General features: G+C 48.5%; 20 protein-coding genes and 3 pseudogenes across 28 annotated transcripts in view; 13 read left to right on the top strand and 10 right to left on the bottom strand.

Annotated features, from left to right (window-relative positions):
• Positions 1 to 10,942, bottom strand: part of plat (plasminogen activator, tissue) — an 11,879-nt gene extending 937 nt beyond the window's left edge. The window contains 16 exon segments of the mRNA XM_062451739.1: positions 1 to 324; positions 523 to 671; positions 1,021 to 1,161; positions 1,383 to 1,413; positions 1,416 to 1,524; positions 1,679 to 1,883; positions 2,208 to 2,273; positions 2,978 to 3,063; positions 3,213 to 3,387; positions 3,628 to 3,719; positions 3,862 to 4,036; positions 5,065 to 5,175; positions 5,629 to 5,763; positions 6,010 to 6,052; positions 6,321 to 6,404; positions 10,798 to 10,942. The exon segment at positions 1 to 324 is cut by the window's left edge and continues 937 nt beyond it. Of these exon segments, the coding sequence (XP_062307723.1) occupies positions 163 to 324; positions 523 to 671; positions 1,021 to 1,161; positions 1,383 to 1,413; positions 1,416 to 1,524; positions 1,679 to 1,883; positions 2,208 to 2,273; positions 2,978 to 3,063; positions 3,213 to 3,387; positions 3,628 to 3,719; positions 3,862 to 4,036; positions 5,065 to 5,175; positions 5,629 to 5,763; positions 6,010 to 6,052; positions 6,321 to 6,383 (1,743 nt within the window). The 5' untranslated portion in view covers positions 6,384 to 6,404; positions 10,798 to 10,942 and the 3' untranslated portion in view covers positions 1 to 162.
• Positions 10,943 to 13,900: 2,958 nt separating this feature from the next.
• On the top strand, positions 13,901 to 27,951 carry ikbkb (inhibitor of nuclear factor kappa B kinase subunit beta). Of its 3 annotated transcripts, none has more exons than XM_062451737.1 (22): positions 13,901 to 14,116; positions 14,532 to 14,806; positions 15,849 to 15,943; positions 18,032 to 18,152; positions 18,388 to 18,457; positions 19,021 to 19,109; positions 19,666 to 19,755; positions 19,971 to 20,095; positions 22,441 to 22,548; positions 23,282 to 23,411; positions 23,572 to 23,766; positions 23,867 to 23,981; positions 24,309 to 24,432; positions 24,571 to 24,722; positions 25,214 to 25,275; positions 25,410 to 25,513; positions 25,906 to 25,955; positions 26,112 to 26,211; positions 26,360 to 26,498; positions 26,727 to 26,824; positions 26,926 to 27,019; positions 27,368 to 27,951. In XM_062451737.1, the coding sequence occupies exons 2-22, from the start codon at positions 14,708 to 14,710 to the stop codon at positions 27,425 to 27,427; spliced, it is 2,220 nt and encodes a 739-aa protein (XP_062307721.1). In that variant the 5' UTR covers positions 13,901 to 14,116; positions 14,532 to 14,707; the 3' UTR covers positions 27,428 to 27,951. The 3 variants fall into 3 exon arrangements, with proteins under 3 accessions (XP_062307721.1, XP_062307720.1, XP_062307719.1); XM_062451736.1 differs by having other exon boundaries at positions 13,904 to 14,116; positions 26,360 to 26,507; positions 27,371 to 27,951; XM_062451735.1 differs by having other exon boundaries at positions 13,904 to 14,116; positions 26,360 to 26,507.
• Positions 27,952 to 27,956: 5 nt separating this feature from the next.
• Positions 27,957 to 38,359, bottom strand: vdac3 (voltage-dependent anion channel 3). 2 transcript variants are annotated; one of them, XM_062451740.1, is made up of 10 exons: positions 38,210 to 38,359; positions 34,893 to 35,041; positions 32,766 to 32,837; positions 32,409 to 32,458; positions 31,068 to 31,220; positions 30,858 to 30,910; positions 30,415 to 30,642; positions 29,673 to 29,823; positions 29,306 to 29,363; positions 27,957 to 29,087 (listed from the first exon to the last, which is right to left on the bottom strand). In XM_062451740.1, the coding sequence occupies exons 2-10, from the start codon at positions 35,035 to 35,037 to the stop codon at positions 28,996 to 28,998; spliced, it is 1,002 nt and encodes a 333-aa protein (XP_062307724.1). In that variant the 5' UTR covers positions 35,038 to 35,041; positions 38,210 to 38,359; the 3' UTR covers positions 27,957 to 28,995. The 2 variants fall into 2 exon arrangements, with proteins under 2 accessions (XP_062307724.1, XP_062307725.1); XM_062451741.1 differs by lacking the exon at positions 34,893 to 35,041 and having other exon boundaries at positions 38,210 to 38,351.
• Positions 38,360 to 38,955: 596 nt separating this feature from the next.
• On the top strand, positions 38,956 to 42,580 carry enkd1 (enkurin domain containing 1). The gene is made up of 8 exons (XM_062451598.1): positions 38,956 to 39,112; positions 39,417 to 39,512; positions 39,667 to 39,891; positions 40,355 to 40,527; positions 40,749 to 40,913; positions 41,204 to 41,346; positions 41,564 to 41,700; positions 41,975 to 42,580. Exons 2-8 carry the CDS (start codon positions 39,428 to 39,430, stop codon positions 42,133 to 42,135), a joined length of 1,089 nt encoding a protein of 362 aa, XP_062307582.1. The 5' UTR covers positions 38,956 to 39,112; positions 39,417 to 39,427; the 3' UTR covers positions 42,136 to 42,580.
• A 290-nt stretch (positions 42,581 to 42,870) lies between these two features.
• polb (polymerase (DNA directed), beta) lies at positions 42,871 to 47,008 on the top strand. Its single transcript, XM_062451599.1, has 14 exons — positions 42,871 to 43,052; positions 43,492 to 43,549; positions 43,667 to 43,733; positions 43,873 to 43,947; positions 44,045 to 44,103; positions 44,188 to 44,237; positions 44,332 to 44,383; positions 44,467 to 44,521; positions 44,608 to 44,680; positions 44,962 to 45,032; positions 45,132 to 45,218; positions 45,308 to 45,378; positions 45,643 to 45,782; positions 46,025 to 47,008. Exons 1-14 carry the CDS (start codon positions 42,992 to 42,994, stop codon positions 46,117 to 46,119), a joined length of 1,014 nt encoding a protein of 337 aa, XP_062307583.1. The 5' UTR covers positions 42,871 to 42,991; the 3' UTR covers positions 46,120 to 47,008.
• Positions 47,009 to 47,508: 500 nt separating this feature from the next.
• dynll1 (dynein, light chain, LC8-type 1) lies at positions 47,509 to 49,405 on the top strand. The gene is made up of 3 exons (XM_062451290.1): positions 47,509 to 47,664; positions 48,534 to 48,672; positions 49,001 to 49,405. Exons 2-3 carry the CDS (start codon positions 48,541 to 48,543, stop codon positions 49,136 to 49,138), a joined length of 270 nt encoding a protein of 89 aa, XP_062307274.1. The 5' UTR covers positions 47,509 to 47,664; positions 48,534 to 48,540; the 3' UTR covers positions 49,139 to 49,405.
• A 643-nt stretch (positions 49,406 to 50,048) lies between these two features.
• rpl6 (ribosomal protein L6) lies at positions 50,049 to 53,057 on the bottom strand. Its single transcript, XM_062451289.1, has 7 exons — positions 53,035 to 53,057; positions 52,199 to 52,345; positions 51,927 to 52,025; positions 51,595 to 51,738; positions 50,783 to 50,831; positions 50,480 to 50,664; positions 50,049 to 50,232 (listed from the first exon to the last, which is right to left on the bottom strand). The coding sequence occupies exons 2-7, from the start codon at positions 52,343 to 52,345 to the stop codon at positions 50,080 to 50,082; spliced, it is 777 nt and encodes a 258-aa protein (XP_062307273.1). The 5' UTR covers positions 53,035 to 53,057; the 3' UTR covers positions 50,049 to 50,079.
• Positions 53,058 to 53,433: 376 nt separating this feature from the next.
• On the bottom strand, positions 53,434 to 58,696 carry acaa2 (acetyl-CoA acyltransferase 2). Its single transcript, XM_062451573.1, has 10 exons — positions 58,561 to 58,696; positions 57,690 to 57,856; positions 57,284 to 57,412; positions 56,544 to 56,660; positions 56,132 to 56,279; positions 55,484 to 55,659; positions 55,181 to 55,310; positions 54,935 to 55,005; positions 54,639 to 54,793; positions 53,434 to 54,350 (listed from the first exon to the last, which is right to left on the bottom strand). The coding sequence occupies exons 1-10, from the start codon at positions 58,574 to 58,576 to the stop codon at positions 54,266 to 54,268; spliced, it is 1,194 nt and encodes a 397-aa protein (XP_062307557.1). The 5' UTR covers positions 58,577 to 58,696; the 3' UTR covers positions 53,434 to 54,265.
• Positions 58,697 to 58,904: 208 nt separating this feature from the next.
• Positions 58,905 to 60,847, top strand: mrpl40 (mitochondrial ribosomal protein L40). Its single transcript, XM_062451658.1, has 5 exons — positions 58,905 to 59,087; positions 59,254 to 59,337; positions 59,433 to 59,588; positions 59,852 to 59,933; positions 60,155 to 60,847. Exons 1-5 carry the CDS (start codon positions 59,026 to 59,028, stop codon positions 60,380 to 60,382), a joined length of 612 nt encoding a protein of 203 aa, XP_062307642.1. The 5' UTR covers positions 58,905 to 59,025; the 3' UTR covers positions 60,383 to 60,847.
• c25h22orf39 (chromosome 25 C22orf39 homolog) lies at positions 60,639 to 62,098 on the bottom strand. Its single transcript, XM_062451659.1, has 3 exons — positions 61,976 to 62,098; positions 61,592 to 61,759; positions 60,639 to 61,412 (listed from the first exon to the last, which is right to left on the bottom strand). Exons 1-3 carry the CDS (start codon positions 62,000 to 62,002, stop codon positions 61,281 to 61,283), a joined length of 327 nt encoding a protein of 108 aa, XP_062307643.1. The 5' UTR covers positions 62,003 to 62,098; the 3' UTR covers positions 60,639 to 61,280.
• Positions 62,099 to 62,214: 116 nt separating this feature from the next.
• ufd1l (ubiquitin recognition factor in ER associated degradation 1) lies at positions 62,215 to 66,717 on the bottom strand. The gene is made up of 12 exons (XM_062451687.1): positions 66,586 to 66,717; positions 66,210 to 66,342; positions 65,965 to 65,997; positions 65,743 to 65,864; positions 65,400 to 65,530; positions 65,060 to 65,132; positions 64,863 to 64,931; positions 64,658 to 64,726; positions 63,863 to 63,913; positions 63,668 to 63,756; positions 63,094 to 63,178; positions 62,215 to 62,852 (listed from the first exon to the last, which is right to left on the bottom strand). The coding sequence occupies exons 1-12, from the start codon at positions 66,586 to 66,588 to the stop codon at positions 62,781 to 62,783; spliced, it is 930 nt and encodes a 309-aa protein (XP_062307671.1). The 5' UTR covers positions 66,589 to 66,717; the 3' UTR covers positions 62,215 to 62,780.
• Positions 66,718 to 66,860: 143 nt separating this feature from the next.
• On the bottom strand, positions 66,861 to 75,482 carry dhx37 (DEAH (Asp-Glu-Ala-His) box polypeptide 37). Of its 4 annotated transcripts, none has more exons than XM_062451333.1 (27): positions 75,381 to 75,482; positions 75,000 to 75,126; positions 74,573 to 74,742; positions 74,273 to 74,385; positions 73,741 to 74,104; positions 73,471 to 73,619; positions 73,146 to 73,238; positions 72,680 to 72,776; positions 72,399 to 72,512; positions 72,039 to 72,255; positions 71,771 to 71,869; positions 71,598 to 71,668; positions 71,339 to 71,483; positions 71,166 to 71,242; positions 70,858 to 71,090; positions 70,625 to 70,736; positions 70,374 to 70,480; positions 70,098 to 70,286; positions 69,640 to 69,764; positions 69,380 to 69,496; positions 69,010 to 69,182; positions 68,805 to 68,919; positions 68,428 to 68,565; positions 68,121 to 68,215; positions 67,791 to 67,864; positions 67,424 to 67,521; positions 66,861 to 67,288 (listed from the first exon to the last, which is right to left on the bottom strand). In XM_062451333.1, the coding sequence occupies exons 2-27, from the start codon at positions 75,109 to 75,111 to the stop codon at positions 67,212 to 67,214; spliced, it is 3,474 nt and encodes a 1,157-aa protein (XP_062307317.1). In that variant the 5' UTR covers positions 75,112 to 75,126; positions 75,381 to 75,482; the 3' UTR covers positions 66,861 to 67,211. The 4 variants fall into 4 exon arrangements, with proteins under 4 accessions (XP_062307317.1, XP_062307318.1, XP_062307316.1 ...); XM_062451334.1 differs by having other exon boundaries at positions 75,000 to 75,152; positions 75,381 to 75,457; XM_062451332.1 differs by having other exon boundaries at positions 75,000 to 75,152; positions 75,329 to 75,424.
• A 533-nt stretch (positions 75,483 to 76,015) lies between these two features.
• Positions 76,016 to 78,101, bottom strand: gp1bb (glycoprotein Ib platelet subunit beta). Of its 2 annotated transcripts, none has more exons than XM_062451344.1 (2): positions 77,963 to 78,101; positions 76,016 to 76,930 (listed from the first exon to the last, which is right to left on the bottom strand). In XM_062451344.1, the coding sequence occupies exon 2, from the start codon at positions 76,919 to 76,921 to the stop codon at positions 76,229 to 76,231; it is 693 nt and encodes a 230-aa protein (XP_062307328.1). In that variant the 5' UTR covers positions 76,922 to 76,930; positions 77,963 to 78,101; the 3' UTR covers positions 76,016 to 76,228. The 2 variants fall into 2 exon arrangements, with proteins under 2 accessions (XP_062307328.1, XP_062307326.1); XM_062451342.1 differs by having other exon boundaries at positions 76,016 to 76,926; positions 77,950 to 78,061.
• Positions 78,102 to 78,857: 756 nt separating this feature from the next.
• Positions 78,858 to 92,061, bottom strand: septin5a (septin 5a). 2 transcript variants are annotated; one of them, XM_062451339.1, is made up of 12 exons: positions 91,985 to 92,061; positions 91,812 to 91,825; positions 83,314 to 83,404; positions 83,134 to 83,220; positions 82,799 to 82,922; positions 82,544 to 82,678; positions 81,794 to 81,911; positions 81,484 to 81,585; positions 81,232 to 81,328; positions 80,911 to 81,046; positions 80,475 to 80,577; positions 78,858 to 80,191 (listed from the first exon to the last, which is right to left on the bottom strand). In XM_062451339.1, the coding sequence occupies exons 1-12, from the start codon at positions 92,028 to 92,030 to the stop codon at positions 80,132 to 80,134; spliced, it is 1,113 nt and encodes a 370-aa protein (XP_062307323.1). In that variant the 5' UTR covers positions 92,031 to 92,061; the 3' UTR covers positions 78,858 to 80,131. The 2 variants fall into 2 exon arrangements, with proteins under 2 accessions (XP_062307323.1, XP_062307324.1); XM_062451340.1 differs by lacking the exons at positions 91,812 to 91,825; positions 91,985 to 92,061 and adding an exon at positions 84,881 to 85,196.
• Positions 92,062 to 92,624: 563 nt separating this feature from the next.
• On the top strand, positions 92,625 to 94,756 carry LOC134012340 (zinc-binding protein A33-like). The gene is made up of 5 exons (XM_062452132.1): positions 92,625 to 93,263; positions 93,468 to 93,563; positions 93,684 to 93,914; positions 94,004 to 94,026; positions 94,111 to 94,756. Exons 1-5 carry the CDS (start codon positions 92,790 to 92,792, stop codon positions 94,754 to 94,756), a joined length of 1,470 nt encoding a protein of 489 aa, XP_062308116.1. The 5' UTR covers positions 92,625 to 92,789.
• A 1,190-nt stretch (positions 94,757 to 95,946) lies between these two features.
• On the top strand, positions 95,947 to 100,916 carry LOC134012339 (retinol dehydrogenase 14-like; annotated as a pseudogene).
• Positions 97,219 to 99,584, top strand: LOC134011843 (E3 ubiquitin-protein ligase TRIM35-like). The gene has a single exon (XM_062451337.1). The coding sequence runs from the start codon at positions 97,412 to 97,414 to the stop codon at positions 98,819 to 98,821; it is 1,410 nt and encodes a 469-aa protein (XP_062307321.1). The 5' UTR covers positions 97,219 to 97,411; the 3' UTR covers positions 98,822 to 99,584.
• On the top strand, positions 99,835 to 104,981 carry LOC134012338 (retinol dehydrogenase 14-like; annotated as a pseudogene).
• On the top strand, positions 101,314 to 103,680 carry LOC134011844 (E3 ubiquitin-protein ligase TRIM35-like). Its single transcript, XM_062451338.1, has one exon. It carries the CDS (start codon positions 101,508 to 101,510, stop codon positions 102,915 to 102,917), a length of 1,410 nt encoding a protein of 469 aa, XP_062307322.1. The 5' UTR covers positions 101,314 to 101,507; the 3' UTR covers positions 102,918 to 103,680.
• LOC134012337 (retinol dehydrogenase 14-like) lies at positions 103,931 to 105,004 on the top strand (annotated as a pseudogene).
• A 406-nt stretch (positions 105,005 to 105,410) lies between these two features.
• Positions 105,411 to 107,330, top strand: LOC134011842 (E3 ubiquitin-protein ligase TRIM35-like). Its single transcript, XM_062451336.1, has one exon. It carries the CDS (start codon positions 105,605 to 105,607, stop codon positions 107,030 to 107,032), a length of 1,428 nt encoding a protein of 475 aa, XP_062307320.1. The 5' UTR covers positions 105,411 to 105,604; the 3' UTR covers positions 107,033 to 107,330.
• Positions 107,331 to 107,685: 355 nt separating this feature from the next.
• zgc:63587 (uncharacterized protein LOC393431 homolog) lies at positions 107,686 to 130,023 on the bottom strand. Its single transcript, XM_062451341.1, has 13 exons — positions 129,894 to 130,023; positions 127,044 to 127,090; positions 126,315 to 126,414; positions 126,075 to 126,161; positions 124,975 to 125,098; positions 123,904 to 124,038; positions 123,663 to 123,780; positions 112,206 to 112,307; positions 111,846 to 111,991; positions 111,379 to 111,462; positions 111,040 to 111,097; positions 108,938 to 109,002; positions 107,686 to 108,769 (listed from the first exon to the last, which is right to left on the bottom strand). The coding sequence occupies exons 2-13, from the start codon at positions 127,068 to 127,070 to the stop codon at positions 108,763 to 108,765; spliced, it is 1,053 nt and encodes a 350-aa protein (XP_062307325.1). The 5' UTR covers positions 127,071 to 127,090; positions 129,894 to 130,023; the 3' UTR covers positions 107,686 to 108,762.
• Positions 130,024 to 130,802: 779 nt separating this feature from the next.
• Positions 130,803 to 132,595, top strand: cldn5a (claudin 5a). The gene is made up of 2 exons (XM_062451556.1): positions 130,803 to 130,900; positions 130,972 to 132,595. The coding sequence occupies exon 2, from the start codon at positions 130,972 to 130,974 to the stop codon at positions 131,620 to 131,622; it is 651 nt and encodes a 216-aa protein (XP_062307540.1). The 5' UTR covers positions 130,803 to 130,900; the 3' UTR covers positions 131,623 to 132,595.
• Positions 132,596 to 133,909: the final 1,314 nt, after the last annotated feature.

Here is a 133,909-nt window from a genome sequence, read left to right as displayed (position 1 = left end):
ATCTGTGTGTTGGTCTGTGTGTGTGTGTTTGTGCATCTATGTGTGTCTGTGTGTTTGTGCGTCTGTGTGTTGGTCTGTGTGTGTGTTTGTGCATCTGTGTGTGTGTCTGTGTGTGTGTGTTTGTGCATCTATGTGTTGGTCTGTGTGTGTTGTGTGCGCTCCTCAGTTGGCCTGCATTTTGCTCTTGATCCAGTCCGTGTAGCGTGTGACACGCGTGTAGACACCGGGGACGTCCCTCTTCCCACATCCGTCCCCCCAGCTGATCAGCCCCATCAGGGTCATCCTGCCGTCCTTAGGACACACCAGGGGGCCACCAGAGTCACCCTGAAGGAGGGGGGGGGGGAGAGGGTAAATCACAATGTGTTCCCACATTGACCCTCTGCAAGAGAACCCTAGATAATCTGTCATTTTCAGCATGTCTGGCAGCCTTATGAATGAATTCCTTCCCATTCATTCTCAGTCCCCCCAGTGTGACGTATTGTATTAGCGGGTTAGCCCGCTGAGCTAAAGCCCCCCGCTCACCTTGCAGGCATCATCCAGGCCGCGGGTGTCCCCGGCACACAGCATGTTGGCGGTGACCGGTCGCCCTGACAACACGCCGGGCACGCAGCGATCCTGGGGCCACAGGCGCACGCGGCCTCTCTTCACCCGCTCCGAGTACTCTGCATCGACTGAGGAAGAGAAGAAGAGAGGGAGAGAAGAAGAGAGGAGGACAGCGTGAGGACAAGTCCATGGAGGGGACGTCTGGAGCATTATGGGATGGGAGGGACATATTGGGGGTAAAGAGAGGCATCGTTGTGATGATGCAACCTATAGCCTAGAGAAAGGGAGAGAGAGAGAGAAAAAGAGAGGAAAGAGAGAGAGAGGAAAGAGGGGAGAGAAAGCAGGAAGATTAAGAAAGACATGAGAGAGAGAGACAGCGGGAGAGAGAGACAGCGGGAGAGAGAGAGACAGTGGGAGAGAGAGAGACAGCGGGAGAGAGACAGCGGGATAGAGAGACAGCGGGATAGAGAGACTTACACTCCTGCTTCCTCCCGTAGCCTGAGATCTCACACTCGGTCCAGTCGGGCAGAGCCAGGTTGGGGTCGGGCAGGCAGGCAGGCGTGACCTCAGGGGACGTCACCGCACACAGTCCAATGTCACTCTTCAGCTTCATCAGGACTGAGAGACGGAGAGAGACGGGGCAGGGGAGAGAGGGAGGGGAAAATACAGGGAAGGGGGACGAACGAGGAGAGAGGAAGAGAAAGGCAGAGAGGGAGGGATGATTTTGAGAAAGTATTAGGATTATTTTGTTCATAAAACACACACAGTCTGATTGTATTTGTGTTTAAATAATAAAGTAATGATTTTCTTGGTTGAAAGAGAAAGAAAAAAAGGCTAACCGATGTCATGGTCGAAGTTTTCATTTTCCTAACGTAGTTTTCGTGAATCCAGTACTTCTCCACCTCAAAGATCTGCTCACTGCTCGAGTTCTGCTTCCGGAACGTTCTACCCAGAACCACCTGTAAGTTCTCTGCTTTGAACCTGGAAGATACATCATGTCACATTACTTTCCGTGGCGTGTGTGCGTGTGTGTCTGTGTGCATGTCCTATGTGTGTGTGTCTGTGTGCATGTCATGTGTGTGTGTGTGTGTGCATGTCATATGTGTGTGTGTGTCTTGTGTGTAGTCAGACTCACCTCTCATCAAAGCAGTGAGCGGCAGACAGCACCCAGCAGCTGTCTATGAGGACCGCCCCGCACAGGAAGTGTTGTATGTTTCTTCGGGGGCGGTACACGTTGATGACAGCCTGCCACGGCTGCTCTGTGATGTCACTCTCCTGGCCGCCATGGATACGGAACGCCGGCATGTTCAACGAGTTGTCTATCCGCTGGCCACAGGTCGCTTCAGGGGAGGGAAAGAAGGAGAGAGAGGAGAGGAGAGGGAAAGAGGGGGGAAGGGGGAGATAGAGGGAGGGGGGAAGAGAGGGAGGAACACAGGGGGAGAGAGAGAGATGGAGGGAGGGAAGTAGAGAAAGAGGGAGGTGAGGAAGGAGGAGAAGAGAGCGTGAGACAGAATACAAACGAAAGTCAACAACGGACGCAGTATTACGGGATGTCTGACATGGTGAGGGTTCCGGATCGAGACATGACAGAACACGAGGAGGTGCTGGAACAAGAGAGCGATGAGGAAGAGGAGGGGGGCAATGAAGGCGTGTGGATGTGGTACCTTTGTGATCGTTGTTGGTGGTGGGGGCTCTAGGACCCAGCGTCGTGATGCGGCCGGGTCTGCCGGCTAGAGACAGGAACGAAAGACACGGCCGTTATCAGAGAGAGCGACACCACATCGACCTCACACTACCTCAGACTGCCATGCTACATCGACCTCACACTACCTCAGACTGCCATGCTACATCGACCTCACACTACCTCAGACTGCCATGCTACATCGACCTCACACTACCTCAGACTGCCATGCTACATCGACCTCACACTACCTCTGACTGCCATGCTACATCGACCTCACACTACCTCAGACTGCCATGCTACATCGACCTCACACTACCTCAGACTGCCATGCTACATCGACCTCACACTACCTCAGACTGCCATGCTACATCGACCTCACACTACCTCTGACTGCCATGCTACATCGACCTCACGCTACCTCAGACTGCCATGCTACATCGACCTCACACTACCTCTGACTGCGATACTATATCTCAGACTGCAAAGAGTCCATGTGTCTCTGTCTCCTGGTTACATGGAATACACACATTGCTCAGAACGATGACAATAGCACTGTCATTCGCTCTCGAGATTTGACTCATTCAAATGACGATGGGGGCACATAGGGCGTCACCTGCCATCGCCAGCCATGTGACAATGAGGAAGTAGATAAGGCCCGAGCAGGAACCAGAATAGAGAGTGAAGTAACCGTATTCCTGTAACCATGGCAGGGGAGGGGGAGGAGGGGAAGGGGGGGGGGTTGTAACTTACAGCATTTGGTGATGTCACACACTTCCCAGGTGAGCTGCATGTTTTCGTAAACGTGACACCATGGGGCCCTCTCTCCGTCAGGGTTCCTGGGGGGGGGGGGGGGGGGTCATCAGAGGGGATCAGGAAAGAGGGCAAGTGTGTCTTTGTGTGTGTGTTTGTGTGTCTTTGTGTGTGGAGCGAGGGTGTAATATATTGTGTGTGCGTTGTGTGTTGCATCGTGTGTGTGTGTGTGTACCTGCAGAAGTTGTGACTGCCCAGGCCCAACGTCCTGGCATCTGACCTCCATGCAGTGTAGATCTTGCGGGACACGATAGGGGAGTCCCAGGACAAGCACCGAGACCCCCCCTTAGTGACAGCTGTGGTCCCCCTGTAGGACTGTCCAGACCCCAGCACACACTCCAGGTTAGGGTCTGGAGACAGAGACAGAGAGAGAGAGAGAGAGAGAGAGAGAGAGAGAGAGAGAGAGAGAGAGAGAGAGAGAGAGAGAGAGAGAGAGAGAGAGAGAGAGAGAGAGAGAGAGAGAGAGAGAGAGAGAGAGAGAGAGAGAGAGAACTTTATTTTCAGTTCAAAGTCTTACTAGATAAAAACATATTTTCTAATACTGAGAAGCCAGGTGGCTCCTAGTGAACCGGAGTGTTGGCCATGGTTACCTGCTGGACACTTGGGCAGAGAGCACAACTCCCAGGACACCTCAATCCCTCTGTAGACATAACACCAAGGGCTGCTGTCACTGTCTGGGTTCCTGGAGATGGGAGGGTGGGGAGGAGAAGAGAGGGGAGGGTGAGAGAGGTGAGGGACGAGCTTAAAGTCAAATCAGGACTACAGTTACGCCCAATACTAAACACACTGCGCATGGAAGGTCAACTTCAGCCTGGGTATATTACCTGCAGAAGTTGTGGTTCCCCAGACCCAGGCTGTCAGCGTCGGGCCTCCTGGCGGTGAATTTCTTCCCCCTCAGAGAGGTGGAGTTCCAGTTGATACACTCCGAGCCGCTGCGACTTATTCTCCAGGTACCACGGTAACCCCCACCCTGGCCCACCACACACTTCTCACTGGTGCCTACGGAAGCAGTGTGGGGGGGGGGGGGGGGCAGGGAGAGAGAGAGAGAGGGGAGAGGAGGAGAGAAAGAAAGACAAGAGGGGAAGGGAGAAAGTGGGGGAAGACACAGAGAGAAAGAGAGGAGAGTTTGGTTCAAATGATAAGTCGATATTGATATCAACACAGTCCAGTATGTGTGTATGTTTGTACATATTGCGTTGTGCGCTGCGCGAGTGAAATGTCCATTCGCGCCGTTACGCAAATGACCTTTGGAAAGTGGCATCAGATCAAGTGAATGACGGTCGCTATGGCAGCCGCCATGTGTATCTGAGGTTACCGTGGCTGAAACCCTTCCTCCAATCTCTAACGCCCTCCAGCTGTGCGGCCCTACATCCTGGTGACTAAGAGCTCCACAGCTAACACGACTGCGTTTGATGGTACAGCATGTACGCAATCATCCATATGTGTCAGGGTGTTTAGGATTGTTTAGGAGAGAGTACAAGCGTTGGAGCAATTGAGGGAGGGAGAGAAAGCAAGAGAGAGAGAGAGTCACCAAGAAGGAGAGAGACAGACAGAGAGAGAGAGAAGTATCCAAATCAAAACAAGAGAAAAAGAGAGAGAGAGAGAGAGAGAGAGAGAGAGAGAGAGCAAGCAAGCGAGAGATGTGGTTTTGATTACGATAATCATAGCTGCCGTCACATGATAGGGTTGGTCTCTTGGCAGTGAAGCCAGTCCATAGTGAGCGTGAGTGTTCTGGGAATGAGCCGATGTTCGTGTCGGCGCTGAGGTCAAAAGTTTCACACCCTGACATAGCAGTGTTGGCTGAACAGTACCAGGGTTGGACGTAGCAGGGTTGGATGAACAGTAATAGGGTTGGACGTAGCAGGGTTGGATGGACAGTAACAGGGTTGGACGTAGCAGGATTGGATGGACAGTAACAGGGTTGGACGTAGCAGGATTGGATGGACAGTAACAGGGTTGGATGTAGCAGGGTTGGATGAACAGTGACAGGGTTGGATGTAGCAGGGTTGGATGGAGAGGGGTCTTACCGATCTCACACTGGGAGCCCATGAAGCCTGGAGGACACTGGCACAGGTAGTCTGAGGAGTACACCGCCTCCTTACAGGTACCTCCGTTATAGCAGCGAGACACATAGCAACCTGGGGGAGGGGGGAGAGAGAGGGAAAGAGAGAGAGAGAGAGAGAGAGAGAGAGAGAGAGAGAGAGAGAGAGAGAGAGAGAGAGAGAGAGAGAGAGAGAGAGAGAGAGGGAGACATGTTGAAATGATTAAACATTATGGGGGTGTCCTAGAGATTCAGTGGTAGTAACCATCCCCAAAACTAGAGCAGGCGATACCAGACCAGGGTAGATTAGACCAGACCAGACCAGACTGAACTCTGTCCATCACAATGAAACAGGTAGTGAGGAGAGGTGGAGGAGGGGAGGAGTGGAGACAAGGGTGAGGGTTTGGGAAAGGGAAAACAAAGAGGCCGACACGGCAGCCATTCCATTAAGTGTGTGAGTGTGTGTCTGTGATTGATGTGTGTGTGTGAGGGCGAGGGGGGGTGTGGTATATACGTGTGCGCGCGTGTGTAGGCGTGTGTGTCCACTCACTGATGACGGGCACAAAGTGACAGCGCTCTCGTCCTCGTGTGGAACAACGACAATACTCCGCACGCTGTCCGCTCCACCTCATCCACGACTCGCCGTAGTTACGGACCGCTGCCGTCTCCCCATCCACACACCTCGCTAAGAGGATGCACACGCACGCACACGGAGGGGGAGACAGAAACAACATGAAGACAAGGACACACACACGTTCAAATGGAGAAACATACTAACACGCGTCTTCACTAGGGATGGAACAACAATGATTGATGACAACAAGAGAGGGGGGGGGGGGTGGGTGGAGAGGGAGAGCCAGAGGGAAATGGGTTTGTGAGGGGGAGTGACACGTAACGGGACACAGGAGACAGGGAAACCGTGCGGTCTCACCTCTGTAATATCGAGTCCCCCTCTTGCTGCGTCTGAGCTCAACCTGCCACATGGGAGGAGAGGAGGAGAGCAGAGGAGGAGAGATGAGAAGAGGAGGAAAGGAGGAGATGTCAGGGAACAGGACCACCTCACTAAGGTAACACACACTCACAGTAGCTGGAAGTGGAGTTGCATGGAAGAGTTTCCAGTTTTTACCGAACACAGACAGACAGACAGGAAGCAGGATGGAGGTACTGTGCTGTTACTGCAGTAGCGGTCTGTGAGAGTAACGCTGAGTATTACTTGTGGTGTGAGGCGGCTGCAGTACCTACCTCGTCCGTTAGGGCGCAGCAGAGAGCTGACAGGAAGATGAAGAGTCCCAATGTTCGGTACATGGCTGGAGATGCGCAGACTTCCTGTAACAAATGAAGAAGAGTCTGTTGACATACAGGTCGTGGATTAAGAATTCACTCATCAGATCAAGCTAATGGTGACGGTGCCTAACACACTGCAGACTACAATCACGTGTCATTCAGCAGACGTTCTTATCCACAGCAACACAACAGGGGGGATTTGAACCTGCGTCCTCTTGGGCCGCAGTCAAAAGCTCTACCACTAAGCTATGCATCACGTATATACAGCTTTGCCTATTAAGAACCCACTCGAGTGTGAGGAAGGCCAACCAGGAAATGAACAATGGTCTCCCATGTCAACACAGACCAGCTCTGTGTTATTCACGCTTGGCTTGGCTTTCCAACACGACAGAGGGCGACACCCTTCCTTCAACCCTCTCCCCTGCCTCCCCCCCTCCCCCCACCTAGCCAGGGAGGAAGACAGTGAGGCACTGGGAGCATGCGTTTGGGAAACGGGAGGTCACTTTCAAGTCCCTTTGAATTGTGGCGATTTCCTGTTGGCATACAGGAAGTTGTAGCCGCGTTTTTTGGTTATTATCAGATAAGGGTCTGCCGAGTCGTGTTGATGTTGGCGGGCGGTTTGTGTTGACGCGGTAACAGTCCAGCTGTGTTCCAGTGTGGTGAGGACAGAGCAGCACAGGTTGTGTAACCGAGACTCTCCTCTCGTCTCCTCTGAGAAGCCTCTCTCTCTCTCTCTCTCTCTCTCTCTTCGTCCGTCTACTTGATAAGAGACGAAAGGGGAAAATGCCATTCTTGCCTCATCCATCGCAAAGTTTCGGTTTGAAAACGACACTGATCCTGGTTGGATATTGTCTCTACTCTGTCATGGGTAGCAGGGGTGTGTCCTCCTGCGCCCCCCCCCCCTCCTCCACTTCTTCTATCTGTGTGGTCATCTTATTTCTCATCCTATCTTGGCTGTTTACCCCCCCCCCCCCCCCCATCCTGAGGTAAACAGGATGATGGCCCTCAACATCCAACCTCCCTCCCTGAGTCCAATCAGGACACAGCTGACGCCCACACAATGCGGAGACACACACGCACACACTCTCTAGGAACACACACAACACACACACACACACACACACAAACGCACACTCTGGACACGAGTGAGAAGGGGACCGTTTGGTGGCGGGAGCCTTGGTGGACGTTCCACCGCTCTGTGTTGTTGCAGCTCCCAGCTCCAGATGACGTTCCACTGAAGAAGGAGCTGAGCAGATGTCGGAAGACCAGAATGACTCATGACAATTAAAAGAGAGAGAGAAAAGTGTAGGGGAAAATGCTGCGTGGCTTACTGTCTACAAGTTTGGGTTCTGACCCCCTGCCCACCAAACACACACACACACACACACATCCAAACCACCCAGAGCAGATGCAGAGCAGAGCTCCAGGGTGCTTCGCCGTGTCCTGTGAGTAAGCCTAAGTCAGCCTGGGAAACCAACAACAGGTGAGAGTGCGGAAGGAGGGAAGACGGATGAGAAATAAACACAGAAAGAGAAAGAGAGAAAGATAAAAAGAGAAAGGTTTCAGAGACAATGTAAGTGACACACACCCACGGCACTACGCCCACGCACAGACACAGGCCCACACACACAGCTGTCGGCAGTTGAGTGACTCAATGCGTGTGTGTGACTGGACCTGCAGACAACAGCACTAGTGTTAGGGATATCTGAATGAGGTAAAACTGCTTCGCTGGCAACCGCACAAAGACACACAAGCACATGCTCAGCATTACACACAAACACACACACACACACAACCACACACACATGCACATACCAACAGGAATGTAGAGCTAATAATCTCACAAGACACAAAGAACTGTTCATGGTTCCTGGAACAAAGACTTTCTACTTGCTTTGACAGACTAGTACTAGAGACTAGTTTTTGCATTGTTCTACTTTATGCTCTCTGTCTGGCTTTCTCTGTTTCCTTTGAGAAGCCCCCCCTCACCCCTGCCCCCCCGCCCCCCATTCCCCTCGCCCCCTGTCAGACCACTACATATGTTTCCTGATAAACCAGCTAGTCAGTGTGAGTTCTACAGTGTGTCCTCCATGTTTCTCTCTTTGTCACTCTCTCTCTCTCTCTCTCTCTCTCTCTCTCTCTCTCTCTCTCTCTCTCTCTCTCTCTCTCTCTCACACACACACACACAAACTCCAGGGTCTGTCAAACAGCTGGTCTCAGGCACCAACTGTTCTCCATGCATTGTAAACACATGCACAGTCACCCACGCAAACATGCACACCAACTGTAAAACAGTCAAAAGGCTTATCAGATGTAAGTACAGTTCTTGAAAAAAAGCCTGTCTTTAAGTTTTCCAGTAAAGATGAGAGTGAAACGAATGTCCAATCATAGGATTAGCATGGCACTTGTCTGTTCCACCCTGCTAATTAGTGGTTTGGTCTTGGCTGTGTGGACTTGAAACACTCGAGCCTAAACCTTCCACCAAGCCTCTCTGGGTCTCAGTTCTGAGGGCTATAGCAGTTTTTCTCCTGCTAGACTATGAGTCAGAATCGACCTTGTATGGCTAGTTGACATTCACATGACACCCCCTTGAATAAAGACACATACATTCAGTCTCCCACTGACCCAACAACCCAGTCTGTGGTGGGAAGATGGGTAGAGCCCCCACCGATGACGAAGCTTTCTGTCCCGCTCTCTACCACAGCCACCACAGAAGAAGAAAATATGTCCCGCTCTCTATGACAGCTACCACAGAAGAAGAAAATATTTGTCCGGCTCTCTACCACAACCACCACACAAGAAGAAAATCTTGGTCCCGCTCTCTATCACAGCCACCAACGACAAGCCAAGAATTGGGATCAGCATGAAATGCCGTAGAACCACAGGATCTGGGATGGGATCTAGGTCAATGTCTTTCTTTCATTTAGCAGACACATCTTCTCCTTCAGTGGTGTGTTGATGAACTCCACTGGTGGGACTGAATACTGCCACTCCCCCCATCGCATGCATGCACACACACAAACACTCTCTCACACATACACATGTATACACACACACGCACACACACAAACACACGCACTCACATTCATATACACGCACGCAATCTCACACACACACTAACACACATATACACAAGTTTTCTCTCTCTCACACACACACACACAGATTGGTCTGGCTCCACAGCCTTCCCAGAAAACAGAGAGGGTCTGTGGCCCCAAGCCTCGCTCTCTGACCTGCAGCTGCAGAGACGCTCCAAACAGAAGGAGAGGAGGGGGGGGGGGAAGTCGAAATCAACAACGAAGAGATGAAAGAGGAGGAGAGAAAGGGAGAGAGCGCACAGAAGAGAGAGCGTAAAGCAGATACCTCGCAGAGAGAGGTGAAAGGAAGGCAGGCGATGAGAGAGCAGAGCCCCACAGGTCAGCAGCGACGTGGTGAGTAGTCAGGGCTTTGATTGGAGAACGGTTGAGTCATCCAATACCATAGGACTACACAGGAGATGGACTGGAAGACAGATTAAGGCTGGCATAGCAGTGCTGGGCTGGCAGTGTGTTACAACAGTGTCACAACAGCAGTACAACAGTGCTAGAGCAGCGTTAAAGCAGTGTTGTAGGAGGGTTACAGCACAGTTTAAACAGTGTTGCAGTAGTGTTATTGAAGTTAGGACCAGACAAGCCAGGAGTCATACTGCTGGGTATTAAAGCACTGAAGGGGCCCCTGAACTAGCAAACAATGACAGCTCTACGCTACCCCTGACTGACCACAAACGCTCACACACACACACACACACAGACAATGGATACAGATAATGAACTCAGTGACCCATCCAAACCCTCAGCAACATGATATTGCCATTTTCTGAAGACAAACACAGAACCACAGAATGAAGGTTACCCACTCCCCCCCCCCGTACATTCATATATGTGACTAAGAAGTTATCTAAGAACACTGGCTACTTAAAATTCCTGACTGACTGTTGCGAAGACTCCGAATGTGATCTCATTCCAGACTGAATATTAGCTAGATAATAGAGGACTGCTGGACCGTGACACAGTGGTAGAGAATGTTAGAATGAAGGATTGTGCAGAGAAGGGAGGGAAAGATAAGTAGACGACTGAAAGAGTGAGTAAGATGTAAGCTACTTGGTGAATTCCTCCTGCTTCTTCGGGTATCACGTCTCTCCCACATAAAGACCTTACTGTAGCCTACCGTAGATCGTCCCGCGCCTAGTCAGAAGGCTGTGCATGTACAGATTTTGGCAGAAGTAAAGACATTCTTTTACACAACTACACACCTGATGCGAATTCAAAGCTATAACCTACAGCAGCTATACCTCAATACCGCAAAAATTGAATATTTTTTGGGGGAAAAAACACTTCGATATTGCAGTGTAGCCTATACGGCAACGAAAACCCCCGTTTAAAATTCCGCGTCTTACCAAGTATTGTGTGTGCACCGGCTTGCTTCTTCTCCGTATCTCACACGTTAGAAAGCGTCCTTGGTGTTCTTGGAATATAATGTTCTCGATGCCAGCCTTCTCGTCGTTTTTATCCAGTGTGTGAGGAAGAGGGAGGGCGTTTGGCAATGAGCAATAGGAGATGGGGAGGCTCACAGGATGATGATGCTGCGTGGGCGGTTTCGGGACTGTCCCTACTCCTGCTGGCAGGTATCCGGACAAAATTGTCCAAATGTTATTTTGAGTTCATTTTGAGGTTTCCAGATAATTTGTGGGTTTCCAGATAATTTTGGTGTGTTTCCAGATAATTTGGGGGTTACCAGATAATTTTGAGGTTCATGCATTAGTCGCTATAATTTAAGACACGTTGACGTGATATTGAATGATCCGAGTTTGTACTGAATCACAAAAGACTACCCTAACTATGTTTTTGGGCTTGATGTGTCGACACCTTTTCACATGCAGCATCAGTACATTGTGTGTAACCGCAAAATGTCTATAACAAGTGGTTGCTTAACTGGTAGGACTGTTATAGTGTCCCACAGAACCGCAAAGCTAGGCATGTTTCATCATGTAAAACTGATTAGGCAAGTTACCAAACAACACTTTGACATCCGACTTCCGCTTCAATATACATCCTATAGGCCTAAAGCATGGTGGAGGACAGCAGAGACTTGATGAAGTGGTTGGCTCCAGGGTCGATCCTATAGGACTTTAGAACCCTTCTACCAAACCCTTCCCTTTCCTCAGGAAGTCTAGTTAGCCAGTAGAATGGCACCAGGTTCTATTAGAACGTTAAGCCATTCTAATTCAACTGTTGGGTTGTAATTCAGTGGTTTGGGAGGGTGGGGGACCATGTTGACGGCTGACGCCTCGCCTCGTCAACGCCAGCTGTGTTGCATTAGTGAGGAGTCCAAGTTTGGATGAGGATATGCTCAAATACACACACAGTTCACCACTCCTGTTGTCGTAGCGGACTGGAAAATGATGATGAAAACGAGAAAGCGTGTGCAAGAGGGAGAGGGTAGCATTGTTAGAAGGGCATTGCTAGAAGTCTTAAACATTGGACTTAAACTATGTGGTATGGGGCCCTTTGGTGTCGAGGAAAAATGAAAGTTTTTCTGCTCTTGTCACTGTTACTTTGGGACCAGAGAAAATGAAAACTGCACCATATTCGTCAAGCGTAAAAAGGAAGTCCTACTACAAACATTCACTCTCGAGAAGCTAAGTGGCTCGTCACAAACCACGCTCACGTCAAGGAACACGCAAAACACGTTGTCAACATGGCATTTCCCTCAGCAATAAACAGAGTATACTAGCATCATAGAATGAAGGGTTTTCCATTCAGAGGAAATCGTTTGGGTCACCTTTGATCTCCCCACACTCCTAATATGTGACTAAATCAAACTGGGTTACTCTAGAAAGCATCAGCGGATGTTTACTAAAAACACACTTCATATGACCAGACATGACAGTGCACATGAAACAGTACAGATGTGTGCATTAGTGTGCGTTACACGAGCAATAATAGTGATTCATCCTATAGCCTACTGGTGTTATAATGGGTATTACTCAAGTTCTCAGGTTCAACACCCCCCTCATACGTCGCTTTGGATAAAAGCGTCTGCTAAATCACTAAGTCATGATTATTATCATCCCTTCTGCTTAGATACTGTTATATACAGATACATGTTCTACTTTTTATATTTAAAACTCTTATATGTTTACCGTATGCGCCTTCCTGCCATAGTAAATTCTTTGGCTAATAAAGCTGATTCTGATTCTCCCCTCTCAGACATTGAGGTGTCTGGCTTGGTGACTGGCTTGGTGACTGGCTTGGTGACTGGCTTGTCTATAATGACATGCTGGACATCACAAATGGTTCCAGCTCAGGTGTTCTTCCCAGCGGTGTGGAACCTGGGGTGGGGACAGGTGGTCAGCCTGGTCCCCTTGCCTCCTGACCAGCTTCTGGCTAGGGCCATAGGCCTATTTTGGGAAATGCAAACGCTTTTATTAAACTTGTTCTTGAGAAAGCTGTGGTGACTGATACAGTAGTGTCCTGATTCTGTGTGTGACTGACCCCCCCCCCCTCCTTCACCCCCCTCCCAACATGGACCCCCGTGCGCTGGTATTACTCACACACACACACACACTCAAACACACACAGAAACACACACTCACACATACAGAGAAACACACCCACACCTAACCGTAACCCACGCACACATTCTGATGAAATCCAATCATAACATCAGTGACGTCCTCTGTTGAACTCAGACCTGCTTTGCTAACCCTGCTGAGTGGGGGTGCAGCGATGCTGATGTGATAGATAGGCCGCTCTCCACATCCTTATTATTATTACAACATTGTATTTCAGCACACTATGAAACTATAACATTTTTTGAAAAAAATGAAGAATACCTGGAAATCTGGGCTCTCTCTGCGAAACTGGACCTATGGCTAGGGCCATAGGCCTATTTTGGGACATACAAACGCTTTTATTAAACTTGTTCTTGAGAAAGCTGTGATGACTGATACAGTAGTGTGCTGATTCTTGTAAGTATGTGTGGCTTAAACAGGATGGGGTCAAGGGTTTCATCATCTCTGCATGATCCAATCCAGTGCGGCAACTAATGCACAGCAAGCAGACAGATCGTTAGTTGATCAATCTCATTTGCGCTCCAATTACAGCAACTTGTGTGAAAGACTTTATGGATGAAAAACTCAGAACGACCACAAGGTGTTTATAAACAATGAATTAGACTACCGTCCCAAGAAAACCTCTTGAATCAAGCTTGTTTGGTAAAGTGCAAGAAACATTTACAGTAACGGGGTTTAGAGATCAAGGTCTAAGAGCCCAGCTGTACCTCGGTGACCAATCGGGGTTGAGCACTACGATTCCAGGAATTAAATACAGTCATACACGGTAAATCAGAAAACTGTTGAGGTTCACTTGATAGCGAAGCCTGCTGTTCACCATAGATCTTTTTTTATTAGAATTTTCTACCCAGTTGTCTTCAAAGAAGTTATTCACATGCAACTGGGTTCTCTCGTCTCAATTGGCCAACGCATCGCAGAGGCGGACTGATGGCTTATGGACTGAACTGCTTGTAGGTTCAGAGGAAACATGAGAATCAGGAAGTGTTTTTTCGCCAGTTACAGTAGGCCTACATGGTCCTCGAAAATGAAACAAAGAAAGTCGTATTTATGGACATCGATCAATTGCCTTTTAAACGAGTTTAAGTAGTCTGGCTTCACAAAGTAAAAGTTTGTGTTAACTTGTGACGGCCAAAGTACCAAGGTAAGACTTTCCCACTGTACGAAAGGTGTGTTGTAAGCGGGCAGTTGTGTTATGGCAGAGGATTTAAGGTCACATTCCAAAGCGATTAGAGACAACATGAGCCGGTTTTTATTATTTCTTAATATAGCCTCATAGTTTTCGAATGATCTTAAAAGTTTGCATATCTTGGTTTAGTCCGACTGAGGCCTGACAGCGTAGAAAACAACACAGTGTATTTTGTTGTGCTAAAATGTCAGCTATTTTGTATCTGGTCACGCAAACGTAAACATACCCACACATATCATGTAGCCCACATTCCTTACTAGCATATTACACGGTTGTTTAAAAACAAAAACAAAAAAAACATACATGCTAAATATTGCAGCTTTTACCTGTGAAGGATACCTTTTACAAGGTGTTTTGTATTGACGTGCAGGTCCTGTGCTCGAGTATTGATGTGATTGGTATGTGACAAGCTAACATACCAAAAGCTATTAAGTCGCTAATGACTGGGGAAGATAGCAGCACCAGTGGACAGTAAGACCTGGGAACGATCCATCAAGGTTTGGACCAGGAGAGGTTTTGGACAAGGTTTTGGACTGTGAAAGAACCATGAACCGAGTGCAGCAGATCCAGACCTGCGGTCCATGGGAGCTGAAGGAATGCCTGGGGAATGGAGGATTTGGAAACGTGACGTTATGGGTGAACAAGGTAAACAGTTTAGATGAATCTAGAATGCGTCTTTACTTTTCTTCTCTTTCAGGCCTCCTCCTCCACAGGTCGCTCTAGCGATCAGTCTTTTTCAGTCTCTCCCTCTCTCTCTCTTTCATTCTCTTTTATTCAGTCTTTCTTTCTTTCTTTCTCTCTTTTTCTCTCTCTTTCTCGATCTCCCCCCCCCCCCCCCCTCTCTATGAGGTATATTATAACTCTTTCTTCTGAGGCACAAAGAGGTTGTTTCATCCTCAGGTGATGTCATCCGAGCGGTTGAAAGGAATAGAATGTTCTACTGCCTCTCCTCTCCATTAGCCTGTTCAAATGGGCTAGGGAAGTTGAACGAAACGATACCCAAGTAACACAAGCACCGCCTGTGTGCCACTACGAGGTTGTGTGAGATGACCCAGGCTTGTGTTCCGCTTGGTGGGAACCCTCACCCCAGTGCTCCCTGGGAGTCACAGCTCAGGGTAGGGGAAGAAGACTCCATGAGCTTCCTTCCTCCTTCTCTGCATCTCTTATTCTCTTTATTCCCCTCCATTTTGTATTTATATTTACGCCCCACTCCCACGCTTCTCTCTCTCTGTCACTTTGTCTCTCCTTCGCTCGCTCTCTCGGCGGGAAATGTCACACGGGCATCATCATCATCCGGTCAGGCGGATTCAGAGGAAGGCGGATTCAGAGGAAGAGGAAGCGATGGGGGAAGTGATGGAAGTGAAATGGGATTGTGGAGCTGCTGCCACTCCCACCATTGTGATGATTTCACATCCTGTTTCAATGGCACTTTTCTGAGTATCAGTGGTGATGACATCTGTTGCTGTGTTTTCCTGGTTTATTGATGATGTCATGTGTAATTGAGAAGGTAAAGTCGTCCTTTGGGTTGAAGGATTGGTGAGGGGGGTGTGGCAGTGTTGGTCATGCACATAGTTTCTCAGAAGTGTACAGGTCACAGATTAATGAGGCAATTGGTGTGACTCAGACCTTAACCTTAAACCTTTGTGTTTGTGCTTGTGTGTGTACGTGTGTGTGTGTGTGTGTGTAGGACACGGAGGAGCAGATTGCCATCAAGCAATGTCGTCAGGAGCTGAGTGAGAGAAATAGAGAGCGCTGGTGTATGGAGATCCAGATCATGAAAAGGTGAGTGTGTGTGTGAGAGAGAGAGACAGCGTGTGTGTGTACTGTATGTGTTGTATGTATTAGTATGAGAATGTCTGTGAGGGATTGTCAGACCCGGCCACCTTCTCGGTGCCACCTACAGCTTCCTGTCACACAGCTGGTAAAGCCCCTGTCTCTGATTGCTGTCTGGTCCACACCCTAACAGACAGATCCGGCACTGGTCTCTCTCTGGGCCTGACAGGTCTCTCCCTTGTCCTACCCGGTCCTGACTGGTATGTTTTCTGGTCTTTCTTTGGTCTCTCCCTGGTCTTTCTGGTCCTCCCTGTTTTCTGTCTGGTTTCTCGGTGGTCTCCCTGGTCTTTCCCTGGTCTCTCTGTGTTCTCTTTGGTGTGTCCCTGGTCTCTCTCTGGTCTCTTTCTGGTCCATCATGGGCCTCCCTGGTCTCCCGAACGTCTGAGCTGGGAGATACATTACCCAGCCATGGTTAGCCGGGCAGAGAGCCCGAGTCTGCCATTTCTGGACCCGTCAACACGTCCTGACGCCTCCTAGCAGGGTGGAAAATTCCATGACAGCCAGAGACATCCTAATGCCCTGTCCCCAAAATCTGTTTCTCGAAATAGCCCCGAATACAAAAGGACACAAATTTAGACCCCACTTGTCATAAAGCCGACCACAACGCGTTTAAAGGACATTCGAGTTTCTCCAGCGTGTGGGTTGGGTCGTTCTGTAAAGGGTACAGAGCCTCGGCTCCATTCCGGAGCCCCTGGTTTGGTTTCATCTAGTGTTGTTGTTGTGGTTTCAGGAGGTTGGGTGTCGAGACGCTCGGCTTGACAAAGACATGCTAATGTCTTTGTCAAGACACTCACACACACAAAGTGCCATATGCATTTGTGTGTGCGAGAGTGTGTGTGAGAGTGTCTTGCTTTCGGGTCACGGTTTTAACAAGTGTGTTGTTGTCAGACAGACATGGTCTCCACCTCAACCGTGGCCTTCTCCCACACATCGCTAGTGGAAAAGCCACAGGGTCGGACACACGTGCACACGCACCCGCCCCACACACACACACACACACACGCCACACACACACTCGCACACACACATGTACAGAAATACACAGCACTTAGTATCGCGGCTCTGCATAGTAGGACAAACTTAGTATTGCAATTGAACATGTAGGTACACACGCACACATGCTGATTCTAATAACACAAACATTCATCTAATTATTATAGGTTTAAGATTTTTAATCAGGCTTATGTTTCCAGTATTGTCTCTATGCTGGTGTTTATAATCAGCGTGTAATCACACAAAAACACATTCACATATCCACACACATACACACACACACACACACACACAGCCACACTCACGGACACACACTTCCATACTGATGCTGACTGGTTCAGGCAGGTGTTGGTGTTATTGTCTTGGTTCTATGAAGGATAACTAGGTAGATCTGGTCTCTGTGTGTTTAGTGACACTCTGGTTTTTATTGGAGTGTGTTGGAACTGTCTGTGACCATGAAAAACAGGTTGTTACTCTTGTTATGCCAGGACAGCGGACAGGAGAGATAGAGAGAGAGAGATAGAGGGAGGGAGAGAGAGAGAGAGAGAGAGAGCGAGAGAGAGAGAGAGAGAGAGAGAGAGAGAGAGAGGGAGGGAGTAGTGAAGAGAAATGGAGAGGGGTAGTATTGTTTTGTCAATAACAGAAAAACAGAATAAAGGGTGGGTAGATGTACGATCGTTTTATGGTGTCTGTCGAGGACTTATATAAATATGTTGTTGATGAAGTATTTCTGAAGTGTGACACTGACAGAGGAATGACAGATGGTTTCTTATAAGGAAAGATCCCTTGTAAAGCTTTCAGTTTGATATTGAATTGTTGGGCTGTAATTATTTAATCATTAAACCGTGCAACTGTTAGATCAGAGAACCACAGAGAACCGTACACACGCGATGATAGTTTGACCGTGCCATGTGTATTAACCACCTCTGCCTTTACTTCTCCCTCCACTCTCTCTCCATCCCCTCTCCCCCCCCTCATCCCCTCTCTCTTTTATCTCCTCTCTCATTTCTCTATATCTATCCTTCTCCCCCCCCCCCCCCCCAGACTGGACCATGTGAACGTGGTAGCGGCCAGGGAGGTTCCCGAGGGTCTCCAGAGGGCGCTGGGGGTCAACGACCTGCCCCTGCTGTCCATGGAGTTCTGCCAGGGAGGGGACCTGCGCAAGGTAGCCGGGACTGCTGTGTGTGTGTGTGTGTGTGTGTGTGTGTGTGTGTGTGTGTGTGTGTGTGTGTGTGAGAGTGAGTGTATATGAAGGAGTGAGACAGAGAGTGAGGGAGTGTGTGTGTGTGAGGGAAGGAGAGAGAGAGAGACAGAGTGAGTGTGTGTGGGGTTCTGGGCGTGTGTGTGTGTGTGTGTGTGTGTGTGTGTGTAATGCTGAGTGTGTGCCTGTGCGCCTGCAGTACCTGAACCTGTTGGAGAACTGCTGTGGAATGCGTGAGGGTTCTGTCCTGATCCTGCTTAAGGATATATGTGAGTATTTAATTTTGTATTATGTCTGTGTGTGTGTGCTGGTGTAGCGGTTGTTAGTACTCCTCGTGCGTCGTGTCTGTGTATGCAACAGACGTGGTCTTGCAAGCTCTGTCAGAGTTTTCCGGACCGTGTTTATCCTTCACGAGTATCGAACACGCCACCTCTGACTTCCCAAGCGCGACCACTACCGGCTACGCCAAAGAAAAGCTAGCTATTCATTGACGCGGGTGGCCTGTTTAGATACTTGAGGAGTGAGTTTCACCGATTCACACCGGCTACACTGGCAGTGTGGTCAACTTCCTGGATGGTCACTCACTGTGACTTTCTAGTGACATCATCCATGACCTAAACCATCGCCCCTTAGTCACACATACACAGACACACACACATAGTGTAGGAAGCATGATCCAGCCACAGAGATCACGCCTGATCTCACTGGAGGTCCCTCTATGGAGAGATGCTCTCAAAGCCACCTCAGAACATGGCATATTAACTACCTATACCTCTCTCTCTCTGTCTCTCTCTCTCTCTCTTTCTCTCTTTCTCTGTGTCTCTCTCTCCAGCCTCTGCTCTGACCTACCTTCACAAGAGGAGGATCATTCACCGAGACCTGAAGCCTGAGAACATCGTCCTGCAGCAGGGAGAGAAGAGGGTATCTCCTCCTTCCTGCCTGTCTCACCTCACCATACCTAGTCTCTCCTGCCTGTCTCACCTCACCATACCTAGTCTCTCCTGCCTGTCTCACCTCACTATACCTAGTCTCTCCTGCCTGTCTCACCTCACCATACCTAGTCTCTCCTGCCTGTCTCACCTCACTATACCTAGTCTCTCCTGCCTGTCTCACCTCACTATACCTAGTCTCTCCTGCCTGTCTCACCTCACTATACCTAGTCTCTCCTGCCTGTCTCACATCACTATACCTAGTCTCTCCTGCCTGTCTCACCTCACCATACCTAGTATCTCCTGCCTGTCTCACCTCACGTTCCTTCAGCTCTCAGCAGCGTGTCGTTACATAACGGTGGCCAGACATATTAAATAAACCAGAACACCCTGTTCTTGTGTTCTGTATTGTGTACATTGTGCACAATACAGAACACCCTGTATTGTGTTAATCAAAAGGAGATTCGCCGTAATAAAAGATGTATTATGAAAGCTCCTCTTTCTCTCTCTCTCCCCCTTTCTCTCTGATCTACCTCTACCTCATTCAGTTGATTAATAAGATCATAGACCTGGGCTATGCCAAGGAACTGGATCAGAACAGCCTATGTATGTCCTTTGTGGGCACACTGCAGTACCTGGTACGTCATGCACACGTGTGTGTCCGTCTGTGGTGTGTGTGTGTGTTGTGTGGTATCTGGTCCGTTTTCGAACCTCGTTTGGTGATTAGTCATAGGTCATAGTAGGTGTGCCCCGATGACTTCTAGTGCCGGGTTTTAAACTGATAAGAACAGGTCTGTTTCTTTTGCTTAACCCCCCCCCCTCCTCCTCCTTCACCCCCACCCCCTCCCCCCAGGCTCCAGAGCTCATAGAGAGGCAGAAGTACACGGTGACGGTGGATTACTGGAGCTTTGGGACCGTGGTGTTCGAGTGCATCACAGGGTTCCGCCCCTTCCTGCCAACATGGACCCCCGTGCGCTGGTATTACTCACACACACACACACACACAGAAACACTCTCACGCACACACACAGAAACACTCACACGCAGAAACACTCACACGCAGAAATATGAGAGGCCGTATAGGCCATAATTCATACTTGGTCTCACATACACGCCATGACCTCACATATATACCATCATACTCTCACATATATACCATTATACTCTCACATATATACCATTATACTCTCACATATATACCATTATACTCTTGCACATAAACTAATTGGTCTCACATACAACACCATAACCTCACATATATACCATTATACTCTCACATATATACCATTATACTCTCACATATGTACCATTATACTCTCACATATATACCATTATACTCTTGCACATAAACTAATTGGTCTCACATACAACACCATAACTTCACATATATACCATTATACTCTCACATATATACCATTATACTCTCACATATGTACCATTATACTCTCACATATATACCATTATACTCTCACATATATACCATTATACTCTTGCACATAAACTAATTGGTCTCACATACAACACCATAACCTCACATATATACCATTATACTCTCACATATATACCATTATACTCTCACATATGCACCATTATACTCTCACATATATACCATTATACTCTCACATATATACCATTATACTCTTGCACATAAACTACTTGGTCTCACATATACACCATTATACTCTCACATATATACCATTATACTCTCACATATACACCATTATACTCTTGCACTTAAACTGGCATACTCTCTTACACACACACAAATACCCTTTTATATGCACCATCATACTAAAGTATGACAATATATGTAAGAGACAAATAGTATGTGTGAAACAGAATGTTAGTATATGTACGAGAATAACAGGATGTGTAAGCTAATGATACAACATTTCTGACAATGACGCCGCAGGATTTGGAGTATGCAAAATGTTATTAATGAATCCATATTGTCATGTCACTCAGTCTCGTCTTGATAGGGAAGGTGGGCGTTAGCTACATCTACCCCAAATCCTTCTTCATGTGTAAGCCAATCAGGAACTGAGAATTCAGTACTACTTCCTTTTCAATCAAACTGCCTTCCGTTTCAATCAAACTCTCTCACATAGACAAGTATTCTCTCTCATATAGACAAGTATTCTCTCTCACAGACAAGTATACTCTCTCACATAGACAAGTATTCTCCCTCACATAGACAAGTATTCTCTCTCACATAGACAAGTATTCTCTCTCACATAGACAAGTATTCTCTCTCACATAGATAAGTATTCTCTCTTACACATCCTGTTATTCTCTTACATATGGTAACATTCTGTTTCACACATACTATTTGTCTCTTACATATATTGTCATACTTTAGTATGATGGTGCATATAAGACGGTATTTTTGTGTGTGTAAGAGAGTATGCCAGTTTATGTGCAAGAGTATAATGGTGTATATGTGAGAGTATAATAGTGTATATGTGAGAGTATAATGGTGTATATGTGAGAGTATAATGGTGTATATGTGAGAGTATAATAGTGTATATGTGAGAGTATAATGGTGTATATGTGAGAGTATAATGGTATATATGTGAGAGTATAATGGTATATATGTGAGAGTATAATGGTGTATATGTGAGAGTATAATGGTATATATGTGAGGTCATGGCGTGTATGTGAGAGTATAATGGTGTATATGCAAGAGTATAATGGTATATATGTGAGAGTATAATGGTATATACGTGAGAGTATAATGGTATATATGTGAGAGTATAATGGTATATATGTGAGGTCATGGCGTGTATGTGAGATCAAGTATGAATTAAGGCCTATACGGCCTCTCATACAGAAACACTCACACACACTCACACATACAGAGAAACACACTCACACCTAACCCTAACCGTAACCCACGCACGCATTCTGATGAAATCCAATCATAAGTCAGTGACGTCCTCTGTTGAACTCGGAGCTGCTTTGCTAACCCTGCTGAGTGGGGGTGCGGCGATGCTGTGATAGATAGGCCGCTCTCCACATCCTTATTATTATTATTACAACATTGTATTTCAGCACACTATGAAACTATAACATTTTGTGAGAATAATGAAGAATGCCTGGAAACCTGGGCTCTCTCTGCCAAGCTGGACCTTTGGTGGGAGCCGTCAACACCTCGCTCGCGGTGTGTGTGCGTGTGTATGCGTGTGCCTGTGCGCGAGTGTGCATGTGTGTGCTTGTGTGTGTGTGTATGTGTGTCTGACAGTTTCCACACTGACATCCTCTCCATTTTCTTCACCTGCCCCCCCTGCCCCTCCCTCCCCCCCTCCTCCCCCCCCCCCCCCCAGCTATAACAAGCTGAAGCAGAAGCATGATGATGACATCCACATCTATGAAGATCTAGCAGGAGAAGTTCGCTTCTCTTCGCACCTACCCCAGCCCAACAACCTCAACAGGTACACACACACACACCTGCCCCAGCCCAACAACCTCAACAGGTACACACACACACACCTGCCCCAGCCCAACAACCTCAACAGGTACACACACACCTGCCCCAGCCCAACAACCTCATTAGGTACACACACACACACCTGCCCCAGCCCAACAACGTCAACAGGTACACACACACACACCTGCTAGAGTCGGGCTAGTAATCCGAAGGTCGCCAGTTCGATTCCCGGTCATGCCAACTGACGTTGTGTCCTTGAGCAAGGCACTTCACCCTACTTGCCTCGGGGGAATGTCCCTGTACTTACTGTAAGTCGCTCTGGATAAGAGCGTCTGCTAAATTTAAATGTTTATGATCATTGACCTGCCCCAGCCCAACAACCTCAACAGGTACACACACACCTGCCCCAGCCCAACAACCTCATTAGGTACACACACACACACCTGCCCCAGCCCAACAACCTCAACAGGCAGAACACACACACACCTGCCCCAGCCCAACAACCTCAACAGGCACACACACACACACCTGCCCCAGCCCAACAACCTCAACAGGTACACACACACACACCTGCCCCAGCCCAACAACCTTAACAGGTACACACACACACCTGCCCCAGCCCAACAACCTTAACAGGTACACACACACACCTGCCCCAGCCCAACAACCTTAACAGGTACACACACACACACACCGCTGCCCCAGCCCGATAACAGGTGTGTGTGTGTGTGTTCCAGCCTGCTGCTGGAGCGTCTGGAGAAGTGGCTGCAGCTCATGTTGAGGTGGTCCCCCCAGGAGAGGGGTAAGGACCCCCAAGCCACGCCCAGCAACTGCTTCTCTCAGCTGGAGGCCATACTGGAGCTGAAGGTACACACACACACACACCACACGTGTACACATACACACGTCTATACACACACCATACGTCTACACTCACACATATAAACACACTCTCCCCTACACTCTCCCCCTGCCTCTCTCTCTTTCTCTCCCTTCTCACTCTCTCTCCCTCTCTGTCTCTCTCCAGCTAGTTCATGTGTTGAACATGGTCTCTGCTAAGATGCTCGTCTACTCAGTCTCAGCCAATGAGAGCGTCGCAGACCTACAGCAGCGAATCGCGAGTGACACCAACATCCCTCCAGACAACCAGGAGCTCCTGCTGGAGGCGGGACTAGCCCTGGAGCCTAGCGGGAAGGCCGTGCAGTGTGCCGTGGACTATACTGTAATATACCATCGACACTCTCACACACACACAAGGTCTGTTTTTTAATGCTAGTGGGGCCCCGACTAGTGTTCATTTTTGACGTGTGTGCGTGTATCAGGAAGTAGACGGCCGTCGTGCCGACCTGCCCCTGGTCTTCCTGTTTGATCGTTCCTCATGCAGCTACGAGCCTCCATTCAACCCACGCACCCTCCCCGAGAACATACGCTTTGTCCGTGAGTTCCCACACACTCTCACACACTCACTCTTTCAGCCTCCCTCTCCCATTATCCGTTTGTCGGACTTTCAACCCTCTCTCCCTCTCTCTCCCTCTCTCTCTCTCTTTCTCTCTCTCTCTCTCTCTCTCTCTCTCTCTCTCTCTCTCTCTCTCTCTCTCTCTCTCTCTCTCTCTCTCTCTCTCTCTCTCTCTCTCTCTCTCTCTCTCTCTCTCGCTCTCTACCTCTCTCTCTCTCTCTCTCATTCTCCCATTCTCCATTTTTCATCTCTCTCTTTCTCTCTCTCCCTCTCTCTCTCTCCGTTCCTCTGTGGTGGTGCCCCGGTAGAGAGGGACCCTAAGCAGGTGCTGTCCTACAGCCCTCAGAGGAGGACGTCAGGGCAGGCCTGGCATTCCATCCGCTCCCTGAAGGAGGACTGGCAGCGGCTGCAGCAGGGCCAGAAGGTGGCCATGTAAGACTCACACACACACACATACGCTCGCCATCACACACACACATGCGCTCGCTCTCTCTTTCCCACACACCGTCTCCCTGTCACACACACACTCTTTTCACAGACGGCCGTGCGGGGTGTGTCTCTCTGTTGCAGCATGAGTTTGCTGAGGCACAACTCCTCTCTGTCCAAGCAGAAGATAGAGATGGTGTCCATGCACCAGAGACTGACCGCCAAGCTGGACTTCTTCACCACCAGCCTGCTCATCGACATGGACAAGTACCAGGAACAGAGGACCACAGGCATAGGTACTGGATCCCAGGCATAGGTACTGGATCCCAGGCATAGATACTGGATCCCAGGCATAGATACTGGATCACAGGCATATGTACTGGATCCCAGGTATATGTACTGGATCCCAGGCATAGGTACTGGATCCCAGGCATAGATTCTGGATCCTAGGCATAGATACTGGATCCCAGGCATATGTACTGGATCCCAGGCATAGATACTGGATCCTAGGCATAGATACTGGATCCCAGGCATAGGTACTGGATCCCAGGCATAGATACTGGATCCTAGGCATAGATACTGGATCCCAGGCATATGTACTGGATCCCAGGCATAGATACTGGATCCTAGGCATAGATACTGGATCCCAGGCATAGGTACTGGATCCCAGGCATAGATACTGGATCCTAGGCATAGATACTGGATCCCAGGCATAGATACTGATGTAGGTGGAGGCTGGGGGTGTTGAGGACGATGATAATGATGATGATGATGCTGCTGTCCTCAGCCTCAGAGAAGCTGCTTGCTGTGTGGAGAGACATGGAGCAGACAGCAGTCAGCTGTGGCCAGGTAGGACTGGACACATCCCTCTCTCTCTGCTCACGTGTGTGTGTGCTTACACACTTCATTCTAAATGTTCTTGATCGGTTTTTAAATGTGTGTGTCTATGTGTGTGCGTGTGTATGCATCTGTGTGTGTGTCAGGCGGAGAGTGTGAGCAAGCTGGAGGAGGAGATGATGATGCTGCAGACCGACATCGTGGACCTCCAGAGACAGCCCTGGAGGAGTGGAGAGGCTCTGGACACACTGTGAGTGAAACCCACTCCTATTGGCTGAACCCACTCCTCAGAGCAAACACTTCCTGCCCGCCATCCAATCGCCAGTGGCGCACAGCTGTAGGTGGTGAAAGCGGTGGTTGTGAGAGGTTGTCGGTCTCGTGTGTGGGTCACGTGACTTGGGGTTGAACCCTGGAGAGGCAGGAAGTGATGTAATGAGCTACGCAGGGACACCTGTGATGAGGACCACCACCACAGACACACCACAGACTATCATAACTGCCTTCTCTTTTGCCTTCTCTCTCTCTCTCTCTCTCTCTCTCTCTCTCTCTCTCTCTCTCTCTCTCTCTCTCTCTCTCTCTCTCTCTCTCTCTCTCTCTCTCTCTCTCTCTCTCTCTCTCTCTCTCTCTCTGTCTCTCTCTCAGTGAAGGGAAAGCGATGGAGCTGGTTCGTAAGCTGAGAGAGAAGCCCAAAGGTCAGACTTCACCTCCTCCTTAAAAAAAACGTTTCCCTTTCCATCGACCGTGCCATTGTACTGAGGCCGTCATTTTTTTACCCCCCATCTTTCCTTTGATCGACCTCCCTCCACTTCTCTATCTCTCTCTCTCTCTCTTCTCTCTCTGTCCCCCAGACCAGAGAGCCCCTGGGGACAGTCAGGAGGTGGTTCGCCTGGTGGTGCAGGCTGTCCAGTTCTACGAGAAGAAGCTACGAGACTTCTACACACACCTGAGGTCGGCCCACACTCCACGCTCCTCTGAATAGCTGGGTCCATCCCTGTGTGCGTGTGTATCCGCGTGCCCTGCGTGTACGCGCACCCCTGTGTGCGCCTGCGTGTAACTATGGACATGTGTATGTAACTGTGTGTGTGTGTGTGTGCAGTAAGACGGTGATGTGCCGGCAGCGCGCGATGGAGATGCTGCCCCGGGTGGAGGGCGTGGTGCAGAGCATGGTGGAGAGCGAGCAGGTCCTCATGAACCTGCAGGAGAAACGGCAGAGGGAGCTCTGGAACCTTCTCAAGGTGGCCTGCGTGAGTGGACGCTGGAACACACGCACACACAGCAGTCCGTACGCACAGACACACACACCCACGGACATACGTACGCGCACACATGCCCACGCGCGTACAGACACGCACGCATGCTCGCAGACACATACACACGCTCGCGCGCACACACACACAGACACACATCCGCAGGCTGAGGAAGAGCATGTTAATATAATCCGGACCCTTCTCTCCGTCCTGCAGAGTAAGGTGCGCAGCCCTGTCAGTGGCAGTCCAGATGGGGCACTCAACCACTCCTCAGTCCCCCCTCTACTGAGCCCCAGACACAGCCTACAGCAGCTGTGAGTACACACATACAGAAACACACACACACAGGTGGAGTTGAGAATGGACGTAGCTGTTGTGGATGCAGCTGCGTGGATGACGCGCGTCGATGTTTCAGGGACGAGTCCCTGATGGAGGAGAGCAGGACGTTTGAGAGCAGACTCCAGAGTCTGCTCAGAGAGACCACTCAGGAGGCCGAGAACGACATGCAGGTACACACACACACAACCTAACACACACACACAACCTAACCCCTACACACACACACAACCTAACACTTACACACACACAACGTAACACCTACACACACACACACACACACACACAACGTAACACCTACACACACACACAACATAACACCTACACACACACACACAACCTAACACCTACACACACACACAACCTAACACCTACACACACATACATGCGACCTAACACCTGACGTGGGCCTCACAAAATCACAAAAATATAACCACCCTCTCTCCCTCTTTTTCTCTCCCGCTCTCTCTTCCTGTCTCTCTCTCCCTCCCTCTTCCTGTCTCTCCCTCTCTCTCCGCTAGAAGCTCAGAGACTGGTCCTGGCTGAGTGGAGAGCAGGATCTCTCCAGCGACCTTTCCTGAGTCCACTGCCGTGTCAGTCTGCCAGGCCGTGTCTACCAGAGTCCCGCACAGCTCCTGTTTTTGTAAACCACCTGCACCCGCAGTGCTTCAAACCTGCACCCACCCTGCCCTCTAGTGGTCAGGACGAGCATCATCAGGATTGTGGATGGCTGCATGTTCTAACTTTTGGGACACATCGTAGCGTGAAAAAACATTTAAGAGTTCATTTCATTCTTTCTCCGTCTGTTTCAACGTTTCTGGAAACATTTTGACATGACATTTTGACAAGTGCCTTGGTTTTTCCAGGAGAAAATGTTGTAAATAACAGTTATTGTTTTAGTATTGTGTGTGTGCATAGTGTGTGGACCGGCAAGACAGTATAATTTTCTTACAGCCCTGAGAATCTTAGTTTTTTTTTTACCAAAATGTCTTTTATTATGAATACAATTTTACTAACTGATGTATTGGTGTTGAGAAAAAATGATCCCTGTCAGTTTGAAATTGGAAACTTTGTGTTCAAACTGAGTAAAAAAGAACATGCATACACAAAACCGTTTCACATTCTTTATTCCATGAATTCCTTAAAAGTCAGTTTGAGGTTTAAACTATCCGTAACCTTCCTAATTTCAAGCACAGCACAGACACGAAATGAAACGAAAACGATCGACTGGATAGATAAGATGAAACAGAGGAACAATCAACTGCTACAAGCCCCTCCCACAATGCATAACCATGGAAACCGACTCACGATGGAGATGTTTGAGGGTCACAAATTTCAACCAATCGATGAGTTACTACTAAGCACTCTGGATTTGCCATCCACTCATATTGCAGTTTACTAAAATCAGTTAAACAGATAATAAATACCCTCTCTGTACGTAGTCCGGAACTCCTCTTCTGGAGAACATATTTCTACGACGTTTGACAACATTACTGTTCTGAAGAGAAGAGTGCTTCAGCCTTTCTCCCACAACACGTATTTGAACCATGGACCAAGTTGTTGTCACGACACCTGGCTCCGTCTCACCTCGCGCCCTACTCCCAACCTGGTGTTGCCTGGCGACCCTTCCTGAATTGGAATTCCGAGACACTCTCTCGTTCACTCCCAAGAGAGCGCAGACGGTGGGCGGAGCCACTCGAGGAGGGGTTGCCAGGTAACGTCCAAATCGGGGGAAATCGGTTCTCCGTCTGAGGTGAGGAGCCCTGCAGGTTTCGCTCTGCCTCGTTGTCGAGGTACGTTTTGTTTCTTAATGCGCTTGATTGTTTGTTTACAAAGGGGCATTGCTACGGAGAGAGCACAGAGATCTTGCCGTACATCATATGGAACCCAGACAAAAAATAACAACTCGGATAGCTGACAGTCCGTCTGTTTATTACAGTACTGCAGGTTGGTGACGTGGAGGGTGCCGGGGGGGGGGGGGGGGGGGTGAGGGGGGTTAAGGCCAAAAAACGGGGTGGTGAACGTGTTTCTGTGCGCACAGAGGGGACATGTGACAAGGTGTGACAAGGGGACTTTGAGGTTTTGTCGGAACCAGGCTCTAATCTTTCTTCTCTTCCTCCTCCTCATCCTCCTCCTTGTGCCTTCGTCCTTATGCCTCCAGCTCGAAGCCCATGCCCACCTTGTGTCCGCCGGCGTTGAAGTTCTTCCCGTCGATCAGAGCTGAGAGGGTGAGCTTCACTCCTACGGAGACCCAGGAAGAGGGAGGAGGGAGAGAAAGAGACAGGAAAGCGAGAGAGAGAGAGAGAGAGATAGAGAGAGGAGGGAAAAAGAGACAATAGATTGTAGGTGTATTATGTTGGTATATTTGTAGGTGGGTAGGTGTGTTATGTTTGCAGGTTGACAGGTGTGGTACGTTTGTATGCTGGTGTGTTGCAGGTAGGTGTGGCCCTGTCAGTTACCTGGCCGCAGGCTCTGTGTGTATCCAACTCCAATCAGGCTGGCGTTGTTCACTTTGGCCTGAAGAGGGAGACAAAGAGAGATGAGCAGTCATGCCATGTGACGGCAGATGAAACAGCCAACCAAGAGTGGACTTTAACTGCTAAAGGGACTGGAGAGAGGGCGGGAAGGAGATATAGCCAGATAAAGAGACATAGAGAGAGAGAGAGAGAGAGAGACAGACAGAGAGAGAGAGAGACACACACACAGAGAAAGACACAGAGAAAGACACAAAGAAGCTGGTGTCTCTTGAGATACTGACAAAGAGAGAGGAAGGGGGGTATCTCTATCCTGCACGGGTCCCCCCCCCCTGTCTCTGCTCAGACTCACAGACAGCGAAGCGTCCTTGTCCAGCTGGTACTTGGCCGCGATGCCGAAGCTGGTGTTGTTGCTGCCCGCCGTCCAGGCCAGGTTCACCCCCGTCTCCAGCTGCTCGTTCACCTTCTGGTAGATGGAGCCGCCAAACTCGGTTCCGTCGTTACTGAAACACAGAGACGCAGAGCCCGGGGGGGTGAGAGGCCTGGACTCCACAGTCACCCCACTGCCCAGCGGTCGAGCCCAAGTGTCAAGACGGCGGTAAGGACGTTACTTCCGACATCCTCTTTTCAGGAATAAAGATCGTCTGTGGTGTCGTCCATGCCGATGACTACATGTAATAATAATGGTACTTATTCAGCAGACAATTTCATCTAAATTAGGGGCGAATTGAACCCTCAATCTCTTGATCTTAATCTGCAGTCAAACGTTTTAACCACTGAGCTACTGAGCGGAGTCAGGTGGCTGAGCAGTTAGGGAATCGGGCTAGTAATCTGAAGGTTGCTGGGTTGATTCCCGGCCGTGCAAAATGACGTTGTGTCCTTGGGCAAGGCACTTCACCCTACTTGCCTCTGGGGGAATGTCCCTGTACTTACTGTAAGTCGCTCTGGATAAGAGCGTCTGCTAAATGACTAAATGTAAATGTAATGTAAATGTAGCTACACCCATCACCCACGGATACATCGAGTCCTTGCTCGTTTCGCTAAATGTTCAGATGTTTCGTGCGAAAGCGACCTGACGTCGTGAGTCCACTCACACGTTGGTGTGGAGCTGGAAGTCTCCGGCCTTGTAACCCAGAGCGAAGTTGTTCTTGGCCAGTTTGGACTTGGCGGTGTCGAAGGCCATCTGGTAGCCGGCCAGCCAGCCCTCGTAGCCGAGCACAGCGGCGGCGTGGACGGTGGGGCCCGCCATGTCGAAATCCAGATCGCAGCCCATGTTGATGAAGTCTCGCTTGTAGGCGGTCTTCAGCTTGGCACTCTTCTTCCTGCGAAGGGGGGACGGAGGGATGGAAAGATGGAGGGAGGGAGGGGAGGAAAGAACGAATGTTTGGCTGTGAGGGTCCGTCCTTCGACACGAGCTCCGCAAACACACTAAGCAGCCTATCTGGGTGTGTGTCTGCTTGTCTGTCAGTCGATGTCTCGCTAATGCCGTCTGTTCTGGGCCTGCTGTACACAGGATGTAGTCAGAGAGACAGCTCACCCAGTGTTGGGCACGAAGGATGTGTCCAGGGCCACCTTCAAACCTTTGGCCAGCTGGAGAGACAGAGAGAGAGGGAAGGAGAAAGAGAGTGAGTGAGTGTAAGCGGTGACGGTGGGTGGCAGATAAATAATTGACTTTCTATTCACTCCTATACCAGGCAGGCGGCCATCTTGGTTTCCAGAAGGGTTGGGTGCTCTGGGGGGTGCTCACCTGGTCTTCCACAGTGATCTCGGTGGTCAGGGTGTTGTCTGTGTTCCACTTCTGGTTGAAGCTCAGGCCCAGATCGCTGACCTTGTACTTGGTCTCCAGGTGGCCTCCGGCCTTCCCTGTGTCAGTGTTGCTGGTGCCAGAGGTGGCAAACTCCTGAAAGAGGGAGAGGAGGAGGGAGGGAGGGGATGTGGAGAGGGAGGGAGGGAGGGAGGGAGGGAGGGAGGGAGGGAGGGAGGGAGGTAGGTAGGTAGGTAGGTAGGGAGGGAGGGAGGGAGGGAGGGGATGTGGAGAGGGGGGGAGGTAGGGAGGGAGGGATGGGATGTGGAGAGGGAGGGAGGGGATGTGGAGAGGGAGGGAGGGAGGGAAAGGATGTTAATGAGGATTGCCAGACGTACTGTCGAGAAAGCACTGCAGGAGACGTCAAACCCAGGACATCGACAGGTGACGAGGACGCCGACGCGTGTTAAAAGACAGAGGTGTCACCAGAGTGTGACAGGGGTTATGGAGAGGTGAGAGTGGAGGGGAGGTAATGACATTATGGCTTTAGGAGAAGAGGGATGTAGTCTAACAGCTGGGACGTGGCTGAAAAGTTGAAAACTGGGGAGAAGAGCTCTCACACACACACAGGACAGCTTATCCTGCAACACACACACACACATCAACTCTCTTACCATCTGACAATGAAGTCCACAGAGGAAGCAGAAAAAGACAGGAGAGAAAGAGAGGCAGTTAGATAAGAATTGCTCCCTCTCACACACACATCTGAAAAGAAGGATCATTCGTGTGTCAACGTTGATCTGATACATGCTGTGGTGTGATATATGATCCAGTCAGAAGTGAATCATTGGTATGTTCATGTTATTAAAGTATTATCTAGTTAAAGTCTAGATCTAAACAGCTTGTGGGAACTCTGCAGGCCACTGGTCAGAGGCATGGATGTGCCCTGTTGACACGGTCCCTCACACACACACACAATGACAGACACACAGACACTCTGATACACACACAGACACACACACACACATAGAGCCAGACTGTGAGTCAGCCATTTGGACAACACTGTACAGCCCTGGGGCATGGGGTCTAGACACATGGCTTACAAACCTAGACACACACACACACACAGTGAGAAATAAACAGTAGATTTGTTTCAACTAGTGAGAAACAATGGAGAGAGACAGAGAGAGAGAGAGAGAGAGAGAGAGAGAGAGAGAGAGAGAGAGAGAGGGTGGGGGTGTAAGAGGAAGAGAGAGAGAGAGAGAGAGAGAGAGAGAGAGAGAGAGAGAGAGAGAGAGAGAGAGAGAGACACACAAAGACAAAAGGGATAATAAGGAAACTCACAACTCCGCTCTGGGCCTTGGTCTTGAGGTCCAGCTTGATGACACCGAAGCCTAGAAAAGAAAGGGACGGGGAAGACAGGACAGACAACCAATAAGAAAGGGGAGAGGGAGGAAGAGAAAGAAAGAAGCATCAGACCTCAGCTGTGTGTATGGGTCGGAGGTTAGTGCTCGGTGGAGAACCCAGAGGAAGAGGAGAGAAAGGGAGAAGGCTTTTCTGACTATTGACTACGGTGACCCCTTGGGACTGCGCTCCAGAGGTCAGGGGTCAGGAGGTCACCATCTGAGTCCTGTGCTCTCACTTCTTAATGACCCCAGATAAGGAGATGCAGGGGACTGTGTGTGTGCATGTGTGACTCACCATAACCCTTGCTGAAGAGGTCTTTGGCAGATTTGCCCAGGTCAGCGTATGAGGGGGGGACGGCCATTTTGACTGTGGAGAAACAAAGGTAAAAGGTTGATGACTTACACTTCAACACACACACATATGCACAAACATACAGTACAGCAGGGTCACAGAGGCTAACACACACACACACACTGCACTGTAAACAGCAATATCTACACACAGCATGAGTCTATGAGTACACACACAGGTTGCTACTCTACAAAAACAAAAGTCCACAAAGCACCTAGCTATGCTTCAGCATGGTTCTCTAGAAGGGAAACACTAGCACAGTGGCACAACATGTGCTAACTAGCATAGTGTTTACTAACTACAGTAGCATAGCATCAACTGATTAACATGTACTGGCCAACCTGCTGTTTACTTCAAGCACCTTCCTGCGGCTGGTAAAGAAAGCACTGATGGTCAGCTGGCCTGTTCTTATAGAAGCTATTCAAGGCTAGGGTAGGCTACAGTAGCGGTGCATCCCAATACCCATACTAGCATACTACCATACTATGAAGTATGGATATAGTATAGCCTCCTGAAAAGTGGATCAATCAGGTCCTGCAAAATAGACTAAGGATCTATGCTAGGCTAGGTCTGGTTGCTAGACTAAACTAGGCTGGGATAGACTTCATTATTTTATTATATGGTGTCTGGGTGCATGCAGACTGTAGTATAGACTACAGTGCCTCATGTAGGTGCTATAGGCTAGGCTAGGCCTGGACCTGTGATACACTACCTCTACCACCCCCACATCTCAGCCAATCACGTTAACCCCACTGATTCTCTGGCAGTATTCCCCTAGCCAGCACATTTAGTCATTTAGCATTTAGCCAGCAGCTAGCATTGTAATCTCCAATGGGATTGCCTTTCTATAAAGAGGAAAGGCTGATGTTCTGTATTCACTAAATACCGCAACGATTTTGGCCCTCATAGCCTCGACAGGCAACCTGCTAGCCAATGCTAGTGGGGTTAGATTAGGATTAGATGTGCCCGGTACATTGCATGGATAATGGCTAACCTTCTGCCAAAGCATACCATTGTTTGACTCTCTTCATAGAAGCGCTTCATTAGAACCGCTTAACAGAACCTCTTTATAGAACCACTTAAATCGAAAGGCTTGTGGTGACTTAGTACGCAGGTAACCTGAGAAAGAGAGATGCCCTGACTTGTCCTCCTTGGTTGGGTATTATAATCAGGGTTGTGTAATAAGGTGTAACAAGGGCATATCCCCAAGAAGCCTAACCTAGGTATGCTTGGCATTGATGCGGATGGATGGGTATAGCTCAGTGGTAGAGCATTTGAGTGCACATCAAGAGCAATGTCAATTTGGATGAAAGCCTCTGCTAAATGAATACTTACTTACATACATGTCCACCTAAATCTGTTCACAGATGCAGCGTTATTCTCTGCTGAGAAGGCTTGTCAGCTGATTGACTGGGCGGTGGGTTAGTTAGTTATTTAGCAGGTAAGTGTTAAGTTTGTCATCTGCTTGACACATGCAGCCTGCAGTGTTAGCATGTGTTAGTATGCGGTGGAGGGGTCCTGCATGGTTGCAGAACTAACCACCCTGATACGAGTCCACACCACAGAATATTGAGTAAGACTGGCCACATTTGGCCACTCAGCAGTTTTCACCACCACACAGTTCACCGCACTATGCACAAGGCTACTCGTCATCAGGGGCCCGTGTGTGTGTGTGTGTGAGTGCATGTTCTGTGTATCAAGGTGACATTGCCATAGTGGGGCGTGTCCTTCTGCAGGGGGCTTCATCTCAACTCTTCTGTCAAGTCACCTTCATTGGTCTCCTTGTCTCCTCTCCTTCACCACCTCAGTCGGTCGGAAGTAAAGTTCAACCTCAAAGCTTTCACTAACCACACCCGTAACAAGAAAAAGACTGTGAAGGATATAGGAGAGGAGATAGGAGGTATAGGAGGAGGGGGGTTGGAGAAGACGTTATCTAGAGCTGTTAGATCAAAGCTCAACATAGGGACCATAGTCTAGGGACCCTGATGACAAGACATTCCCCCCGTCCTCTCTCTCTCTCCCCTCCCCTCCCCAACCCACCACCTCTCGCTCTCCCCCGCCGCCACTCACCAGGTCCCTTGGGTGTGTGCTGCTCACAGGCCCCACAGCTGCCTTTGCTCTCTGCCTGCTTGACCTCTAATGTCACCTCCTCCGCCAGCGCCACGCTCACCACGCTCACCACTGCCGCTACCTGCTCCTCTGCTGTCTCTGACATGACTCTTGGGACGGAGGGGAACGTTGCAAGGAAGGAAAGCACATCGTTGGCATGCATTCTCGTACTGTTTTCACAAACAACGGGAGACCTTTGTGTGTCACCAGCACCTCTTTATTAGGTCATAATCGCTGGCTTCCTCTCAGAACCGGTCGAGGAAAAGGGGTCAGCTTGGCTCATGTACAAACGACACCCAGATACAGCGCAAACGAACCTCTGTAATTGACATCAGTGGGTCAACAGCTGTGAATCTAGCCCAGACTCACTCTGTCCTCATCTTGCGTCACAAACACAGGCCCCGTAATGATGTTAAAGAGATACCGTGATGTAAGGAATGAGAAGGGCTGCTAATGCAGTCACGGGCCATGCGGTTTGTGTTCTGCACCTCTGAACTGAACCGGCACTGACAGAGGGAGGGGTTTGGCGACGCGTGATCTATAGGCCACACGTGTGTGGGGCTGCAGAGACTACTGGGCTATAAACCACACACTCACACACACAAACACCACACATATACACACACACCGGCTTTCTCTCATGTCTTCCTGCAGCTTCAGTGTGTTTCTGAGAGGCTGATACTAGGGGAAGCCTGCTGACCTAGCTTGATTGCCAGCCTGTCTCTCAGTTAACCAACCCCTACAAGCACACACACACACTTTTCCCTTTCTCGCCTCCCTCCCTCCTTACCTTGTCCCTTGTTGCCCCCTTCATTCCCCCTCTCCCCCAATCCCTCGCTCCCCTCTCTTCCTCAGCACCCCTAACCCCTGTTCTATATTCAGCCGGGGTGAACCCGACACTGGCACTCATGTGACCGTGCGGTTTTCGAAATGGTCGCTTTGCCCTTTCAACCAATCAGCACCTTTCCTATAACTCTGACCTCCGCTCCCTAAACACCCACCCTCCCACTATCACACAAACCACACCTCTCTCTCTCTCTCTCTCTCCCTCACACACACTCTACATGTTCCCTGAGCTCCTGGGGGTCAGAATGACACCATGAATCACCAGGCCACAAGACCGGAAAACACCTGGTGACATTAACAGCAATATGGCGGCCCTGCTGAGCTTCCAAACCACAAGACAACCACAAGGATCGTCCGAGCAAAGAAAAATAAAAGAGACAAAATGTGCAAAAGCGTTCAAAACGACACCACCAATACCCGCAGGTATTCAGCCTAGGTCTGGTGAACTGCTTTGTCACAGTGTCATCCTGTCTCTTTATAAATTATTTCACCACTATATCCTACTACACTCACCACACTCTATATCCTACACTCTATATCCTACTACACTCACCACACATCTATATCCTACACTCTATATCCTACTACACTCACCAGACTCTATATCCTACACTCTATATCCTACTACACTCACCAGACTCTATATCCTACACTCACCAGACTCTATATCCTACACTCTATATCCTACTACATTCACCAGAATCTATATCGTACACTCAACAGACTCTATATCCTACACTCACCAGACTCTATATCCTACACTCTATATCCTACTACATTCACCAGACTCTATATCTTACACTCACCAGACTCTATATCCTACACTCACCAGACTCTATATCCTACACTCCATATCCTACTACACTGACCAGATTCTATATCCTACAGTCACCCGTCTCTAGGTTATATCTTCACCAGCTTGCCAAGCTTAGTGCCCCACTGGCAACCCCATGTTTGACATGTAGGATGAGGAATGTGTGTGTGTGAGATAAGGACGACAGCAGTCATGTTACACCTACTGAATTTATAGCCTGGATGTGACCCACAGGCCTGGGTGATATGTGTTCAGGTATCATGACCTACTCAACATGACATTCCTATTGGCCACACCAGACCAGACCAGAACCTGTTTTCCTTTGAGGTCTACTTTCCTATAGTACTTATAATAATGCTACCAGACCCTCATGTCATCCAAGAGAACAGTTTTAGAGATATTTCAATATCACTGGTAAACCCATTGTCTAAATCATCTACCATGGGTGGTTCAATACAAGTCACTGCACTGTACAATAATATAAGGTTGAATTACATGGACTACTATTTTGATAAAAGCTTTAGAGTATTATTTCACTTATTTTTTGTGCGATAATAATAGCTCACATAGTAGGCCTAGGCTACTAGAACCATATATAATTTAGGTTCGACCACTATGGAATAAGTAAACGGACCAAGAAGGACTGTTCCTGTGCTTGTAGTCTACTTGTTACAAATGACAAATAAACAAGAAAGTTGACCTTGAAACTTGGGTTAGATCCTAGGTAAAAATCCCCTATCTGTAATTCTGCAGCTGTTGGCGCTAAAACATGGAGACAGCGGTTGGTTCAGGGTCTTTATCGACGTGGGTTTTTTGAGATTATGCTTTCAGGACTTTGGATAGCGACAGATACCATTACTTCTTAGGAGAAGGCAGGCCTAACGTTCGGTAGCCTACTATAGGTTACATTTTATGACTTTTGCACAGATAGACTAGTCGTTCAATTTTCACTTTCATTTAATCGCCATCCACTGGACTCCGCTGTACTCTCTGTTAGTGAACGTCTTAGTAGTGCCAATAACGGGACGGCACTAGCAATTGAAAACTGGAATATTCATGGTCATTTCATGCGAACCACCGTGTGCGTGCGCAAAGAGCTGTCCCACAGAAGAGGATGAACCTGCTTGTCATTGTCCCCAGGACGGAGACTGTAGTAGTAGGCTAGGCCATTTTTTATCCCCTAACAACACTCGCTAAAACACCTACCCACATAATTTATAGCACGACATTGCCCTTTGGGATAGACAGATGGTCAGATCTCCATTGTTCATTCCTCAATGCATAAGGCTTTTTTTATCCGTTTAACATTCGACCTACCCTATAGCATTCACTTTTAAACTGACAGTGGTTTACTTAATGGCATACGAGTAGTTGTATTATAGGAAAATACAATTAGAAGCGTATGATTTCGCGCAGACATTAATAGTTAGCTTGACAGGCCTGTAAAGCCAATGCAGCCCTGGAACATTGCGGACTCGCCCCCCCCCCCCCCCCCCCGGATTTTACATGTTTCCCCTCCCGCAATAACTCAAAAAAAATCACAAAGACACAAATACAACACCATCAAATATATAAACAGTCTAGAAACTTAGCAAATGTAAACGTCCATTTCTCCTACCTTGTAGTAGTTGAACGATGCGCACAGTTTCAGAACGCTGTGTATCGCGCAATAGGGCACAGTGAAGGAGAAAGCAGCGAGGGGCGGACGGACTGAGCAGGCGCGTTCAATCCACAGTGAGGGCGGGGCCGTTGCATAATTGTCATTGAGGAAAGAGTCAAGGCATAAACAAACCGTTGAAACAAACAGACGTTTCCTTTTTTAAGGAATGTTTATGGTATTTGCTATTGCTTCATCTATGAGCGAGAGGTGTTTTAAAATTGACACATCAGACTGGCTTGGCCTGCATCCAGGGGTGCCTTTTGGCAGTCCAAATGGACATAAGCTATGAGAGCGAGAGAGAGATACATACATCACTGTGAATCACAGTCGGTCATTGGTATATAAGAGTGTCGGTTAAAAATACCCAAGTGTTGCTTATGTGATTATAAACACAGCAGACTGGACACTTCTTGCAGAACTGCTTTCAATTATTATGTTTCTTAGCTAGCTTCACAGTAGGTTAGAGCTAATGGTTTGAAAATTGAATGTGTAGGCTACTGTAGCTAGCCTACTTTGTACTGTAGCGATAGTTGTATTATAACCATACTGGTGCGAAACTAATTGATTGAACTAAAGTAGCCTGGTCTGAACGTTGACATTTCTTTTTAATCGTTTTTTTAATGAAAAATTCGAAAAATGTGTCCATGCTTGTTCACTTGTCAGCTAAATGTCTTTAAGACAAGTTCAGAGCCTTTTTATCTGCGGTATGGGTCAGAGCCATATAAAATATGGGTCATCAGCGTTGCCATGGTGAGGAATTCGGCTTGAGTAGTGTTGACACTGCGTCATCAGTCTGCGTGTTGTTGACCAGGCAATCAACGTCGGTGGCTTAACAAGTGTCTTTCTCTTAAGATTGTACAGGTAAACTGAACGTACTGTCATGGAGAATCGCTAATATCTGCATTTCACTTTTTATGTCATTACAACGTACTTAAAACATTATTTTCATGCTATCTCTGTCAACTCTGTTTGCTGAACTTAAATAGCCAGCGAACGATAGTTTACCTTAGCATGCCATTAACGCTAGCCTAGCTAGCCATGCTCACCAGAATCAAGTAACGTTATGTTCTGTTGCGTTTGAAAACTAGCTGGCTAGTTAGCTCATTTGATCTATATACTTAAAAACAAAAGCATTCTGACTATTTCTTGATTCCTGTTCGTGAAGGTGCTTGAGTGATGTGTGAAGGACCGTCTATGATATCTGGGCCTATCCCCCCAGACCCCTCTCTGTTCCCTGAGTACTACAGGCGACCAGCCTCTGGTAAGATGTTAAACTTCTAACCTCTTAGCTCAATTAGTTGTCAGTGCTCCTTACACGTATCCACTCATTGCTGAGTATTATTGTTCTGTGAAATGGTAATTCTTTCATAACGTTAACCTCACTTTCCCCCATCCTCACGTGTGTTGAACCAAAGCCAGGGGTCGCCTGGAGGGGAATGCTGAAGGGGACCCTGGCCTGCTATCTGGACCCCTGGCTCCAGACCCTGTAATGTACCCTGGCTTCTACAGTGCCCGTGCCCCTCGGGCCCCCCGCATCAGCCCCAACGCCACCCACATCCTGGAGAGGGGCCAGAAAGGTGTCGTAGGGGCCCTACTCAAACTGGATGGGATCTCTCTCAGCCCCAACCCCCCCAAACACAGTAAGGACAAACAGTACTTGCTCACAGGGTCCACACGCCCTCCACATTATGACTTTTTCTCAAGTCACAGTTAAAGCCATCTGAAGTTGGAGTGGTTTTAGAATGCAAGGACTGCCTAAGTCCTGCACTGAAACTTGGGGTGTTACTAACTCATATGTAGTAACAGTGTAAGTGTGTAAGTGATGTGTGTTCAGTGTCAGTGACTCGTCCGGTTTTGCTTGTTAAACTTGATCGGGGACAGCAATCCTTTTGCAGCCTTAACCAGGAAACAACTTACTCCACAAAATAATGTAAGCTAGGCCTACTTCATACTGAATTAGGTGTAGGCTACTGTAGATACAGTCATTCTCACTCACCCATCCCTGCAGGCTTTTTATTTTAATATTTAATTCAGTTAGCAGATGCTTTCATCCAAAGCTACATACAACATGCATACAACGTGCACCTGTGTTGTGTCCCTCAGAGCAGATGCTGCGTGACTACGGGAAGGAGAACGTGCGCCGGCTCCGAGAGATCCAGAGGAGGTGCCGGGAACAGGAGGTCCAGAGGCAGCAGGCCCGCCCCATGCCTGTTAAGGCCCTCTGGAGCTCCCCCAAGTACCAGGACGTCCCCTCCAGAGTCATGGCCCAGCTGCAGGTGAGGTGCCGTGCGGGGCCAGGTGGAGATCAGCATCCGATCCACCGTCAGCAAGCATTCAACGTAGCACCCAGTCACTCTCGCACGCGTCCTTTTCGCGTCGACAGAGTTGCCGTTGACAGTTCGAGCCCACTGCTGACCACTTGCTTCTTGAGGATTGTGAACGTTGTTATAATTCACTGAAGTGCGGAAGAATAAGGCTCTGCAATTTCTCCTCCTAGCAAGAGACCAGCCCTCCTGCCAGGCCGGAGTGTCAGAACTTCCTGAAAGCCCACTCCCACTGCGGCTCTGCTGGTCGCCCCCGACCACAGCGGGCCCCTTCACCCTCACCCTCTCCATGTCCATCTCCTCGTCCGGCCTCACACAACAGCACCCACAGGCTGCAGGTCAGAGGACATTCTGTATCAGATGTGGGCAGAATAACATTCTGGGATTTGGGGAGGTTTAGGGGGGGGGTAGTGTTTCTTGGGTAAAGTAGAAAAGCTTGGTACATTCACATTAGATTAGGATCACCTCAGCAATACAGATTTTGTGTACTCACACAGATATGCAGGAACAAATGTAAGGTCCAGCGATCTCACTCAGCTTTCACGTCTGATATTGATTGGCATGTTTTTACGTTCATGTCACGGTGAATTGACTTCTCTTCTGCCTTTTGTTGTTCGTGGTGCCCCAGTTGGAGGTGCGGGGGAGGACGGTGGACTTTGTGAGCCACAACGCCCGCGGGGCTAGGAAGACTGGGCTGCGACGCTCCCAGTCTCTGACCAGCCTCAGCAACAAGCCTGTTCCCAGCGCTGTCAAGGGACAGGTCCCTCAGTAGTGAGTTCATCTCTGTTCAACACAAAATCACCCCGTTCCTACCCCTGTGTAGCACCAGTTTACAAGCACTGGGTGCTGAGATGTGTATATACCATCCATATACCATGAACAGTGATGTTCTCTCTGAAATGTGAACATCATGTTTTTCTCCTTGCTCTCTCATTCACATACCCTCTCTCTCTCTCTCTCTCTCTCTCTCGCTCTCTCGCTCTCTCAGCCTGGAGGAGAGGAAGGAGCAGTGGAGGAGGGAAGCAGAGGAGAGGAGGAGGAACACCCCTGATCCCTCTGTCCCAGCTGGCCACACCCTGATGCCAGAGGGGGAGAGACAGGAGACGCTGCAGACCCTGAGAGACAGTACGTCTCTCCTCCTCTTCTCAGCGTGCCTACAGACTAGTCTTCCTGTTAAGCTCCTTATCTTAGAAGGCACGCATGATGCGCTCAAATGAACACTCGTTCTGATGCACGCTCTTTCCATCCCTCTCTCTGTCTTTCTGGCTCTCTCTGTTCTCTATCTGTCTGTCTGTGGTTTCTTTCTCTTCCTCTATATCTTTCTCTCTCTATTTCTTCCCCCCCCCCTCTCTCTCTCTCTCTCTCTCTGTCTCTGTCTCTCTCTCCCTTTCCTTCCCAGCCCACAAGACTCTGGTGGCTGAGCTGCTCTCTCTCCCGGTGAGGGCTGACACCCTGAGCACTCGCTCGCGCCGTAGCCAGTTGGACCAGCAGCTCTCGGAGGTAGAAGAGGCCATCAAGATCTTCTCCCGGGACAAGGTCTTCGTCAAGACCAACTCCTAACCTCCAGTGGCCAGGGGGAGATTCTGCCAGAGGAGAGAGGACTGAGGAGATGTCATGAAAGACTTGAAGGAACTGTGTTATCCCGTTAGATAACGTTTATTTTCATAATGCGCTTACAAATGTTCAAAAAAATAAATAATCTGAATCTGAGTGAGCTTGTAAATAGTACAGACTCAAGAGCTGTTAGATGTGAATTTATTGAATTAAGTTATATTTTTACCTCTTTGAGGTTAAGCAGGATTTCTTTGTATTTCATACTATTGATACTGAATGTATGACACAGTTTGATCCTCAATAGACTCTTGGGTGACAGACAATATACATTTTGTACTTTACAGTAGTCAGCTATTCTGTAGGAAGGTTTCTGGAATGTATATCAAATCAACTTTTGTAACTGACTGGAACGTTACCCTGTATTTTCTTATAAATTGTGTTTGTAATGTCACTTGTGTGATATACTGCTGTTATTCTATTGAAACTACTGACTATAATGAATCTGTCATGCACAAATGTAGGATTTATTCAGTTTTTTATTAAAAAAAATGGACTGGACAGTATTTGTTTGGGGTGCTGTGGGCCCCTGGGCCCTCTATTACAACATGGTTTTTGTTGTCTAGTTATTAATCCGTGGGTATATTATATATGTGATTTTTTATACAAAACACATTAAATATCCTACTTGTTCTCATCCATAGGCACGCCCCCAAGTTCTATGACGTGTGACGAATGCCCGGCTGCCCCCTCTTGATTTCATTGTTAGCTTTAGGCTAACCGCTAGTTTAGCTAGCTAACAGATACTGCTGGTTCTCGTAAGTGAACTTGTGTACAAGTACACATAAAAAACGACTATACAACGATGAGTAAAAGGAAAGCGCCACAGGAATCCCTAAATGAAGGAATTACAGACTTTCTTGTTGGTGAGTTATGGGTATCTGGCTATGGTAGCTCTAGCTGCTTTCAATAGTCGAGAAGTGCAAGTTAGCTAGCTAGATAGCTATCCTAGTTAAACAAGAGTCAGCGTAGCGAGCTGACCAGAACACACAAAAAAAGGCACACTTCAAGCCTTTCTCAGGCTGATTGTGGTTTAAGTTTGTACTATTTAAAGCTCCCTGTCATATTAAGGTTCAATGACAGGCTCTGGATAAGAGCGTCTGCTAAATGACTAAATGTTTATAATTTGGCATAGTTATCAAGCACCATGAGAGAGCTGATTAGCGTAAACCATAACCCCAAAACAAAACAGCATGTGCTTCTGCACTACCCACTGACCGCAGTGAAATGCCATGCTTTGTAGAAAGCCACATACACTAGCAAGCCACCTAATGTCCTTGCTCTCTGTGTCTGTTATTGTCCTAGAACTGGCCAACTATGAGAGAAATGTCAACAGAGCTGTCCACAAGTACAACGCATACAGGTAGGACGATATCTGTGCAGATCCATTGATACTAAGTGTTTACTTCTATTGCTTGCCTATTGTAACACCTAGATAAAGGACTGAATGGTTGTACTATGTCTATGTCATGTTCCACAGGAAAGCAGCATCTGTTATCTCAAAGTACCCCCAGAAGATTAAAAGTGGCACAGAGGCCAAGAAATTGGTAGGTGGAATATATCTTTCTGAATTTAATTGTAATGCAATGAGGAAGTACCACTCTCCAGTGTGTATGGTAGGCACAGAGTTATAAAGTGTAAAAAAGTGCAAATAAATCACAGTACAAAATTTGCCTTTTTTATCAGGACGGTGTTGGCGCTAAAATTGCAGAGAAGATTGATGAGTTTCTACAAACAGGCACCCTCAGGAAACTGGACAAGGTGAGGGTCTGGGGAACGGTTTAACACAGCCCTTTGTGAACTTGATGTATTTCCCCAAATTCCATCCTAAAAAGACGTATCTGTGTTGTGTTTTTAGATTCGTAATGATGATACAAGTTCTTCCATCAACTTCCTTACCAGAGTGACTGGTATTGGGTATGTTATCCTGCTCTACTGCACATGAACACCTGGAATCTTGAAGATATTGTTTTCTAACTTGTATACTATCTATTTATCTAGGCCTGCTGCAGCCAGGAAGTTCTTTGACGAGGGAGTCAAGACCCTGGAAGGTATGTTTAGATTTTTTTAAACCTCATACATCAGATGTAGTTGGACTGAAGACTTGAGTTCAGTGACTAATCAATACACTGTTGTATCTTTTAGACCTGAAGAACATTGAGCACAAGCTTAACCATCATCAGCAGATTGGGCTCAAGTAAGTGTGCTGGCTGTCCTATATACATAATACATACATAATGTGTGTGTAACCTGCATGACACTGTGTCGTGCTTCCCACAGGTACTTTGAGGAGTTTGAAAAAAGAATTCCACGAGCAGAGATGCAGACGATGGAAGTGAGTGACTGAAGTATGGGCTGTTTGCCATGAAACATCTTACGTATCGTTGTGTTTACTTGAACCGTGTGTGTGTGTGCACGCAGGCGCTTATCCTGAAGGAACTGGACAAAGTTGGCACCGACTACATCGGCACAATCTGTGGGAGTTACAGGAGAGGTGAGATGATGCAGTCAGTGGTCAGGAAGTGAAGGATCAGTGGGTGTGCATATTAATGCAGGCCTGGTAGCACTTCCTCTATGTAAATTTGCACATCGCTGCACTGTTCTCTCAGGAGCTGTGGATGATAACATCAGTGGGGAGAGTCATTCAAGGATGGGTTTCCATGCTGTATTATTGTTAGATCAGGGGGGGCAATAGTAACAACATACCATTGTCTGAAATAATTAATGCTTAATGGTGATAACACCCATATTGTTGTGTGTGTGTGTGTGTCTCAGGTGCAGAGTCCAGTGGGGATATTGACATCCTCCTAACCCACCCTGATTATACTTCAGAGTCTGAGAAGCAGGTATTCGTTCACCCCAAGCATGACCTCTGCACCACAACTCCAGTGCAGTGAAGGGTCGTTGCATGGTCTCTCACCTGCCTCCCCTTCTCTCTTCCCCAGGCCAAACTCCTCCATGACGTGGTGGACCACCTGGAGTCCGTCGGGTTCGTGACCGACACCCTGTCCAAAGGGGACACCAAGTTCATGGTGAGGCCTGGCGGCGTTTTGAGAGGGGGTTGCTGGGTCTTGTTCGGTGTTCAGTGGCGTTACGTCTGAGCTGGTCGCTGTGTCTCTAGGGGGTGTGCCAGCTGCAGCCGAGCGACGAAGAGGAGGAAGAAGAGTACCTTCACAGGCGCATTGACATCAGGTGACCGTGACAGCCAACCAGACCCTCTCCTCTCAGCTCCTCCCCTCTCAGGCTTGGTCCTTATTGAGCAGGGTAGTCAGCAGCATGGCAGGCTGTTTATGTTGCGGAAGATGTATTGTTTCAGTACAGAAATCCACACTTGTGTTATCAGACGCTTAAAGAATCAACATCCTGTTTTAGTACAGGGTGAAGGAATATTAAGGAATATTATGTAGTTATACATATGTGTCTCTTTTTCATGTTTCCTTTCCGGTTCTGCTCCAGGTTAATTCCTAAGGACCAGTACTACTGTGGCGTTCTGTATTTCACTGGGAGCGACATCTTCAACAAGAACATGCGAACCCATGCTCTGGAGAAGGGCTTCACCCTCAACGAGTACACCATCCGGCCACTGGGGGTCACTGGTGAGTCATGCACGCTGAGATCAAAGGTTAAACCTTGAGTTGTCCAGGGGAGCTTAGTGTGCGAGGGGTATGAAGGAGGAAAGAAGTGTGTGTAGCACTGTGATTGCTAACATGACTTCTTCACATAAGAGCATCTACTAACTATCACTGGGATGTACAGTTACTTAATACAGTTTTGTAAAAGCACCTGCAAAATGACTACATATCAAATGTATTTTTCATTGTCCTTCTGTGGTTGCTAGGCATGGCAGGGGAGCCTCTGTTGGTGGACTCTGAGAAGGACATCTTTGACTACATCCAGTGGAAATACAAAGAGCCAAAAGAACGCAGCCAGTGAAGGGCCGAGACACAAGCTTTTGTTCTCAAAACAATGATTCTGCTGCAAACAAGGCTCAAAAACGTGTGCACATGAAACTTGTGTGTTTTGAGTTTAGATGTTTTTTGTTGTTTTAAAAAAAAAAAAGCTTTTTCTTGGTTAATCAGTGAATGAGTATTGATGAGACGTAGTCAATACAATATGGGTCAATGAGGAAAAGAAATATTGTCAAGGCAGAATTTTTACATTGTTTTACTTGTTCCATGATCATACATGACATCTATATATCATTTTCTGACAGATCACACAAACAAACAAAAATTAATTTATTGGTGACTCTTTTGGTTTCAATCCAACTTAACATTAAGGAGTGAATGAGTAGGAAAGGCCTCAGTAGCCCGTTTTGACTGATTGCTTATTAAACTTGCTAGGCAACAGTGGTTGTAGCTTTGTTGACTACAGACACAGCCAGGCCACCAGGCCCTTGCACAGTGCTACCAGATATTTAGTTATGCTGTCACACAGCATCCGTGTGATGGTTTTCCTCCAGACTGTCCATCAGGATTATATTTATTGTGCTTGAAAGTTATTAATCATTTATTTGAAATGTAACTGCCCAACCCTTGATGTGGTTATTAATGATCTGTATCTATTTCTGATGGCTTAGTCAGTCTAGATATAATTTGTGTGGTCTTAGCATACTGCAGCACCATATAATAAGTTGGAACGTTTTTATTTTTTATCTCAGTAGAGGTTACCAATAGAAGAAATTCAACGTTGAGTTGATTTTGGCAAGCAATGGAACAGTAACTTGGTAAATAGCAATTATGTTCTATTTCATATTTTTTGTCAAACGTGTTTGAATTGTGTATGGTGTGGATATGATAATAAATGTGAAATTGTGTCTTTATAGTTTGAACTGTTAAGGTTGTGCACGTATATTTAAGGTACTTTCTAAATACAGTATCACTGAAGGAGTGGGAACGTGTCTTTTCTCAAGCACCACATTTTCACTAAAATAAGGGCTCCTCAGAATGCTGGTATAGTATGCTAAGCTGGCTATGGTTAGCAGTGGTCAAAAGTGCCACTAATTTACATTTGAACCCAGGCCACCAAGTTGGGTCCTCATCCTGTATGGTGTGCAGACGTATCACTTTTTTATTTTTTTTATTTGGGCACAAATCTAGCCTACATGTCCGTCAAACCCCTCATATACTCAAACTCATATACTATGAGTGTAGCCATGCTCTTATTCTGAAGGTGAATTCTGAAGCCAGGTTCACGGTAATGTTTATACCCGTTGTCACGGCAACCAAGAACCTGTGTGAGCCGCAAAGCATGATGGTCTGAAATAAAATGCCGACAGAAATACCAGTGGAACCAGCAAAAATTGACCAATTGCTGAGATGCATGCCTTACTGTTAGCCAATAGGACGTAACTGCGATCGAGTGCTTAGTCAGTTACACACCCTCATCTTTCTTGTCAACCACTTTGCGGGAGTTGAAGCTGTGCTGTGACCAAGCGTTTCTGCAAAGTATACAACCAACCACCGTTGGGAATACCAGGTAAATTCGTCATAGCTAATCAACTTAATATTGTATTACAATTTGGCACGTGATTTAAGCTTCGAATTGAACATAGGTCGATTAAATGAACGGAGTTTAAACGCTTGACATCAATGCCTTGGTCTGCATGGTTGTCCATCATTCATTTCTGCACGGAGCTAGTTACTATAGTTAGCTAGTTAACTGGCTAACCAGTATTCATGTTTTTAGAAGTTTGCTTGACATAATTACGTTGCCTATCGAAGTTACTGCTTGCTATTTGTAAACATGTTGGAATTGTAACGTAGCTAGAGCTAACCATCTTTATTATAGGTAGCCTAACTCTATCTAAATAGTTAATTTGTAGGTCTCTAGATACTGGTAACGTTAGTGAAGCCCATTAGCTAGCTACCTGAAGTAAGTTATAACAAAAGGTGGAACAAGTGAGACTAGTCCGATTTCTTTAGAGCCATGCAGCAAGGCGCGCTCGTCACTCCCCCGATGAGATTTTTTTGCTAAAAAGCAGTTGGAATCAGCAGCGGGCGGTATCCATAGAAACTACGCACAGAGCGGTAGTCAGCCTATTGTGGTTGAAAACGTTATGCAACATTGATAAATCATAGCTGAATCAATGGTATGCAGTGTGTGCCATTATGTAACTGGCACGAGTGCAAAACTGCTTGCTGTTGCTAAGCCTTGATCTAAGATGCTAAGCTTGACGTTTAGTGGGAACGCTGGCTTGAGTCGAGCTGCTTCACGAGTCCTTTCATCTCGCTCGCTTGGAGGCGCGATAATGCGGATTTGGATAGGATGGACTGGATTTTTTGCGGATCCTTTTCTTCCATGTAGGCTACTGTTGTTAAAACTAATTCTGTGTTTTGGTCTCCCAGGGCAACCATGTCTGACAGAAAGGCGGTGATCAAAAATGCGGACATGTCCGAGGAGATGCAACAGGATGCCGTGGAGTGCGCCACGCAGGCTCTGGAGAAGTACAACATCGAGAAGGACATAGCTGCATACATCAAGAAGGTACACACCGTGCCCATCACAACTGTAGTTCACTATAGCCATCAACCCGCCTGTGATGGTAATCAGAGCCAGGCTGGACTACAGCCTCACCTACTGTACTTATCGAATTGCATGCCTGTTTAATGGAAAGCACGAGGAAGGTTAGGAATAAGCAGTCGGCAAGAGTTGCGATGTGTGGTCATTTGGTGTCCTGGCCTAGTTCCCAGTCTTTGGCTACCATCTTTAAAGGAGCCATTAGCACTGATTACCCCTCCTTCAAAATGGTAATTGGTGACTGCCCAACTCTCATCTGTGTTAATTGAGACATGCCTGTTTGTGCCTCTCTCAGGAGTTTGACAAGAAGTACAACCCCACTTGGCACTGCATCGTTGGGAGGAACTTCGGCAGCTATGTGACTCACGAGACCAAGCATTTCATCTACTTCTACCTAGGCCAGGTAGCCATTCTGCTCTTCAAGTCAGGCTAAGGGGCCCTGCGCCTTGCCCCCATCAACTGACCATTAAACAGTGACTGACTGGACAGAAAGGCTCTATCATTCCTGGCCAACAGGCTCTGCCCTCTTCTGTGCTGCTTTAAACTTTGTTCCCCTTTTGTTTATGGAAAAAAAACTACAAAAAAACATGGCCATGTGAAACAAATGAAATCACTTGTATTTATTTTTGTTTTTCTATCACATTAGATTTGATGTCTCAGATTTCTTTTTTGTAATTAAAGCAATGTTTTTGGCTGGGTATACATTTTTGGAGTAGTTTGTTTCAGGTGTTCATGCTACCTCGTTGACACCAGTAATGCAAGACTATTTGAAAGCAGCTTTAGACTAACTCTGGACCAGCTCCTATGGTTGCGTAACCAGGGTATGTGCTACCTGGAGCAGTAATATGGGCCATCATGCAACCGAAATAGAATTTCTACCCACTCCAGTCACACAGGCTCAGGTGATGGGGTTGGAAAATCACAAGAGGCTTGTTTATGCTAATGTTGCATCCATGAATTGGAAGTATAAGCCTTGGACTAAGCAACAAAAGGGGCTCATATTGTAAAGATTTCACAGCTGCAGGAACATGTCAACACTGCAATCGCTGGCCAGACCTGAATAAACCATCAATGTACAGGTTTTGTACAACCTTGGGTGTCTACAAATAAGACTGCACTACAATGAATGAACACTTCAGTCCCAGCTGAACTAGTTAAAAATATCAATAGCAGAACCAAGAGTGATTTAATTAGAACGTTGGCAGGCCAACATTGACCATTTTGAAAATAACATTTCTCGGCCTCAGTTATTTATAAACCATTGGATCATTCATCACCTATACACCCACATCAGGGATGCAAAATAACATTCATACGCTAACAAAAGCCAGTGGCGCGGGACATAGGTCTGTGGTACTCTTTATTACAACACGTTTAGAAAACCAGCTTGTGAGGGTACACGCCGTTGGACAGGCAGAAAGATGAGCGCAGGTAGCCCTTGAGCTGAGGGACCTTCTTGATGAGGGGCAGCAGCTGGGAGTCCACAGCCTTCTGGTCCTCCTTCCTCTGCTCTGTCAGCTGGTAACTCTGGGGGGAGGAGGAGAGGGGAACAGTTAAACACCATGCCAACGCCACTCACTTCCTGGAGGGCATCGACACAAGGCTGGAGGGATCACGTCATCAGATTTACATGTTTTCCTTTCTTACATTTAACAGGAGAATTGATATAATACCTGATCACAATAGCACACAAAACAAATAGCTACCACCTGTTAAGTTTGTGGCTACCTCTAATTTGGAAGGCGGCTGTTGTGGAGCGGGGTGACTACTGTACCTCCTTCTCTGTGTCGAAGATCTCGCCCTCCTGGTGGCGTGGTCTCCTCAGCCTCTTCTTCTTGAAGTAGGCGTCTGACAGGGTCTTGGGGATCTTCATGGTGGAGATGTCGACCTTGGTCGCCGTGGCGATGACAAACTTCTGGTGTGCCCTGCGCAGGGGGACGCGGTTCAGGGCGAGGGGGCCTGGGGTGAGGAAGGGTACAGAAGGACTTGTGAGATAAGTCAAGAGGAGATCAGAACAAGGACACCCAACATTGTCTTAAGGTCGTATTGTGTTGCAAACAGGAGCAGGTTCTCTTACCAGTAACGAGCATCAGACCGCTGGAGAGCTGCTTCAGGAACACCACGCGCTGAGGGGAGCAAGCACACCAGTCAGTCCTTCAGGTCCACCATCTCATCCTCGCCTAAACAGCTGCTAAAGTACCATCCAAATCTACTAACTAGGACTGCTAAAAACACCTTAAGATCTAGCCAAATGAACATCTGACCAGCCAATGAAAACCAACCCTCAATATTAAATGTCATGGACAAAAACAATGGGCACAACCGCAGAAAAAAATTAAGACAATGGGACCACCAATTTACATAATAAATGTGCCGTTTCACAAAATTACACGCTCCCAATTCAATAGCATGAGTGTCCTCTGCCTATCAAGCAGCCCTTGACGTTTGCCACCCTGGAGGGCCGGGGCTGAGCGTGCGCGTGGGTGCACTGCTGTGTGCTGGCTCCTCTGCCCGCCTGCCCCCGCACTGGGCTCAGGGAACAGTCGTTTGTGTGTGGGATGGGGGAGAGGGAATCGGATTCCTACTGTGGATGTGTCGTTTAACGAGTGTGAACGTGCGTGGGTGCAAGCCGTCGTGAGGGTAAAGCCACAGCATTCTGGGAAGTCGCCGGCTTCGCTACGGGAGATGGGACGCGTGGGGACGGGCGCGCATGTTGTGGGCACACCTGTCAAAACCCACTTCAGGTATACACAGGCTGACCCGGGGGAAATTATTCATCCGCGTGTGTTGGGAGATATGGTGGAAGTGTGTGTGGTGTCCATGCCTGTGTGGGGGATGGTGTGTGTCCATGCCTTTGAATGGGACAGCGTGCGTGTGTGCGGCGCTCACCTTCCCACGGTGGCGCCCGGTGAGCAGGACGAGCACGGTGCCAGGAGTGATGCTGGCGCGCAGCTTCCTCTTGTGCTGGCTGAAGGGCTTCTTCCCGTGGCTCTTCAGCTTGCGGGGCACGTCCTCTGTGGGGTAGTAACGGGGCTGGCGGCGGGGGGAGACGGGTACACATCAGAAACCACCCCAGCAGCCATGTCCACCAGCAAGACAAGACCGTGGAAACCAAACACTGTCTACAGGGAACTTCCCAATGACAGTCTCATATGTTTGTAGGACATAGAAGGCAGAGCAGTGGTCTGACAACCTGAGGGTGTTGGGGTGGAGGGACTCACCATCTTGCGTAGCTTGACGACACGAGTGCCTCCATTCTTGTCTCCTCCGACAGTCTTGGTGACTGTAGCGGGCGCCTTCACCTTCAGCTTCTTCTCAATCTGAAAATACGACAAAAAAACGTTTACAAAACAACCTCAGGCCAGGCATGTCCCTAATTTATAAACCACGTCCGTAGCTTGAAATGTTTCATCTAGGGACAAAGCTTTCGGGTCCCATGCTGAAAAGTCGGCGGTTCAAATCCCTCCACGCTCGGCCTGGGCCGGGGTCTCACCTTGGTGGTGGTGGTCTTGGTCTTCCTCTTGTACATGGCTCTGCGAGCGTACATGGCGGAACGGGAGTAGCGGCCGATGCCCCTGACCAGAACCGGGTTCCGGCTGCCGTGCTTCCTGACAGCCTTCTTTTTATCTCCCTCGGCCATCTGAAGACAGGTAAAACACACTCGGAGTCAGGACAGGACGCTATGATCCCCAACACTGTGCTACTACTGGCTTGCTACAGTAGCTAAGTAGGTACGCAACATCAGCATGTCAGTAAGCGATGCACAACAAGGCTTTGGGTCGCATCTAAAAATACATTTTCAGGGTGAATGGTTTGTGAACATTAGATAATTATACTAGCAAATTGTAAGCGTTAACCACAGAACTGAAAAACCGGCATGGGTCACTGTAGGGTAAAGGCATGTATAAATTGTGGCATGACAGATGCTAACTAGCAGGCTAGCAACTTGCAAACTTGAATTATGTTCTGGTCAGCCGGCTATGCTCGGTGCAGTCTAGAAATACCTTTATTATACTTCAGTTACGTGCTTCAGAAATACAGTAGAACACTAACACCATTTTCAGGATTCAAACAGATACGTAACCCAAAGACAGGCAATAGGGCTTTACAACGCGTCCATCAAGCTAGCATATTACCACAGGCCAAGCCTAAACATTAGGCAATATATTTTTAAGTTATCGTCCATGAAATACTGACATTTTCACAAATACCGGGTCTTTAACACAAACAGAATAGCCTCACTTCAAAGTGAAAGGGTAAATCTACTTAATTCACTAAGATGAATACCGATTTTATTTCGGAACAAATGTGAGGAGAAGCCATTCCTACCTTTGCTATGAAAAAAAGAAAGACATCCGGGGATGTGACGCATATATTCACGTCGATTGTCACGGCTACGTAACGAGCGTCCATCCATGTTTTTCATGGAACTTGTAGTTCAGAACAGGAGAATACGTTGTATTACAACCCACAGCTTGAGCGTCGTTTTTCCAACTTTCTTACAGCAAGGATGTTTTCGTATAATTTCGAACTGCAACCAGGACACTCACATAAAATGTTAGAACTATAGCACCACTGTAACTACAAGCCATCCGTTACACATTACACCTAGGCCTGTTTGATGGGACGGGGGGTTGATGAAGACTGCATATGATAAAGAAGTGAACAGTCTAACTTATGCTAGATATTTATGAGGTAGGTAGGACAAAGAATAAATGGCACAACAAATTCGAAATCAAAAGTTTATTGATATGATAAACAACATTATCCTGTATAGTAGGGTCCACAGTATTGACACATTCTTCTTGGGCACTGTGTGCATCCCTGCCATGGAGTGAAGGCAAAATAAAGAGAACAAGAGAGAGAAGTGGGGTAGAATCTGTACTGTCACAAACAGTCATGTTACATTTGGAAAAAAAACTGTTTACCCTCATTCATTGGTTTTTATTCTAGAGGTATATATGTCTTATTATAAGCAAGCAGTGTATTCAAGGCACACGCAGAACCAGTCTAACGGAAAGCAGTAAACCTTACATGACATAAGTTAGCCCTTTAACATTGTAAGGCCTCTTCACCAGAAGGTTAATGGTTAACACAATCATCTTGAATATGAAGTTGTCCTAATCTCTGCTGAACACAGACATTGTAGGAGTGCCTTTGAAGAGAAAGTGTGTCTTCACGAGTGTATTTGGTGCGAATCTTCTTTACAAGTTAAATTTTTTAAAAGTCTAATGTTTTAGCAAGGCGATGGTGTGTGTTGTTGCACTGAATGTGTGGATGGCATTTCTGAATATTTCAATGAAAGCAGTATGTGGAGTACCGTTTTGAAGACTACATGGCAAAAAATATGTGGACACCAGCCAGTATATGGACACCTCCTTCCTGTCAAAAGAAATCTAATTCCCAAATCTTGGTCATTAATATGGAGAATTATACTGAGCATGGGTCCACATGCAAAAGTAACTTTGTATTCTATTTTCCATGCGTATTGCTGAAGTAGTACACTTCAGAGTACGGACAACAGAAGAAAGTACACTTTTTAGTGCAAAGGGTTTGTTCTTCACTGGGTGTTTTCGATGATGATGGCGATGCCCTGTCCTCCTCCGATGCAGGCAGATCCTACAGCATACTTGCCTCCACGCCGCCTGAGGAAACCAAAAGGGCCATTCATGAAAACATAATTTTTGAAACATTCCTCACAATAAAGCAAGGGATACATGTTTTGATAAACACGAAGAAAGCTGTGACCTGAAGAATCGAATGATTGGTTACCAGGTTTTTACGATAAATATGGATACGTTGTTAATTGACTTTCCTGGTATGATAAAACAAAAATAGAAATGGCGGTGTGTGTGTAGGCATGTGTGTGCATGTTCATGTGTGTTTCTTTGCAGGTGTGTGTGTGTGTACAGATCTGTGTGTGTTCAGGTTACCTGAGCTCGTGCACCAGGTGTGCAGTGATGCGAGCTCCAGAGGCCCCCAGGGGGTGTCCGATGGCGATGGCTCCTCCGTTCACGTTGCACTTCTCTGGGTCCAGCCCGAGCGCCTTGGACACCGCCAGGTACTGGGCGGCGAACGCCTCATTCACCTGTCACACACACAACCGTCAGGACCGCTCGGACGAATCGGATAGTTCTTGTACATCCAAGCATGAAGTATTAGTATATGGTCAAAATGGCCATAATGGTCGATTTTCAGATAAATTAATGGATGAATCATTTGTTCATACCTCTACCAGATCCATGTCTTGCAGAGTGAGACCTGCTTTCTTCAGAGCTTCAGTGATAGCAGGAACAGGGCCTGTGACAGAACACGACATCTTAGCAAACCAAAATAGGAACGAGACTCCATGTTGATCGACAGGGGATTCGGAAACCAACAGTCGCACCTGTGTCTAAATGAAGCCCATTACAAAGCCTTGCTTGAAAGGAATAAATCACTTCAGTCCCAAAGACATTTGATATCAATCACTCACCAATTCCCATGATGCTTGGGTCGCAGCCTGAGATGTGATAGGCCACTATTCTAGCCAATGGGGTGAGCTTGTGCTCCTTCAGTGCATCCTCACTGGCTATCACCACGGCAGCAGCCCCATCGGACACTCCCTGCAGACAAGGAAGAAGACATAGGATTGATTAAAACACAGTGTTGCCAATGCATTGAACATTTTAAATAGTTCCGTTACCATCACTGTACAAAAGCAGGAAATTGTGGGTTTTTTTCTGTCTAACTTCAAGAATTTATACAACTTGTTCCAGGTTTCTGGTCTGTTACTCACGGATGCGTTGGCAGCCGTGACCGTTCCTCCCTTCTTGAAGACGGGCGCCAGCTTGGCCATCTGCTCCAGAGTGGTCTGTGGGCGTGGGTGCTCGTCCTGGGTCATGGCCACCTTGCCCTTCCTACCCTTCACTTCAATGGGCGCAATCTCAGCTGTGTAGTGGCCACCCTCGTGGGCTGTGCATACGGACAGAAGAAGAACTCCACAATGAGAAAAGAAGACTGACAAGAACCTGGTAGGAAGGCTGCATTAGGAACTACAAAAATGCAGGTATCTTGTGCTTTGGCAGATGTTAGTCCTTTACATTGATCCCCAAGGGGAGGGAGTATATTCCGATATATACCTTCTGTTCTGTAGATGATAAACTATTCCTTTGCGCTTATTTAAATGTGGCGTTAGATCTATGGGTATAGTCTATAGGTCTACAATAACTATCTGTTTTTCGAATCTACAGAAAATATACATAAGCCATTTAGTGCCTCATGTCTGTCTGTCTGTCTGTCTGTCTGTCACTCGATTATCTTGAAAGTCGGCAGGTGTATTACTCAGAACACTACTTGTACAGTGTCGAGCACGATCCGACAAAGAAACATGCTGCAAAATACTTGACAAAGTCCTTCCTTGAAGGGAACAGGGAGCACGACTGACCAGCTTTCCACTTCTGCTGGGTGTGGTGTGCGTACTGGTCGCACGCCTCTCTGGTGATCTCGTACTTCTCAGCCAGGTTCTCAGCAGTGATGCCCATCGGGATCTTGATGTGCAGGTCGGTAAGCCCCGCCCACAGGGTATCCTCCAGCTAAGAATCATGCACGCACACACACGCACGCACACACACAAGTACCAAGGACTTCTGATGAGAACAACATCTGTTCACTTAAACCCTTTTCAAATAAACCTCAAAGTTCTTGAAATATTGTAGGTGAAGATGTTGGAGTGCCTATTTCATCAGTACTAACTACGTGGCACGCATATTTATCCATCGACGTGTGTTACTGTTACGTTACTGTAACGTAAATAAGGATAATGTGAAGTACATGTTGAAGGTGGTGGTTTTGTTTACCTTTAGATCAAATCCAAACTTGGTTCCAAAGCGAACGTTACGCACGGCATACGGTGCCTGGCTCATGCTCTCTGAGCCTCCGCACAGCACCACCTCGGACTCCTTCAGTTGGATTTCCTACACCCACACGTCCACACACACACACAGACACACACACACACACACAATGAAGACAACATTTGTTACAGAAACACACAGACTGTTGCAAATCCAAAGACCCGACGACCTTTCGCTGTCGAAGCGGAACAAGGTGACCGTGAATCATGACTTCGCATCCATGACTCTGCTTGTCAACGGCATTCTATGTGTTCCTGCTAATCCGTGTTGCCCAACAGTGAGTACCGTGAGTGTGTGCGGGTCTACCTGGGCACAGTGAGTGTGTGCGGGTCTACCTGGGCACCGTGAGTGTGTGAGGGTCTACCTGGGCACAGTGAGTGTGTGCGGGTCTACCTGGGCACCGTGAGTGTGTGCGGGTCTACCTGGGCACAGTGAGTGTGTGCGGGTCTACCTGGGCACAGTGAGTGTGTGCGGGTCTACCTGGGCACAGTGAGTGTGTGCGGGTCTACCTGGGCACAGTGAGTGTGTGCGGGTCTACCTGGGCACCGTGAGTGTGTGCGGGTCTACCTGGGCACCGTGAGTGTGTGCGGGTCTACCTGGGCACAGTGAGTGTGTGCGGGTCTACCTGGGCACCGTGAGTGTGTGCGGGTCTACCTGGGCACAGTGAGTGTGTGCGGGTCTACCTGGGCACCGTTGATGATGGACTGGAAGCCGGAGCCGCACAGCCGGTTGACGGTCAGCGCGGGCACCGGGATGGGCACGGCGCACCTCAGGCCCACGTGGCGAGCGATGTAGGCCGCATCAGCAGAGCTCTGGAACAGAGGGGAGAGAGGGAGAAAGATAGCGAGAGGGGAAGGAGAGAATCAGTTCCAACCTTTAGTCAATTGAAACAATTTGCCGTTCCTTCCAGAGGTTGCTACCGTTTCCCCCGAGCCGTGGTTGCTGTGCATGTGGTTGCTGTGCATGTGGTTGCTGTGCATGTGGCTGCTGTGCATGTGGCTGCTGTGCATGTGGCTGCTGTGCATGTGGCTGCTGTGCATGTGGCTGCTGTGCATGTGGCTGCTGTGCATGTGGCTGCTGTGCATGTACCTGCATGACGTTACCCACGATGACACTGTTGACCAGCTCTGGAGCCACACCCCCAGCAGCCAGGGCTGCTTTGGCAGCGTGTGTTGCCAAGTCCGTGGCAGTGTGGTCCTTCAGCACGCCGCCATAGGTGCCAAATGGGGTGCGCTTGGCCGACACGACGAACACACCTGGAGAGAGGGGTAGACAGAGAGAGGAAGAAACTAAAAGGAAGGAAGAAATAATCTCTTTCTCCTTGATCTCCCTGATGGCTGGAAGGTTCTCCACATTTCAACAGTTTAAGAACCATATAAGACCTCTCAATTTAGAACGAGCCACGTTCCACGCCACGAGAGATTGATATGAGACTGTGGCATATAGTTCACTCTGTACTGGATAGATGGGTCACACTGATAACGGTAATGTTGATACAACTATGAATAGTGTCACAGTCACCTTTGACCCATTTCACTCTCCTTACCAATTTATCTGAGATTATACAACACTACTACTGTCATGATCGGCTTGCACCTGAGATTTATTCGAAATAATAATAATAAGAAGGGCTCTGCGTCACTCTCGTTTCTATTCAGAAACATTAAAGTGTCGATTTCATTCATTTCTACTCAATGGGAATAGCTGTCAGCCTGTGCACAATATGTCCTCATAGAGAAATGTCCTTTTATGTCCCATCAGCAACTTCGATAAACTCTAGATACATTGACAATAATGTCTGAAGTTAGTTCTCATGCTATCTAGCTAGTATTGAACAACTTAACCAGCTACGTAGTCACTCATACAAATTGTACAAAAGTATTCTACACTCGCGTGCTTGAATGCATGTATTATTCAATTCGCTTGCTTACATATTTTCATATTTTAAACAGAAATTTACCTCTGAGCAGCGCCATTATATTGATTCCACGACAATGATCAAGGGTGTCTGTGTCTTGAGCTACACTTTTAGCCAAACACAGTCAATCTTGACCTTTTGCCTACAATACATACTGAGGAAAGTGTCTTAGCATTGACGGAAACACTTTCGATAATTTATTCATCAAATTTTACGTATTTGATTATATATAGATATGTTTATAATACCAAAGTATACAATACACGTCAAATGAAACATTGCTTTTTTATTTGGTGTAATCTTACTAATATCTTCTTTCAGAGTTGCCACCGCTATAACAATGCATTAGAAAGTGCGGTTTCAAATTCAAAACTTCGTTGACTTGATTATTCAGCAACTGCACTGTACTTCCGTCCTGTGGCTGTCAAGGGGACAGCAATGATATAATTTGAAACACACTTGAAAAGCTTTTATCAAAATATGCATGAAAAGTGATCAAAGGGAACCATGTCGTTAGCGATATCGCGTGCCCTGTGCAGGGTATTGACTAGACAGAATGCAGCGCCAAGGTAAGTAGCATAGCCATAGTTAGTGCTATCTTTGATGTATACCCACGTTGCTAATAGCTAACAAGTTGGATACACAGAGGAAAGCATCTAGCTGGTCCTGTCGTTGGTGCTTACACACAAGGTCGTTCCCGCATTTAATGACTACTTATAAATGCTGTTGTCCCAGATCTGTGCTGGCAGTGAATGGCCAGGTAGCACAAGCTCCCTGGTTTGCTTCAGTTCTCACGTTGAAGACCTCAGCCCCGCTAAGGTAAGTGGAAGATCATCTTGACTTGAACCGTTCATCCGCCACAACAAGAACAGCATCTGTAGGCTGCGATCTGAACACTTTCCGTGATGGAACAGGGCTGAACCCAGGAGAAAGAAGAAGGTGGACCCCCGGAGGGAGCAGATGATAAGGGAGAGGATGAAGAAGAAGCTCAAGAGGTTGGAGAAGGTTCCCCCGGAGATGATCCCAATCGAAGACTTCATCACTCCAGCGAAATATCTGGACGAAACAAGGTATCGTTCACAATACCAGCTGTAGATTCTGTAGATAGCTACTGTGTGCTGGCTGGAAACAGGGCTGGCCACTGAAAACTATTCCCAATGTTGATGGAGATGAGATCATCTCCATTGATGACCAGCTAGAAACTTTGGAGCGCTGTGGTTAAGTCTGGTGGAGTGAGCCTTACTGTCAAAATCTATTTGTATTTAATTAATTCATCATTCTATTAACTCGTCCAGTGTAGTCAGTTGTTAATAGTCTGTGTTGTGTTTCTCAGGAGCCGTGCTCCAACTCAGCTGTCCTTCGAGGATAGCGAGCGGCGAGCTCTGCTTCTGAAGGATTGGTCCCGCTACAAACTGGTAAGGCGATCCATCAAAACCACTAGTAAATATGCATAATATAATGCATTAAAAAAAATATTGTATTTAGAAATACTAAGTAAGCATGGTGTTGTGTGAGATGAGGTGTTATATGAGAGAGAGATATTAGGCATATTCTTATCTGTGTATAGCATCAAAAAAGGCATGTTTTATCTCCTGTGCTTCTCTGGGGTTCTCACTGTGCTCCCTGTTCCACCCAGGAGCAGCACAGGGCTGAGATGGAGGCTGTTGGCCAGGCCCTGGAGGCCCAGACGGAGGCCCTGAAGGAGCTGCGGCTGGTGTCAGAGGACCTCTACCAGGCTGCGCTGAAGCCCGACCCCCTGCTCTTCCCGTTCAGCCAACAGGGGCCCTGCTTCACTCCACCCAAGCCCCAGTACGAAGCACCGGAGGGCAAATACACAGACATCACCAAGGTCTACACTCAGTGAGGTGGGATGAGGAGGAGTTGCGTCTGGTGTTGCAAATCCATGTCCACGTCTTTCAGACAAACTTGACGTGACAACGGACCAGACGTTTTTATAAGATTCGCTCAGAACAAGGATCACACCTGGGTGGATCGCCTCCGCTGTTACCTCTTTGCAACTTCCACAAAACTGGGAGGGGGTTGCGCTCATCAGATTGGCAGTTCTATCATGTGTTAACTTCCAGAGGAAGTTGTTCTGTCCATAAAAAAGAAAGATGGTCGATTGCAACGTCTCACCGTGGTGTGGTTTCATCAACTCGTTCAGTTTTGTCGTGTTTGAAAATGTAATACTGGGTATGTCACAAAATGTACAACATCAAAATCTTGAAATTCATGTTTGTTTTTTATTGATATGCATTGATCAGATTCATGTATATTACACACACACACACAAGGTGAATGAATGAATCATTAAAGGCCATTAACATACTTTGATACTGGTCTCTATTGCAAAGGGTTCAGCAACACAATCATGCTAATTAGTTATTCCATACAATGTTATGGCTGTCTGGTAAGAGGATGTCAACTCAAATTACTATGATCAAATGCTATGTTCCATGTCCCTTTATCTAGCGTTTCCAAAGTACCAAAAGAGAAATTCTCATGACAATGTTTGACATCCTTCCATACTTGCAAGACCCTGAAGTGTCTAGCACAATTAAATCTCACAGCTTCACACAACCCAATATCAGTGCAGGAAATTGGACACCATTGTGGAGTACAGCCCATGAGGTCATACCACCTTCATTGTAACCTCTACTGGGCAGAGAACCCGGGAGGCTTCATGTACATTTCTGCAGCAAAATGGCATCTCAGAAGTCTTTAGCCCCACAGAGGGCTCGGGCAGTGCTGTGGGTGGGTGTTCAGGAGTCCTGAGGCTTGTCCTGGTTCAGGGGCAGGTGCCAGTCTCTGGGAGCCTCTCTCCTCATCTCCCAGACAGGGGTAAATTTCCTCTGCTCTGTTACCCTCTTCCTCTCACTGCTCTGTAACGCCTCCTGGACAACGCAATAAAATAAAAAAAACTCAGTCAAGGGATGGCTTTGAACCAAGCACGCACGCAAGTACACGTGAAAGATAAAGGCAGTTTTCATATACGTGTCACCAGTTGCTTGTGTAAATGAGTTCATGAAAAAGTGACATTCCACCAGACACATGATTGTGGTGTCTATTCTACCTTGGTTTCTGGATCTGGGTGGTTCTCCCACTGTTTGCACATGTTGAAGTCCTCTTTCCATTGCTGGCAGGACGGTGAAGTGCCATGAGCGTAATAGTGGTGAAAACGGTTCCACAGGCTTTTGCAGTGCCTGAACTCACTCCAGTAGACATCACAGTTACGAGGAGGCTAGTGGAGGTGACACAGACACACAATGAAGGGACTGGTGTTTCTGGCTAATGTGAACTGACAGCAACAATTTAGCCTAGCTAGCTAGCCTAGCTCCCTCGCTGTGTTTTGATTTCGACTATACAACCTTACAGCGAATTACTCGTATGCAGTTTGTAATGCTGGGCATGTGATTAAATGCACGTCATTATAATAATACAGTATTTCATACGTTACCCTCCACATCGCTTCAGAGGCTGCCATTGTTTTTTTCCCAAACAGACGTCACAGCGTGAAAGACGTTGAGTCACGAACCTTGCTTGGGGCCAATAAGAGGTTACGTACGCACACAGCTTCCGCCCACTGTCGAGAGCGATTACACCGTTTACCGAAAAGCGTTTCTTATATACCAATATACGGATCATTCCTGCACTAAAACAATTATATTTCAGTAAGAAATTAAAGGAAGACAAATATACAGAATGTTCTTTATTTCAAAGCATTAGTCCTAATGTCAGAGTTTATAAATAAAATAAAAAGCAGTCATGCCACTCACCCAAGATTGACATAATCCACAAGGTCCTAAATCCCAACCCAAATTGTGAAAACCCTTCAACTCGAAACAATGTGATGATCAGAATTAGGCTATAGTTTTGTCTTCTCAACATTTGACAGAGTGGCCCTTCAAAGTGAAGGACAGGGCAAAACTGAGGAATCCATTGGCTACATTTCCCCCAAAAAGAAAGTTATAAATGGAACTAAATTGTGACTCAACCTGTGAAACAAATAACCCACAATTCAAACACACAGGCTGAATGTTGAGGGGATTCATGTTTGTGGATGAACTGGGAAATGATCATAATATGTTTAGACAATGAAAAACCCTTCCTTTCTGATGCCCCCACAGCAGCAAAGCTATGCTCTGAGGGACCAAGCGACCGCAGTTGTCATCGTGGCCTGTATTTATTTGTTTGTGTTGTGTTTGGGAGCGTTCAGAGTCTGTGTTAAATCGGTCCGGGCCTCCAGGTTAAGACGTAAAGCCTCATGGCTTCCTGCCCTTCTTGCGTAGTGACTGGCCCTCCCCAGAGAAGGCGATGAACCTGCTCAGCTCATCCTGGAGAGGATATACAAGACACATAAGCAGGAATTAGTCCTATAAATGACAGATCTGGCTCAGTTATAACAGTGCAGCTTAAAAGAACCTCACTATAACACGTACCACTGACACAGCATGTCATATAATTAATCTCTCTAAGCAACAGTTTGCCTCGCTTATCTTATTTACAATGAAAAAAAAACCCAACCCAAGTTGTTGTCTTAATTATTCGTTGGTTTAATATGACGGTGGCACTCACATCCTCCATGGTCCTCCGGGGCTGGGGTCTGGAGTTGCGGATGAAGGTGATCCTGCCCACCTTGTACTCGTAGTTAGGGATTCCCCTGTGGGCAGTGGAGGTTAAAGGTCAAGACCATCGGTGACATCATCATCGTGCCCAACCTGGAGTTGATATCATCTGACATTCCTATCAACTCATCATCTACTGTAGGCAATTTCTGTCTTGCTTTCAATGTGTTGTATTCTACCATGTGAGTATGAATGGTCAAGCTATGTGAATGGTTGGTTAGTTATGTACATTTGAATTTTTAGGTAAGAGTATTCTTAGGTGTGAGAAAGGTGCTATTTAAATAACCTACATTATTATTCAAATAGGGAGGCATGTAAGCAGTCTAAACACCCCACCTCGCAAAGACACTACTAGACTGATGCAGCCCTAGGTCTAATAGACTCTGTTAGGTACATGAAGGAGGCTCGTCAAGCTGATCCCTGGATGACTAGATGCAAGAGAATCACCCCGTTTCACCAACTACTGTTTACTCCCTGTGAACATCCAACAGCGCAGACTCTAAACACGGATGACGTCTGCTCACCTTTTAATGTCGCTGGGATCAATGGGGACGGGGCTCGGCTCGATGCCCTTCAGCTTGCCGTCAAGGCGGTTGCCAGAACCAGTGAAAGCCTGCATGGGAACGTTTCGATTAGAAACGTATATACTTAGCTCCCATGCTCACTTGCGTGTATATGGTACTATAATACATGTAAAGAGAACCAAGTCTACAACTGACCCGGAATCCCATGTCCATGTCAGCATAGCTGTTGGCGTCTCCTTCCTCCTCCTTTGAGAGAGAGAGAGAGAGAGAGAGAGAAAGAGAGAGAGTAAGAGAGAGAGAAAGAGAGTAAGAAAGAGAGAGAGAGAACGAACCACTATTGTGAGTCCAGCCAACTGGGTCATCATCTACATTTAGTTCGCAATCTAGTTCCTAAGGTAGCACTCGTCTTTTTTTTAACTAGAATTGACATTTTTAACCTAGAATTCTCCAATATTTCACATCCGATATTCCACATGTCGTTTGTACTGTGGCCCCTCCTCACCCTGTGGCCCCTCCCCTCGCCCTGTGGCCCCTCACCCTGTGGCCCCTCCTCGCCCTGTGGCCCCTCCTCGCCCTGTGGCCCCTCACCCTGTGGCCCCTCCTCGCCCTGTGGCCCCTCCTCACCCTGTGGCCCCTCCCCTCGCCCTGTGGCCCCTCACCCTGTGGCCCCTCCTCGCCCTGTGGCCCCTCCTCGCCCTGTGGCCTCTCCTCGCCCTGTGGCCTCTCCTCGCCCTGTGGCCTCTCCTCGCCCTGTGGCCTCTCCTCGCCCTGTGGCCTCTCCTCGCCCTGTGGCCCCTCCCCTCGTCCTGTGGCCCCTCCCCTCGTCCTGTGGCCCCTCCCCTCGCCCTGTGGCCCCTCCCCTCGCCCTGTGGCCCCTCCCCTCGCCCTGTGGCCCCTCCCCTCGCCCTGTGGCCCCTCCCCTCGCCCTGTGGCCCCTCCCCTCACCCTGTGGCTTCTCCTGGTGAGCTACAGCTGCAGCGGTGGTCCTACCGTGGGCTCCTCATGGTGCTGAGGCCTCCTCTCAGGCTCCTTGTACCCCAGCGGAGCGTCAAAGTCCACCTGAAACACCGGACACACATCCAGGTCACGGACATCCGACAGACACAACTGTAGCTCTGCTGCACAACTGTAACTGACACACATTTCCCATGGTTGTATTTCGGACGGTTTGTATCACTGTGGCAGGGGGACTTACATTCATGTCACACTCGATGATGGACACTGCTTTGTCCGGCTTGGTCTCCATGACCCGTAACTCATAGATCTGACATGAGAGGAAAGCAGGAGAGGAAGGGTAAGGTCACATGACGGCATTGTATCCCACGTCCTGAACTCCTCAGGCTTTGTTAAAGAGATGTGGTCCATGGTCTGTTACCGTCTTTCAATGTTTACCTTTTCATTGTAGTTGATAGCGATGACATCGCCTGTGGTTAAGCAGGCAAAATTTCTCAAGGCATTTTCCAACCTGTGACACAGAGAAACATAGCCACAGGTCAGTTTTCAACCAGAAATTGAGGTATTTAGAAATGATAACTTTGTGCCAACCGCTGTAGCAGAAAGACTATTAAAAAACTATTTAAAAAAAAAAAACTTTTCTATTCTGTTAACCTTTCTTTATCCAAGCTCGGCAGTTAAAACTATATGGATATGCCCAATAACAATCCAATCTTAATCTATCAGTCTGTGTTTGAGTTTCTAAACATCCAGAGCATATGGAAGGCTGCTGTCTTACACAGCCTTGGGGTTGGTGATGTCCAGGAAGTCTGGGCTCTGGGGCTGGAACTTGGAGTAGGTGGCCACCATGAGGTTGACGCTCTCCACCTGAACCAACCCTCCTTCCTCCAGGAGCAAGTTCTGCATCATCTACAGCCAGGACACACACACACAAATGATTACTTTATGACAGTATATCGGAGGTAGACTATTCTCCTCAAAACATGTAATGTATAAACAGAATTGAAAAGGTAGAACAAGGTTTCCTATTTTCGGACCAAGTTAAAATAACGTAACTATAAACATGATTTATGTGTAAATACAGCTTTTGTTGTCAACTTCAACAACATGGTTAAGCTAACCCAGTGTGGCAAGTAACAGATTCCCTCATCCGCAACAAACTCCAGCACACCACAGTGAGTCATTCTGTCTGAGTTCTTGTTGGTCAGCTTAAACAGCATGGGGTAGGTGATGTTTAGTCTGCCTGTGTGGGGGAAAGAGATCATAGCTATCTGTCAAAAGGATTTTTCTTTGAAGAACACATCCGTGTAATGTGTCCGAATAATGGAGAGTAGGCTACTTACTGAGCTGGTCAAGAGCAGATGGTGGCATTATAACTACAGATAGAACAGAAAGCATACATTAACTTTGGTAGCTAGCAATTGCTTGTACTAAGAACGGCCCAGTTAGGCTCACATGGTTCAGTACAAGTGCTTCGTTGGAGTGATGCATTGGTGACATTACATAGCTACGTTCCGTCATTTCACTACGTTGACTGGACACAGTTACAGTGATACATTTTGTATATCTGTAGTATAATATCACAAACTTTTTCCTCCTTTCTCGACGTCCGACCGGTCGTTGGGACCTGCCAGCATAGACACCGAGTAGCAACGGTATTGAGTGGAGAAGCGGTTTTGGAAAGCCCGTGGAATAGGGTGATCGAACATGTTGAAGGAAAACTGCAACACAAAAACAAATTGGACAATTATTTAAATCTGGATAGGTGATTATGTTAACAGACGGATTCAAGCGCAACAAAGCATGCTACCTGGATATTTTCACTAAAATAGGACTGCAGTGACAGTGCATCTTTCTTTCGTCATGTTGTTGAACAGCTAACGTTAGCTATTGTAGCGTTGCTTACAGGCAAGAAAAAATACTGGGCTATATTGTCCTCGTTGTTTTGTATTGTTATTACTTACCATGTTGACTATTGGGACGTCAACTTCCTTAGACCAAATAGTTTAATACAGGACCTTTTTGTATACCTCTGTGCGACCTAATAGTTACAGTTGCATCCAATGTTGTCTTCCTCTTCAACCACGGAAGTGAGGTCATAGCAGGTAGTGACGTACAAAGCCATAGATGTTTTTTTTGTTTTGTTTTTTGCTCTGGTAACATTAAGTAGTGTCATAATAACAATGTCTCTAAAGTAAATTTCCTGAAACAAAATACATCTTCAAACACAAATCCCATCTTCATTCAAAACCACACAATTTAATACAAGTCTTACAAAGACCATACATACAGTATTGGCAGCATACAGGCTGATCAGAACAGGAGTAGTAGAAAATCCACAATGGCTCTAACAGAGGTGCAACTACACATGATAATGACAAGCCCCTTCGTCCACCACAGAGAGTACCCTGCTTTACACAGACATATAAAACGCTCAGAGGAGAAAGCCCTGGAATAACCGCTGCACATATTGTGTGTCGAAGGTAGTCACTGGCACTGTAGGTGCTGTGTTTTGGTAGAGGTCTGAGTCGTGTCCGTCTCAGGATCGCCCTCCTGTCTGCTGGGTTCAGGATTGTGTGTGTGTCTCTGTTCAGACCGGTGGCCAGCTCTTTGCTACCTCTTGGTGCATAGCCTCAGGAAGCCACTGGCAGTAGGCAGACAAGAGGACTGCGGACAGAAAGAGATGGAGACAGAGAGGGAGATGGGGAGAGGTGGGGGTTGAGAGAAAGAGGTGGTCAGTAAAAGAAAAGAACATAAAAAAAATATATATACATCTTCAATACATTTAGCACACACACTCACATTGGCTGTTGTTCTTCCAGGCAGTGAGCAGAGCCTCTCTGCAGTCCACCGTTTCAGAGGCCAGGGCCCCAAGCACAGCCTCAGTCCTGGGCTGAAGTCTGGGAGAGGACACAGCCTCTGGTTAACACTCACACGACCGTCACTTAACTCAGAACCAACCTACCATTCATAGTATACACATGACACTCACCCCACACACATTGAAAACACAAACCCTTTTTTATTATGGATTCCTATTAGCTGACGTCTTAGTGACAGCTAGTGTTCCTGGCCTACACACAGATACGGCCGTAGGAGTGTTGTGTGGAGGAGTGTTGAGAGGTGTGGTGGGTGGAGGAGTGTTAAAGGGTGTAGGAGGGCTGCTTACTTGGCCCAGGTCTTCAGCATGATGGACGGGCTGGAGAGAAGGTGGGCACTGTGCCGCTTCAGTTTAGGACACACCTGAAACGCGACACACGCAAATGTCAGTTCCACTGACGATTCGTCCACACGAAGCTAAAGCAGTTTGACTGAGTTTGGACAGCCCTGGACGGTCACTGTGGATGACTGACGACAGTGGATAACTGTGGAGGGCCCAGCTATGGACGATGCTAGGAGGATGATAGTGGATGACCTTGATCTAGAGCTCTGGGGGATGTTTGGTAGGAACACCAGGGCAGTGAGGAGGGCTGACTCAACAGCTGTGTGAACACACTACCTGTCCCTCCAGCAGGAACCTGGCGAACAGCTTGTAGCGGTCAAGGCCTTCTGGGTAATCCATCTCCATAGCAGGAAGCTGCCAGGCCACACGGACTGTGGCGGGAAGAGAGAGAGATGAGAGGAAGAGAGAAACTGATTAAGATACATGGATGAGGGACGGAAAGATTTTAAAAAGAGAGAGGACGGAGCAAGGGAGAGAGAGGGAGAGGAGAGTCCTCCAGGAGAACGGTTAGACTGAGAGTCAGGAGACTGTCATTCTACCCATTAAGACAACAAAGGGAGGTGGAGAGCAGCAGGTGACTCACAGAAGGTGCTGGGGCAGTGGCACCTCACCCTGCCTGTGGCCTCACACAGCCAGGGCGCCGGGCTCGACAGGGGAGAGCCAAAATGGCAGTACTGCGGGAGCAGGCGGGGCACCCATTCTGGCTCCACCGCTGACACACCTGGGAGAGGGGTGTCATTCGTGTTAAGTGGCTTTTATTGGTTGGGACCCAATTTTGTGACAATATAATAAAATAAAAACACCACAACTAAACACAAACAAAACATCACCATCACACAATTATTATTTAGAGTTTATGTTATTATCTGTTTTTCAACTGGCAGGGTTTCCCATGTTCTTGCGTGATCCCGTCGATGTATTTGACAGGAAGAGAACCACTAGTGGCCGTGGTGAACACACCTCTCATGTACATCTTGGTGGTCTCCATGACCTCTTGGTAGACCACAAACATTGGCAGGGTTTTGAAGAGGGCGGAGGAGGGGTGGATGTACACAGGCTCATCCAGGAGAGCTGTCTGGAATACAACAGTCACAACCACAAATGATTCTTCTGCCCAGTCTGCTAAAAGAATACATCATTATGACTGAACATGACTGGATCTCACCTTGTAACCGTTCCTCCATTTGGGGTCCAGCATCTCCTCGGGCTGGACCCGTCGGGCCAGGTGGTCGCCCAGCCCCGCCAGCACCACCTGACGCAGGCACACCACCTGGCTCTCTGTGGGCGGGGCCATCTTGGGGTCCACGAACACACCCACCGCCGGACACACCGCATTCACTAGGGGAGAAGGGCTTCTGCTCAGTGTTTGTCTGTGTGGGTGAGGCTGTGCGTGCGTGCGTGTGTGTGTGTGTGTGAGAGAGGGGACATGTGTGTATGTGAGAGAGCCAATGCGAGCGAGAGATGGAGAGAGAGAAAGAGAGAAAGAAGAGTGTGTGTGAGAGAAAGTGTGTGTCCGTGGATGTGTGTGTGTGTACCTGCGTTGGTCAGCTGCCCTCTGAGCCTCCTGATCTCCATCATAGCTTTATACCTCAGCCCGTTCTCCTCACAGAATTGAGCTGTGCAGCCGGCAAACTCACAGGCCCCCACGGCACCTAGACACACACACACGGTATTCATCGGAATTCACCAAGTAAACTAATGCACTAGCATGAGCCGCCAAAGAGTCCCACCAACAGGCACTGCACTATAGAGACTAATTATATTTAAAAGGAACATTTGATGGTCGCTTCCTCACCCAGCATGACCATGAGATCCCCCAGGAGTAGCGAGGCTCCCTGCCCAGCCCACAGCCTCCTCATCTGGCCTAGCCGGGCCCGGCGCTGGGCCAGCTTGGAGCTTTCGTCCTCACTGCCGGCCGGTCTGGGGGGCACAGAGACACACTCATCGTTAACATCTACATCTCCAGAACATTCTAGAAAACAAACAAAAACTACGTGCCGAAAAAACCCATTGTCAAATCACTCCTTTCTTTCTATCTTTTTCTTTCTTTCTTTCAAGAACTTTGGATGATCCTTGATCTTCTGCAGTAATTTCTATATGCACTATATACTGTATACATCGCTTTGGATAAACACCTCTTCTAAACAAACACAACCCATGTCATATAAACCACCACCCTAACACTTAAAGGTATACAGGTATAGCTCCGCATGAATCCGTTCAAATCCCCCTTCAGTGCACCAGACGACCCACCTGTCCAGGTCCTCCATGATCTCTCGCACCGTCATGGCGGCCACCACGGCGATGACGTAGGGCAGGCAGTCCTGCTGCCGGCCCAGGGCCAGCATCTTGGCGTAGCGCGGCGCCACGGGGAAGGAGGCCATGGCCCGGCCCAGGGGGGTGACGGGACAGCTCAGACGAGCACGCTCGATGTCCTTCACCCTGTGGAGGGGGGAGAGAGAGAGAGATGGTTAGGAAGAGAGAGGTGGAGAGAGAGAGAGAGACATAGAGAGAGTGGTAGAAGCTAACCGTCCAGTGCGGGGGGGTTCCTCCAAGGCCCCCAGGGAGACCAGCAGCTGCTCTGCTGCTACCAGGGCCTCCATGGAGGGAGGGGTGGGGAACGGGAAGTTCACCACCTGGACACACACACACAGATATTCTCTAGTAACTTTTTTTTCTGGATCTCTATAAAGTTCTGTCTTCTGTGAAGGAGTTATATCTTCTGTGAAGGGGTTCTGTGTTCTGTGAAGGGGTTTGAATAATGTTCTGTGTGGTGGTACCTTGTCTATATTGAGGTCTTTCATCTGCAGAACCAGGTCCTCTACAGGCCTGCGAGTGATCTCTGCCTCGGAGAACGGGCTGAAGTCTGAGAACACTGCAGACGAGTACAACCTGCACACACACACACACTTCAGTTGTAGCTACTAACACTAACAAGGAGACAACAGACGAGGAAGAAGTTGCTCGCAAAACCAGACAAGAGGCTTTTTTCCCCCCTCTCAACAATCCTGACCTATAGCAGTGCCCGGGTTCCGTTCGGCCGGCCCTCCCAGCTCTCTGATTGGCCGAGGCCTGTGAGGTCCACGTGACCTTGAAGGAGGATACCCCGGTGACGCGGTCGTAGAAGCGCTTCTTGACGCGGCCGCAGTCCACCACGTACTTGATCCCCGGGATGGTGAGGGAGGTTTCCGCCACGTTGGTCGCCACCACGCACAGACGCGCTCCGGGAGGGGGCGGGCTGAACACCTGCACACACACACAGGTTAACACACATGCAGGTACACACACACACACACCTATGTCTAGTCAGTGTGTCCTCACCTTGGCCTGCTGTTCGGGCGCGAGGAGAGAGTAGAGAGGGAGGACGTAGAGGGGATGGGAGGGGTCTGCCTTCTCCTCTACACAAACACACACACAGAAGAAGAAACCGTTTCAGCGCAAACACATCATTTAAAAGTCAAATAGTTTGTGGCTTTCTCAGCGGGAACACCCACCTGTGTTCCCGGGGTCGTCTCCTTCATCCAGGAAGGACCCCTCCCCCTCCCACCCCTCGTCCTCGCCAACCCCCGCCTGCCGGTCCTCGCCTGCCTCGTCCACCGGGAGAGCCGAGTAGTTATCCAGGTCGATCCGCGGCAGCGACTGAAGGATGAACACACACACACACACAAACATACAGAACCTCAGTACGTTCCTACACACACACACACGTTCTGGACAGACGCCCTGGACAGAGCGGCGAGGGTTCCTACGCACCACAGCCTTCTTCTGCTTGGCCTTCTTAAACTTCCTCATCTCCTCCGAGGCGTCTGGCTCCTCCCCCTCACCTGAGGACACTCAGGGTTAATCACATGACCTCACACGCCGGCGCTGCTGTAGGGATATGATCACACTGGAGATACGGTACCGTGCAACAGTGTGTAGCTCACCAGTGTCGGTGTGTTCTCTCCTGCAGGGGAAGGCCTTCCTCAGTCTCCGGCAGACGCTTTGGACCTCCGCCTGGCCCGTCAGAAACACCAGGATCCCCCCTGGAGACGCACACACCTGCTGTCACTCGCACACACCTGTGCTCGTGTCGGTGTCTCCGTGTGTGATTCTCCGTGTGTGTGTGTGTGCTTGTACTGTACGTCTAACTGTGTGTATATTTGAATGGGTGTGTAAGTGTGTTGGATTATGTGTGTGTGTGTGTGTGTGTACCTGGGGGCAGCATGCGGTGGATCTTGCAGGTCTTGTGGAACACCTCTCCAGAGTAGTCCTCCAGCGGGGTCCTCTTGTTGAAGTGGACCGACACAGGAAACTGCCGGGCGTCCACCTTGAGGACGGGCGGGGGCGAGGGAAACAACTTCCTGTTCTCTGTGAAGTCCTCCACGCGCAGGGTGGCAGACATGACCAGCAGCCTCATGGGGAGGCCTTTCTGTGTGACACACACAGGAAACACCAGGTCACGCCAGACAGGAAACACCAGACAGACAGACAGACAGACAGACAGACAGGTAAGACAGACAGGCAGGCAGACAGGTAAAACAGACAGGCAGGCAGACGGGACAGACCGCTCACCTTGTTCCTCAGGGGGACGATGCGAGACAGCAGGCCGACCAGGATGTCCGTGTACACACTCCTCTCATGGGCCTCGTCTATGATGATCACACTGTACTTCTGGAGCAGGAAGTCCTACACCAGAGACACAGGGAGAGAGAGAGGGTGAGAGAGAGAGAGAGAGAGAGAGAGAGAGAGAGGGTGAGAGAGACAAAGAGACAGAGATGGCTGCTGTAGGGGCTAACATGGCGAGCGTATAAGGAGGGGTGAAGAACGAAGAGAAAAGGGTCGGTTTTATTTACCTTCTGAATCTCCTTCAGCAGGACACCGTCTGTCATGAACTTGATTTTGGTGTCACTCGTCACGTTCCCCTCGAAGCGAATCTGATACGACACCACCCTGGATACCAGCACAAGTGGAGGAGATTAGAGTACATTGTGTGCATTAGGATGACTTTAAGAAGGTCCCTACTTGTGACCTTTCACCCCAGATTAAGACATAGGGTTGATGAAGAAGGAGGAAACCCTGGTAGTATAACCTGATACTTAAGAGGAGTGGAAAGGAGGAGAATAGGAGAGAGGAGGAGAGAGTGGAGAGAGGATAGGATAGAGGAGGAGAGAGGATAAGGAGAGAGGAGAAGAGAGGATAATAGAAAGGAGGGAAGAGAGGAGAGAGGATAGGAGGAGAGAGAGGAGAATACGAGAGAGGAGGAGAGAGGATAAGGAGAGAGGATAAGAGAAAGGAGGGAAGAGAGGACTGTTGTCAGACCGTGTGGACACGTTCATCTCCTTGGCCACTCTCTGGGACATGCTGACGGCTGCCACTCTCCTGGGCTCTGTCACACCTATGATCCCACTTCCACTGGAGGGAGAGAGGAGCGGCGGAGGAGAGAGAGAGAGAGAGAGAGAGAGAGAGAGAGAGAGAGAGAGAGAGAGAGAGAGAGAGAGAGGTTTTCAAACATGCTCATTCATACTTTCTCAACCTCTGCCTTTACAGACGGCAAGACTGGGGGATGTCGAGAGGAAGATCAACATCAGAAGGGTTCAGGATGAAGGAGAGAGAGGGGGGGGGGGGGGGGTCGCCGATTGTGTACCTGGCGTAGCCAGCCTCGTACAGGAACTGGGGCACCTGGGTGGTCTTGCCACTTCCTGTCTCTCCACAGAGGACCACGAAGGGGTTCTCCTTCACCCCCTCCATGATCACCTGCTCCTCAGCGAGAACAGGCAGCCTCAGACGGGCCTCCTACACGCACACACACGGACAATAATCACATGCTGCTTGTGAAGTGCACACAAACTATCACTTCATATGTAAAGCTGATAACAGGAGGTCCATGTCCACACACACACACACACACACACACCTGTATCTGGGGCAGTCGGTCCACGGGTATGAAGACAGCCGGCTGGGAGTCGGTCTTACTCGAGCGCTGGGCCGCAGCCGTCCCCTCTCTCCTCACCTCCGTCTCCTCCCTCGCTTTCTTGACCTCCTCCTCCCGACAGGGACGAGGAGGCTCCTCGGTCTTCCTCTCCTCCTCCACCTCCTCCACCACCCCTCCGTTCTCCAACTCTTCCTCATCAGAGGAAGTGTCTAAATCACTGCTGTCCTCGTCCGCCGCCCCCTCATCCTCCTCGTCCTGCAGATGGGTCCACGTCCTCTTCCTGTTGGCTCCGCTCACGCTGTTGATCCTGGGCCCGGAGCCTCCCTCCTCCACCTCCTCCAGGGTCCTGCACAGGGGGAGGCGGGGTGAGAGAGAGGCCACGTGTAATTGTGTGTGTGTGTGCGTGTGTGCGAGACAGACAAGCGTGAGGAAGGAAGGGTGTGAATCTGTACGTGTGAGAGTGAGGAAGGGAAGGAGGATCAGAATGTTCTAGTGTGTGTGTGTATCTCCATACTGTTTATTCTGGTACAGCTTGTCTCCTGTGCCCATCTTGGAGGTGGTGTAGAGCAGTTTCAGCTCCGCCGCAGGAATCTGCACCTCTGACAGCTTGGTCAGGATGTCTGCTCTCTGCGACATCACACACACACACACACACACAAACTGAGCGTTTCTCTAAACAAACCCGTTTTCCATCCTACTATAGACCCTGAAGAGAACAGTGTCTGAGATGACAAGGTCACGTTCTATGACGTTGGTAAGATGAAGAGGTCACTTTAAATGAGGGTTTTTTGTGTTGGCGAGCGAGGACGCTTACATGAGCTTTCTTCTCTTTGAGCTCCAGAACTTTCTCCAGGTTCTTCCTCTGTTTCTTAGTGAGAGGCGGCTTCTTACGCACTGGCTTCTGCAGGCCTTTCTTCTCCTTGGGTTTGGAGGCTGGGAGGACCAGCGCGTTGCTCTCGTCCACCCCCTTCAGATTAGCCCCATCTGGGGGGAGAGGAGGGAGGAGGAAGGGAGAGAGCCTTCTGTTTACAATAGAACAGACCATGTTTATAATAGCCAGATCATCTTTAGATACTGAAGTACCTAGATAGGACATTCTGTCTCTAACCCTAACCATGTATGTCTCTCTCACGCACACACATACCTCCTTCCATCTCTCTCTTTCTCTCATGCTGTAACTCGCTGTCTCCATCCCTCTCAACAGTTAATGTGACCACTTCATGTGAATGACTGTTTCTCACCTTTAAACTCCACGACTACATCTGTCGCGGGCTTCCCTTCCACCGGTGCCGGTCGGGTCTCGCTGTCCTGCTGCCTCCCCTTCCAGTTATGTTTCTTTCTCAGTCTCCCCATCTCGCGCAGAGATCGCTGTTACACGAGCACAGACAGGAGCTCTGGGTGTAAATAATGAGCGTTTATTGAGCTGGACAGTGGAGACTTGATCGCGATGACTACTCGCTGTCGTTGCAACTTGCAAGAAGGAGATGAGAAATATCTATGCCATTAAAACATTAGAAATTAGCAAAACGTTAGACATTAAACACAATAAGGTAAACAACAAACATCAAACCTTCAAAACAGATCTAATCAACCAACAGGAGGGTTTTTCAGACTCCACTCACATCCAATATCTCACGTGTAAACAACAAGTGGTGCTGGTCCAGCACGATAAATTGTCCGTCGCATTTCCTTGGCTGCGTACAAAGGTTCCGCTAACTTACCTCATCAACTATAGTAAAGCAATAGATGCCTGTGGCAATAGTTGGCCGTGAAATACACTATTTCACACCTTGGGGGTCAGATGGCTGAGCGGTTAGGGAATCGGGCTATTAATCAGAAGGTTTCTGGTTCGATTCCACACCGTGCAAAATTATGTTGTGTCATTTAGCAGACGCTCTTATCCAGAGCGACTTACAGTAAGTACAGGACATTCCCCCGAGGCAAGTAGGGTGAAGTGCCTTGCCCAAGGACACAATGTCAGTTGGCATGACCAGGAATCGAACTGGCAACCTTCGGATTACTAGCCTGATTCCCTCCCCGCTCAGCCACCTGACTCCCTGTCCTTTGGCAAGGCACTTCACCCTACTTGCCTTGGGGGGAATATCCCTGTACTTACTGTAAGTCGCTCTGGATAAGAGCGTCTGCTAAATGACTAAATGTAAATGTAAAATGTCTTGAGTAGGCTACGTAATGGCGCTGAACAATGTACTTAGTTGTACAGAACCAAAACCTTCTACGGAGACAGGGAAGGACAAGACACTGCATACAGCTCTTTAATTAGATTTAAATGCCCACACAGTAAAACATAACATACACATATGTGAAAAAAAAACATTTCTTAGCAATAGGAAAATAACATACCAAAAATAACAAATGTCAAAAAGGTCACGTTCTTTCAAAAACCTAGACATTATTCTGTTTGATTTAAACTTACAGTTTGGATACAATAAGCAGGAAAAGCTCCCTTTTTTCAGAATCTGCTGTCCTTCAAAGGCTTACGCTCGCTCCCTAGACAGCCCTCCCCTCCCGTGAGGCTCTCGTCGGCGGTTAGGCGCGCCTCCCGCGTCAGCCTCTCGAACCTGCGCAGGAACACCACCACGGCCGCCAGCAGCGTCGCCTGCAGCAGCACAAACACGCACAGGCACACCTGCGACGCCAGCGCCAGGTCACAGTACCAGTAGTGGCAGGTGTCCAGCACCTCCTCCTCCGTCAGGTAGACCACCAGACGCCCCCTCAGGTCAGGGGGGAAACTGCAGTTGACGTGGAGGTGTCCGGCCGTGGCGACGAGGCTGGCGTGATCCGGGCCGTCGCCGTTCAGGGGCCCGTGGTCGCCGTGCGGCTGGCGCAGGAGCCAGGCGCGCAGGTAGAGCACGCCGCAGTCGCACGCCCACGGGTTGCCGTGGAGAGAGACGGAGCGCAGGGAGGGCAGGGAGTCCAAGATGCCGTTGGGGAGGGAGGTGAGCAGGTTGTCGTGGAGACGGAGGTGGGTGGTGTTGGACGGGAAGCGGGGGGGGAGGGAGGAGGTGGTTAGAGAACGCTGGCTGCAGTCCACCTGACCCTTCTGGCAGGAGCAAGGGGAGGGGCACACTGATGACCCTTGAACTCCCATCCCAAACAGGACGAGTACACACAAGAGAGGAGGCCCCATCATCATCGTCTTCATCACCAGTCACTGTAAGAACAGAACACAGAGCTTCATCATCATCATCATCATCATTGGAGCCTCACAACCCTCACACAACAGCAGGCTAAAATGATCCCTTTAAGAAAATAACACGATCATCAGACTAAGTAGAACCTCCCCTAAGAAGAATCAGTCTTGATCATACACCTGCACTGTGTGGAACTTTGCCTTTAATGTCATCCTCCTTTAGATGAACCCGCAGAGAATCTCTAGAGGCCTCTGAAGGACAGGGGCCAGGGGGGAGGGGAGGGGAGGGGAGGGGGAGGAGAAGGCGAGGCCAGGGGGATGGATAGGAGACAAGGAGGCCGGATGAGGATGGAGAGAGGGAGGAAGCAGGAGTGAAGTGGAGGCTTTCCTCGTCTGTGGTTGTGAACGTGTGAGGGATGCAGATAGCAGGTCTCACTGAGAGATACGTTTAATACTGCATCTTCTCTGGGTGGGACTGACCCAACCGTCTGAGTGTGGCAGAGAGAGATAACCCAACCAGGATAGAATTCCCCCAAACAGGAAGTAGAATAGCACAGGATTGTCATGACACAAGTCACTGAGAGGCCATGGAGTTTTTTGTTAGACTGGCTGTGTAACTATTACAGTTAGACTGGCTAGATACATATTACAGTAATGGTTAGTTATGAAGAGCAAATCATGTCTGTTGTAAAGTGGTAGTACTAGTCAGTTAAATTAATCAATTTGATTAATTTAATGCTGAGGTATCGTCATCATCCAAGGTTCTATTGTGGATTACAAATCAAAAGTATCAAATAACTATTTAACTATTTAAACGGTTTAGCTGTTAGCACATTACAGTTATTACAGTAGGTTAATGCTTCTCAAACAGTTTCAATCAGGTCCCTCTTTGATTATGGAGAAAAAAAAAAAAAAATTAGATCCTACAACATCTTGACATGCAGTCAGCTGTTTTACAGCTGAACAATTCTCCCATGCAAGATCCTCCTTCAGGAGCATCTTGATTCGTTCTACTGTTAATCCCTGCAGTCTCACTGTAGTCTGAAGTCTTACCTTCTCTTCTTCACGTGATGTCTGGAGATCCTGAAGGGAAGGTCCTTCTGGCCAAGTGGAGGGGCACCGTGTTTCTGGTCGCGCGGAGGGGCACCGTGTTTCTGGCTTTAGGAGAGGCACATAATCATACAGCCCCAGCTGGTACACACTGATAAAAAAAAAACACACACACACACACTCATGCACAGCAGTCTTTAAGAGGCAGTACACAGGAAGAGGAGCAACATCTCTCTCCTCAGTACAAACTGAGAGAACTTGACTGACACAGACACAAGCACACAGATTCCAAGACGACAACACTGTATATTTTACATACATACATATTGCATTTAGTCATTTTTTACATTTAGTCATTTAGCAGATGCTCTTATCCAGAGCGAGACTTACAGTAAGTACAGGGACATTCCCCCGAGGCAAGTAGGGTGAAGTGCCTTGCCCAAGGACACAACGTCATCTGGCACGGCCGGGAATCGAACTGGCAACCTTCTGATTACAAGCCCGCTTCCCTAACCGCTCAGTCACCTGACTCCCAGGTGCAGTGCATAGAATACTACATTTTGAAATGTTTGTGTTGTAGTACCAAGGAGTATAATAGTTTACTATACAGATGTTTCTAATCAATTTATATGATTGATAAATAGCAGTAAATAGTAGTATTTTGTACATGGTAGTATTTAGTAGTTTGGAGAAGGTGCAGGTGCATGTATACCATTATGTTGGTGCTAAAGAAGAGAGACTGGGGAGATAAGCTATGACTCAGCATGTTCTACTTTATCCTGTCAGCAAGTTCTACTGTCAGCATGTTCTACTGTATCCTGTCAGCACGTTCTGCTGTATTTACTGTTGTACATTTGCGGAGGAGAAGGAATCATTTGGATACTCAGGAGGTTTGGAAGGAGATGAATCAAGACAGTTTATTTGTCATTGTTATAACCTGGGTTCAGGTTTCAGTCATAGCGCAGTAGAAAGCAACAACATTACCTGGAGACTGACAGCAGAGCTGGGAGAACCAGGTCAACCGACACAGAGGCACACACACACACACACCCCAAAGTCATATATACAGGCGGACAGAAAAACACAGGTCAGGCACATTTGTTAGCACACACACACACACACACACACACGTCCTTGCATTCTCGTTCTCTCTCTCTCCATCACACACACACACACCAACACGCACACACACACACACATACAGGACCTCCCCCTACTGTACACAGCTCATGCTTAGGGATTTAAATTCCATAATTTGCCATTTTGAGCCGAAGCTTTGACAGCAGCTGTTCTTCAAAGCAGACACATATGAACGCTCTCCAACTGCTCTCTGGACAGAGCGTCTGAAGCAGAGGAACAGACAGACAGTGTGTTGACAGCGACAGCAGACAGAGGTCTCTTAGCTGCAGATATAAGGAGCTGTAGCATGCTCCTACATGCACCACGTACAGTACAGAGACCTACTGCACATAGCTACCCTCTCATTATAGCAAAGAACCTGAATTCAGCAGTCAGCAACTGGCATTAAGTGCTTTTTCAATGTTGCCAGTGAATGCAGAATATTTTCGGAGAAAAAGTTATCTTTTTAGCTCATGCCCAAACATCGCTTGTTCTTAAAAGAATTCATGTATATTTATACAATTCAGCAAAAATACATAAAAAGTGCCTCAGACAGAAACAGTCTTTTTGGACAACAACCAGATGAAAACACTAAACACATACGCACGTTCAACATGAATACAAATGAATATCTATATTCAGATATAAAGCTGCAAAATATCTTGCAATGCGCATACCCTGGAGAAATACCCTAAAGGATTCATCATTATATTCATAAATTAGCGGTCCGTTAAATTACAAGGTTACAATGGTTCATAATAACATTATATTAGGATCGTTACCAATATTAAGAAATGGGCTCGCAAACGAACACACAAAATTTGTAAAAAAAAAACATACTATTATCCAGGTGGACAAAATATACAAAGCATAGGACAGATGAATTCCCAACCACAGGTGTGCCCCTACACAGAGTATATCAGTAACATGTTGGTACAGTTGACTGTGATGTTGTGTTGTTGCATTCAATGTCTGACAGTCTGGGTGTAGTTCAGGGGCTGGCCAGCAGGGGTCACTGTGGCCTGAGCCTGCTCTGGGAATCGTCATGGTAAATCACTCTTTGTCATGAATCTGCTGCTGCATCTTATTCAGCATCTCCTGCATCCTCTTCAGCTGGAGGGAGAGAGAAGCAGAAGAAGATGTATTATAGTTCACAGTGCTGTTAGACATTACGAGGCTAACTTAAGCAAATCTACAAATGTACTCTTGGCCTCCCTTTGAGTGTGTGAGTGTGTGTTTGTGTGTGAGTGTGCGCGAGAACGTGTATGTGTGTGTACTTGCGTGTATGAGTGAGTGAGTGTGTGTGCATAAGTGAGGGATTGTGTGTGCGTGCGTGTGTGCGCATGTATGAGTGAGTGAGTGTGTGTGTTGGTGAGGAGGGGCTCTGAATGTTCACCTCCTCGTCTTTCATCTTGATGAGCCTCTCGGTCTCCACGTCGGGGGTGGACAGGGGCAGGAAGGGGGTGGGGCTGTCCACGCGGTTGTCCTGGGTCAGTTTACTGGGGACCGGGGAAGGGAGGAGGGGAGGGGGAAGGAAAGGAAGAGAGGAGGTAGGACAGGATGGAAGGCAGGAGAGGAGGGAAGGAGGGAGGGAAGGAGGGAGGGAAGGAGGGAAGGAGGGAGGGAAGGAGGGAAAGTTAGGAGATGTAATATTGAAGCAACTTCGTCCATCCAATAGTTTCTCGCTGCTTCATCTAGAATTTTTTTTTATTTGTCTCTGTGTCTCCATGTTCTTTCCCATTTCGTTCTCTGTCTCGCTCGCTCGCTCACACACACACACACACACACACACACACACACACACACACACACACACACACACACACACACACCTGGTCATCTCCTGGATGCACTGGGCCCTGTAGTTCTCGTAGTGCAGGTCACAGGTCACATCTTTCAGGTCGTGCATGTGGGACCGGATCAGCATGTTCCTCAGCTTCACAAAGTCACAGTGGGACTGGTTCTCCACTGAGGAGGACAGAGAACGTCACCATCATCATCATCATCGTCACTTTCAGCATTATCACCACCATCACCACGATCATGAACAATTAATTGATCAGTGTAGGCTACAGTGTTAGTCCTGGGTGAGGTGGATGTGTGTGTGTGTGTGTGGGGGGGCTACAGTAGAGGTGGATGTGTGTGTTCCTCACCCTCTACGATGCCCCAGGGGTACAGACGTCCTCGGACACGCTGGCCTCGAGCCTCCACCACCGTGTTGCTGCCGATCACTGCAAACGGCGCACACTCCTGCACACACACACAGATGTACACACACATACACACACAGATGTACACACACACACACCCGCACACAGGCACACAATGGAGGGAACACAAAGTTGGAATCCTCTCTGTATTATTGTTGCATACACACACACAAACACGTAAACCCTGTGTTTCACCTTAAGCTCCTTGTCCTGCTGTTTAAACTCTTCATCCTCGTCCGAGTCACATTCTGGGAACTGGTACACCTTGATGCCAAACTTCTCTATCTCCTCACGAACCTACACACACACACACACACACACACACACACACACACACACACACACGTACAGACACACGCACACTCATGTTAACTGCATGTTTGCAGCTGTGTACCATTGCACATCCTGTCTTTATACATCAGGATCAGGGACGAGGAAAGGACCGGGGTCAGGGTCAGGGGTCACGGCAGGGACGAGGTCAGAGTTCGGGTCAGGGAGAACTCACTCTGTCTTTCAGCCTCTTGATCTCGTTGGGAGTGAGGCAGTCGGCCTTGGAGATGAGGGGGACCACGTTGACCTTCTCATGAAGGGCCTTCATAAACTCCACATCTACCGGCCGCAGCCTGGAGACACACACACACACACATATGTATACAGGCCAAACCCACAGTGTGTGTGTCTGCGTGTGGATTTGTCTCCCAGCTACAATGAACACCCTATCGACGACACACACCCAAACACAGCGAGAGTGTCAACATGTGAGAGACTGAGAGGCAACACGACCACAAATGAATGTTTAAACGAAATGTCATCTACATCCATGAGTTTACGCAGAGGAAGATCTCTGTTCTGGCAGCATGTGAGGTGTCCCGAGGGCCGAGGGAGATCCCGGAGCCTGGGTAGGCTGTGAGGGGAGTGGGGGTGGGGGGGTGGGTGGGTGGGGGTAGGTGGTGGTGGTGGTGGGGGTGAGTGGTGGTAGGTAGGGGGGTAATAACAGTGTTTACAGTGTTAACACCATCCTGTAGGCTCCACACCTCCCGCAAAACACCCTCCGACAGCACATTCTTCCGTGTGTGTGTCCGTGTGTGCACTTATGTTGTGTATGTGTAGAAGTGGGTAGAAGAAGAAACGTTTATTTGATCGAGTGATGCGATACGGTCGCGTGCGGGGGAACGGCGACACCACAAACACACACCAACGAAATGACGCGCACGCGTGTGTGTGTGTAGGCCCACGTGAGCGTGTGTGTTCTCACCCGTGCCCGAAGGGAGGGATGAAGTAGAGGCAGCAGTGGACGCGGTTGTCCTGGATGTTCTTCCTGTTCAGCCCGCTCTCGTCTCTGAAGTACTGCTCAAACTGCTGGTCTATATAGTCTGTTATGGGCTTCCAGCTGGGTCACACACACACAAACACACAAAAGTTAGCCAAAGCTTGCTATAATAAAACAAAAACCAATAGCTATGAACAGTATGGACCAAGACCAGGACCAGGACCAGGACAATCAGCTCACCACTCATTGTTGTTGACAGCATCTCCAAACCCAGGAGTGTCCACGATGGTGAGTTTGAGCTTGACTCCCTTCTCCTCGATGTCAACAGTGTGTTTGATGATCTCCACCGTCTGGTTGATCCGCTCTGTGAGGGGAGAGGAGGAGGAGGATGGAGGAAGAGAAGCGAGGAAAAGAAAGGGAAGGGAAGGAGGAGAGGAGCGTGGAGCGCGTGGAAGAGTGTTAAGGAGGATCAGGAAAGGGGGAGGAGGGGAGGAACATGATTGTATTGACCCTGGTTGTCCTGTGTTGTAGAGGTGACCATCCCTTCCTCTGACTCACACAGCTCTGTCACTCACCTTCAGCGTTGAGCAGCTTTCTGTCCTTGTACAGGTCTGTCAGGAACAGGCTGTTCACCAAGGTGGATTTACCCATACCAGACTCCCCTGTGACACACACACACACACGCACGACTATTGGTGTTTTTGTTTCCGTCTTTAATATTGCTTTTGTTTGAACACACACACACACACACTGACCTGCAACCATGAGAGTGAAGTCAAATCCCTTCTTCACAGATTTCCTGTGGACCTGGTTAGGCAGCGTGGCAAAGCCCACATACTGCTTCTCCTGTGGGGGGAGGGAGGGAGGGATGGAGGGAGGGAGGGAGGGAAGGGGAGGGGGAGAGGGAGGGAGGGAAGGGGAGAAGCGGAGAGGAAGAGAGGGAATTAGGCAGAGCAGGGCGGGGGAGGAGGAGAAAGCAATGTCATAAAGGTCTTATAGATTCAAGATAGACTCTATTGTTTGCCACATTGTGTAAGCAGCAGAGAACAAAGGCTACAATCTTGTCATGCTTTTGTGAATCATCGATCCATCGTCGCAACACCCTAGAACCGGTTCCATCATCACAACAGTCTAGAACCCTGGAACTGGTTCCATCATCACAACACTCTAGAACCCTGGAACCAATTCTATTAGCCTAAAACTCTAAAACCATGAGACCATGTCCATCTTCACAACACTCTAGAACCCTTGAACCTGCATCCATGTTATCTTACCTGTCACAAACGGTTTTGTATAGTCATGTAGGTACACAGGGACCGGGTACATTCTCAGCCTTATATAGATGTCTTGAAACACTGCGATAGTTTGTCAGGTTTATACTGTAGACAGAACTGCAAAATGCATTCAGAGCATTCCACAGGGTCACTGAGTTGGGATTCTCCAACTGGACAGACACTGTGTATCGTACACACACGCATGCGTACACACACACACACACACACACAGTACCATTGGAGACCAATCTCTTACTGTAATACTGTAATGCTGCTGGGTGCAACCATACTCACACACACTTACACACACACATACACACACACACACACACACACACACCAGCTCAGTCGACCACTGGCAGGCGGCCGCAGAGTAGTGACAGAGCCTTATTGACCAGTCCTGAAAGGCTCATTCACTCTCCAAACCCACTCTGAGCGAGCGCTCTCCAAACACACAGCGAGGGGTCCTGAGACGCTGTCATAACTTGTCATCCGCATATCCGACAGCCCCTGGGGGCAAAGAGAAACAAACCACACACAGACGCCAACAAAGTAGCACACACACAGACACAGACACACACCCACATTATTCCAGTGGGGGCCAGGCGAGGCGAGGCCCGCGGGCAGAGAACGGAGAAACCTGCCGATCAATGAGCTATCACACAAGCATTCGAAAACACCAGGGTGTGCGAGATCTCTCTTTCACACACACAGACATACACACACACACACACACACACACATACACGTACACATGCACACACACCAGCAGGCAGAACACAGGATTCATGACATCATGACAACACAGTTCAAGAGAACCTGTGAGTTTCTATCACAGCTTGCTGAGGTTTGTGTATGATAAGTGACTCCTCTAGGAATCCAAATCAGTGTCTGGCCACCTTAACCTCTGTATTCCTCTCTCCCTCTCCTCCATCCCTCTCTCTTTCTCCCTCATCCCTCTCTCCCTCTCCTCATCCCTCTCTCCCTCTCTTCCACCCCTCTCTCCCTCTCCTCCACCCCTCTCTCCCTCTCCTCCACCCCTCTTTACCTTCTGTCGGGCTGTCCTCACTCGGGGGCACAAAAGACGCTCCACCAATTTCTCCTGGAGCATGATGGCATCCATACCAGACCAGACCAGACTAGGACCGAGACCAGACCCAGGACCAGACCCAGGACCAGTGGAGGGCAGGAGGACCGGAGCGGTAGAGGAAGGTCCAGGGGACTGTGACAGGACCACCTCCTCCAGCTGTCAGAGAGACTCTGCTGTTCTGCTGCTGCCGTGACGACGCCTCCTAAGACTCAAGTCTGCTCCTCCCTGCCGCACCAGCCCCGAACACACACACACCTCTTTCCTGTTTTCCCCCTCACTACGTCTTTGTTACTTCTCTCTCTCTCTCTCTCTCTCTCTCTCTCTCTCTCTCTCTCTCTCTCTCTCTCCCTTTCCTTTCAGCCCCGCGGTGGATCACTGCTTCTTGTACAGACAGGTACAGGTATAATAGAGAGGGAGAGCGAAGGAAAGAAACCAAAAGAGAGACAGCTAGAGAGAGAGAGAGAGATAACTAAACCGAGAGCCGGAGAGACGGAGAGAGAGAGCGAGAGCCAACGAGCGATGGAAAGTGGTGAGTGAGGTAGAGAGAGGTAGTAATTTAAGGGAGGAAGCGAGGGAGGAAGGAGAAGACGGGCGGAGGAATGAAATACTCTCATTCATTCATCCTGCAGTTCCTCCCCCTCTCTCCCCGGCTAGAAAAATAAAGCTTTTAGTAGCAAGCCACCAGCCAGATGCACACACACAGACACACACACACACACAAGCACACAATAGATCGACACAGACACACATAAACAAAGAAACTAACATTTCACAATATGAAAAAGAGGCCAAAGGATTAGACAAGGTGCCCTGAATCTAACCCTGGAAGAATCTCTGGTTCCTGTGTGGACCTGTAACCTTAACTCCCTTCCGACAGAGAGCTTAACAAAGCAGAAAGGTCCTGTCACTCTAGCTAGCTGAAGCAGGACAATACCCAAAGTAGCCTTTTAGCTCGACGTGTGAGTGTGTGTGTGTGTGTGGGCGAGGGTATGTATTTGTATTGTCGGTGTGAATACAAGGCCTGCCCGTGTGTGTGTGTGTGTGTATTTTCTGTGCGAATACAAGGCTTGCCCATGTCTAGACGGCATATTAAAGAACAAACGGGTTGCTGGCTTGTAAGAAGCCCAGCTGTAAAGAGCTTGCAGTGGAAATGCACCAGGAGGAGACCATGAGAGCACTTAAGCAGGCACACAATTACTGCCAGATGCAGGGTTTGTCAGTGAGCGAGAGGGAGGGAGGGTGAAAACGAGAGAACGGGGGAGACGGAGTGGCAGTCAGAGAGGAGAGAGACAGAACGACAGGGGAGAGGGGAAGTGAAAGGGGAGGAAGAGAAAGAGAAAGAAGGAATACAGACAGACAGAAAGAAAGACAGGGCCATATTGGTTTAAAGAGAAGACTATGTGGGTACAGCCACGGTGATTCCACAGTAGCTCTTGGTGTTCATGGTCTGCCGCTAGTTCTGATCTCAGCCACAGGAGGGCGACAGAGGGTTCCGGGGACACTAGGACAACCCGGGGAGGAGAGGGAGAAGGAGGGAGGGGCAGGGTGAGGATATGGGGACCGACGGATGGAAGATCAATGGATCAAGATGGAGCTCAGTGTGTGTGTGTGTGTGAGAAAAGAGAGTTTAAATAATAGAGCAGATGTCCTGGAGTGACATCACAATAGACCCCCTCAGGCCCCTCCCACCTCTCTCACTAGCCAGCTGTCCTCCCATCTGATTGGCTGTGACACCTGCATATCTCCCGGACACACACACACACTGATATAATCACAACTATATTTCAAGTGTGTCCAATATCCACCAGAGAATGTTCTAGATGCAGATAAGCTGTATCTGAGACCACCCATCCCATCAAACAACACAGTGTATTAACTCTCTCCTGTCGGCCTATCTGCTCCAATCAAAACAACCATCCAATCTCCATTCTGGAATAACAGCCGAACTATTCAGTCAGATTGTGAATAAATCTGTGCGTGTGAGTGTGTAAGTGTGTGTGTTAGAGTGTGTGTGTGAGTTTCACACCCTTTTTGTACGAGGCAGTTTTAGGTCTGGTTCACAGCCGGTGCCCAATCTCCAACCAGTTCTTCGGGTTTTGACGGCGAAAAAAAACAGCTTGTGGCCAGGATAACTGGTTCCAGAACGGCACCAACTCGTAGCTCGTCTAGAACCGTTCGACTTACGTCAGGATCCTGGGGCGGGAATGTCATGACCAACCCTAGACCAACTGAATTTGTGACCACCATTTAAAAAACAGAGCTTCAGGGAGGAACTTCCATTGATTGTGCTTGGCTTCAGCACCAGCATGGACATCAAATCTAAACTGTGGCCCACGGAGGAGACTAGCTGTCTCCTCGCAAGGGATTGTGATGCCGATGTAGGGCTTGCAAAACCAGGAGCAATACTTTCAAGAAACACTGTGGTCAGACATTGTTGTTGTTGTGCTTGTTGGCGCTAGCATCGCTGGGAAAGCAGAGACATACACACACGTATACAGTGACAAAGTGACGTGGCTCTCCCGGGCAAAAGCGGTTCTTAGAAGGTTTCGCAAGCTGAACCAACCGCCAAACGACAGTATCAACAGCCCAGAACCAGAACTAGGTTGGCAGTGGAAAGAGGGTATCAGAGCCTGTCCATATCCCAGTGAGCTGGGCCCAGACCCAGTCCAGCCATCCCCGGGTCCAGCTGGGATGGTGTTCCAGTCATATGTCACTGCTGTGGCCTTTCAGGAAGTGCTTCTGAAAAGGCCACAGCAGTAAACTGCACGCCTATTACCAAGAGCAGGACATGAACACACGCACACACGTCCACACGCACACGCTCGCAGCACAAAGGAACGTCCACACGCGCACACACACACAAACAAATCGTGAGTGTTGAATACACAGATGCCAGCAAACGTGCACACCCTCACACACCCACACACCAGAGAGTTGGCAAGGCCAAACAAACACGAAGCCAGGTTGTCTTCTTCTCAGAGACAGAGATGTAAGGAGGTGTGACCTTCTCCGAGTGTCCAGACCCACGGCAGAGCCACACAGCAGCAGTGTTCACGTCATTAACCTCCAATGGCCGACTGAGGGGCGTCTGACTGCTGACACGGTGAGGAGAAACCGGACCGGAAGGAGGAGATAATGGAGAGATTGAGTGAGGATGAGCGAGGGAGTGAGAGAGAAGGGCAGAGAGATTTGGAGATGGGGGAGGGGGGATGAGACAGGGAAGAGGGAGGAGGTGAGAGAAGAAAACTTTGGAGAAGGAAAGAGGGACTGAAAGAGATATAGACCTTTAACCCTCATCCCCCCCGTCCCTCCCTCCATCCCTCCCCGTACAGCTTGCTCTTTTGAGAGATGTGAGTGTCTCCACGCTACGCGTTCTTTAGCATGCTAATGCGACAGCGTGTAATTGCTCTGGCAACAATAGGCCGCCCCAGGGAAGGGCTCTTGGCTAGCGTAGCCTAGCGTAAGCATCTGCCCACTCCTTCACAATGGGTTCTCACATAGGGTGGGGGAGTGGGATGGGCTAGCGTAGCATTAGCATTTAGCATCTGAGAGACACCCCGTGGAGGGTACTGAGGTCCTGTGTCACACGGACGGGGAGAGAGACACTCCAGCAGCGGTGACACAAGGGACATTTCAATCAGGTCGTCAGGGAGACATCAAACCATGCATGTCGTCACGGCGCCTAGGGGTGGAAGGTGAACTCAAGATGACATGTCATTTTTTTACATGTTAGAACACTACAAGATAGACACTACAACACAAAACTAGAACCTTCTAGTTCCGGTTCCACCTGACAGGAACCAAAACGGTTTCCTAAATTATTTCTTCAGAACTTCTGAAAAATGGAAAAACCTCAGATGACACAGTCTGGTCCAGGGATACGTCCATGTTGACTTGTCTTACATGGGCCTCCCATCACAGAGTGAGAGGTGGAGGAAGTGATGCGCTCCGTTTCATCCAACTCATTGGATCTGAGCAGAAAAACTCTTCTCCAAACAACGTATAATCCAAAATGTATCAAAGTCGCTCCAAAGTGTTCATGAAGAGGGCTTGGAGGAGTGGAATCTGGGTCAGGCCTGGGTTATTTCTGAACCAGGAAGAGCTGCATGGGTAGTGGGGGGGGCTTTACAGAAGCACAGGAGGCAAACCTGTGTGTGTGTGTGAGGGAGGGGGGGGTAGGAAGGTGGGGGCAGAGCAGTCTTTACAGGAGCACAGGAGTGGAAGACCTGGGGCAGGAGATGAAAGATAAAATCGCTGTAACGTGATGTTCTACACACACACACACATGTAGACACATACTCTCTCTCACACACACACACGCTCTACTGGATGACTGGCATTGTGAGCATGTTTAGAGGATAAGAACAGGCGCCATCGCTCGCACACCGCCATGGGAACACACACAAACACACACATTCATGTGCAGGGTGTAGCCAGGTGTGTATCACCATGGGGAACACAGGAGGTACAACTGCAGAAGCTCCTCTGTTGGTGTAGAAACAGCACAGCCGTCCTGGTGTTTGTAGTCGAGCTCAATCTAATGATGACCATAGTCTCTCTTACTCTGTGTTGGCCTCCCCCCTGTAGAGACCAGCCCGCCCCAGGGAGGAGCCCCGCCCATTCTAGCCCCACAGCTGCTCCTCTCTTCTCATGGAGGTGGGGGTCAGGGGGCCATCTGTGGCTGCGAGAGTGTGTCTGTGTCGTGTGTGAGTGGGTGTGTGAGTGTGGGTGTGTGTGTGTGTGAGTGTGTGTGTGAGTGTGTGTGTGTGTGTGTGTGTATGCGTGCGTGGAGGGGGTAGTGGAGGACTGCTCAGACTGGAAGGGCAGTAGTATGGATGCAGATGTATCTACAAGACATCTGTTTCTCTGGGCGGAAGAAAGATCAACCACTAAACATCTATGAACTATCTGTCACACAACCACTAGGTTTATAAAAAGGTGCAGTACTTTCATAACTAGATTGTATTTTCATAGACTTCAGTTGGTTGCTTTTCATTGGTTGCTTTTCATTGGTTGCTTTTCATTGGTATACTGGGTTCAGGAGATCTAGATGGATGGACAGGACCTCAAACTGACATCACTGGTCTAACTGGTCACACTGCTGGTAGTGGGAGATGTTAGAGGAGGGACTTAAAATCCCCACTCACATTCTTATTCCCACAGTAACCATAGAAACCAATAGTGAAGATTACCAGGATGTGTGAGTGAGCCCCCCCACCAGCCTACGCATGGCCTGTCATCGCCGCAAGGGATTGTGGGTATGATGTAATGTGATGTTTGAGAGATAAGAACGAATGGAACGTTGTTGCTAGGCAACCCGTCAGAGCGACTGTCTACCCTGGTGTGGTTGATCATTTTGGTGATGTAGCCTAACCTGGTAGCTCTCTTTCTCTATTTTTCCATCCATCCCTCTCTCCCTCCCCCGCTCTCACCCTCCCACAACCACTTGCCTCCCTTCACACCATACAGTCAGATAGTGAATGTATGTGTGTGTGTGTGTGTGTGTGTGTGTGTGTGTGTGTGTGTGTGTGTGTGTGTGTGTGTGTGAAAGTGTGTATGTGAGAGAGTGATTGTGTGTGTGACTCAGAGAGGGTGCAGGGTGCAGTGTGAAAATGTGTGAGAGTGTGGGTGTTTGAGCGAAAGGTAACTGCTAGCGCCTGCTACAGAATCTCAACTGTAGTCTCAGAAGCTCTGTGACATCATCAGTGTACAGTACTATACACACAAACACCAACACACAACAGCCATAATAATCCTGAGGGGAAAATCCCAGATTAGGATCCCGGTGCCAGGGTTTGCTTGGACTCTCCAAGACGGGAGATCCCCTGAGGAATGTGATGGTTTGTCCCTTACAGGCCCGACCTCAGCCCGCCACACCACACTAGAGGCTTCCGCACACAAGACATACACATAGGCTACATATATAAACACACACACAATCACAATAACACACCCACAATAGATACATGTGTCTATGTACACGCACACACACCACACCAGTAGTACTGGAGACCCTACCAGAGGCCTATGCACACACACAATACACACATCTATGTACACACACACACACATACACACTCCTCTTGACATTGACTCTTACTCAGACAGAGAGCCCAATGCAGACCTGAGATAGTCCTCCAGCCCTCCCATGAAGGATAGTATTTCTAGCAACTGAGCTCCACCTGCATGACCCTGCAGTAGGGGTAGGCCTATCTGTGGATCACAGCTCATTTTACATTTTAGCGGGTATATTGGATATCCTAGCGGGCTATGCCTTTGTATCAAAGACACTATACCGCTGACCCGCAGTTTACTTAAAGATACCCAGACCGACACCAGGAATCTTGGCTGCTACTTTTACCGAATAAAGTAAGAAATACAAACGAGCTTTCTTTCGGGTAAACCGTCCAAGAGACTGGAGAAATCGTTCATTCGAACGGAAGCAGGTCAATCCAGTACGAGGATGAGGGCACGCGCCAGAGGATGGGGGATGAGAGCGAGCCTTGGGTACCATTTGAATGCGTGCGCATCCTCTGTGCTGAATCTGTCCAACACGCGCCCGAATATGGTTATATATAATCCCGGGGGTTATTTACATGCTCATCGTAGCTCGTGATGCGATAGCATGGTAACCGGGTCTACCGGGCATCTTGGTGATGACGATTACAATACATAACCCATATAGCTCAGATCTAAAGCAGGGCTCGGTAACGACTATGTTGAAATCGAGCATGTCTGTGTGACATCTGATGCCCCGGTTTGGAAAGGTAAACGCTGCTGTATCCGCATGCATGCCCGCGTGCACTTGTATTAGGATACGCCATTTGCATTGTTTTCTTTAATTGAAAAGAACAACGCTTTCAGTGCAACACCCAACCCTGTTTCTTACCTCAGTGCTCTCATCTGGTGGTCATTGTTGAGTCGGATGAAGCGCAGGTGGACGGACACAGCGACGCCCAGATACATTAGGAAAGAGCGACAGAGAACAGCATGAAACCAACCACTGTTTTTACACAACAGCGTCAATACAAATACGTCAAATCTCACAGGGCTGATTCTTACCCGATTTAATCGGGATCCGGCTCTTGTAGCGAATGTTGGTCGTCATCTTCACCACTCTCCTCCCTTGCTCATGCGAAAGGACGGCTCGTGAAAGCACCCTCTCTCCTCGCGTCATCCACGGACCGGTCTGTAGAGGGAGGGGTTGCGACATCGCCCAAAGCCCCGCCCCTCTCGGTGTGGTACCCAGTTGTGGTTCAAAACAAGCTGATTTTGACGGGTCTGTCTGTGATAATATTGCATCAACACTTTCAACTTACCTGCAATGACAACTTTCTACAGTAGCTTGGACGAGGGAACCGGGTACCATGTCAAGCACTGAAATTGTTGTAAACCTGGCCTCAAGAATCTATTCATCATTTAACAGTTTTACTTTTCAGTCATTCAAACTAAACTCTATCCCTAGCATGCCTATACACCTATTCATATAGAGTACATGAAGTGTTGTATCTGCAGTATTACTGATGAAAACCTTTCCAACCTTACCAAGACTTACAGTTATAGCTCCGTATCCTGCAGTCCTACAGCACCATCTAGAGGAGAGAGCAGGAGTTGTAGGTAAGGAACAAAGCAAGGGGATGAACTATGAACTAGTTAACCGAAATTGAAAGTAGATTTCAGACATTGTATAAACTAAGCTAGTCGCCATTTCAGGGTGTGGGACAGACCTGGGAGTTATATGCTGTGAACTTTTAAAAAGGTAAAAAGTAAACTTAATTGTTTTGGTAAGAATTACAACATAAAGATACTTTTACATTGGGCTCAGTCTCAATATTTGTCTATATTAGCAGCAGCATTTCCAGAAACCATGGCTGAGAAATTTGAGAGTTTCCTGAACTGTCACGTCTGCTCTGAGACTTTCAGAGATCCTGTGTCTCTGGGCTGCCACCACAGCTTCTGCTCCAGCTGTCTGACTAAGTTCTGGGATCAGGCTAAAAACAAGAACTGTCCAGTCTGTAAGAGAAAATCCTCTAAAGAGATTCCAGGTATCAACTTTTCTTTGAAAGATTTAGCTGACTCATTTGCTGGGAGACAGAAAGCAGGATCGTCTGAAGAGAGGAGAGGAGAGGAGGAGGTGGAGGTGTGTAGCAAACACTCAGAGGAGTCTAAGACAGTGGCTGGTGTCGTCAGAGAGTCTGAGGTGCTTTGCAGTCTGCACAGTGAGAAGATCCGGCTGTTCTGTCAGGAGGACAAAGAACCCGTCTGCTTGGTGTGTCAGACCTCCAGAAAACACAGATCTCACACCTGTGTCCCAGTAGACGAAGCTGCCCAGGATCACAGGGTGAGAGGAAGAAGATTGTCAGATAAAGATGGTGTTTTGAGGTCAAATACAAGAACACTCTTGAAGTGGTTAAAGTTTCCTTTAACGGATAATACTTGTGGAAACTATTTATAATTTCTGTTGCCACTGCACAATAACTTACAATCTCTCTTTTGTGATTCATTATAGATGAAGATTGTAAATGTATGTCATGTGTCATTTCAGGAAGAAATTCAGACTGCCCTGAAGCCCTTAGAAAAGAATCTGGAGGACTGTAATAAAGTTAAACTAACTTGTGAAAAGATTGCAGAACACATTGAGGTACAGTACAGTACGTGTTAGCCAATGCTGTGACCAACAGGCATTGAATCAATCACTAAAATGTATTGTTTAAAAACAAATAATAAAATGCTAATGTAAGGGCTTCTCTGACTCTAACAGACCCAGACAGTAAACACAGAGAAGCAGATAAAGGAGAAGTTCAACAAGCTTCACCAGTTTCTACATGAGGAAGAACAGGCCAGGACTGCAGCTCTGAGGAGAGAGGGCAAAGAGAAGAGTGAGACAATGAAAGAAAAGATTGAGGGAATAAACAGAGAGATGGCCTCACTTTCAGACACAATTGAAGCCATAAAGCAGGAGCTAAATGCAGACGATGTGTCATTCCTGCAGGTAAGGATGTGTTTCAGTTGACAATTCATGCTAATCTGATACATGGTTTTGATGACAATGCTTATCATTGCTCTTTTCTGTTCATTCAGCGCTTCAGAATCACAGAGAAGAAGTACGTGAATTCATAATTAATATATTTTTTGTTTAACTTTTAATTTCTACCCTCATCAATACTGATCATGACCATTTGTTCCAGAGCCCAGGTCACACTGCCGGATCCACAGCTGGTCTCAGGAGCGCTGATAGACGAGGCCAAACACCTCGGCAACCTGACCTTCAGAGTGTGGGAGAAGATGAGGGGGGTGGTCAGCTTCACTCCTGTCATTCTGGACCCCAACACTGCACATACCTGTTTCTCTCTGTCTGATGATCTGACCAGTGTTAGACAGTCAGGCTCAAAGCAGCAGCTCCCTGACAACCCAGAGAGGAACACCAAGTACTCCACTGTTCTGGGTTCTGAGGGGTTCAGCTCAGGGAAGCACAGCTGGGAGGTGGAGGTGGGGGACCATCCTGACTGGAATATAGGTGTGGCCAGAGAGTCAGTAGACAGGAAGGGAGAGATAAATGCATCCCCAGAGGATGGATTCTGGTGTCTACTTCTGAGGGGTGGTAAGTACATTGATGGTCTGGGTAACACTCTCCCTCTGAAGAGGAGACTCCAGAGGATCAGAGTTCAGCTGGACTGGGACAGGGGGGAGGTGTCCTTCTACGACCCTGAAGACATGACTCACATCGACACTTATAAAGACTCCTTCACTGAGAAACTCTACCCATACTTCTCTATTGGAGAAGGTGGTGATGCCAAACACCCTGACGTAAAGATCTGCCAATCAAGCGTCTAGTAAATGATCTTATTATTACTGTTCTGATTAACTTGTCAACCAGCCCAGTCAGGTAACATATGATCCTCCATGTATGTTTAGTCACATACAGTATGAAGGTGTTGGAATTGGTCCTCGGCCCTCATACTGGGTCTGTTGTATCTCTGTTGTATCTCTGTTGTATGTATCTCTGTTATGTGTTGCTTCTTCAAGAAGTTAGGATGAAGTACTGGTGATGTGATGTAACACCCACAACATGTAGATACATTGTATGTGTGTGTTTTGGGGGCAGGATTGCTTAATCAAGCCTCTGAAAGGAGGTGGGATGCAGAGGGGTGGGGAGGGGGTCATGTATCACTGTCATGTTAAGATATCTTCATAATGGAGTTATATAACGATGACTGGATCTAGGGGCTCATGACCAGATGTGTTTGTGTGGGACTCAAATATTTGACTGTCCAGATATTTGAGTGTGTTCACTGTACAGTTTGAGGTGAGCAGAATGTTTACTTTTAAATCATTATAATTGGTTATGGTTCGGATTACATAGCTTATATGTTGTCATATTACCGAAACAAAGGGATTTTGTGTTTCATTGATATAGTGAAATGAATGGTAATCTGAATGTTAAAAAAGACAAATCATTCTACCCACCGGCACATTTAAACTGATTTTATTTGTATCATCTGAAAGGTTTTTTATTGTTTCTCCCCATCACCATTTAAAAAAAAAATCTGAATAAATGATAGTTCTATACAATGTTTGGAAAGTTTAATTGAATATTTAATTCAGTAAAACATATCCATGATTAATCATAACAAGCTTTAACACTTTAGAATTAGCCCCAGAGGAGAGCGACGCATTCACATGATGTCATTTCCTGTCTGTTCTACATCCTCTCTTGTAGGATGCTGTGACTGACTGTCTTTCCCTTCCTCTCATCTACAACCTGATGAAGTGAATCTTAAATTTGACAAATCATTGAACAAAAATTACAGGGGATATGTTAGAAACTGGAGATTGGCCAGATATTTACATAACCCTTTTTGGACATATCCCACCTCATGAAATCAGTGTTGTCAGGGCAGGAGGGGCTCCCTGCTGGGTGGGAGGAGATACAGGAGTGTCAGAGAGACCACATTCCTCCTTCCTGCAGAGAGAGAAGAGGCTGGACATCCTGATCAACAACGCAGGTCAGAGTCTGGGAGAGCATGTCGTCTCTGGACACTCTGAAGGTGGAACACCACAGAAACTTCTGCTGACCGAGTCTGTAAAATGTGTTTGGATAGAGAGACAGCAGGATAGACACCTGAGCCCAACAACATGAAACACAGCATGACAAAAACATTGATACCACACAGTATATCTGACACTGGTTCTATGTCATCTTTCCTCCCAAATGTTATCACTGTCTCTCCATTTCCCTCCCCCCCCCTCCCCCCCCCCCCACCCCACCCCACCAGGTATGCCCGGTCTCCTGGACTAGACTGACGATAACTTCAGCATGTGTTTCGGGGTCAACCACCTGGGTCACTTCCTGCTCACCAACCTGCTGCTTGGCCGTCTGAGAGAGTGCTCCCCGAGCCGCGTGGTCACCCTCGCCTGCTCCAACTACAAATACCAGAAGCTGGACTTCCAGGACCTCAACTACAACCTGCTGCCCTTCTTCACCTACTGCCGCAGCAAGCTGGCCAACCTGTACTTGACCCAGGACCTGTCCCGCATCGCCCAGGGGCCTAGGCTGTGCACCCAGGTGACTGTCCTGCTCACGCTCTTTTTAAGGATGCTGATGCAGGTGGTCATGTGGATGTTCTTTGTGCCGTGTGAGATGGGGGCTCAGACGGTGGTGTGGTGCTCCGTGTCCGACGAGGCCGCCAAGCACAGCGGGGGCTACTTCACAGACTGCCGGCCGGCCTCTCTGAGGCCCTTCGCCAGAGACCAGGGAGTGGCCAAGAAGCTGTGAGAGGCCAGCGAGAGACTGGTCAACCTGGTCTGAAGAGATCTGGAGAGACTAGCCAACCTGGCCTGAAGAGATCTGGAGAGACTGGTCACTCTGGTCTGGAGATATCTGGAGAGACTGGTTATGTTTTTGTTGAGATGTGAGTTTTAGTATTTATTTATTGTGCATGAGAATGTATTGTTTTCAAATGTTTTTTATACTTTCAAATTATGACATTAAACAGTTATGTTTTCTTCTGAATACTTCACATACATATAAATAGGATACTCTATGAAATCTCTTTATTCACAAATTCATGAGGTATTGAACTTGCTTATTTAGAATACTGATGTATGAAGATAATTCGGACAGAATGCACGCTAAGTGTTTTATCTAAATCTTTTGAAAATCTTTCCAACCTTACCAAGACATACTAGCTCTGTTGGACATCTTGCAGTCCAACATCACCATCTAGAGGACTGAGACGGTAATGCAGTTGTAGGTACGTACCGTTGCAAGGTATGAACTTTGAACAAGTTAAGTGAAATTGAAAGTAGATTTACGACATTGCATTGCCGAAGCAAGACGCCATTTCAGGGTGTGGGACAGACCAGAGAGTTATGTTTGGTGAAGTTTTAAAAAGGTAAAGAGGCAACTTTATTGTTTTGGTCAGAATTACATAAAGATACTCTGCATTTGATTATATCTCGATATTAGCGGCAGTATTTCCAGAAACCATGGCTGACAAATTTGAAAGTTACCTGACCTGTCACGTCTGCTCAGAGACTTTCAGAGATCCTGTGTCTCTGGGCTGCCATCACAGCTTCTGCTCCAGCTGTCTGACTAAGTTCTGGGATCAGGCTAAAAACAAGAACTGTCCTGTTTGTAAGAGAAAATCCTCTAAAGAAGACCCAGGAGTAAACTTTTCATTGAAGGATTTAGCTGACTCATTTGCTGGGAGACAGAAAGCAGGATTGTCTGAAGAGAGGAGAGGAGAGGAGGGGGTCGAGGTGGTGTGTAGCAAACACTCAGATGAGCCTAAGTGGTTCTGTGAGGAGGAACAGAGAGCTGTGTGTCACGTCTGTGAGTTCCCTGCCCACCACAACCACAAGGTGGTTCCTCTAGAAGAGGCAGTGAACAGCCTGAAGGAAAAACTGAAGGATGACTTACAGTCTCTGCAGGACAAGCAGGACAAATACAAACATGTGGAGGAGACGTACCAGAAAGTAGTGCAGCACTCTAAGAAGCAGCTGGTCACCACGGAGACACAGATCAGGGTTCAGTTTGAGAAGCTGCACCACTTCCTGAGAGAGGAAGAGGAGGCCAGACTGGCAGCTGTGAGGGAGGAAGAGGAGGAGAAGGGGAAGACCATCTCCAGAGAGATGAAGAAGATTCAGGCCCAGATCTCCTCTCTCTCCGTCAGCATCTCTGCTGTGGAACAGCAGCTGCAGAAACAGAAGGTGTTGTTTCTCAGCAGCTATAAACACACTCAGTCCAGCACCAGAGCCCAGGTCACACTGCCGGATCCACAGCTGGTCTCAGGAGCGCTGATAGACGTGGCCAAACACATCGGTAACCTGACCTTCAGAGTGTGGGAGAAGATGAGGGGGGTGGTCAGCTTCACTCCTGTCATTCTGGACCCCAACACTGCATCACCCTGGCTCTCTCTGTCTGATGATCTGACCAGTGTTAGATACACAGGCTCATGGCAGCTCCCTGACAACCCAGAGAGGAACACCAAGTACACCACTGTTCTGGGTTCTGAGGGGTTCAGCTCAGGGAAGCACAGCTGGGAGGTGGAGGTGGGGGACCATCCTCACTGGAATATAGGTGTGGCCAGAGAGTCAGTAGACAGGAAAGGAGAGATAAAAGTATCCCCAAAGTATGGAGTCTGGTGTATAAAGCAGATGAGTGGTAAATACACTAATGGTCTGGGTAAGACTCTCCCTCTGAAGAGGAGACTCCAGAGCATCAGAGTTCAGCTGGACTGGGACAGGCGGGAGGTGTCCTTCTACGACCCTGAAGACATGACTCACATCCACACTGATAAAGACTCCTTCACTGAGAAACTCTACCCATACTTCTCTATTGGAGGAGCTGGTGATGCCAAACACCCTGACGTAAAGATCTGCCAATCAAGCGTCTAGTAAATGATCTTATTATTACTGTTCTGATTAACTTGTCAACCAGCCCAGTCAGGTAACATATGATCCTCCATGTATGTTAGTCACATACAGTATGAAGGTGTTGGAATTGGTCCTCGGCCCTCATACTGGGTCTGTTGTATCTCTGTTGTATCTCTGTTGTATGTATCTCTGTTATGTGTTGCTTCTTCAAGAAGTTAGGATGAAGTACTGGTGATGTGATGTAACACCCACAATATGTAGATACATTGTATGTGTGTGTTTTGGGGGCAGGATTGCTTAATCAAGCATCTGAAAGGAGGTGGGATGCAGAGGGGTGGGGAGGGGGTCATGTATCACTGTCATGTTAAGATATCTTCATAATGGAGTTATATAACGATGACTGGATCTAGGGGCTCATGACCAGATGTGTTTGTGTGGGACTCAAATATTTGACTGTCCAGATATTTGAGTGTGTTCACTGTACAGTTTGAGGTGAGCAGAATGTTTACTTTTAAATCATTATAATTGGTTATGGTTCGGATTACATAGCTTATATGTTGTCATATTACCGAAACAAAGGGATTTTGTGTTTCATTGATATAGTGAAATGAATGGTAATCTGAATGTTAAAAAAGACAAATCATTCTACCCACCGGCACATTTAAACTGATTTTATTTGTATCATCTGAAAGGTTTTTTATTGTTTCTCCCCATCACCATTTAAAACATTTAAAATGTGAATTAACTGTGATTTAAAAAAAAAATCTGAATAAATGATAGTTCTATACAATGTTTGGAAAGTTTAATTGAATATTTAATTCAGTAAAACATATCCATGATTAATCATAACAAGCTTTAACACTTTAGAATTAGCCCCAGAGGAGAGCGACGCATTCACATGATGTCATTTCCTGTCTGTTCTACATCCTCTCTTGTAGGATGCTGTAACTGACTGTCTTTCCCTTCCTCTCATCTACAACCTGATGAAGTGAATCTTAAATTTGACAAATCATTGAACAAAAATTACAGGGGATATGTTAGAAACTGGAGATTGGCCAGATATTTACATAACCCTTTTTGGACATATCCCACCTCATGAAATCAGTGTTGTCAGGGCAGGAGGGGCTCCCTGCTGGGTGGGAGGAGATACAGGAGTGTCAGAGAGACCACATTCCTCCTTCCTGCAGAGAGAGAAGAGGCTGGACATCCTGATCAACAACGCAGGTCAGAGTCTGGGAGAGCATGTCGTCTCTGGACACTCTGAAGGTGGAACACCACAGAAACTTCTGCTGACCGAGTCTGTAAAATGTGTTTGGATAGAGAGACAGCAGGATAGACACCTGAGCCCAACAACATGAAACACAGCATGACAAAAACATTGATACCACACAGTATATCTGACACTGGTTCTATGTCATCTTTCCTCTCAAATGTTATCACTGTCTCTCCATTTCCCTCCCCCCCCCTCCCCCCCCCCCCACCCCACCCCACCAGGTATGCCCGGTCTCCTGGACTAGACGGACGATAACTTCAGCATGTGTTTCGGGGTCAACCACCTGGGTCACTTCCTGCTCACCAACCTGCTGCTTGGCCGTCTGAGAGAGTGCTCCCCGAGCCGCGTGGTCACCCTCGCCTGCTCCAACTACAAATACCAGAAGCTGGACTTCCAGGACCTCAACTACAACCTGCTGCCCTTCTTCACCTACTGCCGCAGCAAGCTGGCCAACCTGTACTTGACCCAGGACCTGTCCCGCATCGCCCAGGGGCCTAGGCTGTGCACCCAGGTGACTGTCCTGCTCACGCTCTTTTTAAGGATGCTGATGCAGGTGGTCATGTGGATGTTCTTTGTGCCGTGTGAGATGGGGGCTCAGACGGTGGTGTGGTGCTCCGTGTCCGACGCCGCCGCCAAGCACAGCGGGGGCTACTTCACAGACTGCCGGCCGGCCTCTCTGAGGCCCTTCGCCAGAGACCAGGGAGTGGCCAAGAAGCTGTGAGAGGCCAGCGAGAGACTGGTCAACCTGGTCTGAAGAGATCTGGAGAGACTAGCCAACCTGGCCTGAAGAGATCTGGAGAGACTGGTCACTCTGGTCTGGAGATATCTGGAGAGACTGGTTATGTTTTTGTTGAGATGTGAGTTTTAGTATTTATTTATTGTGCATGAGAATGTATTGTTTTCAAATGTTTTTTATACTTTCAAATTATGACATTAAACAGTTATGTTTTCTTCTGAATACTTCACATACATATAAATAGGATACTCTATGAAATCTCTTTATTCACAAATTCATGAGGTATTGAACTTGCTTATTTAGAATACTGATGTATGAAGATAATTCGGACAGAATGCACGCTAAGTGTTTTATCTAAATCTTTTGAAAATCTTTCCAACCTTACCAAGACATACTAGCTCTGTTGGACATCTTGCAGTCCAACATCACCATCTAGAGGACTGAGACGGTAATGCAGTTGTAGGTACGTACCGTTGCAAGGTATGAACTTTGAACAAGTTAAGTGAAATTGAAAGTAGATTTACGACATTGCATTGCCGAAGCAAGACGCCATTTCAGGGTGTGGGACAGACCAGAGAGTTATGTTTGGTGAAGTTTTAAAAAGGTAAAGAGGCAACTTTATTGTTTTGGTCAGAATTACATAAAGATACTCTGCATTTGATTATATCTCGATATTAGCGGCAGTATTTCCAGAAACCATGGCTGACAAATTTGAAAGTTACCTGACCTGTCACGTCTGCTCAGAGACTTTCAGAGATCCTGTGTCTCTGGGCTGCCATCACAGCTTCTGCTCCAGCTGTCTGACTAAGTTCTGGGATCAGGCTAAAAACAAGAACTGTCCTGTTTGTAAGAGAAAATCCTCTAAAGAAGACCCAGGAGTAAACTTTTCATTGAAGGATTTAGCTGACTCATTTGCTGGGAGACAGAAAGCAGGATTGTCTGAAGAGAGGAGAGGAGAGGAGGGGGTCGAGGTGGTGTGTAGCAAACACTCAGATGAGCCTAAGTGGTTCTGTGAGGAGGAACAGAGAGCTGTGTGTCACGTCTGTGAGTTCCCTGCCCACCACAACCACAAGGTGGTTCCTCTAGAAGAGGCAGTGAACAGCCTGAAGGAAAAACTGAAGGATGACTTACAGTCTCTGCAGGACAAGCAGGACAAATACAAACATGTGGAGGAGACGTACCAGAAAGTAGTGCAGCACTCTAAGAAGCAGCTGGTCACCACGGAGACACAGATCAGGGTTCAGTTTGAGAAGCTGCACCACTTCCTGAGAGAGGAAGAGGAGGCCAGACTGGCAGCTGTGAGGGAGGAAGAGGAGGAGAAGGGGAAGACCATCTCCAGAGAGATGAAGAAGATTCAGGCCCAGATCTCCTCTCTCTCCGTCAGCATCTCTGCTGTGGAACAGCAGCTGCAGAAACAGAAGGTGTTGTTTCTCAGCAGCTATAAACACACTCAGTCCAGCACCAGAGCCCAGGTCACACTGCCGGATCCACAGCTGGTCTCAGGAGCGCTGATAGACGTGGCCAAACACATCGGTAACCTGACCTTCAGAGTGTGGGAGAAGATGAGGGGGGTGGTCAGCTTCACTCCTGTCATTCTGGACCCCAACACTGCATCACCCTGGCTCTCTCTGTCTGATGATCTGACCAGTGTTAGATACACAGGCTCATGGCAGCTCCCTGACAACCCAGAGAGGAACACCAAGTACACCACTGTTCTGGGTTCTGAGGGGTTCAGCTCAGGGAAGCACAGCTGGGAGGTGGAGGTGGGGGACCATCCTCACTGGAATATAGGTGTGGCCAGAGAGTCAGTAGACAGGAAAGGAGAGATAAAAGTATCCCCAAAGTATGGAGTCTGGTGTATAAAGCAGATGAGTGGTAAATACACTAATGGTCTGGGTAAGACTCTCCCTCTGAAGAGGAGACTCCAGAGCATCAGAGTTCAGCTGGACTGGGACAGGCGGGAGGTGTCCTTCTACGACCCTGAAGACATGACTCACATCCACACTGATAAAGACTCCTTCACTGAGAAACTCTACCCATACTTCTCTATTGGAGGAGCTGGTGATGCCAAACACCCTGACGTAAAGATCTGCCAATCAAGCGTCTAGTAAATGATCTTATTATTACTGTTCTGATTAACTTGTCAACCAGCCCAGTCAGGTAACATATGATCCTCCATGTATGTTAGTCACATACAGTATGAAGGTGTTGGAATTGGTCCTCGGCCCTCATACTGGGTCTGTTGTATCTCTGTTGTATCTCTGTTGTATGTATCTCTGTTATGTGTTGCTTCTTCAAGAAGTTAGGATGAAGTACTGGTGATGTGATGTAACACCCACAATATGTAGATACATTGTATGTGTGTGTTTTGGGGGCAGGATTGCTTAATCAAGCATCTGAAAGGAGGTGGGATGCAGAGGGGTGGGGAGGGGGTCATGTATCACTGTCATGTTAAGATATCTTCATAATGGAGTTATATAACGATGACTGGATCTAGGGGCTCATGACCAGATGTGTTTGTGTGGGACTCAAATATTTGACTGTCCAGATATTTGAGTGTGTTCACTGTACAGTTTGAGGTGAGCAGAATGTTTACTTTTAAATCATTATAATTGGTTATGGTTCGGATTACATAGCTTATATGTTGTCATATTACCGAAACAAAGGGATTTTGTGTTTCATTGATATAGTGAAATGAATGGTAATCTGAATGTTAAAAAAGACAAATCATTCTACCCACCGGCACATTTAAACTGATTTTATTTGTATCATCTGAAAGGTTTTTTATTGTTTCTCCCCATCACCATTTAAAACATTTAAAATGTGAATTAACTGTGATTTAAAAAAAAAATCTGAATAAATGATAGTTCTATACAATGTTTGGAAAGTTTAATTGAATATTTAATTCAGTAAAACATATCCATGATTAATCATAACAAGCTTTAACACTTTAGAATTAGCCCCAGAGGAGAGCGACGCATTCACATGATGTCATTTCCTGTCTGTTCTACATCCTCTCTTGTAGGATGCTGTAACTGACTGTCTTTCCCTTCCTCTCATCTACAACCTGATGAAGTGAATCTTAAATTTGACAAATCATTGAACAAAAATTACAGGGGATATGTTAGAAACTGGAGATTGGCCAGATATTTACATAACCCTTTTTGGACATATCCCACCTCATGAAATCAGTGTTGTCAGGGCAGGAGGGGCTCCCTGCTGGGTGGGAGGAGATACAGGAGTGTCAGAGAGACCACATTCCTCCTTCCTGCAGAGAGAGAAGAGGCTGGACATCCTGATCAACAACGCAGGTCAGAGTCTGGGAGAGCATGTCGTCTCTGGACACTCTGAAGGTGGAACACCACAGAAACTTCTGCTGACCGAGTCTGTAAAATGTGTTTGGATAGAGAGACAGCAGGATAGACACCTGAGCCCAACAACATGAAACACAGCATGACAAAAACATTGATACCACACAGTATATCTGACACTGGTTCTATGTCATCTTTCCTCTCAAATGTTATCACTGTCTCTCCATTTCCCTCCCCCCCCCTCCCCCCCCCCCCCACCCCACCCCACCAGGTATGCCCGGTCTCCTGGACTAGACGGACGATAACTTCAGCATGTGTTTCGGGGTCAACCACCTGGGTCACTTCCTGCTCACCAACCTGCTGCTTGGCCGTCTGAGAGAGTGCTCCCCGAGCCGCGTGGTCACCCTCGCCTGCTCCAACTACAAATACCAGAAGCTGGACTTCCAGGACCTCAACTACAACCTGCTGCCCTTCTTCACCTACTGCCGCAGCAAGCTGGCCAACCTGTACTTGACCCAGGACCTGTCCCGCATCGCCCAGGGGCCTAGGCTGTGCACCCAGGTGACTGTCCTGCTCACGCTCTTTTTAAGGATGCTGATGCAGGTGGTCATGTGGATGTTCTTTGTGCCGTGTGAGATGGGGGCTCAGACGGTGGTGTGGTGCTCCGTGTCCGACGCCGCCGCCAAGCACAGCGGGGGCTACTTCACAGACTGCCGGCCGGCCTCTCTGAGGCCCTTCGCCAGAGACCAGGGAGTGGCCAAGAAGCTGTGAGAGGCCAGCGAGAGACTGGTCAACCTGGTCTGAAGAGATCTGGAGAGACTAGCCAACCTGGCCTGAAGAGATCTGGAGAGACTGGTCACTCTGGTCTGGAGATATCTGGAGAGACTGGTTATGTTTTTGTTGAGATGTGAGTTTTAGTATTTATTTATTGTGCATGAGAATGTATTGTTTTCAAATGTTTTTTATACTTTCAAATTATGACATTAAACAGTTATGTTTTCTTCTGAATACTTCACATACATATAAATAGGATACTCTATGAAATCTCTTTATTCACAAATTCATGAGGTATTGAACTTGCTTATTTAGAATACTGATGTATGAAGATAATTCGGACAGAATGCACGCTAAGTGTTTTATCTAAATCTTTTGAAAATCTTTCCAACCTTACCAAGACATACTAGCTCTGTTGGACATCTTGCAGTCCAACATCACCATCTAGAGGACTGAGACGGTAATGCAGTTGTAGGTACGTACCGTTGCAAGGTATGAACTTTGAACAAGTTAAGTGAAATTGAAAGTAGATTTACGACATTGCATTGCCGAAGCAAGACGCCATTTCAGGGTGTGGGACAGACCAGAGAGTTATGTTTGGTGAAGTTTTAAAAAGGTAAAGAGGCAACTTTATTGTTTTGGTCAGAATTACATAAAGATACTCTGCATTTGATTATATCTCGATATTAGCGGCAGTATTTCCAGAAACCATGGCTGACAAATTTGAAAGTTACCTGACCTGTCACGTCTGCTCAGAGACTTTCAGAGATCCTGTGTCTCTGGGCTGCCATCACAGCTTCTGCTCCAGCTGTCTGACTAAGTTCTGGGATCAGGCTGAAAACAAGAACTGTCCGGTCTGTAAGAGAAAATCCTCAAAAGACTTTCCAGGTATCAACTTTTCATTGAAGGATTTAGTTGACTCATTTGCTGGGAGACAGAAAGCAGGATTGTCTGAAGAGAGGAGAGGAGAGGAGGGGGTGGAGGTGGTGTGTAGCAAACACTCAGAGGAGCCTAAGTGGTTCTGTGAGGAGGAACAGAGAGCTGTGTGTCACGTCTGTGAGTTCCCTGCCCACCACGACCACAAGGTGGTTCCTCTAGAAGAGGCAGTGAACAGACTGAAGAACAAACTGAAGGGTGACTTACAGTCTCTGCAGGACAAGCAGGACAAATACAAACATGTGGAGAAGACCTACCAGGAAGTAGTGCAGCACTCTATAAAGCAGCTGGTCACCACAGAGACACAGATCAGGGTTCAGTTTGAGAAGCTGCACCACTTCCTGAGAGAGGAAGAGGAGGCCAGACTGGCAGCTGTGAGGGAGGAAGAGGAGGAGAAGGGGAAGACCATCTCCAGAGAGATGAAGAAGATTCAGGCCCAGATCTCCTCTCTCTCCGTCAGCATCTCTGCTGTGGAACAGCAGCTGCAGAAACAGAAGGTGTTGTTTCTCAGCAGCTATAAACACACTCAGTCCAGCACCAGAGCCCAGGTCACACTGCCGGATCCACAGCTGGTCTCAGGAGCGCTGATAGACGTGGCCAAACACATCGGTAACCTGACCTTCAGAGTGTGGGAGAAGATGAGGGGGGTGGTCAGCTTCACTCCTGTCATTCTGGACCCCAACACTGCATCACCCTGGCTCTCTCTGTCTGATGATCTGACCAGTGTTAGATACACAGGCTCATGGCAGCTCCCTGACAACCCAGAGAGGAACACCAAGTACCCCCATGTTCTGGGTTCTGAGGGATTCAGCTCAGGGAAGCACAGCTGGGAGGTGGAGGTGGGGGACCATCCTCACTGGAATATAGGTGTGGTCAGAGAGTCAGTAGACAGGAAGGGGGAGCGTTGTGCATCCCCAAAGTATGGAGTCTGGTGTATAAAGCAGATGAGTGGTAAGTACACTAATGGTCTGGGTAACACTCTCCCTCTGAAGAGGAGACTCCAGAGGATCAGAGTTCAGCTGGACTGGGACAGGGGGGAGGTGTCCTTCTACGACCCTGAAGACATGACTCACATCCACACTCAGAAAGACTCCTTCACTGAGAAACTCTACCCATACTTCTCTATTAGAGGAGCTGGTGATGCCAAACACCCTGACGTAAAGATCTGCCAATCAGAGGTGTCTGTGATGTCATCCCAGTGAGGTGTGTGGTAGTTGTACCTGGTTGTTGTTGATGATGATGATGATGATGATGATGGTAGAACATGCAGGAGGAAGATCCCACCTCTCTGCTCTGTTGGTCACTCTGATGTTAAAGTTTTATATTGATACTGTTCACTGTGGTAATATACAGTGGATGTTATATCATAATATTCTGTACTGCATCATTACAAATGATTCTGTCCACCTGCACATTTAAACTGATTTTAATTTGATCATCTGAAAACATGTTTGATGTTGCTCCACGTCACTATTTGAAGAGTATGCTAATTCACTTAAAAATGTATCGGAATAAATCATAGTTCTATACAATGTTTGGAAAGTGTTTTTCACCTATTTACTTCAGTAACACATATCCATGATTACTCATTACATGTTTTTTAACTTAAGATTTAACCCCAGAGGAGAGATATGTGTTCACATGATGTCATATCCTGTCTGTGTTCTACATCCTCTCTGGTGCTGTGACTGACAGTCTTTCCCTGCCTCTCATCTACAACCTGATGCTGTGAATGTTAAATCAACAAATCTTTGAACATAAGTACAGAGAACATGTTGGAAACTGGAGATTGGCCAGTAACTTACATAACCCATTTTGGACATGTCCCACCTTATGAAATCACAAGAAGAAAATATATGTTTAAATTCTTATTTTATTGATAACACCATGACACATTTCTTTATGTTAGTTAAACATTATTAAGATCAGATTGAGGACACTTGGAGTGGTTTGAAGGCCTGTTATCATAGGAGAGCAGGTATAAAAAGGTTATAGGCCTATTTCCGGACGTCAAATCTAACAGCTCATCTACAGCTGAACTGAACCTGAAGAAAATGAGGTCTGACAAAAGCTTCTGAAGCAGTGAGACACACGACTAGACCAGTAGCACTCCATTACAGAACAGACATACATGCCGTTTAGCCCACATACAGTAGATCTCAATTCTCTCAGTCCTAGTCCTAGTTGGGAACTCCCACATCTCTCTCACCTCCTCACCCACCAACGTCTTCTATCCTCCCAAACTCACTGACCTTCCTCTCACCCCAACAGAAGAAACATGGTTCGGTCCACGCTGAAAATCAACACTGCCGGGAGTTTCATCTCAACCCTATAATCATAAGTCATCATAAGATCCCTTTCTGTACGCATACTGGGGAAAGGCATCATATAAAGTTGCATTACATTCATATATTATAATAACAAATGGGAAAACTAATTAAGACGTTTTGCAGAGCATGGACAACATGTAAAAACAGAAACCGTTTCAAATAGCCTAATTGTTTTTCAGGTGATAGAAACAGACAGTGCCACTGAAAGGACACTTCTATAACTGCAGCTAAGGCTGAAACCAACAACATGATCCAGACATTCATGTAAACATTGAATTGCTAGTATTGTCTGAACTTTAACCATAGTACCGTTACAATGTGAGATCTGCTGTTTACACTGATAATAACCCACATCATGAAAATGATCCATCTGAAGAAAATGACACTTCCATAGAACATAACCACACACCAGCAACACCTTCGGCCTAAATATAAAGTTCTAAAGTAAACAAATCACTTTGATGGATGATGAAGTCCTGGAGGAGGTTCTATAGTACAGAAGACAGATTAGCTGATTGGTTGGTTGGTATTGATTTAGGTAGAAGGGCTAGGGGTGGAGGAGAGGGCAGATGGAGAGAAGAGATGGAGGAGAGGAGGATGTGTCAGAGATGGGTGGAGAGGAGGAGAGAGAAGGTGGAGGAGTGCGGTGGAGAGGAAGAGAGAAAGAGAGAGGAGAACAAGGGGACGGGTGGAGTAAAGGGGGCTGATGGAGAGGATGACGTAGAGGAGAGGTGACGGGTCGATGACCCCCCCCCTCCTCCCCCTCCACTCCTCTTTCACTCATCCCCCTTCATGTTCATCTGCGCCTGCATCTTAGTAATCATCTCCTGCATGCGCCTCAGCTGCAGAGAGAGAGAGAGAGACAAAGAGGAGAGACAGAGAGAGAGTGAGCAAGCGAGAGATAAAGACAAAAACACATTCAGTGGGTTATGTGTAGTTATGTGTCACGAGTACTTGAACATCAACACCTAACCCTTTGGGCAGTACCTCCCTCTAGTGGTCAAGTAAGAAACATGCGTTCCAGCTCAGGTGTCTGTGTGTTGCTTGTTGCTTCCACCTGATCTTACCCATAACGGGATTCGAACCTGATGTCCTCTGACTCACGAACGCAACGACCACCTCTATAGACACCGTTTTATACAGCTACACCGTCGAAAAGCTAGCTCTTCGATGATACGGGTGGGGAGAGAGGAGAGAGCTTTTAACCAAAATTCAACTGGGTTACACGCGCCCTGAGACAAGACACCCCGGGGGTCCAACAGACCACTGATTCCTCTCTCACACTTCCTGTGGGCGGGCTGTGGCTGCTCTCACACCAACACTGGTCGGTCCACTCTAGACTGGGTCAGGCTGCAGTCACATGGTGGGACGTGTTCATGTCCACACAGCCTGGCTGCTGGTTCACCAAGCTGCTAAGAGGCAGGAATGCAGGCATGCTGGGAGGTAGACAGGAGCTCCCAGAAACACACAGGTCAGGTGACGAGGAGTAGGGAGAGAGGAATAGAGGGGGGGAGAGAGAGAGAGGGGGAGAGAGAGAAAGAGAGAGAGGACTAGAAGGGGAGAGACAGAGGAAGAGAGGGTGAAAGAGAGAGGACTAGAGGGGGAGAGAGAGAGAGGGGGGGAGAGAGAAAGAGAGAGAGGACTAGAATGGGAGAGACAGAGGAAGAGAGGGTGAAAGAGAGAGGACTAGAGGGGGAGAGAGAGGGAATAGAGAAGAGAGGGAGAGAGGAATAGGGGGGGAGAGGGAGAGAGGAATAGGGAATGGACCACACACAAACTGAACACAGTGAAGCGAACACAATCCAGGTCTGCTTCAAAACTGCTTAGTGTGTACTGTGTATAGGTTCATCTATAATCTGTAACCTCCTTGTGACTGACCTTTCCTGAGGACAAAACCAGTCAGTCAGCCGGTCAGTCAGCCAGCCCCGGACAACATTCTATACATCCCCTCAGACCTTTTCCACCAGATAACTAAGCCAGACAGAAAATTATGATGATGTCACATCCTGTGCCAAGGCTTGCGTGTTGACCAACAGTCCTGACTGCACCGCGCCCCTGTACATCGCCCCCGGCGACACAAACAGAGCCAATCCAGAGCCGTCAGGAAGTGTGGAGCCGTGTCTAAGCCAGTGACGGGCTCTGGTGGCGACGGCTGGATCCAAAGGTAAACAATGTAAAGCAAGATGGTGGACGGGGAGGGGGGCTCTTGTGCGTCTCTCCTAACAGAGCGTGTCAGGACCCGACGTATGGAGAGCCTCGGGGGGGACTGAGTGTTCCAGCGTGGAGCGACGCTGCCTGTGTGAGCGGGAGCTTCCTGAATGGGACCCTCCTCTTCCTGTCTGAGACGACACAGGACTGCCCCTCCTCCAGCAGGGGGAACAACCACAGAAGAAGTCAACGACTGAGTTACCAGATGCTGACAACCTGAGCCAGTGTGACGTATATATTGTAAAGTATGGGGTGTTGATTCGACAGCCGATTTGCTCAGTAGTGAGACAGGTGACCCTGTATGTGGCAGTGAGACAGGTATCACAGCAGTGAGACAGGTGACCCTGTATGTGGCAGTGAGACAGGTATCACAGCAGTGAGACAGGTGACCCGGTATGTGGCAGTGAGACAGGTATCACAGCAGTGAGACAGGTGACCCGGTATGTGGCAGTGAGACAGGTATCACAGCAGTGAGACAGGTGACCCGGTATGTGGCAGTGAGGCAGGTATCACAGCAGTGAGACAGGTATCACAGCAGTGAGACAGGTGACCCGGTATGTGGCAGTGAGGCAGGTATCACATCAGTGAGACAGGTATCACATCAGTGAGACAGGTATCACAGCAGTGAGACAGGTATCACAGCAGTGAGACAGGTACATGCATCCTCTCACCTCCATCTCCTTCTGCAGGAGAATCTGGTCCTTGTCCACCACATCTTCCTCAACATCCCTGCAGGAGAGGAGAGGGGAGGAGAGGAGAGGGGAGGAGTGGAGAGGGGGGAGAAGAGAGGGGAGGAGTGGAGAGGAGGGGACAGGAGGGGAGAGAGGGAGAGAAGAGAGGAGGGGAGAGAGGGAGAGGAGAGGATAGTAAAGAAGGGGTGAAGAAAGGAGTGAAGGGGAGAGAAGAGGCAAACAGAGGGTTAGCACTACGACGTTTGAGAGACTCTGTGTCTTTGCTGGTGCGTCTGTGTGTGTGTGTGTGTTTGTTAGTGTGTGTGGGCAGTATCTCACCTGCCAGCTCTCTTCAGTCTCTCGGAGCGGAAGTTCTCATAGTGCAGGTCCTGGGTCACCTCCTGGAGGTCCTGCATGTGGGTGCTGCAAGACACACGCACTTCTCTCCTCAAACACCAGGTGGCAGCAAACGTCAGCTAAGATTCCACTAAGACCCTCTACACAGAATGCTACCTTCTTTCATGTCATGACTTTAATACTGTCATACTGTTTAACAATGCCTTAATCCATCCTTTTGGTACCTTTATACAGTTCTCTATAGACAGAAAATTATGTACAGTCTTATCTAGACTTTAATCTTGACATCGTTCTCACTCCACTTCGCTTAGTTTCACAAACTGAAGTAGAATGGAACTGGAGTCCTCTGGTGCTGTAGAGTACTTCAGGCCCTTACCAGTATGACCCTCTCCCTAACCAAAAAACGACACTACCCACAATTCCCATCCCATGTTGCCGCGGTGACTCACACAAGCATGGTGCGCAGTTTGAGGAAGTCATTGTGGTCGGGGTTCTCCACCTCGACCACGCCCCACGGGTACAGCCGACCACGGATCTTCTTCCCTTTCACCTCGATCAGCTGGTTGGAGCCAATCACAGCAAACGGAATGCTGGCCTGGAGGGAGGGAGGGAGGGAGGGGGGGAGGGAGGTAGGGGGGGGGGGGGGGGAGGGAGAGTGAGATAGAGTGAGGAAGGCAGGGAGGGGTGTGGGAGCAGAGGAGAGGAGACAGAGGGATGACATGGAGGGGTTGCAGAGGAAGGGGTTCGGCAGCACAGGCGGATGATGTTCTCCCCTCACACACACACTCCTGGACGGGGTCGAGTCTCACCTTCAGGACCCTGGTCTGCTCCTTGAACTCCTCATCTTCATCCGAGTCGGCATCAGGCAGCTGGTAGATCCTGATCCCATGCTCTCCGATCTCATCCAGGATCTGCAACACGCAAGCAGCACACGGGTCAGAGACCAGGGGTCGTGACCCCATCCCGACCCGCGCGGGAGAGGGGGCGGGGCAGCAGGTGGATGTGGGTGTGAGGTCACTGTGGTGGAGTCACAGCCCTCGTTGGCAAGGTGACTGCACGTCGAGCCATCCCTCCTCTCTCTCCAACGTATTCAGAGAGGATGAGAGGAGGCAGAGAGAGGGGAGGGGGGAGGGGTTGGTGACATAATACCCTCGACTTCGAACACCCCCACCCCAACAACTGTCCCCCAAACCCGGCTACCCTCCCTCTAGTCTTCGACCAGTTTCATCACCTTGTTGCGTTTGCGCGACGCTCCGCGAATTAGGCGGCCATCTTGTGTTCCCCTAGGGCCCCAGTGGCTCTGACTGGCCTTATTACTTTCAAATCAAAACAAGCTGGGAGGGGAGTCGCCTGCGAATACCTGGTGTGGTTGTTCTGCTACAGGGCCCAGAGGTTTAATTAAAGTAACTTGGGGGGGGGGGGGGGGGGCAGGGGGTGAAGGGAGGGTACACGAAAAAGTAAAGTGTGTGTGTGCGATGTGTGTGTACGTGCGTACGTTTAACCCTTCTCCCCCCTTCTTTGTTCTAAGCCCCACCGGGGCAGAAATAGGCCAACAAAGGCCTTTCTTCCCCCAGCAGAATCTAAAAGGACAGGCAGTATTTATTATCACTAAACATCAAAGTGTGTTTCCTTCTCCGACATCAGCTCCACTCACAATGCAACAAACTCACATCACAATGTGGCCTTACGTAAGCCTGGCCCCCTCCCGAAAAAAATCACTTTTGGAAGGACTTTCATGTCACATCGAGAAAAGGACAGCGGGAATGAGTCAGTCGAGAGTCTGGGAAGTGACTGTAGATTTTTCCCTCCAGAACAGCCTGCTGTTTCGGCTCCCTGTTATGGCTGCGCCTTGTTTTCTCAGCCAGCTCGGCTCACAGGGGTGTGTGCGATGGGGGGTGGGGGGGTGGAGGAGAGGGTATTGTTAGGGACCACATCTCAAAACAAACAGACCCTTACCAGACTAAGAGGAGAGCATGACATGGGACCAGGTCCTCGCTTCATGACTTACAACACACACACACACACACACACACACATTACACAGAGACTCACGCTACAACACACACACACACACGCATAGTCCGCTAACATAAGGCCGGATAAGCATCAGTGTGCCGACCAGAAGGTTTTGGGAAACCTTACAGGGAGAGGAAAATAAACAGATATCACGCACAATGGCAGGAACAAACACACAAATAACTCAACTGCTGCATAAAGGCAGAGGAAAACGGAGGAACATGCGGCAAAACGCTGAGCAGAAAAACGTGAGAAATTTCTGTGAGAAGGAAAGAAAAGAAAACGTTTCGAAACGACTGAACCAGGCAGCGCACGCTGAAGCACACCCCAGAGATTCTGTTCCGCATATTCCCTAGAAGTGAGACTTCCACGCATACAAAACATACCACGACAACATTCCCCGCTGAGTTTAGACCCACCTTCTAAAACTGGACTCCTGGACGAGACCAAAAGCGCAGATGAGGCATGATGACACACACCTCTCTATTTACCGGCTTGCCCAGCCCAAACATGCTAATTGTTATTTACCTGGGTCTACCTGGGTTTAGCTGGAGCATAACATCTATTACCTTGCTAACCACAGGTGTAATAATAACAGCTGCCTAGGTGTCTGAATCACTGCCTACTGTCAATCCTCGCCTACTGGAGGGTCCACTGGAAGATATTCGGAGATACCACAGCTCCAGTTCATCCCGCTGGTGTCATTGAAGTCTAAATGCAGCCCAGCACATCCTAGCCTTCCTTCCCTCCCTCCCTCTAACTCTCCTCTCTCCCTCCATCTCTCCTTCCCTCAATACCTCCTCCCTCCCTCCATCTCTCCCTCAACATCTCCCTCCCTCTCTCCCCACAGTTGGAATAAAGGAACCATCAGACGAAGACATGTCGCAAAATCGGAGATGGCCCACCAGAGTTCCTTAGGAGGAGCAATCAGCCACTGTGCACCCCCAACCCTCCTACACCGGCCTCTCCTCTCCTCCTTCCAGTAAGCTGTTTTTATTGGCACACACACATTGGCACTGGGAGGCCATTTTGATTTAATGACTATCCTGTTCCGCCTGGAGTTCCCAGTAACAGACTCCCTCCTTCCCTCCTGCTTTCATCTAAACCTTTCACCTCCATCCATCCCTCCTTCATCCTCCTTTCAACCCTGTCCTCTCCATCTTCCCTCCCTCCGTCCGTCCGTCCTCCTCTCTCTCTGTGTAATGTTATGGTTGGCGGCGCGCGTCGGGCCCGACCTATCAGGAGGTAACAAAGGCCGCCGTGTCTCGGCGCTAATCAGGACAGGAAGTGAGAGACAAGAGATGCAGGGCCCGGGATGTGTTGAGGCCCCAGCTGACGTGATGGCCTGTTTGTGGAGCTGAGGGGGGAGGAAGGGGGGGAACGGGTCCCGTGTTTCGGGAGATGGAGGGGGGGGGGGGGGGGGAAGAGGGGAAGATAAGAGTGGAGAGGAGTGAGGTGCGGAGAGGGGAGGACAGGGGGGAGGGCACAAGAGAGGAGGGAGGGAGGGGGAGGAGTCTGAGAGGGGGGTCAGTCGAGGAGAGCGACAGTTTAAAAAGCAAAACACAAAACACAGATTAGGGGAATGACAGCACCAGTGTGGAAAACAAATGCTTTCAACATCAGCAAACTCATTTTGCGGTTCAGGAAGAAATCCTGTTGTTCCAAGCCCTCCAGATATAGCACAGCTGTGGGATGGGCAGGCTCTGGAACAGCAGCCGCTGGTACAATGGTGTTGGTGTAACCTCACACTGGGCCTGGGACCCAAGACCCACCATCACACCAGGTCCAGGAACAACAGGTCCAGGAACACCGGAGCTAGACCAGGTCCAACCAGGGCCAGTCACATTGGGTCTAGTCACACACACACACATACATACCATACATAACATACATTACACACATACAGTTTCTCAGCATTTCCCACCTGTGCCAGACCATCTGCACTGCCAAGTTTGTTTATTTGACCTGGCATTGTATGCGAGTCTGTACAAAGCTACAATTGCAGGGAACAATACTTGGAAGTAAAAAAATTGCACAGAAGCATTCTTCATGAAGTCAACAATGTGCAGCCTGAAGACCTCACCACTGCAGAAACAATGACAAGACATCTTGACAGTGTTGAGCACCAAGGGAGGGCTGAGGTAGGAGGAGCTCAGGACTGATGCTGGGAAAACATGTACGCAACCAGGCTACATAAACTAGCCCTACAAACCAGGCTACATAGACTATCCCTACAAACCAGGCTACATAAACTAGCCCTACAAACCAGGCTACATACACTAGCCCTACAAACCAGGCTACATAAACTAGCCCTACAAACCAGGCTACATAGACTATCCCTACAAACCAGGCTACATAGACTAGCCCTACAAACCAGGCTACATAGACTAGCCCTACAAACCAGGCTACATAGACTAGCCCTACAAACCAGGCTACATAGACCAGTAACCTAAAGACTAGAGAGAATATGCTGACTCCTTGTTCCAGGCCCCTAACTGTTCCCCACAACAAAACAGCCTGAAGGCTTCATGTGTTCCCCTTAAGACCCAGAGGGACAAACGAGTGTCTTTACAGGAAATGTCTTTACCCCCCTCCTCACCCCCCAGGGGTCTCATGGGCCACAGAGCCCCAATAATACCCACCCGGAGGGGGGCAAGACGGGGGAATTATACCCCCATACCGAGCACCACACACACACACACACACACACACACACAAGCACACTAGTACACACACACAAAGAAAAGACAAACACGCACCTCAGCGTCTAACGGGCATAATCTGGCCTCAGAAAGACAGCAGGAGATGGATGAGTGAGTGCGTGTGTGTGTGTCAGTAGATATGTGTAGGGTGGTGTGTGTGTGTGTGTCAGTAGATGTATGTAGGGTGGTGTGTGTCAGTAGATGTGTGTAGGGTGGAGCGTGTGTGTGTCAGTAGATGTGTGTAGGGTGGTCTGTGTGTGTGTGTGTGTCAGTAGATGTGTGTAGGGTGGAGCGTGTGTGTGTCAGTAGATGTGTGCAGGGTGGAGCGTGTTTGGTTTCCAGTCTTGCACTCCTCTTCCCATCCGCAGGTAGTCTCTCTTCCTTCCAGTCAGCATTCCAGAGCAGTTCACTCAGCAGTCAGAACGCCAATTTGGACTAGACCAGTACCCATAGCACCTCACACACACACACACACACACACACACAGAGGATTAAGCAATGGTACAGTTCAGACCACCCAGTTCCTCCTCTGATCACAGCTTGGCAATAAGGTACATAAGCTAGCGTCGCACACACACACACACACACACACAAAAGTGTCACAAAGGAACCATGTCGGCCAGGATACCCAAGTGATGACGTACCCCGCAGGTTTGGTCTGGTGTGGTCTGGCTCCCACAGCAAGCCACATAAAGCCCACACACCCTGAGATGAATCGGAGAGAGACAGGAAGCAAGGAAGACGTGTAGGAAAGGGCCCAGGCCGGAATCAAACCCGGACCCCTGTGTTGAGATCACAGGGCCGCGCCCCCTAAGAGATGGTACAAACTTAGGCTAGATAGTTGTCTAGTGATGCAAGCCCTTTACATTTACATTTAGTCATTTAGCAGACCCTCTTATCCAGAGCGACTTACAGTAAGTACAGGGACATTCCCCCCGAGGCAAGTAGGGTGAAGTGCCTTGCCCAAGGACACAACGTCATTTTGCACAGCCGGGAATCGAACCGGTAACCTTCAGATTACTAGCCCGACTCCCTAACTGCTCAGCCACCTGATTCCCTTTACCGGTATAACATAGCAGTGCAGCTACGTTAAGATACTGTGCTGATGTAGCAGACCAGACATGCAGGGGCTTCGAACCCACAATCTGGGTCAAATACTCCCCAGGGTTAAACTGAGTGTGTTCACACAGGGGGCAGAACAGTGATTCCTTATCGCCACGGCTACACCTCAGGACCTAGCATGAGGTGCTCGTAGCTGGACGTAGCATGAGGTGCTCGTAGCAGGACGTAGCATGAGGTGCTCGTAGCTGGACGTAGCATGAGGTGCTCGTAGCAGGACGTAGCATGAGGTGCTCGTAGCTGGACGTAGCATGAGGTGCTCGTAGCTGGACGTAGCATGAGGTGCTCGTAGCTGGACGTAGCATGAGGTACTCGTAGCAGGACGTAGCATGAGGTGCTCGTAGCTGGACGTAGCATGAGGTGCTCGTAGCTGGACCTAGCATGAGGTACTCGTAGCAGGACGTAGCATGAGGTGCTCGTAGCTGGACCTAGCATGAGGTGCTCGTAGCTGGACGTAGCATACGGTGGCACAGTTCTGGTTTTAGCGTGCTGGCGCCGGAGGTAAAAGGAAGCCGGGTCAGGATGGTAGAAAACTCCGGCTGCACGTTTGTTTTCCTCCCGGGCTCTTCATCCCCCGGTTCCAAGCCTGAGAGAGGCCCCTGTTTAACTCAGCCCAGCTCTCTCTCCTCTCCCATCTGTGTGTGTGTGTTGTACTCATTTCTCCAGGGGGAGGGAGAAACGAGTATTTATTGTTCTAATCTGTTCGGAAGCGTGGGGTAAGACTTGGCACAATCACTGGGCAGGGGTCAGATAAATAAATAACCCTGCAGAAGCCCGCGTGTTTGAGACACTGTCAGGAAAGGGAATGCGTATCATAAGCACGTCCGGATACACACACGCACACACTGTAAACACACACGCATCTCGGACACGCGCGCGCCTTGGACACACGCACGCACACACACACACACACACACACACACACATGCAACTTGGACACACACAAGCGCACGCACCTACACACATGCGCTTTGGACAGACACACATACTTTTACACACACACACACACACACACACTGTGTTTGTTAGCCAGGATGAGGTCGTAGTTGTTGGACCTTTACCAAACAGCGCCAGCCTGAGGCAGCATGAGTGTGGTGGATGCTAGCGGTTCAAGCTTTTAATCAAGTCTACCCTCTCAACCATCTCACTAGCTGACACCAGCTAACGTCCTGTTGTTTTCCCCCTCTCTCTCTCTCTCTGTTAGCCCCTCAGCTAGCTGGGGGAGTGTGGAGCTCGTGTTTATCCACCTGTGAACGAAGTGGAGGATGAAGAGGGATGGCACGCAAAGGATGTATATAGAAGGGGGAAGAGAGGAGGGGGGGGAGAGAGGGGGGAGTGGGGGAGGAGAAAGAGAAAGGAGCGAGGGAGGGAGAGAGAGAGGAGGGGGAGGAGGAAGGAGAGAGGGGGGAGTAGAAAGAGAAAGGAGAGAGGAGGGGTAGGAAGAAGGAGGGAGGGGGGAGTGGGGGAGGAGAAAGAGAAAGGAGAGAGGGAGGGAGAGAGGAAGGAGAGAGGGGGGAGTGGGGGAGGAGAAAGAGAAAGGAGCGAGGGAGGGAGAGAGAGAGGAGGGGGAGGAGGAAGGAGAGAGGGGGGAGTAGAAAGAGAAAGGAGAGAGGAGGGGTAGGAAGAAGGAGGGAGGGGGGAGTGGGGGAGGAGAAAGAGAAAGGAGAGAGGGAGGGAGAGAGGAAGGAGAGAGGGGGGAGTGGGGGAGGAGAAAGAGAAAGGAGAGAGGGAGGGAGGGAGAGAGGAGGGGAGGAGGAAGGAGCGGGGGGGAGTGGGGTAGAAGAAAGAGAAAGGAGAGAGGGAGGGAGAGAGAGAGAGGAGGGGGAGGAGGAAGGAGAGAGGGGGGAGTAGAAAGAGAAAGGAGAGAGGAGGGGTAGGAAGAAGGAGGGAGGGGGGAGTGGGGGAGGAGAAAGAGAAAGGAGAGAGGGAGGGAGAGAGGAAGGAGAGAGGGGGGAGTGGGGGAGGAGAAAGAGAAAGGAGAGAGGGAGGGAGAGAGGAGGGGAGGAGGAAGGAGCGGGGGGGAGTGGGGTAGAAGAAAGAGAAAGGAGAGAGGGAGGGAGAGAGAGAGGAGGGGGAGGAGGAAGGAGAGAGGGGGGAGTAGAAAGAGAAAGGAGAGAGGAGGGGTAGGAAGAAGGAGGGAGGGGGGAGTGGGGGAGGAGAAAGAGAAAGGAGAGAGGGAGGGAGAGAGGAAGGAGAGAGGGGGGAGTGGGGGAGGAGAAAGAGAAAGGAGAGAGGGAGGGAGAGAGGAGGGGAGGAGGAAGGAGAGAGGGGGGAGTGGGGGAGGAGAAAGAGAAAGGAGAGAGGGAGGGAGAGAGGAAGGAGAGAGGGGGGAGTGGGGGAGGAGAAAGAGAAAGGAGAGAGGGAGGGAGAGAGGAAGGAGAGAGGGGGGAGTGGGGGAGGAGAAAGAGAAAGGAGAGAGGGAGGAAGAGAGGAGGGGAGGAGGAAGGAGAGAGGGGGGAGTGGGGGAGGAGAAAGAGAAAGGAGAGTTGATCAATTGTTCCTCTCCTCGGCAGTGCGAGAACACAACTGGACCAGGGTCCCCCCCGGCCTCGCTGACCTCTGACCTATAGGGGGGGACCTGCAGTTGGAGGCCACCAATCTCCATAGACACACACACACTGTATAGGGGCCAAATTAATCCCACCGAAGCTCGTCTCCCAAGTGACATGTGACGTCTAAACCCCCCTTACTTCACATGTACCCTCCTCCTCAGTTAGTGCCATGACTTCCCCTTCAGGACCGCTGGTCGATGACATCACCTTCACGACTGCTCCTCTGTGACTGCTCTGTGAACAGGACATATTGGACAGCCAATCCCCCCGTGTCTGGAACCCTGCAGTCACACCCTGCAGAGGGTTGCCCTCCTCCTCCAGGGTGGTGCTTCGTGAGCCGGAAGATGGTGAGGGTTCCCGTAAACGGGAGCCTATTACCTAGCACGGTTTCACTTTTACTTTTATTAGTCTCACTGAGTTCCAGTCTAAACCAGTTTTGAGTGAGTGTGTGTGTGTGAGTGCCCGTGCTGGGCAGCCTCAGATAACGAGTGAAGCAGGGCGGAGGTACTTTAAGAGTAAGCCCCGTACAGGATATGACTGCGGGGTCCAGACACAGGGGATCAGCTGTCCAATCCGCCCTGCTCAGGACAACTTATGAGCTCCAGAACCCTGGCCTCTCAGCATGGGACACTGACTTCAGAGAGACAATTAAAAGAGGAGGGGCACAGGTGGAGATGGGGGGGGGGGCATGGAAGAGAGAGGAGAGGGTGGTGGAGAGATAAGTAAGTTGCACAGACCTAGACGCAGGGGGAAAGCGAGGCAAGGGAAAGTCAAGAAAGAGAGAGAGCGAGCGAAGGAGAAGGGGGGGGGGGGGGGGGGGGAGGGAGAGACCAGTACACCAGAGGCTCGTTCTGTAGCTGATAAGGCTGAAGTATGCAGGTCCTGAAGACTGTGATTTGTCACTGGAGCAGTCCCCACACATTACAGGAAACTTATATTGTTCTGGACAAGCTGTTTCCCCCTAATAATACCATGGGGGCCATGAGGAGCCAGGGGAGGGGGGGAGGGAATGTGGTGAGAAACAAACAACCCTAGACCAGTGAGAAAGTGCCAAGTGGAAAACAAATAAACTAATAAATATCAGGGTTGAACAACAATGAAGGTCATTAATCACTCCGTAGTGGCGGGCAGTCTGGCAGTTCACTGGCAGCTTTGGAAGAGCTGAGAGGAGAAGCTGGTCTGTAGCTAGTCTAGGTCTGTAGCTAGAGAGGCTGGTCTGTAGCTAGTCCTGGTCTGTAGCTAGTCCTGGTCTGTAGCTAGTCCTGGTCTGTAGCTAGTCCTGGTCTGTAGCTAGTCCTGGTCTGTAGCTTGTCTAGAGTCTAGACTGTAGTTATTCTACATTGTAGCTAGCTTGGTCTGTAGCTTCACAGTCTAGAAGAGGCTGGAAGGCAGCAAGGGCTGTTAGCACGTACACTATCACACTAATCAATCACACTGCAAACGCTGTTCTGGTCCAACTGGGCCTCACCACTATGAGGCGGGGCCAACTCCACTATACTGCATCTAACTGGGTTAGAAAGATTACAAACACCCAGGAGACCTTACAAGTATACTCCCTACTGGTCAAGTTCCTAGAATGCGGCCCTTTTAGGTAAACACTGCCACGCCACATCTAAATAAGGGGCTGTGTTTGGCTGTTATTACTTCTACTTCCTGTCAATAATGACTTCTCCAGGAACCAGATACCATTTATTTTAATTAGGCCATCCATGCTGTATCTGAATGTGTGTGTGTGTGTGCAGCTAGTCCTGGTCTGTCGCTCGTCTAGGTTGAAGCTAGTCTAGATTGTAGCAAGTCCTGGTCTGTAGCTAGTCCTTGTATGTGGCTAGCTTTGTCTGTAGCTAGTCTTGGTCTGTAGTTAGTCTAGATTGTAGCTAGCCTGGTCTGTAACAAGACCCTACCAGTTGTCCTTACTGGCCTTGTTCCTAGCATGCGGCCTTCTTAAACAGAGCTTTGATTGGCTGTTATTACTTCTACTTCCTGTCAATAATGACTTCTCCAGGAACCAGATACCATTAACCCCAATTAGGCCATCCATGTTTTATCTGAGTGTGTGTGTTTCTGCGTGGTAGTGTTTGTGTTTTCTAATACGTGCTACTGTGCGTACGTGTGTTTGCGGGGCTCAGGGGGGGGGGGAAACCATGGGAACCAGTTGTCCAAAGTGTGTACAGTAGAGAACGGGAGAGCAGGAAAGAGGTGGTGATGATGCTATCTCAGCATTCCTCCTGTTCCTCTCTCAGCCCGCCTCGCTCGTCCCCACCCCGACACAACATCAACCCCATGAGAACACAGACCACCGCCTCAGGAGTGAAGTTACCAGAGGGAAAACTGCCCATGTGCCACGGCGGGCTACAACTGAAGACTATAGCAGGAAATGTGGCTTTGTTCATCTCAAGGACCAGTGGAACAATCATTAGGTTCAGGGCAGGGAACCTACCCCTAGTGCCACACAGTTCCACCATCCCCACCCCACACCCATGCAGTGCCTTGGCAGGGCTGTGGTTCCCAGGCAGTGGTCAGGGTGGCTGAGCTGAAGGGTCTCCAGGCAGGACACAGCTACTCTCTGGAAGGAGGCTCCTATTGTGTGGATCTGGTCACTGCAGCTCCTTGACTGTCTGAGAGGCGCTATGTCAGCAGTTTACACCGAGTCAGTGTGTGTGGTGTGTTTGTGTGTATGTCTGTCTGTGTGTGTGTGTGTGTGTGTGTTGGTGCGTGGTGTGTGCACAGGGAGGTAAAGCAGTGCTACTGGACCCTGGCTAAGCACGCAGGCCAGAGCTCCAGGCCTACTCAGGCCTTCCCCAGGCCCAGGACAGGACCCCACCCCTGGGGGGGGGGGAGAACAGGTCAGCAGCTCTGAGGTCTGAATGGAGGACAGGTGGGGGGTCTGGAGCTGAACACCCAGACAGCTGAGGGGCGGGGGAGGTTGATGGGCTGTGGCTGAAAGAGAGGACTGGAAAAGCGAGGAAGGAGGGCGGAGAAAACCCAGAGGAGAGGAGATAACCAGGGAGGAGGAGGAGAAGAAAGGAGAGGAGAGGAGAGAGAACAAGCTGTGTCACAGAAGCAGGAAATCCTATTTACACAGCCTCATTCTCCTTTCTGCCCAGCATGAGTTATCAGCTTAACATATCTCTCCTGGGGGGGGGGGGGGGGTCTTTGTGTGTGTGTGTGTTTGTATTGTATGTGTATTTCTGTGTGTGTGTTTGTGTGTGTGTGTGTAGACCTGCTGCTTTGGAGAGATGAAAGGGAGGCCAGCCTGAGTAACCTGGCGACAGTTACAAGACAAGTGTGTGTGTGCGTGTGTGGGAGGGGGGAAACAGACAGCTGGATTGGATCCAGTAGGAAGCATCTGGAAGGAGAGGAGACTCACTCTCTCTCTATCTCTCTCTCTCTCTCTCTCCCCATCTCTCACTCTCCGTCTCTCTCCCCTGAACATCAGGAGGAGTCGCCTATTGTCTGTAATCTTGCTGTATCATCACAAACATGCATCCATTATACATCAGCCCCCCCCCCACACACACACACACACACACACAGAGGCCTCCAACGTGAGGACTCTCACACACTCACGGATGTCCGACTGGCTGCCTCTGCGTCCGTGTGTTAGCACCACGACGGGCCTCTGGGATTCTATTGGGATTCTATTGTTGTTCTGTTCCTACTTTCTAATGAGGACTCCATCTGGGGGGGGGGGGGGGGGCTTAGAGACACCAGAACAGGTTGTGGTGTCTCCTATTACCCTGGCAACAAGCACTGACACACCACAGAGGAACTTTATGCAGCGTGTCTGCGTGTGTGGGTGTGTTTTTTGTCTGTGTGTCCAGTCTGTGTGTGTGTGTTTTATGTCTTTGTGTCCAGTCTGTGTGTGTGTGTGTCTTACCCTCCTCTTGAGACGGTCCCTCTCTTTCAGAGTCAGTGTGTCCGCCTTGGCGATCACTGGGACGATGTTGACCTTGCTGTGGATGGCCTTCATGAACTCCACATCCAGGGGCTTCAGACTGGAGGGAGGGCGGGAGTACAGTTAGATCTGTGTGTGCTTGTGTGTGCATGTGTGTGTTTGACTGTGTGCATGTGTGTCTGCATGTGTGTAAGTCTGTGTGTGAGAGGGACTGTGTTCTCACCCGTGACCGAAGGGGGATATGAAGTAGAAACAGCAGTGAACTCTGTTGTCCACTATGTGTCTACGGTTCAGTCCACTCTCATCATGCAGGTAGCGCTCAAACTGCTGGTCGATGTACTGGATGATGGTTCTGAAGCTGCACACACACACACACACACACACACACTGATGAGGCTAGGACAGGAGGGTGTGGACGATCATGTTTCCCAGAACAACCACCACACACCGTACATTTACCTCAGCCACAGACCATAATATCACTGGCCTCTAAATCAGAATCAGAAAGGGGGTTTAATCGCCATGAAAGTTTGCACAGACAAGGAATTTACTTTGGCAGGAAGGTGCATACATTCAACATATAGGATTCATAAATCTTGAGGGAATCTAAAGCACAGTTAGAGAGAGAAAGAGAGAGAGAGAGAGAGAGAGAGAGAGAGAGAAAGAGAGAGAGAGAGAGAGAGAGAGAGAGAGAGAGAGAGAGAGAGAGAGAGAGAGAATGAAAGAGAGAGCGAGAGCAAGAGCTTTAGAAAGAGGGAGGTAGAGAAGGAGAGAGGGGGGGGTGGAGAGATGGGAAGAATGTATAGAGAGACGGCAGGGGAGAGAGGGAGAGACAGGAGAGGGGTAGACAGGAGAGGGGGAGAGTCACATGCCGGCACGTCTGACGAGCAACAGGAAACTGAGCCAGGGCAGGGAGGAGGAGGAGACGGAGGAGGGAAGATGCTCAATGTTTTTCATTGAGCAACACGACCCGGAGTGCTCTCAGACACCTCCACACCCCCGCGCTCCAGAGGGGAGGAGGGGGGGAGGAGAGGGAGAGCACAGGGAGAGTGGAGGAGAGGAGGGGAGGAGGAGAGTGAAAGAGAGGAGGAGGGGAGGAGACTAGAGTGCAGGAGTAGAAGAGGTTGGGAGGCAGGGAAGGAAGGAGGGAAGGAAGGAAGGAAAGAAGGAAGGAAAGGAAGGAAGGAAGGAAGGAAGGAAGGAGAGAGGAGGGAGCACTCAGTACTGGAAAAGGAAACAACAAAAAGATTTGATTTGTGTGTCAACATTGTATGGACCAAGCACACACACACACCAGTCCTGGCTGTTGATGGCGTCTCCGTATCCAGGGGTGTCGACCACGGTGAGGCGGAGCTTCACTCCTCGCTCCTCGATCTCCACCGTGGACGCCTCGATCTGGACTGTCCTCTCTATCTTCTCTGAGGAGGTAGGGAGAGGGGGAGGAGGAGGAGAGGGGAGAGGGAGGAGGAGGAAAGAGGGAGGAGAGGGAAGAAGGGGAGAGAATGAGCAGGAAAGATAGGAGGCAGAGAGAGAGGAGGGAAGGAAGGAGAAAAACATGTTTCTGCCGTACAGCACCTTATTTAGGAAGCCACAGACGTTGTGCTGTATGCTCATTAAGAGATGAGCCTCGCAGAGCCCCAGTGCTGAAAACAAGCTGAACTCTTCTATTAAGAGAGGCTTCTGGAGAGACACGGGCGGAGAAGTTTCATAACTTTAACATCAAAATATCTTCTTTACAGTGACTGACTCAGGAGCAGCTTAGAGAGCTAAGCCTTGCCTCAGGCCACAATAACCCTGGTCTAGCCCTACCCAGACAGTCTCCCCCCCCCCCACACACACACCCCACCACATACCCCTACATACTACCAAACGTTGAATACTCTACCCGTACCTCCTTTTACCCTCCCCCGCCTACTTCCTGAACCCCAATTTCCCCTGCCTATCTATATTTAGCTACTACTACCTTTTACTACTCTATACCCCTACCTGCCCGTAAATACCTTTGTATATACCACCACATACCTCCTACATACCACTTTATACCCCCTACATACCCACACATGCCCCTGGTCCAAGTAGATACCCCCTACCTACCCCCCTGATCCCATTAGATGCCCTCCCTGTCTCTTGTCAACAGTAACACACATTCTCAGCATTCTGGATGTTTCAGGCAGGAGGCAGGGGGCATGAAATCAGACATGCCTCCTTTATTACAATGTGTACGTGTGTGTGTTTGTGAATAACGTGTGTGTGTGTTTGTGAATAACGTGTGTGTGTGTGTGTGTGTGTGTGTGTGTGTGTGTGTGTGTGTGTGTGGAAATAATGTGTGTGTGTGTGGAAATAATGTGTGTGTGTGTGTTTGTGAATAATGTGTGTGCGTGTGCATGTGTTTACCTGCAGCTCCTGGTATGTATCTCTCTGGGTAAAGGTCCGTCAGAAACAAGCTGTTGATCAGAGTAGACTTGCCCAGTCCAGACTCCCCTGCAGAGACACAGACAGACAGATAGACAGACAGACAGATAGACAGACAGACAGACAGACAGACAGACAGACAGACAGTCAGCAGAGAGGCATGGATGACGGCAGGTCAGCAGATCTGATCCTGGGCTGCTGTGTTCGGATGACTTGACTCACCGACGACCATGAGGGTGAACTCAAAGCCCTTCTTCACCGACTTCCTGTGGACCTGGTTGGGGAGGTTCGCAAAGCCAACGTAGCCTGCAGCCTCTGGGAACTGAGGGGGGCCACACACACACACAGATTCCGAAACACACACAGATTCCGAAACACACACAGATTCCGAAACACACACAAACGCACATACAGAAAAATACAAAACATGCACACACAGAGAGACACGCACATATGCAGAAAAACACACAGAAACACACACACAGAAACACAGGGTTCAGCTTGTAGGTCCTGCTGTACTGTACTGTATACACATTGAGAGTCAGAGAGACTGACATGAGTCATTTCCCCCTCTGGCCTGTGTCCATCATACAAGCTAGCAGTCTCTATTGTGTGTATGTGGTAGTGTGTGGGTGGGTGGCTGGGCGGACCACTGTGTGTGTGTGTGTGGGTGTGTGTGCATACTATGTGTGTTTGCATGTACAGTGTGTAGGGGCTCTGTGTGTGTGTGTTTTGATAAATGGGTTCATTAAGATCAAGATGGGGATAAAATGCCAGAAACCATAAGGCTGTTGATGTAATAGTAGCGTTTATACAGGATATCCTCCCTTTAAGTGCATGGGCTAGGCCAGCCTGGTGTGTGTGGGTGTGTGTGTAACTGTGTTGTGGAGAGAGAGAGAAAGAAAGATGGACAGAGAGGGCTGATCTGGGGTGAGATTGGGATTCACTCACCTTCCCTTTCTCTCCAGGCTGAGACATGACGACTGATCCTGGACCTGCTGTTGGAGACACAAGAGAGACGATGCGTCAGAACACAAACACTACTGGGAACACTATCTCTCTCTGTCTCTCATTCCCTCTCTCTCTCTGTCTCTCATTCCCTCTCTCCCGCTGTCTCTCATTCTCTCTCTCCCTCTGTCTCTCCCTCTTCACACGGTGAGATATTATGAGTGTGTCTGGGAATGAGAGACAGTGTGCATGTGTATTTTTGCGTATGAGAGAGCAAGTAAGAGAGAGGGCGTGAGGGTGTGTGTGTGTGTGTGTGTGTGTGTGTGTCAGTAAGAGAGAGGGCGTGAGGGTGTGTGTGTGGTCCCATTCTAAAAGGCCCTGTAGTCGCGTTATCAGAGAAACGCCTCAGGGAGTATATTTTCACACTCCTTGCCACATAGTTGAACAGACGGGTCTTCAATGATCCTGTGTGTGTTGATCAAATGGCCCTGTATCCTTCCAGACAATCACTCTCTCGCTCTTCCTATCACTCCCTTCACTCTCTCTATCACACACACACACACCGTGAGGGGCTGTTCCCAGTGTGGGAACAGGCATTAGCAAAGTCGTGGACGAAGAGAACAGGACCATTATCGCCGTGGTAAAAGACAACATGACAGGAAGCAGGCAGCATAATACCCACATAATAATGGAGACTTAATCTGCCTGCCTTCTGGGGGTGATTAATACACACACACACACACACTTGCAGAACTGAATGTTACCTTCACAAAGACACACACACAGACACTTGGAACACTCAATTGTTGCCTTCCCACACAAACTCTAATTAATAAGCCTCACGTAGGCCAAAACATGGCTATCACATTTGACCTGAAAGAGATTAAACGGTTTTAGCCTCGAGTGGAAAAATGCCACCTTAGCTAAGCCAAAGTCCCAGCATGTGAGGAGTTTGTACTTGATTTATGAGTTGGATTAAAGCCATGAGGGGAGGGGGGGGGGGGGTTGGGGTAATTAACATGTTCCTTCTACCAACAGACTAGACCAGGGAGGGGTCAACATGGCCACAGTTGAGGACTGTACATTTGTGTTCTGGTTGTGAAATGGAGAAAAAGCCAGCTGGGAGTCGATGCATTCACGCGCCTGTGTCACCACGGCGATGTAGCGCTTCCTGTAACAGCAAGTGAACAAGAACAGCGGTGGGACCAACTGTCTGGCCTGGGACCAGGCTGCTCAATCAACTGCAGATGAGAAAGAGAATCAAGTTTGGCATGAAGGCCTTCTACACACACACACACACACACACAGAGATTGAAAGGGGAGTTCCTGGCATGACTTGACTCTAATGAAAGTAGCCTACCCAGGGGGGAAGGGGGGGCTGTGATGGTGGGAAGCACCGACAATAACATACAAGATGGCCGCCATGTCTAGAACCGGGTCTAAGAATTGACAAAGCACAACACGGCACAATAGCCGGAACGAGAGGACCTTTCAACTGGAAGGAAACCCGTGCGGCTCTTCATAATAAACACACAGTTTAAAGCACAGGATGATAAGGCTACGATGATGCAGACCGAGAAAGCCATGTCCAGGGACTGAGGAGGTAAGGGGTGCTGGGGCCATATTTCCCAACTCCTGTACACCCCCAGCCACCTCCAGCCGTCAGACAGATTCATGGCTTCTTGTTTTGTTCACACCATTGAGGATGTTTCAGTCCATATCTCAGCACGAGTCAGCAGGATACACCACTCCTATGGCAGCCAGGTCAGAAACAGAACCGTCCAGACCAGAACAGTCCAGAACAGATCAGACCATACCCATTCAGAACACATCAGACTAGTCTAGAACAGACTCGTCCAGAATAGACCAGACACGAGACACAAACACCCAGACCAGACCAAACTAAACCAGTTCGGTCCAGACCAGACCAGACCAGAGATGAATGCAGGTCATGAGGTGGGAGGTCAGTCTGGGGTCACCTGGGGGTCAGGGACCAATACATCTGTTCTGCACCTTCCAAATACACTCGACCAGTGGAGGGAAACAAGGAGCTCATAAACGGGCCTGCTAGCCAAGAGATATGACAGCCGAGATGGATGATAACTCTTCTATAGTGGCGCTCCGCCACGTCTGAGATCACACACACACACACACAATGAGTGCCTGGTGGAATTGTTTCCTTCTGTTATTGTAATGTTGCCTAAAACATAAAAAAATTATTTTGTTTGAGGATGTGACACACAGAGGTCAAGAATACATCAGATCAGATGTTTTAAGTGTTTCACATCAACGCCCAGAGCATTCACAACCACACATTCTGCGTTTGCTACAGAGCTGTGATTTATTTGAGTTGTGTTTTAAGTTTAAGTACCTTACATGTTGGATGACGTTGGCCTACAATAAGCATTGTTATTGTTACTTGAATGAGTACTTTTAAGTTGTATCTATTTTCTCCCAGAAACCTCATGTTTATTTCTGGAATGTTTCCACTTGGGTTGTTTGCGACAGTAGAACATAGCTACGTCCACACCCAGTCTGAGAAAAAATGTTCCATACCCGGGGTTCAAGCCCTGAACAAAATATAACGGACAAGCTATGAATTGTGGTCATTTTCATAATATTTGGAATAATATCGTGTGTGTTATTATATCTAACACCACATTGGAAAGGGAATATCCATTTTTTCGCATGACAGGCCTACAATGACACTATTTCTTTCTTGTCAAACTTCTAGCATGCAACAGTTGGTCTTCCGAGGAGGTTGTTATGATCCGTTTATCCGAACCCCCTAAAAGTTTCTCTCTCTGACTGGCATTGAAAACAGCGATTGTTAACGACCATTTAAATTCTTACCTGAGTGTCACTTTTATGTCAAATAAAGAAGAATGGATTTGTTTCCCCCTCGTCTGTCTATCCAAGACCAAGGAAGGAAGTCCCGGAAACAAAGTAGAACTCCACCTTCATCCTTGACGCTCGTTTGTTGTTGCAGGCGGGGCTTAGTGTCACTGTTGCCATTACGGCTCAAATTATGAGGAAGCTAACCAGCCATTTGCATCAGCTGTATGATCCAATATGACCGCTGATGTGTTACAGTTTCTCCCGAAGGCCACATTGTTGCTATTCCTTCAACGTCTAGACAAGCAGGGCGGGATTAAACATAATTAGACACTATGAGAAACATTGGACATATTATGCCTTTAACACAAATGCCGCTAACGGGTAATGTTTTATAAAAGTAAAATAAAACGATAGGACACTGCTCAAAGGAAACATGGCAAATGTAGACTATGTTTACATATTTACATTTTATTGTTTCAATAACTTTAAGACCACTGCATGTGTTTTTAAACACTGAGACTATCTACTAACCCTATATGGTGTAGGGGGGTAGTATAGTTCAGTTCATTAAACTCTGACTTTGTATGTAATTGACTTTGACATTTTCTTACTGAAAAACAAGTCTATCGTCATCCCCTCTCCCCAGCCCGGCTCCCCGTACAGCTTTACTCACGCCACATAACTGTTCACACACACAATGCGCACTGGACCGCTTTGTTCATTCTTGTCCAATTTCCCTGCCTTCTCATTGGTGCTTTGAAGATGCGATGGCAACCCATTGGGTGAAAGTTTTTCCTCCAGCGTTAACACTTGTAGAGCCCCCCCCCCATCCCACCCCGTACCAGCACCCCAGTCCCATTGATATCCATGCACCAGCACTATTCTTCCAGTTGTTTGTACAATCCGTCAGTCGGTTAACAAAGCGAGTAGAACCTGTATCCACTTGTTCGTCCGCGAGAGTGATGTGCGAATAACAGACTACCACGTTTCTGTACAGCTATAGGTCTCGAGGAGAAACAACAGTTTGCTTTACACACAGGAAGGAACTTTTTTCCACGTTCTTAAAGTAAATTTATTTCGAGAAGAAGCGAAGATGGTTTCGGCCGGACTGGAGATCTTGGGGCTGGGGCTGTGCGTATGTGGCTCGCTTCTGGTGATGGTGGCGTGCGGGCTGCCTATGTGGAAGGTGACCGCGTTCATCGAGGCCAACATCGTGGTGTCACAGACCATCTGGGACGGCCTGTGGATGTCTTGCGTGGTGCAGAGCACGGGCCAGATGCAGTGCAAGGTGCACGACTCCATCCTCGCGCTCACCCACGACCTGCAGGCGGCTCGGGCGCTCACCGTCATCTCGTCGGTGCTGGGTGTGTTGGGGCTCATGGTCGTAATCGCCGGGGCACAGTGCACTAACTGTATCCGCGACGAGAACGTCAAGGCCCGGGTGGTGAACGCCGGAGGGGTCGTCTACATCATCAGCGGACTGTTTGTTCTGGTGCCTCTCTGTTGGATGGCCAACAACATCATCTCGGACTTTTACAACCCACAGCTGCTCTCGTCCCAGAAAAGGGAGATTGGAGCCGCGCTCTACATCGGCTGGGCGGCCACGGCGCTGCTACTGATAGGGGGCTCGCTTCTGTGCTGCTCCTGCCCTTCCAGCGGTAACACGGGCTACTCGGTCAAATACGCACCACCGACAAAACGGGCCACACCGAACGGAGACTACGATAAACGGAATTATGTGTAGCTGTATCGGATCCCCTACCTGCTGTGCGACTACAGGCTGTGCGTAATTGTGGTTTGTAGTCTTAAAAGAACTCGTTTTTTTTTTCAAGAAAAGTTTTTTTTGTTTTGTTTGCACCGTCTTTTTTGACTCTGAACTTTGAAATCAATTGAAGTACACTGGCCTTTGTAAACACTGTTGAACAACCTATTCATTCATCTGTTCGGTCTCAGCAGGACTAACGGGTATGGAGACCAAATACTGTCTGTGATAGACCGTTACAAAAAAGGAGCGTGTTTGTTTAAGCTTAGGCCTACCTGTAGTTGTACGAAACTGTTGTTTTTTTCTATAAACAAATCTAAGTTCTTTGTTCTCATTTTGAAATGTCTAGTATCGTCAGAAGTTTGTTTCTAAAAAGTCACTGGTTTGGTGCAGTCCAGATTGTGCGAAGATGCAGCATAAGGGGGTTGTTAAGGACAGCGATAATAACTCAGCAATATTGCGGAGCCTGTCCTTAACAAGAGCACCATAAGTAGACTATGTGGAATCACACCGGAACTTGTTCTCAACCGGTGTGTTGAGAACAAGTTACAATTCCTAAAAAGCGCATAAATAGACTTCAAAATATCCGCAAAAATCCAGTAGTGTGCAGCCTAATATTGGCAGCATCCGTCAAACGACAGTTAGTTAAGAGGCGCCACACCTGTTCTACAGACCCAGGTTCTTTCAGGAACAACTAAGATTTTCTTCAGTTTTCCAAATATTCTTTGAGGGCCTGCGTACTTTTATTTTTGAATCTAGGCCTACACTACAGTGCTGTAGCTATGTTTTTTTTCTATAAGTTTGATGTGTAGGAGTAAACTGCTGTTAAAGTGGTTTGGTTTTTGTGAGTGTTTGATGTTATGATTCATATTTGTATTTGATGCAATATTCTTACTTTATTTTTAAGTCAATTTGTTACATTGAGATTAAACTGACTCTATGGTCTCAAACCTGATCAAGTCTAGTGTTTTTTTAATCACGTTATTGAATAGGCCTTTATTCCACCACGGTCAAAAAGTCACAGAACAACCAAGTACATGGTGTTTGGATAATATTCCAGACATGCGCATATAGTCTGCACTGCCAGAAGCACCCCGTTCCCAGCGCAGATGCTCTAACCCCCACGGAGGGAGAAAGTATTTTGACGAACCATAGAAATCCAGATGACAATGCCCATTCAGCGAGAGTGGGGCTCCGCTGTTCAGCACACAATACCACCACCTCCCCCCATCCCCCTTTCAAACCAGCTCTCCCTCAGTCGCGATGTGATGTAGGCGTTCAAATTGGGGGGCTAGGGAGAATTTCGGGAAACTTCTTCCCGCAAGTCATTCCTTTATCTCCCCTTCCCGCCTTTGCACTGAATTAGAATGGTTGTTTGTTGGAAAATAGAGGCTCCCTTGAAATTGTGTGTCTGTGTGGGAAGGGGGGGGGGGAGGTTAAATTAAATTATATATTTCATTATTTGTATTTGTGGGAAAATAAATGTAACATTGAGCCGGGCATTTCAGATGGCATCATTCATCACAACTGTTCAAAGCTTAGAGTGGATTTCCAAAGCTTACATACTTTCACTGGTAAAAAAGACTCTTAGTGGGTCATATGGCCAACTTACAACTATTAATTCTACTGGTTATTCACCATAGTTAACATATGGGCTCAACAGATCTGAACCGGAGTTTTAAGATACATTGAGAGTTTATTACAGCAGGTAATGTGACTGTAAGTGAGTCTACTAAAACATTGGTGTGTTGTATTGTATTCATGGCCTGCTCGGATGGGGCTCCCGTGTGCTCCTGGACTGGACTGGACTGGACTGGACTGGACTTGACTGGACTGGACTAGACTGGACTAGACTGGGCAGGGAGATGGAATGGGCTGGTCTGGTCTGGAGGGTAATGCTGGCACTGGTTTGGTGTGCTCCGGTGTGGTCTGGTATGGTTCAGTGTGGTCTAGTCCAGAGGGTGAGGCTGCTCTGGTCTGGTCTGGTCTGGGTGGAGGGTGGGCTGGCTCTGGGTGGAGGGTGGGCTGGCTCTGGGTGGAGGGAGGGCTGGCTCTGGGTGGAGGGTGGGCTGGCTCTGGGTGGAGGGTGGGCTGGCTCTGGGTGGAGGGAGGGCTGGCTCTGGGTGGAGGGTGGGCTGGCTCTGGGTGGAGGGTGGGCTGGCTCTGGGTGGAGGGAGGGCTGGCTCTGGGTGGAGGGAAGGCTGGCTCTGGGTGGAGGGTGGGCTGGCTCTGGGTGGAGAGAAGGCTGGCTCTGGGTGGAGGGTGGGCT

This window comes from Osmerus eperlanus, chromosome 25 (genome assembly GCF_963692335.1).
Source record: "Osmerus eperlanus chromosome 25, fOsmEpe2.1, whole genome shotgun sequence".
Taxonomy (NCBI): domain Eukaryota; kingdom Metazoa; phylum Chordata; class Actinopteri; order Osmeriformes; family Osmeridae; genus Osmerus; species Osmerus eperlanus.
Note: the sequence above shows the minus strand (reverse complement) of the source record. Positions and strands in the feature narration are given on the sequence as shown.

Bases quoted from the DNA above. Each gene is read 5' to 3' on its own strand.
- ikbkb (XM_062451735.1), top strand. From the start codon at position 14,708: ATGAACCGAGTGCAGCAGATCCAGACCTGCGGTCCATGGGAGCTGAAG. The intron at 18,153-18,387 runs GTAGCCGGGACT...GTGCGCCTGCAG, and splicing joins AGGGAGGGGACCTGCGCAAG to TACCTGAACCTGTTGGAGAA. The intron at 27,020-27,367 runs GTACACACACAC...TCTCTCCGCTAG, and splicing joins AGGCCGAGAACGACATGCAG to AAGCTCAGAGACTGGTCCTG.
- vdac3 (XM_062451740.1), bottom strand. From the start codon at position 35,037: ATGTCAGAGACAGCAGAGGAGCAGGTAGCGGCAGTGGTGAGCGTGGTG. The intron at 32,838-34,892 runs GTGAGTGGCGGC...GTTTCTCCACAG, and splicing joins GCACACACCCAAGGGACCTG to TCAAAATGGCCGTCCCCCCC. The intron at 30,911-31,067 runs GTGAGCACCCCC...CTGTCTCTCCAG, and splicing joins AGATCACTGTGGAAGACCAG to CTGGCCAAAGGTTTGAAGGT.
- enkd1 (XM_062451598.1), top strand. From the start codon at position 39,428: ATGTGTGAAGGACCGTCTATGATATCTGGGCCTATCCCCCCAGACCCC. The intron at 40,914-41,203 runs GTCAGAGGACAT...GTGGTGCCCCAG, and splicing joins ACAGCACCCACAGGCTGCAG to TTGGAGGTGCGGGGGAGGAC. The intron at 41,347-41,563 runs GTGAGTTCATCT...TCGCTCTCTCAG, and splicing joins AAGGGACAGGTCCCTCAGTA to CCTGGAGGAGAGGAAGGAGC.
- polb (XM_062451599.1), top strand. From the start codon at position 42,992: ATGAGTAAAAGGAAAGCGCCACAGGAATCCCTAAATGAAGGAATTACA. The intron at 44,104-44,187 runs GTATGTTATCCT...CTATTTATCTAG, and splicing joins ACCAGAGTGACTGGTATTGG to GCCTGCTGCAGCCAGGAAGT. The intron at 45,783-46,024 runs GTGAGTCATGCA...TGTGGTTGCTAG, and splicing joins CCGGCCACTGGGGGTCACTG to GCATGGCAGGGGAGCCTCTG.
- dynll1 (XM_062451290.1), top strand. From the start codon at position 48,541: ATGTCTGACAGAAAGGCGGTGATCAAAAATGCGGACATGTCCGAGGAG. The intron at 48,673-49,000 runs GTACACACCGTG...TGCCTCTCTCAG, and splicing joins TAGCTGCATACATCAAGAAG to GAGTTTGACAAGAAGTACAA.
- rpl6 (XM_062451289.1), bottom strand. From the start codon at position 52,345: ATGGCCGAGGGAGATAAAAAGAAGGCTGTCAGGAAGCACGGCAGCCGG. The intron at 52,026-52,198 runs GTGAGACCCCGG...TCGTATTTTCAG, and splicing joins CCAAGACCACCACCACCAAG to ATTGAGAAGAAGCTGAAGGT. The intron at 50,233-50,479 runs GTACAGTAGTCA...TCCTCCCCCCAG, and splicing joins TCTTCGACACAGAGAAGGAG to AGTTACCAGCTGACAGAGCA.
- acaa2 (XM_062451573.1), bottom strand. The intron at 57,413-57,689 runs GTACATGCACAG...CCTCTGTTCCAG, and splicing joins TCGTGGGTAACGTCATGCAG to AGCTCTGCTGATGCGGCCTA. The intron at 55,311-55,483 runs GTGAGTAACAGA...CCTTGTCTGCAG, and splicing joins TCACGGCTGCCAACGCATCC to GGAGTGTCCGATGGGGCTGC.
- mrpl40 (XM_062451658.1), top strand. From the start codon at position 59,026: ATGTCGTTAGCGATATCGCGTGCCCTGTGCAGGGTATTGACTAGACAG. The intron at 59,589-59,851 runs GTATCGTTCACA...TGTGTTTCTCAG, and splicing joins AAATATCTGGACGAAACAAG to GAGCCGTGCTCCAACTCAGC. The intron at 59,934-60,154 runs GTAAGGCGATCC...TGTTCCACCCAG, and splicing joins ATTGGTCCCGCTACAAACTG to GAGCAGCACAGGGCTGAGAT.
- c25h22orf39 (XM_062451659.1), bottom strand. From the start codon at position 62,002: ATGGCAGCCTCTGAAGCGATGTGGAGG. The intron at 61,760-61,975 runs GTAACGTATGAA...CACCTCCACTAG, and splicing joins CCTCTGAAGCGATGTGGAGG to CCTCCTCGTAACTGTGATGT. The intron at 61,413-61,591 runs GTAGAATAGACA...TGCGTTGTCCAG, and splicing joins ACCCAGATCCAGAAACCAAG to GAGGCGTTACAGAGCAGTGA.
- ufd1l (XM_062451687.1), bottom strand. The intron at 65,865-65,964 runs GTAAGTAGCCTA...TCCCCCACACAG, and splicing joins ATCTGCTCTTGACCAGCTCA to GCAGACTAAACATCACCTAC. The intron at 63,914-64,657 runs GTAGGACCACCG...TCTCTCTCAAAG, and splicing joins AGCACCATGAGGAGCCCACG to GAGGAGGAAGGAGACGCCAA.
- dhx37 (XM_062451333.1), bottom strand. From the start codon at position 75,111: ATGGGGAGACTGAGAAAGAAACATAACTGGAAGGGGAGGCAGCAGGAC. The intron at 67,865-68,120 runs GTAGTGTGTTCA...GTCGCGTTTCAG, and splicing joins GGTTCCTGCTGGAGGGACAG to GTGTGTCCTAAACTGAAGCG. The intron at 67,289-67,423 runs GTGAGTGTGTGT...TTCTGTCCGCAG, and splicing joins CTGGAAGAACAACAGCCAAT to TCCTCTTGTCTGCCTACTGC.
- septin5a (XM_062451340.1), bottom strand. From the start codon at position 84,955: ATGGATGCCATCATGCTCCAGGAGAAATTGGTGGAGCGTCTTTTGTGC. The intron at 81,912-82,543 runs GTGAGAACACAC...GTGTGTCTCCAG, and splicing joins ATCCCTCCCTTCGGGCACGG to GCTGCGGCCGGTAGATGTGG. The intron at 81,047-81,231 runs GTGAGGAACACA...TGTCCTCCTCAG, and splicing joins CCCCTGGGGCATCGTAGAGG to TGGAGAACCAGTCCCACTGT.
- LOC134012340 (XM_062452132.1), top strand. From the start codon at position 92,790: ATGGCTGAGAAATTTGAGAGTTTCCTGAACTGTCACGTCTGCTCTGAG. The intron at 93,915-94,003 runs GTAAGGATGTGT...CTGTTCATTCAG, and splicing joins ACGATGTGTCATTCCTGCAG to CGCTTCAGAATCACAGAGAA. The intron at 94,027-94,110 runs GTACGTGAATTC...CATTTGTTCCAG, and splicing joins TTCAGAATCACAGAGAAGAA to AGCCCAGGTCACACTGCCGG.
- LOC134011843 (XM_062451337.1), top strand. From the start codon at position 97,412: ATGGCTGACAAATTTGAAAGTTACCTGACCTGTCACGTCTGCTCAGAG.
- LOC134011844 (XM_062451338.1), top strand. From the start codon at position 101,508: ATGGCTGACAAATTTGAAAGTTACCTGACCTGTCACGTCTGCTCAGAG.
- LOC134011842 (XM_062451336.1), top strand. From the start codon at position 105,605: ATGGCTGACAAATTTGAAAGTTACCTGACCTGTCACGTCTGCTCAGAG.
- zgc:63587 (XM_062451341.1), bottom strand. From the start codon at position 127,070: ATGTCTCAGCCTGGAGAGAAAGGGAAG. The intron at 126,415-127,043 runs GTGAGTGAATCC...GGCCCCCCTCAG, and splicing joins AGCCTGGAGAGAAAGGGAAG to TTCCCAGAGGCTGCAGGCTA. The intron at 124,039-124,974 runs GTGTGTGTGTGT...GTGTGTGTGCAG, and splicing joins GCCATCAACAGCCAGGACTG to CTTCAGAACCATCATCCAGT.
- cldn5a (XM_062451556.1), top strand. From the start codon at position 130,972: ATGGTTTCGGCCGGACTGGAGATCTTGGGGCTGGGGCTGTGCGTATGT.